Here is a 117,835-nt window from a genome sequence, read left to right on the forward strand (position 1 = left end):
GCGTCCTCTATGGCCCGGAAACTATAAAAGGGGTCGTTTGAAATGATCCCCGAAGGCGCGGGGGAAACAGAGAGCGAGAGAGCGCCGCGCCGCGCCGCGGGCTACGGAGGTGACATTTAGACGTGTGTTGTCGTTACGACCACCCCCCCGCCCCCCCCGCCCCAGCCCCCCGCATGGCCTTTTACCGGGCCCTTCTTTTTCACTGTGATCTACAGTGAACCCACCCCCCCCCCCCACCACCCCACCCACCCACCCCGCCCCCCCCTAACCCTCATCGGTAGCCGAATCACATGGCCGTCGGACTATCACTATGACAAGTAATCCTTGGTTATCTCTTAATACACTGAGCTCCGTCCCCGTTGCCGACAGCAACAATGCACACGGTAGAGGTGTGTGGAGGGCGATAATTGTCATTTAATATCCCCCCTTTTTTTTTTTATAAGAGCCATGCTACGACGTGGCAGCATGTCCCTTAGCATGTCAACCCCCCCCCCCCCCCTCCCCGGTGTGTGTACTTTCTCGCGGACACGCGGCAGTGTACATGGGGATTCAGAGACCCCCGTTTTTGGCCCCGTTCTCTGGGTGTGTGGGGCAAACGAGGAGCAGTTCCGCTCTCCGCCCCACTCAGAAAGCCTCACCATCACACAGAATGTGGCCACAGCACCCCATCAGGCCACCCAGGAATTACACCGCTCTGAGTGTGTGTGTGTGCGTGTGTGTGTGTGTGTGCCTGATAAAATAAAAGCAGGCAGCGAGAGAGAGAGAGAGAGAGAGAGAGAGAGAGAGAGAGAGAAGAGAGGAGAGAGAGAGAGAGAGAAGCATGAGAGAGAAGCAGAGAGAGAACGATGTAGTCCGGAGCAGTAACACTTGTGTCGTGCAGTATTTCCACCATACTTCTCTATTATTCTCCATGATAAGAGTGAACATCACGCTCCCATCAGCCGCCTCAGCATCACTACACATATTTCTTCCCTTGTATCCCTGTAGCGCGTCGCAGCAGGGCTTCTACTACCAGAAGGAGATGACCCCCCTCAGGTCCTCAAACCCCAGGTAAGCACGCGGGGGCCCCCTTCCCGCCTTGCTCTCCTCTCCGCTAGAGTACACAACGTGTTGGTACTTTTTACTCTCTGCCGAGTCTTTGTCCCCGCCTGCCCCCCCCCCCCCTCCCCCCTCTCCCCCTCCACCCCCCCCCCCCTCCCCCTCTCTGCAGCAACTACAGCAGTTGTTGACAGAGAGAAACATAACACAATACACTTTAATACGCTAATAACATCGGGCCAGTGCGGTGGTGAACACGCGCCGGACTACAGTGTCAGCGGTCGATGAGATTGTGTTCTCCCCGTGATTGAAAGACACACGTACCGCCACGGATCTTGGGTTCAGCCTTTTGCTGGATTGGATTTGAGACTCTGTAATCGTCGTCCTGGATAGTGGATCAGCACCAGCGATATTAAGACCTCAACTGTGCAATAACTTGAGGGCAAGAGCTTATCGGTTCTGGAACCTACTGCCAGAGAGACGAGAAATATTGCATTTTCAGTCTAGATAAGCGTACATTAATTAAAAAATGTTAATTTTTTTTTGTAACTCTTTTTATAGATATACATGTGTAGATGTGTTATTCAAAAATTTGGCCTCTTTATTATTGTCTATTTGGGTTTGACGTATAATGCATGGGTGGTTGATGAATATATTTGATATATTCCTCATTAACATTATACCATTCACAGTATGCACGTATATACGTATGCAGTATATATAATTGTATATATAATTGAGGGACGGTGAATATATACATTCTTGTACATACAGTACACATTCATATGCATAGAATACCATGGCTGGCTGACAGTAGATTATTTCCCTTATATGCACCATATATCTCCCCTCTTATACTACCACCATCACTTTGCGGTCCATAGCACAGTGATAATTAATGGGCTCCACTATACGGCCGCTAATATGCACAGGCAGAGGAAGAAGATGAGGATATTATGGGATGTCTTTGCAGTATATATAGACGCCGGGTGCAGACAGAGTCCAATTAGAAAGGGTTTTCAACCTCTTGATCCTCTCCACCTGTTCCTCCACCCGGGCTGCACCGTCTGCTTATCCCCGGTATTTAGCTATGTATTTATGATGTATTTGAGAGGGGAGGTGGATTGAGCGGCACAGCCAGACTGGATTTTTGGAGAGTGCGTCTATCCTTCCTCTGTGTGAACATGGGGGCAGTTAACATAGTGTGTGAGACGGCGTTGCATCACGATCTCTTCCCTTTTCAATAATGCAATCCGTCTGTCTCTCCCTGTGATCATCACACGCTGCGGTTACGGTATGAGATGTGCTGGGGACCCGCTGTGGACATGTGTAGCTCTCCTATGTTTTGCTAACTGTCATTAAGTGTTTGTTGAGAGTTGGTGAAGTTTTGCTGTGCTTTTTTTGTTGTTGTCACCAGAGAGTCACTCTTTAAATTCGTTGGCTTTGTTCTATTTCTAGCTATATAGATTTCGCTCCTTTTTTCTTTTTCTTTTTTTTTTTACAACTGCCCGCCCCTATTCAACCATCCAACAATTAAGTCTCATCTTCTGGGCCCGCAGAAACAAACGGCACTACAGACTTCATAGCCAGCCTCCCGTCCAACAGTCTCAGAATAAATCATCCCCAATTTAAATCAGCAAGCGCCATAGACTAAATGTTTGTTGGCTGTTTCCTTGGGTTTCACGTTTCAACACATTCTGAGGACACGTCGTCAATATAATGTGGTTCTGGCTCCAGGGATACACTTGCCCCCCGCCCCCCTCGCATGCCACACGTCCCCAGACAACTGGGTCGGTGCAAGTTGAGTCTTAGCTCTTTTGTGCGGTCTGGTCCTGTATTTAACGGCCACGCCTGATTACAGCTCCTTCACAGGCTGTCACGACCATGGAAAATAAGAGTTTAAGTAACAAGGTTGTTTGTTTCTTCATCGTCAACACTTCACTGCAAGTGTAGAAGGGCCTTAATGAAAGCTATTGTTCGGAACACATGTTTACACACATGTTAACACGCACACACACACACTCACACACGCACACAAACGACCACGTACGACACACACACACACACACACACACACACACACACACACACACACGACACTAATGTATTTCCGTCAATATGTGAAATACATACGGAGCGTCCTAGAGCTCAATACGCAGCGCTGCCATCACTGAATTTCACTTAACAACAGGCCGTTCCTGGGGGGTGATGTAGCAGAAACCATTGTCCTTGAAAATAGCTTCCATTAAATCTCTGACTACACCCTGCCCACCGAGGAGGCGCGGGGCGGGGGGTAAATGGCTGTGTTCAGACAGGAAAAATGGAGTGGAATAAATTATGTTTCCTGTATGGGGATGATGTATCTCTAAAGGACCCAGGGCGAGCGGAGTAGGACGTTTCAGGGAGGGGGCGGGGGGGAGGGGAAAGAATTTTTGATTTGGGAGATGAGGTTTAAATGGAGGGCTTTTGGTGAGATACCAGTTTGGTGTATCGAAAGAAAAGAGAGGAAATACAGCCAAGCAGTTGTGGTGGGGGTTGGGAAGGGGTGGGGGGGGGGGGGGTTCTTCTAGAAGGCTGAATAAGCCAGCTGCCTCCATTGTTTGGTGGTTCATCCACTCCTAAGTAAAGTGTGGCGTTCACCTGTGCGTTGTTATTCTGACCACGTTCACAGAGAACACCGTTTGCCTTCAGAGATGGGCCGATAGTGTGTGCATTACTATTATTGTTATTACTACTATTTGTATTTGTAGTTATTATTATTTCGATTGCACTTCGGGTCAGACACCCAGTGTGTTTTTCCAGTGGAGTAAGACGACCCACAGGGTTTTCATTCCCTGATAAAAGATTAGATTGTTCCATCCCACTTTAAGGATATATGTACACACCGGTTTACCTGTTGGAATACGTAACGCAAAAAGGTATTGGAATACTGTGTGTGTGTGCGTGCGTGCGTGTGTGCGTGTGTGTGTACGTGAATGTGTAGGTGAGTGTGTACGTGCGTGTATGTAGGTATGTGTGTGTGTGCCTGTGTGTATCTGAGTGTGTGTCCAAATCTGTGTGTGTGTGTGTGTGTGTGTTTGCATTAATGCTCGTGTGAGTGTGCGTGTGTGTGTCTCCATACTTGTGCGTGCGTGCGTAATCGCTCTGTACATCTCGTGACTCTTAACCACTGCAATTACAATGCAAAACTGCCACCAGCCATTCCAATTTTAGATGGCAGGTTACAACCTTCCGCGCGCGTTTCAGAGAGAGCTGTCTGGCAAGGCATCACCTCGCAGTGTTTTCATCCAGGAGGATGTGTTGCATTACATTCTCTTTTTTTCATGACATTTGTTCGCCCCCCCCCCTGTTTTATATTTCCTGTGCTTGCATTCTTTTTTTTCTTCTATTTCCTGTTTGCCGGTGTAGCGCCGGGTCCCCCTTGTGCCGGCTGGTTCCTTTCTGACAACACAGCAGGATCATTATTATTGTCATTAACGCCGCACAGAGGAGAGCTGTGACAACGTGGCAAATCAACAACGACAAGCTCTGCTCGTCTGACAGGCGCTCAGCCCCAAAAAAAACACGGCGCGGACACACAGAGGCACACACGCACACACACGCACACACACACACACACACACCGCACACAGTCTCCCGCGCACACACTCACACTCCAAGACGATCACACTGTCTCTCACACACACACACACACACACAAACACATGCCGTATCACAGCCACACACACACACACAGACACCGCTGGTTGGCACTCGCACACACAGACACACATACACATGCAGTCTCACACATGCACACGCACACACATACACGCACACACACACACACACACACACACGTACACAGGCACATACACACACAAACTTACACACACACACACACAAATGCACGCACGCACACACACACACAAACACACACGCTCATCCAAACAAGCTGACACGCATTTGCACATCATCTCTAGTCTGCAGTCTTTGCCATCCTGTTTGTCCTTCATGACGATTCGTCCCTCTGTGCTGGAGTGGACGTCTTCAAACCCGTCCTGACGCCTGGGGACGGGGGGGGGGGGGGCCGGGCCCGGGGACGTAGAGGAGGGGTGTGTTGGTGGAACCAAGCTCATTTATAGCACACGAGCAGGGATACGGTTTTACCGTGACCCCTGACCCCTGCTGCCGCCCCCAGCCCTCAAGCCCCCCCCCACCGCCCCACCCCCCCACCCCCATCTCGGCTGCTGCGCAGACACTTTAGGATCACAGCTGGGGTCATCTGCTAATAAACGCTCCCCGCTGCTGCAGGCCTGCTAGGAGGGTTTGTGTGTGTGTGTGTGTGTGTCGGTGTGTGTCAGTGTGTGTCGGTGTCTGTGTGTGTGTGTGGGAGTTATCATCACACATCGGGCAGATGTGGCTGAGATGGGCTTATTAATAATTTCACTCACTCGCACTCTCTGTCTCTCTCTCTCTCTCTTAAAAAACACATACAATATATAGATAGAGAGCGTTTATTGTGCCGGGTCAGTGTGCCATATAGAGATGATTCGATGTAGGCTTACTGCCTACAGTTATGCTGCCGAGTGTAATGCTGATGTGTTGTCACTTTCCCACACCCTTCCCCCCCCCCAGGGAATGGATGGATGTTATTAGTCCCCCCATCTTCCCGGGGAGACGGCACGAGAAGACAGGGAGTGTGCAGCACCATCACGGCAATTTAATCAGAGGTACCCACTAATTTACCCATCTCTCTCTCTCTCTCTCTCTCTCTCTCTCTCTCTCTCTCTCCTCTGTCTTTCTTACTCCTTTAGTCTCTCTCGCTCTCCCTCTCTCTCTGTCTCTCTCCCTATTTCTCTCTCGCTCTCCTTCCCTCTCTGTCTCTCTCATTCCCTCCCTCTCTCTCTCCCCCCCCTCCCCCCCTCTCTGTCTGTCTGTCTGTCTCTCTGTCTGTCTCTCTCTCTCTCTCTCTCTGTCTGCTCGCGGCTGCTCTTGCAGTCCCGGTGGAGCCGTGGTGAAAACAACAAACAGTCCAATACCGCGCCCGACGGGCGGTCTCACATTTTCTGCACATGCACCCCGTGGACCCCCGTGTTGCAGCGCACGTCCAAAATAGACTTTAGCGCTGGTTGCAGTTTGCACATTGTAGTGGGCAGGGAAAAACATTAAAGCTTCAAAGACTTTAAAAGCCGCTTGTGTCTTACTCAAGGTGAAAATCCCTGCACCCTGTCGTCCGCACTGCTCCATAGGTCAACAGAGACGGACTCATTACAGGGCTGCCCACACACACACACACGCGCGCCGTCAAGGTTAATTGGCGCAACCTTTTTTCAGTTTACAACATCAGCCGGCCACAATGTGTCTTATAATTAGTTTTCATTATCTTCTTTGGAAGTAATGATTAGATAGAATGTTCCTCCTGGAGCATTTCATAACCTTTTTAGCATTTAAGTGCCTGTCAGTTGAACTGCTACATTCACGTGCCCGGAAGCAGGGCGTTGATACCGGGGGGGGGGGGGGGGGGGGGGGCGGCCGTGAACGTTGGACAACTCTGTTGTGAACAAAAAAAAAAAAACGATAGAAAAAAAAAACATGTTGTATTGTGAAGGTCAGGCCGTTCTGAATGCATCTCCGGAGATCGCTAATTCCATGAGTTCAGACACTGCGGAACCACGCGCCCGGCTCCATCTGTGCCCCAGCCAAGAGACGCTTTAGCAAATGCCACCGACTCAAATTAATTTCACAGTGAAAAAAATAAATAAAATAAATCTATATATATATATATATATATAGACCTATATACACACGTATCAGTATTGTATCCGAATGCCGTGCTTAGTCACCGCGGATGTAGAAGTGACTGCTCTGTGTTTGGCAGGACGAGGCGCGGGGGAGGAGAAGGGACTGGAAGAGGAGGAGGAGGAGGACTATTTGAACTTGCTCTATGATCCGTGTCTTAACTGCTACTTTGATCCAGAGACAGGGAAGTACTATGAACTTGTCTGAGTGTGGAGTTCAAACGGGATCAAAAAATACAGAGTACTCAAAACCAACTGGTCAATTTCCTTTGTGGTTCTTTGTTCACGGATCACAAGCCAAGATGCATTTTTTGGTGGGGAAAAACATTCTCACTGTGATGTTTAAATGTGTTTTTATTTATTCATATATTTTTTAAATGAAGTGTGGGTTTGATTAGCCGTGTCTGTGTGTGTATCTACGGGGCTTCTCTGAATAACTTGGAGAGAAAACCTGAAACTAAACTACCCTGCTTAGTGAATTATACAAAATAACGATCTAGAGTTCAGGCGCGTTTCTTTTTATTTATGTAGAAAAACATTTTTTTAAGGGAGAGTGAGAGATGCAGTGTGTTTACCTGCAGTGAAGTTGATTTGTATTTATATTAAGAACGTTCTGCCAGACAGAAAAATTGAGTGTGGAACACTGTCTGGCAAGTTATTGTGCGTGTCTCTATATTTATGAATAGTCTACACAACCTCAATCAGCCCATGCAGTTTGGATGTATTGTCTCCTGGTTCTGATGTCTTGACAAGGAAGACTAAACAAAAGCACACTGCTTAACACTAGACACCTACACGTGTAAAGTCAATATGTACTTGTGCGCAATGAAGTGCCCGTGTGCTTCTGTATAGTGCTTCTGGCATCTTCCTTCACTTGTAATCGTTGTCTGTGCCGAGAGACACACACTAAACACAACGGGGATGGTGTGGTTGGAAGTGCTCCCAATTTAAAACCACTCTCCCCTTGATTAAAGAGTAATGAAGCCCTAGATTCTGCTTATTTTTTTCTTAAGAACTTCTTAGGATACGATTTTCCACGGTTTGGTCTTCTTGGAATTGGCTCTGCCGTTGTTGTGTTATGGTGCGGTGGGTGGAGATAGACAGAGTATTTACTTTAAATCCTCTAAGACACATTGACTGTGTGGATCTATAATACTGTAGATAATACTGTGCGTTTAATCACTGGTGAGACTATCCCTCGCTGAAAGTCAAGAGATTGTTGTTTACATAGCAGCATATTTCTCAATGGAGGCCAAAATGCCGCCATGCAGCATTCAGCAATCGTTTATTTTTGTTTAACTCTACAAGAAAACGATCAACCGTATATTCACCAGTGTGAAATAGACATCAAACTGTGTATTCACCAGAGGGAAATTGACATCCTTAACTGTGATTGGGTGTCTGTTTTTCCCCAGGGATATAAAGAGGGACTCTTGCCAACTGCCTTTTACTTTTTCTCGAATCTCACATGAAACGTGTGAGTTTTTAATAGCGGTGCAAAGCTCCCAACTCAACATATGTATCTATTAAGTTATCTATTACGACAGCAGAGTTTTTAAACTAAACTATTTATTTACTTGTGTTCAAGGACATCTTGGACACCAGATGTGACACTGGTTAAAATAAATTAAATTTGTATTTATTTTAATTTATTTGTTAATTTGATAGGGACAGAGCATCTGAATCTGTAAAAAATATACAGATAAGATCGAAACATGCCAGAGTTTAGCATCAATGTTCATTTACCTCTGTATTCCCTAAGCAGGTCACAAAAACAGTCACAATACAAGTGGCAATATACAAACTTACAAATACAAATATACAAATACATATGTTGAAAATTGCAAAATACACTGTCAAACATATCCGATTAGAGATGACCACAGTTCTGGTTTGCCTTTAGCCATGATTTGAGATGGGTCTTAAAAGGGGGATAGGTAGGGCTCTCCCTTATTACAAAGTTGTAGGCTATTCCAACATTCACTCCCCTCCCCCTTTACCGTTTTTTCCAATTTTCCTAATGCGCCAGTACAGCCCCTCACAGCGCCCTCTAGTGGTGGCCCTGATGCCACTGCCACTCAGCCCTCTGCTTAATGAGTCAAGTTCAAGGATGTGGAGCAAGCCCATGCAGAGCCTCATACATAAAACAAGCACTCACTTTTTAAACCATCCCAGCACCACGGTTCCCAGTGAGACGACGTCACAGAGTGTGGCCAGCACTCTGGACAGACGGACCGACAGACAGATATAAAATTAGCCATGGCGTATGGCGTACGGCGACGGCGGTGTGGCCTTCACAGACTCTGAGCCTGAGCTGCGTAGACGGCGTCTGAACCGCCCCGCTGTCCGCCCGCTGCTTCCTCGATAGCAGACAACAATGCGTGGAAGGACGGGGAAGGGACACACTTCACAGAGCGCTCGGCTAATTTTAGAAAGCCACAATGTTTTTATCTGCCTGGGGAGATGACACGCTGGTGAAGGGTTCAACATTTAGGCTCTGCATCTAAAAGCACCGCCCCCCCCCCCCCCCCCGCCCCCTACCCGCTGCACTCAGCAGGAGTGTGGCTGTACACTCTCTTCTGCCTTCACCTCGCCTCACCTTGCACTTCAATGAGTCACCCGCTCGTGCACGTTTTTCTAAAAGTGCACCTCTGCGATGATGAGGATGTGAACGTTTTTTTAAAAAGTTGCAGTGCTTATATTCATAAATCATATTCATACAATATATATAGTATGAATAGGATTATATGAATATATATAAGGGATGAATGGTTTATTGGAATATGATCTATGTGCGGCTGCGTAGGTGTGTGTATACACTGGACATATGGCGGTGGATGGGCCAGTCTAGCCACCGACTGTCAGGTGAGGTCAGGATTAACCTTTAAGGCCCTGACACACCAGCCAGATTATCGGCCGTCGGACAGTCTGGCGAGAAAAGGCAGTCGGACCGTTTTGGTCATGGCCGATTCAACACGCGAATCGGCTGAAAAGAACACCGACGGCTTGAAAAGATCATCGACGGCTTTGACGACGGCCGATCGCACAGCACACACACCGGTCACCGAGCTCGCCAGACTGTCCGACGACCGATAATCTGGTTGGTGCGTCAGGGCCTTTAAATGCGTCATTTAAATGCGTCATTTAAATGACGCATTGGGAGAATACAACAAGAAAGACATTGGGAGAATACAACAAGAAAGATGACAAACAAACCAACTAATAGGATGACCTTGGACTCACAATGACTAAGACTGAGCTCCTCTCAGTTAGTATGCAAGACACTCTATTATAAAAACTCCAAACAGTGTTCTGTCAACTCTATCTGGCTGTGCAACTGTGTGACGCAAGCCAGTGTAGCCCGGCTGGCAGGGGGCTGTGTGGGAGGGTTCTGGGAGTGTCGGGAATAAGATTCTCGTTAACAAAGAGAGAGATACTGGCTGGCCAGCACTTCATCTGATCAGTTATAGGATGTGATTTTATTGATCACGTTATTAAAATAACTATCGATTAGCACTGACTACAGATATGTCCAGGTCATTTTATGCCACCAGCTACTTGAAATGTTACACTTTAAATGGTATTATTACACGGTATATTATATATCATATATATATATATATATATATATATATATATATATATAATTAATTTTTTTTCCCTGCACACACATTTTCCTGCACACACGCTTGCTACTTAGGTCTACATGTTACTGCAGGGCAGTTGCTTTGTATCATGTACATTTATAGCTTTGCTTCCATTTATCGTGCAACCAGTGAGTTAACAACTTACTATCATGAATGTAACTAATGGTTATTTGAAACACATGTAAAGCAGGATGATGCACATTTAGTTAAAGTTTCCAGTGCTGTTATATTCTATCAGCATTCATGGTATGCCTCTTGTTTGAGTGGTTTAGTCCTCCATATGAACTATTTGTGTGTGTCTGTCTCTGTGTGTGGTCTTTGTTCTCGTTAACAAAGAGAGAGATACTGGCTGGCCAGCACTTCATCTGATCAGTTATAGGATGTGATTTTATTGATCACGTTATTAAAATAACTATCGATTAGCACTGACTACAGATATGTCCAGGTCATTTTATGCCACCAGCTACTTGAAATGTTACACTTTAAATGGTATTATTACACGGTATATTATATATCATACATATATATATATATATATATATATATATATATATATATAATTATTTTTTTTGTCACACAGTGTGTAACAGTACAATCTGCCTGCGCCATCAGTGTCTTAATTAACATGACCACTAATGAAGTCGCTTGCCCGTATATTCCTTTAATGAGAGCCCCCGTTATGGCGGACTCTTATGTTTTATGAGGTGTGTAACTGCCCCGGTCATTACGATAACTGGTCTTAGGAGGTGCATTTAGCAATGGCGGTGTTGGTGGTGGTCATCGGGGGGCCGAGGTGGTCCACAGGGTGGGATATTAGCAGAGCTGTCATTCTCCGAAGGCTCATCTTCCATTACATACGCTGTTTCTGGGTGAGCCGCGTTCTCTTTTTTGAAACCACTCAAGTTTAACATAGTCGTTTCAAAGGGGGGGGGGGGGGGGGGTATTTATAGTGCGACGTGTCCGACTGTCACCGTGGAGCTGCAGGATTTTCCGTGCCGCTCAGATGCTGGAGCTGTTTTGGATCTCGGTCCAACTTTGAGGAGAAGTGAGAAGAAAAAAACAAAAAACACAAGATCAGAGGAGTATGACAGACTGTTTTATCTCTGTGTCTACTCTACTGCCTGATGTGGAGCTGCAGGCACGTAGGCCTATAGACTATTAAAATGGTGCCGCTGACAAAATATTGTCATGCGTGCTACATTCACTCAGTATGTGTTCATAATGATCACCGCTGTTCTTGGTCACAGGGGGCTCGGCTGTTTAATTGATGAAGGAAATGCCTTACAACTCATATTTTTATGAGTTGTAAGTTGTTACTCATATTGTTACTATTCTTAGTGTTTGCTATTCCTTCTTTGAACTATGGTCGACATCAGAGTTTTCTTCCAACAATAATATTTCAAAAACAATGACTTATGAAAGGCAGTAAGTTGAAATGCTGCATGGTTAGCTTACTGTCAAGTATCTCAATGTTTGATAAAACATTGGCATGTGTTTGATATAACATTGAAACAACTTTGATTATAAACCTTGTTGAAAAAGATATAGGTCTATCATGCCATGTCCTGACGTCTTTAAAGGTTTACTACATTCCATCACATGATTGTACCTTTCTTTATTAGTCCACCAATAAAATTAATACATAATGCCCTATAGCTGGGCGTTGTTCAGATGATTGTATGTGACTCTTTTTTTAATACGTAGGATATATATTCATTACATATTATGATATATATTATAAAATATTTATGCTTTGTTGGGTGTATTGCAAATCCTGTGACCTTTTCACAAGGCCTATTTCCAATCTAATCAAAAGACGTTGCGGCCTTCCACAAGTATCAAGCTGTGTTTGTGTATCCTACATATGATATGTAACCTGCTCTATTCACAGTTAGAAATGACTCACTCGGAAAAGTGTCCATCAGGCCTGTCGTGTAAGCAAACATCTCGACACGTTCTCTTTACACTTAGGCCCTCTGTGGGTTCTTTGAGATATTGCATCATGTACCAACGGATCACTGGATAGTGATCTCATCTGACTAAAATGGGGCTTTTTAGCCATGTGGATTCATCAACACTGCACGCACACACACACACACACACACACACACACACACACACACACACACACACACACACACACACACACACACACACACACACACACTTTAGCCTTACATCACACATATTTTAGTTTTGATTTGTTGATTTGTTTGTTTCTTTAATTTCATATGATTTGAGTTGTATTAATATGTCAGGAAAATGTCCTTGGAGCCTTGCATATTTGTGATGAGATGTTGGAAATCAAACACAAGGATGTGTATTGCCACCTCTTCAATGAGACAGGTTGCATCATGGGTTGTTTTGTGTTGGTTTCCCCTGGAGAATTCCTCCTCATATTAATAGTAATAATAGTCATAATGATAATAATAATGAAGTGCATTTCATGGCACACAAATGTACTTTGCAAATGTTACTAACTCACAGGTTTGACACAACAATGAAGACCGAATTCATGGATATATCTGTATAACGGGTTAGAGAGCCGTGGGAGTGGATGTGGAGGATGGCTGGTTTAAGCAGCTGCACACCTGTTGCACATTGAGTAATCAGTGTGCACAAGTTTAACCAGCCATCTCGAAGAGAGAGCTCCTGCATGGCGGGGGAGTGCCATATTGTTGATATTCATATTCATGGTCATTTGACGAAACTTTTAAAATAAACATTATTTCTAACAACACCACATCACCTGGGTCGCGTGTGGCAATTGGCTTTGCCACAGAGACATACTGTTTCATATGGGCGTGAATGCAGGATGAGGCATGCATTTGCATCCTGGTTTGCATTTACCACAAGCATGACTGGGCTGGGAATATCTCCTTGCAATTATCACAAAGTAACAACTATCCCTTGCATTCCCTCAAGCGTCCCATAATGACTTCCAGTTAGTCTGAATGTTGCAGTCATGAGAAACAAAGGTGAGCTCATTTATTTGTTCATTTACGTTAACAATTAAGGGCATTTAGCAGACACTTTAAGCCAAAGCGATTTACAATAAGTACATTTGTCAGAAGAAGGAGAAAGAATATATCACTATCGGCATTTACAATTGCTAGGTTAAGCCATTCCCCTACACAACAAGATAGCTAGGATAGGATGCTACACAATATATCATTTGTTCTTGGCACAGAGCACATTGGAGCATTGGTCACATTGCAGTTTAATATTTGGGTGTACATGTTGTGCTTGTGTAGTTGTAATTGTGTACATCGCCACTGTTGCTGCTGCCACTGTGTTGCTGAAGGAATTCTACCACACCACAGAATATGGAAGAATCTAAAATATTCGGTTTGGTGAGAACATTTATACAGGTTTATAATACATTTAAATGCAGAAATTCTGATGGTTAAAACCGGTATGTTATGCTTTGGTTTAACAGCCGCAAACGTTTTTTTCCTTTAAACGATGGGAAGAAGGGGACTGAGTTTTGTATTGTATTGCATGCATGGAGACCCCTGCTCAAAATAAATATCCATCTCCAACCACAGATGAGGAGACCTAGTCCTATTCTCTCTTCTCAGCTTCACGTGAAGAAATGTGACCTTTCTGAGAACTGTCCTCTGAGCCACTATGCTCTCCGGATCAAAAGCGGAGCAGCGAACGCTGTGGGCCCAAGCATCTGCTTCGACGGAGACGTGTATGTATAGATTGTTTCTGTATCGATATATCATTTTCCACAAAGATTGTAACCAAATCTATGCTATGAATGAATTTGCTTCTGTCAACAGCTTTATGAGTCATGGTTTAAGGAACGTGGGGCCAGGACTCAACATAGTGCAAGTCCATGGCAAGTGGAAGGATTTTTGATCATTGTAAAGGTGTTGGGGCAGTGTATAACAAACTAAGGCCAAACTAAAGGTGTTCTACAATGTTGGCTATACTGTTGGCTAACTTCTCTGTTGGCCAAACCCAATTAATTGTCAACAATTACAAGAAACTTGTAGCCACTAAAGGGTGGGACATAGTGTCCCCACGTTGGGTTGGTTGGCGTTTGTTGAAGTATGCCAGCACCCATCTTTGTGTCCTGATTTTGCAGGTCCTCAGGTAACAACGGAACAATTAAGAGGTTTGACTGTCTTCACGCATATGGCAGTAAGAATATTTATCTCTATATATTCAACCAATATCACATGAGAGGGAGTGCTGTTGTACTGAATAGCAGTACAGCTGGGCTTCCTAAGCCAAACAGTTCTACAGGTGCTATTTATTGGTTTACAGTAAATAAGCAACAAGAAATAACAATTTGGTAGTTGATTAAATTTTGGATTTGGGAGAAGCAACACACAAACATTTTCCTGCTCCACACGCTTGCTACTTAGGTCTACATGTTACTGCAGGGCAGTTGCTTTGTATCATGTACATTTATAGCTTTGCTTCCATTTATCGTGCAACCAGTGAGTTAACAACTTACTATCATGAATGTAACTAATGGTTATTTGAAACACATGTAAAGCAGGGTGATGCACATTTAGTTAAAGTTTCCAGTGCTGTTATATTCTATCAGCATTCATGGTATGCCTCTTGTTTGAGTGGTTTAGTCCTCCATATGAACTATTTGTGTGTGTCTGTCTCTGTGTGTGGTCTTTGTTCTTTAATATCAAAATGTTCAGATTCTTTGGCACAAATACTGCCTGGGGGCACTTTAACCGACGTGATGGAACGTGTTCCTGGGACCATCGTTTTGGTGGCATCTTTTGACGACGTTTCTACAATGTAAGTGTCACATACTCACTGAAACTCACTGGAAGCTTATCGGGCTTTTGTAGGGAAAAAGGGCTTAAAAGGGCCCTTTTAAGCCCACCCTAACCAGCTTCCAATCAACAAGTGAACACACACACACACACACGTTCGTTATGCTTTTTCTCAGGATGGCAGAGGAAGCAAAGGACAATTTGGTTGGATTAGGAAGCACACTCGTCAAACGTATCAAATACAGAGACAGTTGGGTTTTCGCCGGTAGGTCTGGCATGAGAAGCCCATTTGAAGAGATGAGTGTTCCTGGCCATTGCGCCCAGTCTTGTCCACTGTGTGTGAGTGATGCATTCCCGTCCCTCGTTGTCTCTCCATTGACAACTCCATCAACCAACGTCGGTCCTCGTTTTTTTGTAATTCGACTTTGATAACCATTGGATTCGCAACGGGGGAAATCCATTTCATCGACATGGAGGGGTAGATGAGAATGGGTTCAGTCAAGGTGAAAGTTAGAAATTGTCAATTTTATGTACTAGTGCAATACAACCGGTAGCCTAGCCCTGGCTTATATTACACATTGTGGATGTCGAACAGCCGTGTAAACAAGCTTCACTGCCTGACGATACAGGAATAGGCCTACTTTTGGTTTCAGCTAACGCCCAACGATGAGAAGACCAACAAATACGGAGGATGGCCTGCGAGGGCAGAGGTGTCTGGCTGTTTTCCGAGGAAGCTCGGATCAGTGGGAGAACGTCACAGACATTATTAAGGGTAGGCATTCATAAACCAGGAATCAACTTTGGGTAATGCAGTAATAAGCAACAGTTGTAGCATTAGCCTAGGGGTAGTGTGTTATGGTTAGGGTTCTAAATAACATGTCCAAATACCTTAGTTAATATGAACAACATCATCTCAGTTAACATGGACACTATTAGCAAACATCATCACCATTAGTAGATGATTACACCTGTTAGTCATCTTATTACTGCATGAACCAGTGTTTATAGTTAATGTATGCTTATTGTTAAGTGTTACTGGGGCGTATTTTTTTTCATTAAAAGGGAAACGTTCCTATTGTGTGAAATTAATTTGTTAATATGTGAACACAAACTATGAAGAGGGTGTTTGAGGATAGACAACACAACCATAACATATGTATTATTTGTGGTAATACCAAGCATAGCTACTGCGAATACGAATTATGCTCTTAATAATACATGGCCTACTGGTAATAACAAAACATACTGCTAATACCAATGGTTATTGTTTTATTCATTTATTCAACATAATAAGGATATATTCTTAGATGATGTGAAGCCACTAATGGGATTTACTGTCTTATTGCCTTGCCAAATAAAAAAAAACAGCACCTATTTTCTAAAGGTATTTCATTCAGTGGTTTGTGGCCATACAACACAGACCATAGAACACACACAACGACTGAGTTGTGGTTTGTTTTAACACTCGCCTCATTATCTATTCCTAGCAGTTGGGAAAGAGTAACTCCTTACCTGCCATACATATGGAGCTTTAGATAAAAGAATATCTTACTTTTTCCAAGGGACAGCTTATGTATTACAGAATAGTTAAAGAAATGAAGACTTTGAACATGTAACAGTGAATATCAATAATAATTTCCACAGACTTTAATGACTTTCATATCAAATGATTTACATTCATTGTCTAACCTCTTAAATTCCCTTTTTTTTAATTTCAAAATAAAAGTCACTTAACTAAATGTGATAACGTACTTTCTGTCAATACAAACAATGTATCAATATGCAATGCATATCAATAGCGACACTACTGTAAATAGCTTAATCGTATATCATCCTATTGTCATGTTTATAATATATATTTTATTTAGCTGTTGTACTATTCAGTCACAACCGTCTGTTTCCTCTGTGGGAGAACATAGTTCCAGAAGCTCCCCGCACACAGTGGTTAATGCAACAGAAGCAATCATGTGGACAGCTCGCCCCTGGCTGTACATGCATTTAGAAGGGACCATATGAATTAAAAATAAAAGCTTAATTTTTCAACATAGCATCATGAATATGCGGGGGAGGAGACTTTTTCCACACACAGGGAACTGTTTACTTACAAAATACGACGGTTGAATTGACCTGGCATACTGTCGAAATGGGGATGTTTGACTTCATCACTGATTCATTGTAGATAGTTTATTCTTCCTTCTTCCTCCACTTCCATTTTGAATGTGAAAAGAGTCAAATACAACTCCTGTTGTACTCCATGAAGCGGCTGGGCCCACGATGTGCTACCACCGAGTTGTTTTCACGTTCCCTTTTTTGAGTGGTGCCGTGATATCCCAGCAGGAGTAACACACGGAAAGATGCTTAGCATCATATCTCTCTTATGCTTTCTCCTGCAGCAATCAGGGTCTTATGTTTTGTATTTACTGTCTTGCTTTTTATAGATATAGGAATTGTATTCTTATTGTAATAATTAATATTCTCAGGTTAATGTGTATTCATTAAGATTTTATGTAAGTCGTTGTTCCATAGTCTTCATTTAGTTTATCATAGGGTTAGGGTTGGATTCATTTATTAAGTAGAGCTTTGAATGAACTAGGTTTATGATTTGAGATTTGAACAAGTTTATGGCAAACTGTTGTAAGCTCTGACTGTAATAGACCCAGTTCTGCTTCCCCTATCACCTTACAAATGTGCACTACAAGCACTAGGTGTTGTTTCTCACTAGGAGATCATTGCTGTCGTTATTAGCTTGGATTACAGCTGACAAACAAAACCATGCTAATGCTGCATAGTTATTAGATTTTGTCGAAACTAAGATAGGAGCACAGCTTAATGCATGGGCTGTTGATATAGTTTAATTAAAATTAACAAAAAAGTGTCTGCAAATCTATTGAGCTTGTATGAGTGCAAGTGCTAATTGCATGCATAATGCATGCACAATATTTTATTTATTTATCTTTCACACCAGCATACGTTTTGCAACGATTTGCATCTGTTTCCTGTTTCTTGAAGTAATGTTTTTATATTTTCCGAGGGTGCCATATTATTTCTGCATGCTATTCAGTTTGAAACTCGCTTGGTTTTACTAATTTGTAATTAGGGATAACAACAGCAGGCCTACATGACAATATTAAGTGGACCAACAAAGAGAGTTGCACATCTGAGCACCCTTGAATGAGGATTGACCCAAGGACGGTTTACAAGTGGGATGAAAGTTAATGGATTTATTATGCCCACCAGTAACCTGAGATAGGGCTAAGTAGAGTTTCAAGCTAATTTATTAGGAAGTAGGAACCCAACTAATTTCTTATTAGTCATTCAGTGTCTTATCCAAAGCGACCTCCGTGAATTTAGATAGGCCAATGTTATATCAGCCTCGAAATAATCCTGGCCAGATGACTATGTGTGCATGGCTGGCTTTTATGAATGTAATTATATTCGTCATGTTATGTAAATACGTAACGTAAATCACAGATCGGCCTGTTTAGGACAATTGTAGTTACTTTATTTCACCGCTAGATGGCAGAGTAGCCCTTAGTCATATTGTTTCTAACTAGGTCAGGATGCACACGCTAACGTTTGACAAATAGCTCTACTTTTGTACACTATTTGCGTACGCTCTGAAATATATATAAAATACACACATTTTCAATAATAATTATTTATATAATTTTCAGTATCAGTATTGTTTCATATTAAATTAACAATTATTCATTACATTCTAATTTACTCAATTACTGTAAGAAACAAAAATAAGGACTTTCTTCGTTCATGTCTGATCAAAAACAAAAACAAAAAATAGTGTCCCTGCACTAATTTTGTTCAATACACTGGTTGGAGATTCAGTGCACCTCATTAATGAAATCATACTTTCATTTTTAGAAATGATTATTCCAATTAAGGCTAGCATAGGCAATATATTTTAGAAGCATATGTAATATTTGCTGAAATACTCACGACAGCAATAAATAAATCAAATAATCGGACCAAAATTAAAGAGGAAAATCTGACATCTGGTGGTTGTCGAAGGCCTGTAATAAACCTAAATCGATTCACTTCAGCCTGAATGAAATGAGTGCATGTCCTACCTGTCTGTCTGTCTACCTACCTGGCTACCTGCGCCCACTCTGCCCATGCTGTCATTATGAAGCATGATGGAAGTCTTTCACAAGGCTGGGCAGACATATTGCTAAAGCTAGCAAGCTGGTCCAGTGTCCAGTGTTTTGGGGGAGTGGTTCCTTAGAGGCTGGCCTTAAAGTGAGGGATGTGTTACTCTGGATGGTCTCTCCATAGTTGTCTACCCTAGCTTTAGGGATATAAGCCACAATAACGCTACAGAAAAGCGAAGCACGTGTAAAAAAAAAAAAGTAGAAAACGAGAAAGCAAATGCATAGACAAGAAGTTTTATTTCATTCCCTGCATTCATGTCTTCGTGGGTACAAATCTTCTTGCATGTTGATCAATGCCCCATGATGCATTGCATCCGTACGTTTGAGCTCAAAACAGCTTTTACAAAAAAGGATATACAATATATATGTATATTTATATATATATAATATACACGTGTTTCTTTATGCACTGGATGTGTTTGAATGGGTCAAATAAATGTCTTTAAAAAACACAGCCAAGGGAAAAATTCTAATTCCCCAGATTAGGTTCAAAGTAAAGTCATTACTAAACAAAGTCATTAACATCAACCATCTAACTATTGTACATGTAACACAAAGCCCTTCATGCACAATTTGCATATCTTTCAAGATTACAGTCATGGAAACCCAGAGTGATCGTCCTCCATTTCCTCCGTGTGATTATAGCTCTGATGACTTGACTCTGAGACAGGCCAATGGGAGCGGTACAAAATTGAACCAAACCAATGAATGAGTCGGCTCTCCTCGTAAGCTTATACGAGCGTCACCCCCGCATGTCTCGCTTGCAATTGGTCGGTAACAATCGTGGCCTTATTTGTTCTGAATGGTATGATCCACCACAAGACTGAGCCCGCGCTGACCCTACTGTCTAACTATAAACACTATACCTGTATAGGGCTTGTACACCGTGATGTCACATCGCATTGACCGCCTCCATTTTGGAAGTATAGGAGCAAATTAATGATATTGGTAGTGATGGTGTTGTGGTCGTTGTTTAGTAAATAGTCGTGAAATTATATGTCATTATGGGGATACATTGTCGTGTTTGAAACTGCCCCAGCGTTTCTCATGCGAGACGTGGCAAAAACAAAGTTTGGATTAGCTTAGGCTATGGTATGTTTGCATTGATTTAGTACCACTCTCTTGAGTCATCACAAAGTGGCGGAGTATCACAAACAAAAAAAATCCCATGATGCATTCTGATGTACAAGCCCTATAGGCCTTTATCACCGAGGTTCAGGGGAAAACAGGTGTATCTCACGACGGTGGTCTAAAAGAACTAGAGAACTAGAACTAAAGAGCCGCTAGTGGTGCAACATAAAAAAACGTAAGCACAGAATGAAGGAGATCAACAAAAGGTGTTAACTCACACAGTACAAGACGTCAGGTATTCGAGGTCATAATCAACGCAGAGGTGTTCAAAAGGTAGTCCAGCCGTGCTCCTTCTAATCCCTTTCGTTTTTTTTTATCGTTTCCCTTCATGTATCAACAACATTACTTCTGGTATAACTCACTTCACATTATATAGTTCAGAATTACGGTATTACATCATTTTCAATCAATACAACAGAGTAATAATTAGCATGTGTGCGTGGGAGTGTGTGTGTGTGTGTGTGTGTGTGTGTGTGTGTTCGTGTCTTAATAATAACTGATCGTCGTTCATGTAAACATATTAATTCCACCGGGTCATGCAAACAGTAGACCAAACAAAAGAAATGAATCAATAACGTGTTCCACTGGAGGTGCACTGTACAGGTCGCGTTGAGAGCTCACACTCAGATCCCTTGGAGTGGGGGGGGGGGGCGGGGTGGTGGGAGGTAGGTAATAAAGTTCAGTCATTGAAGTCATTTATAAGCCTTTAGTTAATGATAAACTAATTGTTACCAAAACATATATATATACATTTGTAGATGACCACTAAGTGCTCAGCCTACCAGCATATCCAATGGACTGTACCAATCGCTAGGCTGATTTATCCATCACGCATCTGGGTTGGAAAATCCCACTTGTGATGTCACTAGAGATCACGATTTCAAAATGACTTGTGATGGCTAATCCCAGCTGGTGGTAAAATAGGGGCCGTTTAACACAGCAGGCATTAATAATCTACAAATGTAGTATCATCATTAACTAAAGGCTTATAGATGACTCGTGGCTGATCGTTATAATGAGAGTTACCGGGGGGTCTTATCGACCCAGTCATCTAGCCACCATCTGACTCATCCTCGCAAGTCTTGAGGTCCATTCGGATCTTAGTTTGAGCCTCTGCCAAATGAAAATAAAAACGTTACATCCCTTTTGATATTTAGAAAAGTTGCTACCCCCACCACCCCCCCCCCCCCCCCCCCCTTACTGAAGCATGCAGTCACTTGGCGAAGGCGGAAGCTCTCGGTCCGAAGCGCTCGTCGTAATTTCAACAACACGTCTGCTGAGTTGCACAGTTCAAAACAACAAAGGGTTAAGCGGATTATGAAGACTTCAATATAACACAAGAGACAACGATAAGGGGGGGGGGGGGGGGGGGAGGCACGTGCCGTTAACTTAATCCAACATGGCCACAATACTTCAGTGGTTGGCTGGTTCTCCCCACGCAGGAAGACTGAGTCTGACTTGAGTGGGTTTGACTGAGGCCCCGGCCGTCTGTCTCCGTCTGAGCAGAGCCCCCCCCATCAGCTGAGAGCGGACGAACGAGAGAAACAAACCATTGTGTGGAATAACGAAAAATGGGGCAAAAAAGCTCACGTCAGCGGTGGCTAGACCGGACTTTGCGTTAGGCGGCTTTACGGCGAGGGTCAACCGCGCACGCGACAAAACTCAGCTTCATGTTCCGATCGCGATGCCATCGCTGCACTTTTAACGACTTGTTAATATTAATTCAGCATGGAACAGATGTTCATGTTGCCTGGATGTTTTTTTTGCGAGGAGGGTTGTTTGGACAAGCCTGCTCCTAAGCACACTTTAGCATTGAGTTGCTGGGCGGGGCCCGGGGGGGGGGGATTATCTAGCACTGGGCGCTGCCTGACACCTCAGTACCGTCATGGTGGGCAGCGAGGACGTCGGCGATGGGACGAGGGGCCAGGGAGAGGGGGGGGGGGGGGGGGGGGGGGGTGGTGTCTCAGACGCGGCTGGCCGGCCTGCAGCAGTAGGTACAGCTTCTCAGACTGTCCCGGTCCACGCTGCCATCCGCGCTACCACGGCGACCGTCCTCGTAGTGGGACACTGGAGGGAGGGAGGAGAGTGAGAGATACAGAGAGGGAAAAGGGGAGGGGGGGAGAGAGAGAGAGAGAGAGAGAGAGAGAGAGAGGATGAGGGAGTATCACCAAAGAAACACAAGTGTGTGTGTGTGTGTGTGTCTGTGTCTGTGAGTCACGTCGCATGCATAAGCGGTCAGGGGTATTTGACCTGACTCCCCGCCAAAAGGTCGTGGGTTCAAACCGCATTCTATGCCCTCTGCCTGTAGGCCCCCTGACCCAACATTGCCCAACATGCCGATTTGTCCCCTAAGGAAAAAATGACCCACAACTCTCTTGCTCTGCGTGGACCACGTCCTCCTCCTCATCCTCCTCCTCCTCGGGCAGCATGAGGGCGTGGCAGGGGCTGGTGGGCGTGGTCTGGCTGGGCCCGTCCACGGTGGTGGTCAGCTGCAGCCGCCGCATGTGCCTCACCACCGCCGTGGCATTGAAAGCTTGCTGCAGGGGGGGGGGAGGAGAGAGAGAGAGAGAGAGAGAGAGAGAGAGAGAGAGAGAGAGAGAGAGAGAGAGAGAGAGAGAGAGAGAGAGAGAGAGAGAGAGAGAGAGAGAGAGAGTGGAGAGTGGACGACTGGATCCTGTCACAAACGTTTAAGACCATCTGAGCCTGTACCACAGCATGACATACTTAAAGTAAATCAGCGTTCCGCTTTTGAATGAAACATTATGTCTGCACTGGCATCTTTTTCTAACTTCCTCTTATTCTACATTCATCTTTCTTTCATTGACCTGTCCTTTAATCATCTTTGAATCTGAAGCAGCCCCTAAATGGCCCTTGTGTCGGTGCTATATAAATTAACTTGCCCTTCCTAAGTGATGCTTTCCCTTAGTGTAAAGTGTATGTTTGTTTGTGTGTCTCATAGCTCAGAGTCTCTCTAAAAGGCACCCACCTTCCACTTGCTTTTAGCAAAGTTCTTCTTGATCTGAGCGCTGACGGACTCGTGGATGTTCTTGTCCAGCGCGGTGTCCCCACAGATCCTGCCGAACACACAACGTTACAACGTGGTATCAAAGGGGACAGCACCACAAATCACACTCATAGAAACATAAGCAATGGTGAGAAATGGTGTGTGAGAAATGGATTAAAATAATTATAGGATGATGGTGTGTGTGTGTGTGTGTGTGTGTGTTCTACCAAGGGTGTTGGAGGGCCAGCTCACACGTATATCTCTTCGAAGGCTCTTTCTCCATCAGATGACAAATAAAGTCTTTGGCTGCAAAAGCAATTGATGACATTTTTAAGACGTTGTTGGATAGATGTTACAACCCTAAGTCGATTGTTCAGGTGACAAAACAAAGCTAGCAAGAAAAAACGTAGGACAAATAACACAAGGCCTTTTGTTATAATAATCCACTCGCTATCTCAGTCACATTTCCTGTTTAATCTAGGCTAAAGGCTTGCATGTACCACTGTGTAGTCGATAAAGCCTTACCTGAATCTGAGATGTCATCCCAGTAAGGAGAGTCAAACTCGTACTCTGCTTTGAGGATCTGCTCAAACAGCTTTGCATCGTTCTCATCGTAGAACGGAGGATATCCACACAGTCTGTGTGGGAGTTATCGGAAGGAATGTTGAACATTACAAACATCAAATGGTTTACTTAACGTGTCAATAAAGTAGTTCAAAACCCTACTCACAGAATATAAGAGATCACTCCTATAGACCAGCAATCCACTGCTTTGCTGTAGGGCTTCTGAGCCAGAACCTCTGGTGCTGTAATGAAATTCACACAACACAACCTATTCACACAGAGAAAACCACCTTTCTATTATAATGTACTCTCTTCATGGCCCTCAGCGAGGTTACACTAAACAACCCGATAGAGTACTTATGAAGTACAGGCTTCACAGCAATAAGATCCAGGGTGAAAGAGAGTAGAGAGTGAAATATCCAAGACTTGACGGGCGAGAGTTTAACCTGTCGTTGACCTGTCTTACCTACATATCCAGGAGTACCGCATGCTGTGGACATCACACTGCCAGAACCCTCGATCTTGGACAGGCCAAAGTCACTGATCATGATTTTGGAGTCTTCCTCCATGCTGTAATACAGCAGGTTCTCCGGCTAACAAGAAACAGATGAAATATCGGTCAAAGAAAGTGAAAGTGAAAGTCAAAGAGATGATGAGTGATGATGAACCTTCAGATCTACCTTCAGATCTCGGTGGACTATCCCCATGTCATGCAGGTATTTGACTGCGTCCAGGATCTGGTGGATGAGTTGGCTGGCGTCTCTCTCCGTGTAGAAGCCCTTCTCCACGATCCTGTCGAAAAGCTCGCCTCCTGAAACACTGTCGGGTGCCACACACACTCATTCATTGGTGTAAGTCAGGTACCATTCGTATATAGCAGAGATGTGTAACGGTAGAGATATGTAACAGCAGAGATGTGCAACAGCTGCAGAGGTGAAACTTACAGCTGCATGACGAGATACAGGTGGGAGGTGCTTTCGTAGATGTCTTCCAGGGACACAATATTGGTGTGCTGGATTCTACAGAGAATAGACCACCCCAAAATAACATTTCTCAAATAACTCTTTCTCAAATTCCAAAGCACCAGGACATGCAACACGGTTCTCTAAAGCCTTCAGATTTCTGTCACCAGGTGGTCGAATTTTCAATCATGAGAGCCGTGCCCAGTCTTCCTCCAAACCCCCTCAGTACACTCAGATCCAACCCACGTTTGATTCTTAACGCCTGCGGAGCAGCATTCTAGCACTAGTGCCAGTTCTGAGGACGGATGGACGCAAGACACTCGTGTGAAACAGATGAGAGAGAGGCCAGAGTCTCAGTCAACCACTGCTTAAGGAAAAGCACTTTTCAGACCCCATGGAGGGCTCAAGTCAACAACCGTATGAATGGATACACAGCCCTTTATTCCTGCTGTACAACCCGAGCAAGGGAAGCCCTCTTCGCAGTAGGTCAGTGGTGAAAGACACTTGATAACACCCTTGTCTCTCACTTATTACACAATCACAGCAGATGATCTCTCTCTCTATGTGTGTGTGTGTCTGTGAATATGTATGAGTGTATCTATGTATGTATGTTTGTATGAATACATTTTTACACAGCAATTATACATGTCTGTCCTTCCGGCCTTCCATTCGTCCGTGTAAATGCGTTTGCCTGTCCCGTCTCTCTGTATGCCTGTCCTTCTGGATATAAATCACCACAGTAAGGGTCTCAGTATGTTCAACTTTGTCACCAACCCCCCCTTATCATCCGCTTCATGCGCAGCCCCCCTCCCCATCTCTCCCCCACCCACCCCCCCCCCCCCTCCCCCTCGTCTCTTCCTTCAGCGCGCCGCCGCTGCTGCAGGGAACTCCACACCACATTCCCGCCTCTGTGAGCTGTTGCCCTGGCAACAAGGACACTAAAAATAGGTCCATCTTCTTTACTCCTGACATTTACGCCACTGTTCCACTGTTTCCACTGACACTGTGCATTTAATCAACCATCCTCCCCCCTTCCCCCCCCCCCCCCCCCAGTGCATATCTGTACATTGCCCGTGTGTAGCGTCGCTATACGTTAGCCCTGGCCCCCCCGCCACGCGGTGCGGGGTGGGACGCGGTGACCTCACCGGTGCAGCACGGCGATTTCGTTCTCAATGTTGTTCTCCTTGCCCTCCAGGGCCTTCTTGGGGATGCACTTGATGGCCACCAGCCTCTGGGTCCCCTTCTCCTCGGCCAGGACCACCTCGGAGAACGCCCCCCTGGGGTGGTGGAAGGGGAAGGGGGGAGGTGGTGGAGGTGGAGGGGTAGGGGGAGGGGGGGGGAGGTGGAGGTGGTGGTGGTGATAGTGGTGGTGGGGGTGTTGTAGGTGGTGGGGGTGGTAGTGGATGTGGTGGAGGGGGTGGTGGTGGGGGTGGAGGTTGTAGGGGCGGGGGTGGTGATAGTGGTGGTGGGGGTGGTGATGGAGGGGGTGGAGGTTTTGGGGGTTGGAGTGTAGTGGCGATGGAGGGGGTCGAGGAGGTGGAGGTGGAGGTTGTGGAGGAGGGTGGGTGGATGAGCGGGCATGTGTACACGTTGGGATTGATAGAGACAGAGAGACAGACAGACAGACAGCCAGAGATGGAGAGAGAGAACAGTCCCTTAAACATACATTGATGGTCAGCTGAGTTCAGGTGAGGTGTAGATGCTAGGATCAGAATGCTTTAACTTTGGCTAAGTTGCGGCAGTGACATTGAACCTATAATATATTCTGGGCTGACCACAGTGCTGTGACTAATGTACATTGTGCACTGCATCTCAGAGTTATGCTGGGCTCTTGAAAACTATTTGCCAATAAATGGTGCCAATGTATTTGTGAAACTATGACAAAAGTCGACAATGGCACACACTTTTAACAGAGCGACATCTAAACCAGGCTTAAACTTAATCTAAGCCACTAACAACATTTTAATTGGCAAGTAATGATGGAAGCCATTTCCTATTTCTCATGGAGAGTGTGCATGTGTGTGTGTGTGTGTGTGTGTGCGTGTGTGTGTGTGTGTGTGTGTGCGTGTGTGTGTGTGTGTGTGTGTGTGTGTGTGTGTGTGTGTGTGTGTGTGTGTGTGTGTGTGTGTGTGTGTGTGTGTGTGTGTGTGTGTATGTATGTCATGACTCTAAAGGAGGTATTGCAATGAATAATTCAACATGATGATATTACCATAGTGCCGCCCAGACTTTTCAGGGCTAAAAAAAAAAGGCCTGAGGAGTAAGCCGTCACACGGCCGAAAATAGAGAGCGTCGGTATCAACCCCAGCCCACCCATAGCCTCCACCATTTGGTAGCCATTCAATAATAGATTGAGTAAATGTAGTGTGGTGGCTTTGAGGACGGCTGGACTGCATTATAGATTGTGGGCTGGCGATGATGGGACACAGAGTAGGTTGTGTGTGTGTGTGTGTGTGTGTGTGTGTGTGTGTGTGTGTGTGTGTGTGTGTGTGGTTTACAGGGACACGTAACCTAAATGCACATGTATGTAAGCTTTGAGTGTCCTCACATCTTGAACGTTGTTGCTGTTTAACAGCCTTTATATTTGTCACAAGATGCGTGTCTTGGGCCTACGTCTGTAGACTATAAACATACTTGCGCGTCCCAGGAATCACACAAACCCAACATGCATGCACTGTGCAACTTGCGTGACAGCTCTTAGGATAAACATGAAACATAAAACTAACTAACTTTGCTGCGTAAATGAAACACAGCCAAGTGGTTCATCTAAACACGTTTTAAGCTCAATGTCAACATCCTGCCCGCTAGGATGCAGTTCGGGGTGCACCCATCTATTGGGATAGAAGGTGCCACAATATTTGACCATCTGTGGGCTTCATCGATTATCTTGAACCATATACAATCGTCTGTCTATAATGTGCAATATCTTATCTTTAGTAACAAAGTATTGTATGAAATGTCATCTGTGTTCCAATTTAGTACTGCAGAGTATTGCTGTACTCTCCGGTTTGTGTGTGGATGTAAATATGGGAGCATCTGTGTGTCCTCATTTGACCCCTTTTGACCCACGAATGAAACTTCAAACGCTGGTGTTCTGATTGGCTGTCGAAACCCCTATGGTGCAAGGTCAGGGTGGAACTGGTTAGCAGATGGGCAGTGGGGATGTACTGAAATATTGAATTCAATCAACCTCCTGGATTTCTGGTTACCCAATCAAATTATCAATTCCTATAGCAGTGTCCAAAGAGTAGACCTACTCTTTCCAGGTATATATTTAAGCACTTTTCTCTCGGGTGGCCCTGCCCCTATGGATCTGTGAGCACAGCCCTGCTGTCTAGAGACACCGTTGGATATGGGAGCGAAATTCTCGCTTGATGCTTGTCTTGCTGTGAATCGCTATCAATACTTCATTATAACGCTCCTTATCAGCAAAGAATGTGGAGCCAAACACTCTCTCACACATACACACACACACACACACACACACACAAGACCTTTTCCCACCAGTGCGCAAAGCGTACAGTGGAAGTGGACTCAAGATCCACTCCTGGAAAACACTTCAGATGCACTCCCATGTTAACCGATGAGCAGAGAGCAGAGAGCAGAGAATACAACCGCGTCCGCTCACTGACATGGGAGTGGATCGTCAGCATTTATGGTCTGCTGCCGGCTTTGTGCGCTGTGGGGAAATGGGCTTTGGCGTCACAACATGGAAGGTGTGCGTTTGCGCCTTCTTTGTGTTGCCGCGTGTCTTCTGGAGTCGGGATAATAGCGCCGGAGATCAGTCTGTAACCTCTCTGTTCATTTTTGATTTCTAAGGGGCGTTATCAAAGGACGTAGTCCACAATGACCCTGGATTCAATTGGAAGACCTAAGACCAATCAGAACAGCAAACCACGAAACACATCGGCGGCAGCCATCTTGGTTGATTATGAAACTACTCCTCAGTACAGTCATTGTAACAAACTTTCCCTGTCTTAGATAAGCGGCTGAATGTGCGGGGGGCCAGATGCATGTGCCAGAACAAATGAAACATGAGTCCTCAGAATCGCCTGGTTCCCAGGCTAGTCAAATCCTATGTCATCGTTCCACTCTCCAGCTTGTGAACGTTCCACTCTGCTCCAGACACACGTTGCATCCGTCTGGTGACGTCGAAGTGTCTTCTCCGAGGCACTTTGACATCGCACCAAAGGTGTGCGAGGTGTGTGTGGAGGCGTGGAGGCTCCGTCTGGTCTCCGATGTTGGCCGAGTCCGAGAGAAGGCTAAGCTTCTCAGACACGTTCGCGTTTTTTTCTAAACGACTCCACCTTTTTGACTGCAGACCATTATGCAACCGCGCCACCCATGGATAAAGGCCCCAGCCCAGGGCAACCGGGTATTCAATGGCATCTAAGAGGCCTCACCGCCAATAGCTGTCTGCATCCTATTCACATTTGTGAAGAAAAGGTTTTGCCATTTCAACCGACGAATCCTGAAAATATTAAGCTTTTAAAATACATTCATACAAAAACCCACGCGAGCAACTGCACGCTTCGCATCCTGGTAGCAGTGCTCCGCGAGGGCCTGGGGCCCGTGCATCCGACGCTGTCCTCGCGCTCAGCCAAGCGGCGGCTGCACGTGACTGGGGGGCGTCGGCGAGATAAGGCTCTCATTCCGTTGGCCCAAGCCGCTCAGCTTTTAATCGGCTGCCTTTGAAGAGGGTCTTAGGAGAACCTAACGACACGGCTGCTCCACTTTGCGCCCAGCCGGACCGCGCTGATTGAAATGACCCGGAGGTCGGCGGCTCTCTGACCTTCTATTATCCATCATTAAGAATCCACGGAGCCCTAATGATCCGCGCACACATCCGTTACAAGGCCAACGAGACACACACACACACACACATACACATACACATAACCAATCTATGAGATCGATAATCTTTGACAGGATACTGTTATTGTTTTAGAGTATACGACGGGGACTTTGAGTGTGAGCCATGATGCACGCCGCATAAAAAGACACAGTGCCTGGGGTTCATACAGGCAGCCGGAGTAACAGGATGACTGACAGTGAGTAATATAAGCTCGAGGGAGAGGGGGGCACGTCTAGCGTGTTTGCGAGTGAGTGCATACAGCGGCAACGCACGCACAGCTCAGGCGAATGCACACACAAACACAAACACATCTATATCATCTTCATGCAAACACACACACACACACACACACACACACACGCATGAAGTGCAAGTCTCACACACGCATACCGCCAGTCTCTCCCTCGCACACACACACACCCACACAGACACACACACTGTTGCCGCGAGACACGTTGTAATTAAGCATCCAGCAGCGTGTTTCTCCTTGGAGACTGAGCAGTGGAGTGGAGAGAGACCCTCTGTGGGTCTGCCGGGGGTGAGGGGGGGGGGGGTGTGGGAGGTTCTGCGTGTGAAGCCGCTGCGATGCGACTCAGTCAGTGTTGGCGATGCGTGCATACGTTTAGTCCTCGTTTGAGACACGGAAACACAAAGGTTTGTCTCAGTCCAAAGTGTGTCTACTCCATGAGGTGAATGTGTTTTTAAACCTACGGTTGGTTTATAAACGACACACCGTTCGAATCTTGGGAAAAATTTGCTTGGGTATATTTCACCCTGTTATGTCGATAACGAAACCCACGCGAACAACATCACATGTTTCCTCCCTCACCGTGTCTGGTTGGTCTCCGGCTGGCGGGTTGGACGACATGTTTGCTGAAATTCTAATTGCTGTGTTTGATTTCCTTGGTGCGGCAGAATGCAGAGTGGGCGGGCCTTTCCACCCCGTGCGGGCGGAGAGGAGCATCCATCACTCTATTGATTTGGCTGCCTGCAGGTGCACCCTTCCAGCTCAAAGCACCCTTCTTATAGCCTAATTTGTTTTATGACTGTGTGCGTGTGTGTGTGCGCGTGTGTGCGTGCGTGTGGATGTGCAGCACTTACCGCAGACACCCTATCCCTACTTTTAGTGTAATTGATCCTGATATATCCGTTGTTAAATATATCAATGTTCAAAAGAACAATAACAAAGCTATTGTTATTGTGAATGTGGTGTGGGAAGTGTGGGCCAAAAACAGTGTTATTGTATTTCTGTGTTTAAACCGGTAGGTGCAAATATCCACATCAACATCACCTAACTCTGCTAGTGTTATTATCAGGCCACTTCTCAAAACAGAATAGAAATTCAAGTTTTCATTGCCGTTTGTGCAACTAAGATGCATCCATTAAGATGTGTGGGCCTGTTCTGGCCCCCAGTATTATGAATGTATAAAGTTAGGCATTAGGCATATTGGATCGGTTCAGGCCTCTCTATACCCTTGGAGCTATAGGGAGAAGTCCAGTTTACAGCCTGAAACAACTTGGACCAAGTCAAAAGTATTGAAAGTATTGAAAGTATTTTGCTGACATTAAGAAATGGTGCAGTGGTTTGGCTACTTATAGATGCTAAATGTAATACAGATACATTCAAATCTACGTTGAGATGAAGGATTCACTTTTCATAGCACCTGTGGTGACGAAATTCAGGTTCAAATTCAAAACCAAAGGGACTGAAAAGCTTAGGCATGCAAGAAACCGCGTTGAGTACAAGATTACTTTAATAAAATGCTCATATTTGCGTCTATCGATTGCTTTAGCCAACGTAACACATTGTGTTTACTCTTACAACCCATTAAACACTCTGCTGTGGCCCTTAAACTATCAGAGACAAGAGATGGATTGAGGCCAGCATCAAGCTCTTCCTCAGCTTGCCTCCCTAGATCCTGCAGAGATCCTCTCTGTAAACCGATAGGTTTAGATCATAACACCCATTTACCAAAAGCTCATGAGATACAATGATTTGCATATTGGCCTGAATTTAGTTATTTTCCATTGGCTGAAAGTAGTAGTTATACATTCATAATTCTAGTAGGGTAAGCCATGCAAAGGAAGTGGACGAAATTCAAAGATTGAAAAAAAGCGAGTCTTTGGTATTCTGTTCAACACCGTCTCTCCTTGAGTTTGTCTTGTTTTAGTTTTTAGTTAAAGTTAAAGTCTACTTGGTTACTTTTTGATACAGCTTAGTGTAGTTTAGTTCTGGCCCCTGTGCCTGGAATCATAATATTGCTATTAAACCCATGATCGGCCAGTGTAATTATTTATCGTTAACCTTGCCATATTTTAACTGCACTTTCTACTAGTATAATTGTGGATGTGACAAATGAATGTTGATGAAAACCCAGACTGAATGACCTTTACAGGCTTCAGTAAAAAGCAACATGGGCTTTAGTCAAACATATACCGGGACAGTATTAATATTAGGATTGATCTGCTACCTTGAGAACACTTTGTTACTGTGACTGTGGCTGAGGTGGAATAGCAAGGATTAGTGGGATCCCTGGATAATATTTCAACATAAATCAATTATAACACACTGGGTCGTAGGATAAAGCTATTGGGTAATCTCATAAGGAGCTTTCAGTCAACACATTCATTCGGCCTTCTGCTAGGTCTGGCTACTCACAAAGACAGGAGGGAATGGAAGGTTTGACATGGCAAAGAACTATCCTGTTCAGGACAGTCCCTTTTTAAACCCATTAGATGTCCCTATTCCTATGTCGTAATGTTGTACTTTACGCTGATGTTTGAATGCTCCTAATAAATGCAGGTAGGCTGACACCACCAGACACGTTCACAAACACATGTTAGTCTGGAAACTCTTGAGTTCATTTTTGATTTCTCGCGTAATTAAGGGATGCAAACCCAAATGCCTCCGGATGCAATTGGATAGAACTACAACCAATCAGAGGAAAGAAACGTGTGACACATCCTCAGCAGCCATCTTGGTTTTTTATGAAAAAAGCCTGAGCAGTGGTCCGGCGGGGCGCCCCTCTGCACACGCCCATCTGATCTGAGATAAGCAGTTGTGATTGGCTCGACCCGGGCCAGGTCTGCTGGAAAACTAACTGAATTGGAGCGGGGCCAGACGCATACGCCACGGCAAATAAAACATGAGCCTGCAGATTCATCTGCATTCAAGGACCGAGTGGTAAACCAGTAGTTCAATCAAATGTTATTAACGCTCCAAACGTGAATAGTTTATGAACAACAAACAAAATGTTGATTGAAATGATGATTCTCTTACCAGTCAGTGTTATGTGGTGTGTTTGACTACGTTATTTTTGAACTATTAGATGACGCAATCATTATTGAACTGCTCAATGCTCTGTCACCTTGGTGTAATGAATCAGAGTTGACGAGGTGATTTAGCTACCAGAACAAACACACTCTGCTGGGAACACGAGGAGGTGGCCCCCAGGTCATACTGGCAAGTCTCCAAGGGCCCCCCCCCCCCCCCCCCACGTGTGCGCTAGGTCACCTATATATTTTGTAGGTCACCTCTTGTCTCCATCCGGGCAAGAAAGGATGTTCAGAAATGTCGATGGCAGGGTGAAGCCGTTCACACAGAGCTGTTTTTGTAGTAACTTAGTTATGTCGTATTTATAGATTTATTCAATGATAGACCTTTTTTTTTTCTTTCGAGAACTGAGAACGGCTTCTTGTTAACTTTTTTTTCCTGTATCACAGATAAAACTGTCACAGATAAAACTCCAACATGGTGTGACACAGCAAGACGCAAACAAAAGACATCAGACGAGTTACTCACGTCCCCAGCACTTCTTTAAAATCATAATGTTCTTTGATGTCTGTCGCCTTCTTCTTCCACCCAGTGCCGTCCTCTACAAGAGGCATCCTATAAAGTGGAGGTTCTGCCGCCCCAGAACTGCAAAGAGTGAGCAAGGGTGAGACAAGGATTCGAGTCACTGAGCTTTTATGATCCTATCCATGAGTTGGCACATAAAAACCTGACCAAAGTGTCCCTGATAAAAACTGGTCATCCAACTATATTGGAGGGTGCGGGGGAAGCTAGAGATAACTAATAACAAATGCATTTGGGGAACATAGGGTAAGGATTAAAACACATGATGTGCAAGTGATGTTGACTTTTAGATGTTGACTTCCTGATGACATTACTACACATCCAGTGTTCCAGATGACAGCCCCTTGTGGGTTAGAGATATCTATTTCTGCATTCGAAAATGCTTGATCAATAGGCCTAGCTGAACAATATGACAGGTTGAAACATATACATATAACATAAACATCTGTTTTTACCCACAGGGAAGTTGAAAATAAGATGCTCATATTTGTAAGATGTATTTCAACAAATAGTACATGCATTCGATCAGTAAACCAGTTCATATTAAATTAGGCTATGGTCTCATGATTGATGTTGCCGCATTTTTATAGGTTACTATTACAATATCTGCCAACATTATGGGCCAGTGGAAAAAAAAAAAGCTCGACTTCAAAGAAATCGTTTTACAAGGGCAAGGCTGAGTTTAGATTTGACCCACACAACATTTCCTAATGTGCAAGTGTCTTGCATGCATAGGGCAGCTCTGGTTAGTGTGCCTTTGCGATTTGGAAACAGCCGATATAAATTCATTGCCTTACTCCGATTGTAATTCATAAGCACGTATATACGAGCCTTGCCAGTCAGTGCAATGTGCGATGCCCGAGAGGTTGCGTGTAGCGTGCAGGGATGCTGTCGCTATGATCTTCGGTCCAGGAGGACAAGCATGCAGAACGGGCGACGAGGGGATTCTTCCTAATGCAAAAGCAGCCCATGAATATATGTAGGCCTACAAAAAAAACCAAACATAACGTTCCCAAATACAAACCTACCTTTATGACGATCTGTCAAACGTTTTTGGTCTGCTTCCCCCTGTGCTCTGCGCTGTGGTGCTGTGTGGTGGTTGGTGTGGTTGGTGTGCTAGTGGTGCGCAGCACTGGATAGGTGCAGATCCTTTTTTTTTTTGACGTCAGGGAAATCGTACGTCCACAAGCTTAGCGCAATCTCCAAAAACAGCAGCCCTTAAATCCCTCTGCCCTCAGCACTAGCACCAGTCACCCAATCACCAGTCAAGTTTAGGTCCATAATTGGGCTAGTCTCTGGAGGTGTGTGTCTTTGGAAAAGTCAAAGACTTTTCCAAACATACGTGGCCGTCTATTATGTAACACAGATAATTACTCGTAATAATATAATCGCTAATGTTTGCGACTGGGAAAATGCAATTTGATTAGTCAAATATGCAATATTTGACTGTCAATCTGACTGACAATATCCATTTATCTATCTACCTATCTATCTATCTATCTATCTATCTATCTATCTATCTATCTATCTATCTATCTATCTATCTATCTACCTATCTATCTGTCTGTCTCTAAATATATATATATATATATATAAACTTAACGACTTCATCAATTTAAATATCTTATTCACCTATTCAATTAAAGACAGTCAGTGGCCTATTTAATTATCTCAAACGTGAACGTGTATTTGACTTGCTTGTTTCATTAATCTGGATACGTTTTAATTGTGAATGAGAACAAGAGGTTATTGTACACTTCTTCCCAAGTAAGTCAGCCTCCTCCAACACTGTCCAATAACCATGCATTTTATTATTTCTATAGCAAAAATGTTTAAAGTGCACTACCTACTCTGCCCTGAAGATGGCAGTGTGTGATCCCGTAGATGGCAGCTCGCTGCCCCAGCAAAAACAGAATCACAACTTCCGGACTGGAGTTTTTAAATCAAGCTAGCTAGCTAGTTTAGCATTCTGACTAAGGAAATATAGCGCATATTGCTGAATATCAGGTACGAATTTTTATATAATTCTAATATTGTGTTTAATTACCGCAACTATGTTTAAGATAAAGTTGCATTTATTAAAGAAAAGTGATACGGCAGAGAAGGAAATACCCTAAGGTTATGCGCTAGTCTATTCTTTGTTCCACTAGCCATAATAATGCTAATGTTAGCATTATGCCATTGATGCATCTAAGTTAAGACTTCCATTGAGTGATCATGATAATCAAAACACGATATGCATGTGTTTTTCTAGCGATAGTTTAATCTTCATACGTTCTAAGAGATCCAACTGAAGAGATCCCTTCATGCCACTCTTGTATGTAGTCTGCAGGTTAGCTGGGTTGTACACCAGCCAGCTGTTTCAATGAGCACCAAGAGGCGAAGAGCGACCTCCCCGTGCAGCAGTGTGAGCGGCGGGGGCGACTTGGATGATGCGTCCTCCACGCCTGGAAGTGGTAGAAAAAGAAGAAGGACTTCTAATATCCCGACTGTAGACCCGGTACACGAGCCTCATATCTCCTCTGTTCCACGTCATTCATGTTATGCATTTAGGCAATTGGTGGAATTCATAGTGTTTCCTGCCTTTTGAGTTGCTAACTTTATTTGTTTGATTATTACTTGCGCCCCCAGATATCTGTATGCAACGAGCTGTTTAACACCATCAGGGACTACAAGGATGACCAAGGAAGGCAGCTTTGTGAATTCTTCCTTAGGGTTCCGAAGAGAAGGTACATTTTTATTCTATACGTCGGAGACACACTCACACAGCACATTTGTAGAACTACATAACCGCTTATTAGATATATGCCATGCTTATATGAGCTCCTTTTACTGTCTTAAATAGATCCAATGGTGACTTCATATTCAGCACTATTTATTTAAAAAAATGGTGTTTAATTAAAGGGTGATGCATGGGGTTGATGATGGATGATGATCATGTGGTCCTGTTGTATTTTAGGAACCAACCAGACTATTATGAGACGGTTTCCCAGCCTATCGACATGGCGAAAATCCAACAGAAACTTAAACTCGAGGACTACCAAGAGGTGGAGCATCTCACGGCCGACTTCCAGCTCCTGTTTAACAACGCCAAGTCATACTACAAGGTAGGATGACGCTGCGCTTTTAAACCAATAGACAATAATACCGTTGAATGAACATTGAGTTATGTTCTGGAAGACTACCCACTCTCCCCGTGTGTTCTCGCCCGTGAAGGCGGACAGCGAGGAGTACCGCGCCGCCTGCAGGCTGTGGATGGTGTACGTCCAGACCAGGACCGAGTTTGTGCAGCCCGGAGACGGGGACGACGACGATGACGACGACTTGCTCGAAAACACAGGACTCTCGACCGAGGACGAGGTGGGAAGGCTCGTAGGCCACCGTGTGATAGGCCGATCGGTGTGATAGGCCGATATTGGCCTATCAATTCGATATATATCACAGATATATATATATATATATACTGTATATATATCGATATCCGCGTACATGTTTGCCGTTATGAAAATGTTAGAAACAGTGTTGATTTATAAATGTAATTACCTCTTTGTAAACCTTTTAAATGAACCTCTTAATACTTTAACTGAGCACATCAGTCACTCCTCCCCATACAGTTAATTGGTTTCTTTATCTTAGGATTTTAAAGGTGACGTATTATAACACCAGGTGTGAGTGTGATAAGCCATTACAATCCGTTTTGAAAATCTGCCTCTTCTGACATCACAAGTGGGCATGGTTTTTGTGTTTATGAACTAAAATCAAAATATATTGCCATCTTGATGGTATCTAGTAATGAAGCCTGGTGTAGTGATTCATATAATCTTGTGAGATTGTATTGTACAGTGTTTTACATTAATGTGTCATATCTTCTTCTCTGCATCCTAAATGTTCAATCTATGCCTAGTCGTGAACATGATCTCCATGTTTCTCTCCCAGACCCCGACGGCCTGTCGGAAAGAGTCTCTGGAGCAGCTTCTAGAGGCTGTGGTGTCTCATGCGGACCCCGCAGGCAGAGTCATCAGTGAACTCTTCCAGAAACTTCCTTCCAAAGTGGTGAGCTCTTCAGCATTTCCCTGTGGAAACATCAACTCTAGGTTTCTGAAGTTGGCCTTTTCTAAATCCCTTGTGGTCTTGTTTAGAGAATCGTTCTTTGCTCCACTAATGTTTCCTTCTTTTTCCCCAGCATTATCCAGACTACTATGCAGTTATAAAGGAGCCCATTGATCTGCGAGCGATTGCTCAGAGAATACAGGTAACGGAGTTGCTTCTAATTCCCAGTCACTTTTTTTACGTATTGCCATGGTTTCAGATTCACTTCAACTCTGTTAATGCATGGATAATCATTACAATTAATTATTGCTAATTCATTACACTTCCATAGATTGGATACTATAAAAGTATCAACGCTATGGCCAAGGACATTGACCTACTTGCCAAAAATGCCAAAACTTACAATGAACCCGGATCTCAGGTCTTTAAGGTAAATTAACTAGTTTTTTTTTCTTCTTGTCTCTTTTTTACATTTCATTATTAAATATTTATCATGGGAATAACCTGGAGCATTTAAAGCTTAAAGCAGGCATTTGCGTCTTCAAGCTCCCGTCATATTTAACACCTTTAAAACTCTCCACCTAGGATGCTAACGCCATCAAAAAAGTCTTCATCCAGCGGAAGACGGAACTTGAACACGCCGAGCCTACGAAGTCCAGCGTGCGCATCAGGTATCCTACGCACAGAGTACACAGTGAACGACCTTCAGTCTCCTCTGGGACGTGTCCTCATGTGTTGCGTGTGCTGCTTCTCTGCACTACTAAGAAACCGCAGGTCGGCCCAGAGCGACCGTCACTCCGGTGTCAGCGTGTCCCTGCAGTACGGCTCGGAGAGTGAGGACGACCCCGTGCTCACCGGTAAAACACCTTTTCTCAACGCATCAATCAATCAATCAATCAATCCAGACGGAGAGCCCCCACTGGCATGAATAAAAAAAAAAACCTAAAGAGCTCAACCTCTGGCTGTGACAGGCCCCGTGCGCTACGACGACCCCGACCTGGAGGGCGAGGGAGGCCTGGGCTCCGGCGGGGACGGGAGCCACCCGGTCTTCCAGCTCTACGACGCGGTGCGGCGCTGCCGCAACAACCAGGGCCAGCTGCTCTCGGAGCCCTTCATGCAGCTGCCCTCCCGCCGGGAGTACCCCGACTACTTCCAGCAGATCAAGAACCCCATCGCCCTGCAGCAGATCAGGCAAGTGCCGGGACACCCGTAGTGAGTATGAGTCACGCGGGGAGTTTAGCCGGGTGAATAATGTATCGACTGTTTCTCTCCGCAGGGAGAAGATGAAGCAGGGTGAGTACGAGAGCGTGGAGCAGATGGAGGCGGACCTGAACCTGATGCTGGAGAACGCCAAGCGCTACAACATGCCCACCTCGGGCATCTACAAGCGCGCCCTCCGGCTGCAGCAGATCCTCCAGGTGCGTACCTTCTCCAGCTTCCCTGTGTGATGCTAACTGTCTGTGTGTGTATTTTGTACCACGTCAACCTTTAACCTGTGGTTGTGCTTTCAGTTGAAGAAGAGGGACGTCCTGAGGAGGGATGATGAGGACGGGGACAGTATTCTGTCCTCTGACGCTGGGAGCACCAAGAGAAAAAGGTATGCAGCCTTTCAGAAATGAATATTAAATGGATAAGTGGTTCCCAACACACATAATAATGCTCTGGTTTTGGTGTATTGTTAAAAATAGCATTCACTGCAATTGTACAGGTAGGGAATATTGCTATTGTAAGATAACACTAGTAGATATAAATGAGGATTTAAATACCAAGCTGACAACCTGCAGGCTGCTGACATTTAAAACAACATTTAAAAACAGAAGAATAAGAAACTACCCAACAGCGTCCTGATAAAACCGGATCCCAGTTAACGTCCTCCCATCTCCCTCCGTCTTCCCAGCCATAAGAAGAACATCCGGAAGAACCGCATGAAGACGCTGTTCAGCGCCGTGATCGACGCCAAGGAGGCGGGCACCGGCCGGCGCCTGTGCGAGCTCTTCATGGTCAAGCCCTTCAAGAAGGACTACCCCGACTACTACAAGGTGATCCTGGAGCCCATGGACCTGAAGACCATCGAGCACAACATCCGCTCGGAGCGCTACGCCAACGAGGACGCCCTGCTGGTGGACATGAAGCTCATGTTCCGCAACGCCCGGCACTACAACGAGGAGGGCTCTCAGGTGGGCGCGGCCGGCCACGCTTTTGTCGGCTTTAGTCAGCGCGGGGGGGGGGGGGGGGCGGAAGGGGAAGGAGACATTTTGACATTTTGACTTATGTGTGTGTGATTCCATTCGTAGGTTTACAACGATTCAGACGTCCTGGAGAAGGTCTTGAAAGAAAAGCGCAAGGAGATGGGAGCTCCCCCCGAAGAGGAGGAAGTGGGCTCGCCGAAACTCAAGCTGAGTACGTCTGATCACTTTTTATTCAACATCGAGGGCAACATTCAGTAGTCTGCAGTGCAGAGAAATTCGTAGGTCAAGGCATGTCAGCGAAAACAAGCTTCTACTCTAAAGTAGCGGTGGTGGTCTAGGCATACATGTGCGGTGGGTCAAGGCAAGGCAACTTTATTTATATATCACTTTTCATACACGAGGCAGACTCAAAGTGCTTCACATCGTCATACAATAAAATGAAATAATAAAATAGAAAAGTAAAAAAAATGCATTGTAGAAAGTGCAATGTACGATTACGATTTAGCAGAAAGCTAAAGCAAACATACAACAAAATGAAGTTCAACTAAAACAGACACAAAGGAAAACAACGGCAAAGTTTAAAAAAGTCGAGGAAAGAGTGCAGGTAAACGGGCAGGCGCCCCCCCCCCCCCCCCGTTAACGCCCTCTCGCCGTCAGCTCCGCGCCGCCTCTCCCTCACCCCCGTCCTCTTCCAACCCGCGCAGGAAAGTCCGGCGTCTCCCCCAAGAAGTCCAAGTACCTCACCCCGCTGCAGCAGCGCCTCGCCGAGCTCTACGACGCCGTGCGCAACTTCACGGACCGCCGCGGCCGCCGCCTCAGCACCATCTTCCTGCGGCTGCCGTCGCGCGCCGAGCTGCCCGACTACTACGCCACCATCAAGCGGCCCATCGACATGGAGCGCCTGCGCAGCCACATGCTGTCGGGCCGCTACCAGGACGCGGAGGCCATGGTGGAGGAGTTTGCGCTCATGTTCAACAACGCCTGCACCTACAACGAGCCCGAGTCGCTCATCTACCGCGACGCGCTGGTGCTGCACCGCGTGCTGCTGGAGACCCGGCGCCAGCAGGAGGGCGGCGAGGACTCTGGCGCGCCGCCCCTGGTGCCCCTGGTGCGCGAGCTGATCCGCAACCTGTTTGTGTCGGTGCTGGGCCACCAGGACGAGGAGGGCCGCGTCTACAGCGACTCCCTGGCCGAGATCCCCGCCGTGGACCCGGCGGCGCCCGACAAGCCGGCGGTGAACTTCGAGGTGGTGCGGGCCAACGTGGATCGCGGGCGCTACCACCGGCTGGACGTCTTCCAGGAGCACATGTTCGAGGTGCTGGAGAAGGCCCGCCGGCTGCACAGGTAGGTCGAGCCGCGCGGCGGAGTATATATACGCACTCCCGCACTCGCATTTACATTTACATCCAGGTCTAAATGTATACAAACACTGTTAATCTGTGTTCAACATTTTTTTATTTAGTGAAGGCCTTGAATCGACTCTTGAAACATCGAAAGCGACTTACAATTTACGTGAGAACCGTGCAAAACATTCCTAGTGCCGTGGAGTTTCCATCGACCGGTTGGAGTGCATAGTAGCCTATAGGATACGAGAGCATGTATAGTATAAGAGGAGTCTTTAACTGGGTCAGTGACGACGGATCATTTAAACGTGTGCACAACCTGCAACCAAACAAGCTCCACCATGGCAACGCAGCATGGGAGCTGAAGCAGAGGGAGACCCGAATGAAGCGTGCGTTTCTTCTTGTATTTGCAGGACCGACGCGGAGGCCTTCGAGGATGCAGTGGAACTGCAGCAGTTCTTCGTCAAGATCCGGGACGAGCTGTGCAAGAACGGAGAGATCCTCATGTCCCCGGCGCTGAACTACACGTCCAAACACCTGCACGGGGACATCGACCAGGAGAAGAGGGAGAAGATTCCCCTGGAGTTTGAGGACGACAAACAGAAGCGGGAAGAGGAGAGCAAAGGTACGGCTGGGTTCATGGACGCGCTCACTTGTGGCCCTACGGTCTTATGGGATGCTTATCAGTTCTATTGGGTCCGGGTGAGGGGTGGGAATTTGGGAGTTTTTATCAATATCGATGCCATTGTCGATTCTGCCTATCGATCCAATTCCTTATCAATTCTGTTACCGATTCCTGAGTAGTTCATTGAGTGGCAAAAAAGGAGTTCTACACAGTTCACACCAAAAGCAACCATTGCATTTTTGTATTTTACATACTGAACAACACCATGACAGGATATAGAGTAGGAAAGAAAATATAGGGGTACTTGAGCCGATGTCGAGGGGCCAGCTGCCTGAGAGCTATCGGTGTCATCATCAGCATGAAACCGGAAGATATTTGTATGCAGCTCGCTCTGCCTTATTAATAAAAACGACTATACTACTACTATATAGGGCTGTCACTTTTGAAAAAAATTAAGTTCGAACGGATATCAAGCAATGTATTTGAGTATATTTGAATATCTATGAGGCCCTGCCCCCCCCCCCCCACACACACAAAAAACCACTGTAACAGAGATTCAATCACAAATGTATAACGTGACAAGAGGAGACATAAACAGACCATATCCTCTTTGTTTGAAACAGTATATCAACTTAATCAATATCAAGTGCCACTATGCATATCACAAAATTAGGCTATGCAATGAAAAACAAAAACAGAATCGGAACTGCACAGCGCAAACAATGACGTGACAACTCAAACAGGAGACAGCAGCAGGAGTACTAAGGCTTATATAGGCCTATCTGCAAGAAATTAATTTATTAATGTTTTTTGCTAGAAACGCCAATCTATCAACTTGATCTGGATCAAGTGCGGCTCTCTTTTTATTCACGGTGTTACGTGCGGCGGAGAACACACGTTGGGAGCGCCTGGCACACAGGGACTTGCGAGTCAATGTTGAGAGAAGGGTATTTGTTGCAGCCCGTGTCTCTCCACCAATGCAGCGTATTGCTGTCAGCGGGGATGACTTGGGGTCGCAGTTTACCGCTCAGGCTGGCTGCTTCGTGCGTTATCCATTTTCGAATCAGGATATATTATTTGCTTGATTAGCGCGCTTGACTCGTAGGCCTACGCAGGCTTTTGAACACATGGCACTCGACGAGAAAACCAGAAAACGTTGCGCAGGGATTGTTAAGAAGAATCGATAACGTTGGAGGCGTAGAATTCCGATGGAATTGGTTAGTTGGAACTTGGAACCGGTTCTCGATTCCCACCTCTAGTCCGGGTACAATGAGGCAGTACTGATGGAGAGAACTTTACCTGACCGGCACGTGTAGGGGCTACAATTGCCCCAATAAGTGGGAGAGACTGAATTTGTTTAGGAAACTGAAAAATTACAGTATTCCAATGATTTCTGCTGGAAGGAGCAATCTCCTTCTACAGGCCTACTTCTCTGTATTTTCACTTTTTGTATATTTATTTTGTATATTTATGTATTTTTGTCCCCTGGTGTTGCCAGATGTTTTGGATTTAATATTATTGTTGTTTTCAATTTAGTTTTTGTGTTTGTTGCTGGTTTAGGTGCTACATTTAGACACATGAAGATATATGAAGAAAACGAGATACCAATATCAAGTGGTCCTCTTACCCCTCTCCATCTCCTCCTCCCCCACAGACGCCGATAAATCCGGGGAGCTGCCGGCGGAGGCGTGGCAGTCGGGCCCGGAGCGCACCTACAGCCAGGACTGCAGCTTCGAGAACAGCACGTACCGCGTGGGGGACTTTGTGTACGTGACGCCCACCGAGGCCAACCACAAGCCCCACATCGTCAGCATCGAGCGTCTCTGGACCGACCAAGCAGGTGAGCCCCCTCCCCCCCCCCCCCGCCCGTCTCATCCCCCGCCTCCCCTCCGCCCGCCAACACGGCTGGAACGGCGTCCCCCCGGGGCTGTCCTCGAGGGCGGTTGTCTTACGCGGTTGTCTTTGTGTCTGGGTGCGACCAGGCGAGAAGTGGCTGTACGGCTGCTGGTTCTACAGGCCCAGCGAGACCTTCCACCTGGCCACGCGCAAGTTCCTGGAGAAGGAGGTGTTCAAGAGCGACTACTACAACAAGGTTCCCATCAGCAGAGTCCGGGGCAAGTGTATGGTCATGTTCGTCAAGGTAAGATTTTCCATTTGATTTTTTAATGCCGTTTCATTTGTACAGCCCTTAATCCCAGTTTACATTCTAAAAGGGCTTAACGGGCCATCCCTTAACGACACCCCCCTAGCCCCCAGCCCCACAGGGGGCGAGGAAAAGCTCCCTTAATTAGCAAGGAAGAAATCTTGAGAAGGAACGCCGAATGGGGGATCCCCTCCTTCCAGGGATGGTTAGGAGTGCAACTGGTGCCATAATTGAAATGCGTACAAGCAAACATTTTCAAGATGTTGTTGAAGAAGACATAGGTGTATATTCATGCTTTCTTGGGTTGGGGGGGGGGGGGTGGGAAAGGAGTGGCTGATATTGAACAGGGACGGGGCAGTGTCGTAGCTGACGTCCACGACATCTGTATGCATCCTTGGCCAAAGATGCCGTCACATCATTCATCATAATTTGTCGTGAGTCGCTTTGCAAAGAAGCGTCTCCTAAATGAATCGATAGTGACTCACAGCCCCCCCTCCTCCCCCCCCCCCCCCATCAGGACTACTTCAAGCTCCACCCGGAGGGCTACCGGGCGGAGGACGTGTACATCTGCGAGTCCCGCTACACGGCGCGCAACAAGACCTTCAAGAAGATCAAGGTGTGGGCCATGCCGGTGACCTCGGTGCGGCTGGCCCAGCGCGACACGCCCCTGCCCGTGGTGCGCGTGGCCTCCATGTTCGCCAAGCCCCCCCAGGAGAGGGCGCTGCCGGACGTCTCCGACGCCGACAAGGGAGGCTGCGTGGACAAGGTGAGGAGCAGGGGGGAGGAGGGGGGAGGGGACAGGGTGTCACGGGTCATGACTCACCCTCAGGATTAGATTAAGAAGACATCAAGTATAATAATATATAAGTATAATTCAGTTAGCTGTTGTACCAGCCCAGTTTATCCTAATGTGTGTCCGTGTGTGTGTGTGTGTGTGTGTGTGTGCGTGTGCGTGTGTGCGTGTGCGTGAGTAGGAGCGTGAGGACGTCCCGGTGGAAGTGACGGGGGCGGAGCCCGGCGGCCAGTACTACGACCAGCTGCGCTACAAGAGCATGTGGCTGAAGGTGGGCGACTGCGTCTACATCCAGTCCCACGGTCTGTCCAAGCCCCGCGTGGCCCGGTGAGTGCAGGACCCCAGCCCCCCCCCCCCCCCCCCCCCCCCCTTACCACCAGACGGTCAGACCCGGTACGTGTTGGGTTCAAGGCCCCATCGCTGGCTGCACGTGGCTCATCAGCTCGCCCGGCCCTTTTGCAGGATCGAGAAGCTGTGGGTGCAGAACGGAGCCACCTTCTTCTTCGGGCCCATCTTCATCCACCCCGAGGAGACGGCCCACGAGCCCACCAAGATGTTCTACAAGAAGGAGGTGTTCCTCAGCAACCTGGAGGAGACCCTGCCCATGACCTGCGTCCTGGGTACGACCCCCCCCCCCCCCCCACACACGCACACACGGACACACTTCCCACAGGCTCCTGTTCTGTTGGCCAGTTCATTCTCTTATGAAATCTGCAGCCAAATAAAATGTCATAGAATAATTAGCAATGATACATTTTCCAATGTAATTTTGTGTAATTGAATTCAGATGATTAAAGGGGTTGATATTATGCCACCAGGTGTGAGTAATGGCTTATCACACTCAGACCTGATGGCATAATATCACCCCTTTTTAATCAAGTGTGTTTTTACAAGTGCACTTCGTTCCATTGAACCGGCTGCGTGACCTGACCTTGTTTGCGCTCCATACCGTCTCCCCAGGCAAATGCATGGTGGCCTCCTTCAAGGACTACCTGTCCTGCCGGCCCACCGAGGTGCCCGAGGACGACGTGCTGCTGTGCGAGAGCCGCTACATCGAGACGGAGAAGCAGATCAAGAAGTTCAAGGGCCTGAAGCGCTTCTCTCTCTCTGCCAAGGTGGTGGAGGACGAGACCTACTACTTCAGGTCCGTCTGGGTCCATGCGCCGGCTACGGCTGCCCCCGTTCTCTGCTGCTCTATGCACTGTGTACACCCACCCACCCACTCACGCACCGACGCAATCACTCGTTCACCCTCTCACTCACCCACGAAACACTCGGTCACTCACCCACTGACACACTCACTGACTCACTCCCTCACTCACCCACACACCGACATACTCACTCACTCGCAGACACCCACTCAGTCACTCACTCACTTACCCACCCACCGACAGACACTCACACTCACTCACAGCCACACTCACTCAGTCACTCACTCACCATCTCACTGACACACTCAACACACTGACAGACTAGCTCACTCACCTACCCACGGACACACTCACTCATCCGTCCTCTGCTGGCGGTGCTCAGGAAGCTGGTGGTGACACACACACCCTCACTCACTCATTCACTCACTCACTCACTCATCCGTCCCCTGCTGGCGGTGCTCAGGAAGCTGGTGGTGACACACACACCCTCACTCACTCAGTCACTCAGTCACTCACTCAGTCACTCACTCATCCGTCCCCTGCTGGCGGTGCTCAGGAAGCTGGTGGTGCCCCAGAAGGAGGCGTCCCCGCTGCTCAACAGGAAGATCGAGGAGCTGGAGCTGAAGCTGGCCGACGTGGAGGACGGAGACGAGGACCTGGAGGACCTGGAGGACGACGACGAGGCCCCGGCCACGCCCTCCATGCCCCAGATGCAGACCCCCGTGACGGTGGACCTGGACGCCGTCCCCTACACGCCCTCCCAGGTCTAGTCCCGCAGCATAGAGCGTAGAGAGAGAGAGAGAGAGAGAGAGGGGGACGGAGGGGTGTCTTTGGACGGCCGTCCAATGTCCGTGGCACATTGAGGGCGCCGGTTGAATGGCCGCCGCCCGCTTCTCTTGGGCCAGAACACGTTCATATTCAATTCTTGATTACGTTTTGTGACTGTTTTCTGAAATTAATATTTTATGAAATATAACTGTCAGCCCTGACCTTGCAAAGTACGTGATATGAAAGTGAACTGGTCACTGTGAGCCTGTCTGAACACGAGGGGACAGAATGGATTGGCTTTATATTACGAGAATTAAAGACCGGGTAAACCAAAAATAATTATGGGTTTTGAGTTTATAATACCACAGGAAAATATATTATTAACCACCCTGCCAAATTTGAAGGACTAAAAAAATCGCGAAGTATATAAAATTATGCTTCAAAGTTGATGAAAAATGAGCAGTAATCCCTGGCTCAGGACGGTGGGGGCGTGTGCGCTGCAGGCCAGGAAACCACGCCCATCACCGGAGAGCCAACTGCAAACTGACAATTCAAACCAGACTCGTGAGCGGTAAAACCATAGACGGGTGAAACCACAGAATGCTAGTGCGCGGTTAATGTATTTATACCTAGAGGGCAGCAGGGGGCGGGTTTATGTGAGTATGACCGCTTTACGTAACGCGGTCTTCGATGTAGACCCGCCCATTTTAAACCTGCACACAGAACATTCTCTGAGGCCTAGCTCCTCAAGGAAATGATGAATGGGAAAAATATTTTTTACATGTTTTGAGGGACACATTTAAGGCCTAATTAATATGATAAGAAGAAAAATACTGAATTTGGTTTACCCGGTCTTTTAATTATATTTCATTGGGTGGTCGACTGGGGACATCCACGTGGGGTGTCACACAGATGGATCATGGGTAAATCGGTTGGTAAAATAGGGGCCCCCTGGCCTGACCCTTAGCTGACATACTACGCCTTCTACACCCTCTGCTGCGGGAAGGTCTTGACTCAACTGTGTGTTTTGGTTTGTTTCGCAAAGCAGTCCACTCCTAAGATAAAGGGCATGTCCAAGAAGGAAGGGGCCAAGAGGAAGATCAACATGAGCGGCTACATCCTGTTCAGCAGCGAGATGCGCGCCGTCATCAAGGCCCAGCACCCGGACTTCTCCTTCGGGGAGCTGAGCCGGCTGGTGGGCACCGAGTGGAGGAACCTGGAGGCCACCAAGAAAGCTGAATATGAAGGTGAGGACCACATTGCAACCACCCTCAATAATGTGTTTGAAAAGCGGTTGCCAGATTTGCTTTTGGGATGACCAAAAAAACCACAAAGTGATTGATGTTTTCAGTCGTTGATAATTAAATAGTCATCCAATGTAAATGATCCCCCCCCATATTTAAATTATTTAGTGTGGTGATGTTATATATTTATTATATTAGAATTTGTATTACAGTTGATGTTGCGGCGCTGCCACGGTCCTAATGGGGCTGGAGTTTTGCCAACAACGGCGCATTAGACTGTAAATCTGTTGGCTGTGGTCCAGATCTGGATTGTTGTGTTGTGTGGATTTAAAGACCTATTGAAGTCAACATATGAATTGTGTGTGTGTGTGTGTATTTCAGAGCGGGCCGCCAAGGTGGTGGAGCAGCAGGAGCGAGAGAGGGCTCGGCAGCAGGCTTCCCCTAGAGCAGGTACCCCAGTAGGGGCACTGATGGGGGTGGTGCCCTCGCCCAGCACTATGGGAATGATAAACCACACCATGCCGCCGGTGTCAGGTAAACCCGCTCACGAGAGTGCCGCGCCAGAGTGCTGCCGCTGGGTCACGAGCCTGGACCGTGTTAACAACCAAACAACCCACGACCGACACCAACCCCTCCCTAATAGTCCCGTAGTGTAACTCTCTGTCCACACCGCTTTGTGGAAGTCACGCCCCCGGCTTCTTATCGTTACGACACGGGCATCGCGCGCTTGACGCGTCGACGCTGCATGACATCAGTTGCATGACGCCCCCCCTGGAAAGCCGCCGCCGCGCGCGCGTGCGTGTGTGTGTGTGTCCGGTCACCTTGTACCGCCGCATGTCAGCATGTCATCCTACGTTCCACACGCATGTCACTTATGCATGGCTATGTTTGTTGTTGTCCTCATTCCTCATCCCTCATCCATCCCCCCTCCGAAGGCATGATGGGAGCTTACGGCCCGCCGTACATGCCCATGCAGGGCCCCCACGAGGGCCTGTTGAGCGTGGCTCCCATGCCGCCTCTTCACCTGGGGGGCCCCCCAATGGCCGCCCATCATCTCCAGCAAGGCATGCACTATCCCGGCATGCCCCACCCGGGTAAGGAGCCCCTCCCTCCCCCCCCCCCCCCCCCCCCCCCCCACTTGGTTTAGTCTCTCTCCTGGCTGGAGGGGTTTACCTGGTCCGCAGTGTTCTACCGTGGTCGCCCAGGCCTTTACGCCCAACACACTCACCCTCTCATCCTCGTCATTCCACATTAAAACCCGCCCCTCGGGCCTCATCCACAGAGCAGAGGACGTGGTAGTATGCACGTCAAGGAGTTTTCCACCACTAACCCTCCTCACACGTCTCTCTCTCTCTCTCTCTCTCTCTCTCGTTGTGCCGCGTGGTAACACTCATGTTGAAATGCCCTTTCATGATGGTCTTGGTCAGCGCGAGGCACGTGCTAACGGTGAGGAACTGGGTTGATGTTCCGTACAGGTATGATGGCTCCAGGGATGAACGGCATGGCAGGCAGCCCTACACCTGGAACCCACTACATGCAGCAGGTACACGTCCCCACAAAACACACACAGATTATTATTAGGAGTCAGTGACGACTATGGAAACATTTAGGTTGTGTTTGGTTGCCGGCATATCTATGTGTTGAATGGTCGATTTTAATTGTGTGTTGAATTAAACACTAATTACGAAGTGTTTGAGGTTACTTTCTATGTAAATTATATAATTTGGTTCTATTCTGTGGTTTGTCTACCCCTTTGGTTATTTATGTGTATAGTGGAAATTAGTCTATTGGATTTTCTTGTTTGGAAAGATGCATACTATTGGTGACCCAGATTATGGCCCGATGTAGTCTTCCACTGTGAAATGGGACAACCGTAAAAGACCCTGCTACTTCAGCAGTCAGCGATTGCGTTTACGTGGACACCCAACGAGTTTGAAGCCGGACATTTCGAATCTCTCAATGGGTGGGCTATAAACAAGTCCTACATAAAAAAGACCACTGCTTCATTTCCAGGAAATAATAACAAAATAGCGGTGCTCTCTCTGTAGGCTAGCAGACCGTGTTCCCACCCTGCAGGTCTGCACTGATATTAGAGGAGTGGGAAATAGTGGAGCAACTTAGCTGCTGGACTTGGGGCAGAATATGCCATCAAAGGGGGGAAATGCATTCAGCATATTAGCAATCTTTTGTTATGCTTGCTATATATAGAAAGGGAATGGTCTATAATACATGGAAACAACAATAAACTAGTTAGTGTGCAGGGGATAGTATGGGTGGATTGGAGTTGGGCCCATGTCTTTACCCTTGGTGCGGAGATGCATTTGGCCTGCTTGTGTAATGCTTACTTACTATTATTAAGTATGTAGAATATAAGGAAGAAGACTGCATCTTGCCAAAATAGCCACTTATTTTGGATTGGTTGTCCAATATATCCCTCAACCGCTATGTGTTGAAAGAAGTCTAGCTTTAACCGCATTAACTCAGTGACAAGTGTATTTAATACTGTTATTATGGATGCTAATAAACATACATGACCGTTGTTGTTGTTGTTGTTGTTGTTGTTTCCAGCCCGGAATGTACAGCCCTGGTCCTCAGGCTCCGCCCCCATACCCCGGACAGCCCGGCCAGCCCGCCAGCCCCCTGTTCGTAGCCCCCCCACCCAAGACCCAGAGGGTCCTTCACTCTGAAGCCTACCTCAAGTACATCGAGGGGCTGAACTCAGACAGCGGCACTGTGAGCAAGTGGGACCAGACACTCAAAGGTGTGCTATCCCGCCCCCCCCCCCCCACCCCCCCCTTCTCCGGCTCACTTCATTGGTACTTCCCGTGCTTGCGCTGAAAATAGTATTTGCATCTGAATTTGTGTGTTCGCTTCGCCCCAACAGCCCAAAGACGCGATGCCCACCTGACCAAAGAGCAGGAGAGCCATCTGCCCAGCCACTGGCTGAAGAGCAAAGGCGCCCACCGGACCATGGCGGACGCGCTGTGGCGTCTGCGGGAGCTCATGCTGAGGGACTCGCTGAACATCCGCCAGGCGTACAACCTGTAGAACTGATCACTGAGACCACTTGCAAAACCTGCTTCCTCACTGTTCTTATCATGACACAAACTCTAGCACCAGTAATAATAGACCATAGAGGCAATATTTTACGATGAATTGTTCAATCATGGATTTTTATATTTATTAGCAGGATAAGCTTGATGTACCGGTAGTTTGTGTGTATGTGTGTGTGTGTGCTTTTTTTTTCAATTATTTTTTAAACCTTGGGAGAATTTGTCTTCAAATTATGTTTTGGCTTATGGACACAGACAAAATAAAAGTGTTCGTGCTGTACATATTGAGTGAGTTTGTCGCTTTATTATTTGTAGTCTAAATGTCGGATGCACTTCCTTTTGTTCGATGTCACTTCCTGGGGAGGAAATCGGGATCGGGCCATTCTCTTTAGTGTTTGCCTTGTCTACCTTCTTTCCACAACATCACGGCCAGAATTTTGTACACAAAATTCCACAGGTCATTTCGTTTAAACAAGACCTAACAAAACAGCACAACATTACGCCGGCCACATCGCCTATGGATTAACCAAGAAGTCGACGAGCAAAGAGCCGAGGTCAGGTTTGTTTTCAGCAGGTGTAGTTACTTACTGGAGTGTAGCTAGCGGCGGTACACACCAGTCCCGTTGTAAGCGTGCTTTACTATATTACATGCTATTGAAGAACATGATCAACCAGCCTGTTGTAAAGCCGTCCGTCCAGTATGGTCATCGTTACCATCGGATTGAGTTGACAAGCACTGCTTCCTCCGTGGAGCCTGCAGACTGGCTCCATGTGTGCTGCTGCTGCTGCTGCCGGTTGATCCAGCGGCGGCCTTAGATCCGAGGCACTAATGCAGTTATATTAAGACTACCCGTTTCTTCTAGTTGGATCGATTGACATGCATTTAGGTATACAATCACACATGAACACACGAGTGAGTTAGTGCCATGGCCGTTTTTGTAAGACGAGCCCGATGGATGCTAGCTGGTGTGAACACCGGCTCGCCTTGTAAAAACAATCCACTGCAATAATCATTGGCTGCAAGACAAGTAGTGGGACTTTTTCTTCACCATTATACCGGTTACGTTTATAGTGCGGGTATGCATGCAATGGGCCTGCTAAAAGTCGGCAGTACGTTTACTATTGTATACCACATTCATTGTCGCCTTATGTGGTGGCTAGCTAGCGTTGATGCTAACGTTGGCTCTTCCATCCTCAGTTGGTGCACAGTTGAGTGGTGTCTGGGCTCTCTGCACAAATGAGTTGTGTTCTGTGCTCTGCACAGTTGAGTGGTGTTCTGGGCTCTCTGCACAAATGAGTTGTGTTCTGTGCTCTGCACAGTTGAGTTGTGTTCTGGGCGCTCTGCACAAATGAGCTGTGTTCTGTGCTCTCAGCAGTAGCCTAAAGTTGTGATTTTTCATCAAATCCGATTCACAATTTGTAGGTTCCCACTCTCATCCTTCGGATTCCTAATGGTATACAAAGTTGTACCAGAGCTGCACTTTAAATGTTTCTTGTATTTTAATGACTCTTTCTGTGTTTTGGGCAGAGCCTTGCAGTTAGAGCTGCACGATCAACAACACAACATTCTGCTCGTCACTTCCCTCCAGGAGCACTGTACTCCTAAATCAAGCCTTGTGTAATTCAATCAACCCAGCCCACAAGTGAGGATGTCCCAGATCCAGTACCAGTGTCTGGGTAACCCCATGCCCACCGCTGCTGCTGCTGCTGTCACCCCATTACACCTGGCCCCTCCCATGCCCGGGTACAGCATCCCCTGTGCTGCCGCCACCCTGCCCGCCGAGAACGCCAGCCAGCCCAGCCGAAGCTCGGCCCTCCCTTCAGGCTCCGTCACCCCCTTCGCCCCCACCACAGGTGAGTCTCTCTCAAATGTAGTGTTTCTGTTCGTTATTTAGAATGAAGTTGCCTTGTTTTTTTTTGCCTCCTCCCTGCTTTGTTTACCCAGTTTTGGTTCACCTGCTATTTGATTGGTTAACACTTTTGGCTTCAATGACTCCATCAGGTCATTTCAATGCAAATCACAGGGGGGGGGTGTAGTGCATATCATGACTACAATGCATTTCCTCAACTAAAGTTATTTTTGCTGTTGTTTTGTGCGTTGAAGAATCTAACATGGCAAACCCTAAAGAGAAAACCCCCATGTGTTTGGTGAATGAGCTGGCCCGTTTCAACAAAATCCAACCCGAATACAAGCTGCTTTGTGAGCAAGGCCCGGCTCACTCCAAGGTAACGCAGACCGGCTGTATCACCGCTGATGTCATCCGTCTGATGTCATCCATGTGTAGTCAGGATCCTCCCACTGGCTTATCATGCAATGGAAACAGTGAGTCCACTGCTCAATATTCTCTCTCTCTCTCCCTCGCTCTCTCTCTCTCTCTCTGTCTTGCTCTCTCAGATCTTTTCAGTGAGACTCACGCTGGGCGATCAGCACTGGGAGGCAGAGGGCACCAGCATCAAGAAAGCCCAGCACACGGCTGCTGCGACCGCCCTGGCCGAGACCACGCTGCCCAGGCCCACGCTGAGAACACCCCGCAACACAGGCAAGACCTCCACCCACCCCTAGCCTAGTCCAGACCATGCCACTCAAACCATCCCCTCTAGCCTCGTCCAGGCCCGGCCCCTCCAACCATCCCCTCTAGCCTCGTCCAGGCCTGGCCCCTCTTACTATCCTCTAGCCTGGTACCTGGCCTGGCCCCACCCTATCCACCCCGCCTTGAGTTGTCCTGGCTCGGCGGCTCCAACCAACCATCCCCCTAGCCCAGTCCAGGCCCTGCCACTTCAACCGGCCTCCTAGCCAAATCCATGCCCTGGTTTGGGTTCCATCCCCCTTGCAGCGCCTCGCCCCTCGCCCCTCGCCCCTCGCCCTGGTTCCATCCGGTGGTCCATCAATCCAGGATCCATGACAGGAAATGAGAGGATTTTTTTTGCAATGCATTTTGAAAATTTGGTTTGTTGTTGTTGTTGTTGTGACAGAAGAGTGCACCACGCACACCATGGAGCTGAACGCCTTGTGTATGAAGCTGGGGAAGAAGCCCATGTACAAGCCCATCGACGCATACCCGGGGATGCGACCGCCAAACTTCAACTGCAACGTCCGAGGCCCCGGGCCCTACCAGCGCTCTATGCAACAGTAAGTCTTCGGCACCACCAGCCCCTCAGGTCTGCGACTATGGGGACCGGTGTTGTGGTCTAAGTACAAGCAGAAAAGAGTAGAAGGGATTAGGAGTCAGAAAACAAACCAACCTATACAAACACCCCCTCACTCTCCGCTTCTGCTGCTCTACATTTGTCCGTCATTGAGAAAGTGCTGCATTGACGCACCTGTGATTGACAGGCCAGATGGAAACCCCCAAAACAATCAGGGGAGAAATGAGCCGGGAGCTGTCGTAAATCTAAATACTCACACAGAGTCAGGCGCAGGCAACCAGAACAGAACACACTAATGGATGACAGATGGCTGTGCCATTTTCTAACTAATTACTCAGACTCCACGACACAGCTCTCACATCTCACCTACACGACGGCTTCCTCAAAGGAGACGCCGACGTTCATGTGGTTCATGTGGTTCATGTGGTTCTCCCGCTCGTGCGCGTGCAGGTATTACTACCCGTTCCCCCCGGTGGGGCCCTTCCTCTACCACATGGAGCTGTCCATAGGGGGCCAGCAGTTCCACGGCAAGGGGCGCACGCGGCAGCTGGCCAAACACGACGCGGCGGCCCGGGCGCTCAAGGTGCTGGAGAACGAGCCCATGCTCCAACAGCTGCCCGTGGTGAGGCCCCCCCCCCCTCCCCCCCCCCGCGCACACACCTCACCGCGTCTGTTTGACTGTGAGCCTTCCTGGAGGCTGGGTTGACTGTCTGTTTCTGAAGAGCACCTGTCCCCCCCAGGGGGTAAAGGTAGAAAGCCGTTGGTTCCGGAAGGCACCCAGTGTTGCCCGATTGGGCCAGATTGGGCGGGAAATCTGGCAACAGTGCACCCACACACCTGGGGGGTGAAACAAGTGTGGTGTGCATACGGAGTGAAGTGCTCGCCTGTATCACAGTGGTTTTATTGCGTGATGTTTCTGTGCAGATGAACGGCGAAGGCGAGGAGGAGAACCTCAACAAGTCAGAAATCAGCCAAGTCTTTGAAATTGCACTTAAGCGGAATCTTCCCGTCAACTTTGAGGTTTGCGCCGTGTTCCGATGCTGTGAACCCGCTCTTAGGGGGTCTTCCATTCAGAGAGAATACTCAAAGAGAATTGTGTGTGATTCGTGATCTCGTCTCCAACGGCCTTGCAGGTGTTGCAGGAGGCCGGCCCGCCCCACATGAAGAGCTTCGCCGTGCGGGTGGCGGTGGGCGAGTTCGCCGGGGAAGGGGAGGGCAAGAGCAAGAAGATCGCCAAGAAGCTGGCGGCGGCCATGGTGCTGGAGGAGCTGCGGAAGCTGCCCCACGTGCCCGCCGTGGAGAAGATGCTGCCGCGCATCAAAAAGAAACCCAAGTCCATCGTCAAGGTAACCACGGCGGGCCCCCTGCCACGCCCCTCCCCGCTGTCGCGTCATCAAGCCCTAATGTTCGCCTCTTGTCGCGTCCTGTGTCGCTGCCCGTCTTTTGACCTTCGACCCCCCCCCCCCCCGTCACCCTCCGCCGGCAGCTGCAGACCAGCCCGGAGTACGGCCAGGGCATGAACCCCATCAGCCGGCTGGCACAGATCCAGCAGGCCAAGAAGGAGAAGGAGCCGGAGTACGGGCTGCTGACGGAGAGGGGCCTGCCACGGCGCAGGGAGTTTGTCATCCAGGTGAGCAGCAGTCACACAGGGGGGGGAGCAGTCACACAGGGGGGGGAGCAGTCACACAGGGGGGGGAGCAGTCACACAGGGGGGGGGGGGAGCAGTCACACAGGGGGGGAGCAGTCACACAGGGGGGGGAGCAGTCACACAGGTGAGCAGCAGTCATACAGGGGAGGAGCAGTCATACAGGGGAGGAGCAGTCATACAGGGGAGGAGCAGTCATACAGGGGAGGAGCAGTCACACAGGGGGGGGGAGCAGTCACACAGGGGAGGAGCAGTCACACAGGGGGGGGAGCAGTCACACAGGGGGGGAGCAGTCACACGGGGGGGGGGAGCAGTCACACAGGGGGGGGAGCAGTCACACAGGTGAGCAGCAGTCATACAGGGGAGCAGCAGTCACACAGGGGAGCAGCACTAAGGCGCTCCTAGCAGAAAGCACCTGGGTTCTAACTTCCACACCGTCTACCTTTACAAGCATCCTGTACTGTGGAGCAAGAGGTCTGACGTTACTCTCCCCTGCTCCTCACTCACTTAGCCCATGTAGCTACCTCCCACTCACTCTGCATTCTCTCTCTCTCTCTCTCTCTCTCTCTCTCTCTCTCTCTCTCTCTCTCTCTCTCTCTCTCTCTCTCTCTCTCTCTCTCTCTCTCTCTCTCTCTCTCTCAAACATTGACGCGTCGCCCCCTCCCCCGGGGCGACAGGTGAGCGTGTGCGGCCAGTGCGCGGAGGGCCTGGGTCCGAGCAAGAAGGTAGCCAAGAGGAACGCGGCGGAGACGATGCTGGAGCTCCTGGGCTACAAAGTGCCTCAGCCTCAGCCCCCCAAGCCGGCACTGAAGACCGACGAGAAGGCAGGTGGTCCCCTCCCCGCCACTGCTGGTGGTAACCGGGGTGACCACCGTGGGTCACCGTGGTAACCGGGGGTATGTTTTAATGGTCTGTGTTTGGGTTGGCTTCATGCTCTTGCAGGCCCCCGCTAAAGAAACCAGGAGAGCAGGAGAGACGCAAAGTGACCTTCTTTGAGCCGGGCTCTGTGGACGAGGTGACGTTGGGTGAGTGAGGGAGTATTCAGAGAGCCTTTACTTTACTTTTAGCCTCTACTTTTGCGGTGCACCCGTCGTCAAAGGGGTTTAAATTCATTTCGGGGGGGGGGAGAAAAAAAAAAGGAAAATGAAAAAAATACCGTACATAAACATATCAGATTTTGTACGCTTGGTACATTAAAGCAACTAACAAACCATTCCCACCCAGCCATTTCTGTATTATTATTATTATTATTGATCACACTGAATAAACCCAATCCCAATATCAGGCCAAACAGTCCCGTTATATCTCTCTGGTCATCACCGTGCAGCCCTCCATAAGATGAGCAATAGGTCACGCATGGCGAGTGGCCCATCTGTCTCTGGCCTATTGTCAGAGTGAATCCTCCATCTCCACCCACACACACACACACACACCATGACTCTAACCGCCCCCGCCCTGCCCCCCCCCACCCCCCCCCACCCCCTTTCCGACAGCCTGCAAGGACGAGGACTACCGCCTGCCTTATCTCAGCCACCAGCAGCTCCCCGCTGGCATCCTCCCCATGATGCCCGAGGTGGCCCAGGCCGTGGGGGCCTGCCAGGGGCCCCACGCCAGGGACTACGGCCGCAACGCCGCCGCCGCCGCCGCGCCCAACCCCGCCATGACCACCGTCACTGCCATGATCGCCAACGAGCTGCTGTACACGGGCGCCTCGCTCACCGCCATGACCGTCCTGGCCAACACCCCCAACAACAGCAACAACAACAACGGCCTGGGCCAGCCGGCCCCCGGGCCCCTGGCCAGGCCCTCGGAGCAGCTCAGCTACCTGGCTGCGGTGCAGGGGCTGCAGGTGACGCCGCCCGCCCGCCCGCCCGCCCGCCCGCCTCCTCATTCGCTCTGGCTGTACTGATGTTTGGCGGGTGTACGGCGGGTTTGTTGATGTGTGTGTGTGTGTGTGTGTGTCTGTGTGTGCGTGTGCTCTCACAGGTGGAATACAAGGACTTCCCCAAGAACAATAAGAACGAGTTTGTGTCGCTGATCAACTGCTCCTCCGTGCCGCCCCTCCTCAGCCACGGCATCGGGAAGGACGTGGGGTCCTGCCACGACATGGTGAGCGGCTCAGGTCCACCTCATTTCACCCCCTTTTGATTGACGTGTGTGTTCACACGCGCACAGGCGCTTCTTCTGCGCTCGTCCTCATTCGACACGTGCGGTGCTACGTTAAAGCTGACGTGTTAACCACACCGCCAGGTGTGAGTGGGGATTAGCCGTTACAAGCCTCTTCTGACATCACAGGAGGGCGTGTCCACCGAGACGCGTGACGGATAGATGAGCACCGTTTGCTACAGTCCACCGGGATGGCTGGTAGGCCGAGCTACCCCGGCACGCATCTAGGACGGTGGACACGCCCACTTGTGATGTCAGAAGCGGACGATTTTCTTGTAACGGCCGATCCCACTCACACCCGGCGGCATTAACACGTCACGTCAGTGTCTGTAGCCACTGCTGTCTAAACACTTCTCACCGCAACGGCGTCTTCCTCTCGGGCCGAACAGGCGGCGCGGAACATCCTCAAGCTCCTCTCGGAGTCCGACCAGCAGTCCAGCGAGCGCCCCGGAAACGGACCGATCCCTGGGTACGCCCGCCCGCCCGCCGCCCATCACGCACGCAACGCAACGCAACGCACGCAACGCAACGCACGCAACGCAACGCACGCAACGCAACGCAAAAACACACGCGGTAAGCCTTCGGTTTGGCCCGTGACGTCACACTGCTGTTCCGTCTGTTTTTTTGTTGCCGTACGCCTCAGGTCTGGCAAGCAGGAGATGGAGGCGGAGTCGCTGCTGCTGCTGCAGCAGCAGGCCAACCCCAGCCCGGGCCCCATGGCACAGACGGTGGACGGCAGCGCGTAGACGGCCTCCGCGGCGGTGCCGGCTCGCGGAGCGCCACGGCGGATTGACACTGTGTTTTCAGGCCCTTTTTTTGTAGAGGAGCTAAAACCCGCACACACGCGAGACAAACGTAGGCTGGGGGGGTGGGGGGGGGGGGGGGGGGGAACAAAACGAAACGTGCGGTTTAACAAGATTGATAGAAAACGGGATGTTTCTTCCTTCCTCCCCGATGATGTTTAATTGTGCACCTTATTTATTCTTTTGTTTTTGTTTTGTTCCTTTCGTTGCTTTGTAGAAGAGCATAACTGGCTGCCCCCCCCCCCCCCCCCAGTCAATAAAACGGGCATTTGCTTTTCTGAACTAGAATGAGAGAATTTACTGTGAAGACAAAAGGGTGGCTCTTTTCTCGTGGTTGCTTTTGACTAGAAGTCGTTTTGTTACCTAACCCACCGGGAACGTCTTTCTCCGGCCGTTTCTTTTAAGTGTGTCACGTTGTTACTGCTCCCCCCCCCCCGGGAGAGGCGCGTTCCCCGGACATCTAGGCGGGCAGCTAGGGGGAACCAACGCCTCACATTTCAGTTCCTCCTCCTCCTTCATTTTCGTTCCAGGGTGCTCTCTTGTCAACCCCCCCCCCCCCCCCCTGCCGCGAGCCGAGTGTTTATCCACGTGTCCATGTAGGGCTTCCCACACCCCCGGGCGGTCGTGACTCAATGTAGCGTGTGCGTGACGTAACGTGACTGCCTACCCCTCTACACCACTCCACCACTGTGTGTGGTGGCGCAGTATTCAGCCCTGTTTCCCTCCCTCATTTTGTTACCTCCCCCCCCCCCCCCTCCTTCCCTCCCTCCCTCCCCTACACTTCCACTGTAAGTAAACCTGTGCGCTCAGCACACCAAACACACATTGGCTTGTCTTGTCGTTACTTGGTGTGGAGTTCGAAGGTGGTGCCGTGTAACAGTGGAGAATAAAGGAAACAAAGGTTTGGGGAAAAACCCATTTTTGTTCATATATATTTTATGCAGACGTTAAGGGAGTGAAAGCTACTCCTGCAAACACAATGACGGGTAACAAAGAGATTTGATTATGGGCGGTTCAGTAGTGGTGCTGCTCTCGCAGCACACACTGCTGACCAGCTCATGTTTCAACTGGTCTTGACAACTTTCTTTTAGCTTTCTTTTTTTATACCTCCTTTTTTATATATTTAATAATACATAAACCTCCTTGATCCTTACATACTCATCCTTCACATACTTGGTACAACCAACCCAAATGGAACAAAGAAAACGGGGCCTCTTGTTGGTCCATTTACACACGTCCCCAGCCCTCCATCAGACACCTTGGGTTGCTATGGCAACGCAAGGTGCTGAGTCTGCTCCGCTGGGACTATTCCACCATGATGGGGAGGGGGGACTCTCTGTTGTTCATGGTGTCGATGAAGGGGTACATGCACTTGTCTGAGCCCATGAAGCGGTAGGTGACCACGTTGGATTCCCAAGGCAGCAGTCTGCAAAAGGAAGAATGGAAAATAATAAGGGCAAAGTCATTAGCCAAACGACCAGGAGCAGATGGGGAAATGAGCTAAAATGGTGGTAGTCTGAGGAAGACTCAAAGGGGATTCATATGATTGGAATCGGGATAGCAGCAAGGCCGCTGGATCGCCCGGTTCCGGGTTTGATCCCCAACGTCCACACCGCCTACATCTATGCATCTGTAGTGAGATGTCTTAACCACCACCTGCTCCTTAAGATGAAAGCACCTCCTCACTGACTAGTACCACCTAGTGGACAGAGTGAGGCTGCACCTACGCCTCACCTCGCTGACTAGTACCACCTAGTGGACAGAGTGAGGCTGCACCTACGCCTCACCTCGCTGACTAGTACCACCTAGTGGACAGAGTGAGGCTGCACCTACGCCTCACCTCACTAGCTGCATAGTGGACATATAGTAAGGTGGTACTTACACCTCACCTCACTAGCTGCGTAGTGGACATATAGTAAGGTGGTACTTACACCTCACCTCACTAGCTGCGTAGTGGACATATAGTAAGGTGGTACTTACACCTCACCTCACTAGCTGCGTAGTGGACATATAGTAAGGTGGTACTTACACCTCACCTCACTAGCTGCGTAGTGGACAGAGTGAGGCGGTACTCACGCCCGGGACAGGAAGGGCAGGTAGGTGAGCCGGGGGATGCAGACCAGGGGCTGGTCGATGAGGATGGCGTTCATGGCCTGCTCCACGCAGTACTGGGGGTCCAGTGGGGGCAGGATCATCTCCACCTCGTCCCTACACACACACGCCGACACTAGACGGCATCAGGCTCTGTGGAGGTGGACTCCGGTGGAGTTTCAACCCGCCATACCGATCTCATTACTTACTATCACATTGATTTGTTGGCAATTTATAGTAAATTCAAATACCCTTTTCTAATAGTGCTAATCTTTTTTTCTTTTCTTTTTTTTTTTACAGCAATTCATTCATTTCATTTCAAACCTTTATTTACACTCGTAGGGCATTGAGGTTTCCCTCATTACAATGACGACGAAAAGCGACTTACAATAAGTACATTCGTACAACCTTAAATGATGTATATATATATATATTTTTTTTTTCTGACCTTAAAACCGAATCCTGTTCCCTTTCACCACTGTTCACTCACTTTCTCACCTGATCTTACAGCCTTTGAACATGCCCGTGTCCACGATGTAGGGACACACCAGGGTGGTCTTCACCCCGTCCACCTCCTCGGCCAGCAGCTCGTGGGCCATGGACTCGTGGAAGCCCACTGCAGCGAACTTACTGGCACAGTAGTCCTTGGATCGCAGCACAACACACAAAGTACAACGTCTATTAGCACCACCGCATCACTTGGGGGGGGGGGGGGGGGGGGGGGGGGACGTTTTATCTAGACACCGACGTGATGAAGAGAAAAGGATGGTTGGAAAGGTTTGAGGGCTAATCGAGCCAACACAATCAAAGCCAAAGTGCCCGTGTTGTGGTTCAACATTACATTTCCATTTAAGGCATTTAGCAGACGCCTTTTTCTCCAAAGCGACTTACAATAAGCACATTGGTCAGAAGGAAGAGGAACAACAATATATCGCTGACGGCACAACGCCAGTGACGTACCGGACGTCTTATAACAGTGAAGAACCGTGTGAAGTCGAGTGTATGTATTTATGCATTTATTTTCATCCGCCCCACCCCGCCCCCCCCCCCCCCCCCCCCCCCCCCCACCCCCGCCTCACCTCGACGCAGGGCGTGCTGAACAGACCCAGGACGCTGGCCACGGTCACGATGTGGCCGTGGTTGTTGGCCTTCATCTGAGGGAGGAATGCCTTCACTGTCTGAGGACACACACACACACACACACACACACACACACAGACAGACTCGACATGTTACTAATAGCAGCCAAGTGAAAGGATGCTCACATGACTTGCATACATTTCAGGCGTATTTCCTGTATCACATGAACAAGCTAAGATCGACGCATTGGGGTTTTCTATTAAGAGGATTGCAGAAGGAATCTAGATGCATTTGAATCTCAAGGGACAAAGCTGTTAATGCTTCACAATGTACAAAAGGCATGACTCATACCGCCAGTAATCTGGGCTTTGTATTGTATTCTAGGTGCTGAGAAAGGGACTTTAGATTTTCCAATTGGACCTCCAGTGGTTTTGCTGAGACACACATTTTTGTGTTTTGGGTTTGAATGAATGTACAACCACGTCAACAGTGCTCAATTAAAGGCCAAAAGCTACAATCAGGTTAAGCAATTGCTCATGTGGCGTCTCAGGCAAAGTATGTATATATGTATATGTATTCATATCTGGTGAAAATATATTATCCAAATCATTTTCATTCTTCTATTCATTCTATTCATAGCCACCACATGAGCAGATACACACCCACCACACCCAAATTGTTTTCAATTGGCCTTCCAAAGATTCTCCTGACCCACGGTCCCCCACCCACCCTACCCTCCTTTCCTCGCTTAATTCAGCTAGAGACTAGGACGTGGTCCTCACCCAGAAGAGCGCATGGCAGTTGACCTTCATGGTCCTCTCGATCAGCTCGTCCGGGCAGTCCAGCATGCGCTTCCCCGCCACCACCCCCGCGTTGTTCACCAGGATGGTCACGTCCCGCCCCAGGTCCTCGCGCACCATCTCAGCGGTACGGTACACCTCTTGGCGGCTGGTCACGTCCACCGTGTACGTGTGCGCTTTCCCGCCCATTTCGCGCACCAGGGCGGCCGTGCGCTCGTTGGAGGCGGTGTTGGTGTCCCACAGGACGACCTCCGCGCCGTGTTTGCTGAACTCTTGGGCGAACAACTGGCCGAGGCCTCCGCCGGCGCCGGTGATCAACACCAGCTCTCCGTCGACCGGCTTGGTGCGAGGCCGGAGCACCGCCCGGAGAGAGTTGCGCAAAACGAAGTAGAGCACGTCCAGGAGCATCATCTGGAGGTCCATGAGGAAGATCATCTTGGACCTATCGTTAGTTTCCCCCACGTGATTTCTTGGCTTGAACGTTAAATAGCAATGTTAAAATGACAAACAGACGGTGTTTCCCTCCCTGTCCGAACCCCCTCACCACCGTTCTGGGTTTTTAAACACTTTTAAACAGCAGGATTAACGGAATTGGCCTGAGCCCCTCATGGATTCACGTGTCTCCTGAGCCGTGACGTAGGGTGGTGTGTGTTTTCAAAGTGAGGCCTTCTCGTGGCTCACTGTGACGAAGACCACAGCGAACCCAACAGCAGTGTCCAGTGTTGATGTGTCCGGAGTATACTGTAGATACGATGTCACCGCAACTAACAAGCACATGAACACGTTTAGAAGTCATGTCAGTCTTGATGATAGGATTTCAATACTGTATTATCTGTACCAAAATCAAATAAGTATCTAAAAGAGATTGCTTCAGTCACTAAAGTGCCTTAAGGTAGCATTGATTCCCTTTTCCATTATTTTCCTGTCCCAGTTCTTCAATAAGCTATTAATTGACAAATGCACTATAGGCCTATAAAGTTTATTTTGTGATGAAATTGAATTCCCTCCATGCAATTAGGCTCACAGACCTTTACTATGAAACATAAGAACATAAGGAGATTATCTGTATTGGAACAGTAAATCTCTTCCATACTTGCTTGTTTCGCAAGAATGCATATTTCTGATACTATGTGCCTGTTTGAGAACACTAAAGACATGTTCATTCTGGCAGCTAATTAGCCAAAGAGGCTATTTCTAGTGGACACGTGAGTGGATTTTCTGACCAAGGGGTGTAAATGAAGGGGGACAAATATCAAGTTATATGGTTTTATACATCAGGCTGTAGCTAAACGGGTATCGGGCCCTCGGCTGTTATCCTAAAATAGGGCATGGAGAGGATTGTTGACCTTGTGAATGGTTCTGTACATCCCTGAATAGGCCTGGGCAATAAAACAATAAATTATCGTATTGTGATACTTTTGATCAATATCAATATCAGTATAAAACATGTTCAATATATATCAATAAGAGACTGGACCACCGGATCTAGCAGCTGGGTTTGTTACACAAACACAACCTTCCATACTTATTTACAATATTTGAGTGTTTTCCATTGTTGTATCGACATTGGAATATTTATCAATGCAGAACAGTGGAAGGTCATATTAAGTGTTAAACAGAAGTGTTTAAATCCAGCATGGTAATTCCTAGTCTTTTTAGGTCATTAAAATGATCAATAGTTATTGATATCGATCAATATGATCAAGTAATATCGTGATATGTCTTTCAGCCATATCGCCCAGGCCTATCCCTGAATGTAAAACATGGGTCTTCTAACTCCTTTCTCAATTCGCGTTCTCGTGTGTTCTCGTGTACTTGCGTTCTCGATAAACGTCATCAGTGGTAGCCCAAGCACTGTTCCAATTCCAAGTACGCGAGAACGCGAGTACTGTCGTAAAACCCGTGTGTGTTCTCGATGCGTTCTCGATGAGGCCGTTCCACCGAGGACGCATCGGAGGTGACTCGTGTGGACTTGGGACCGTTAAATATCCCAGAATGCATCATCGAGTCCGCTGCTGTTCCAGTTGCAGAGTGCGTACTCGCGTTCTCGGAAGTCTGTACTTGAAAGTCCGGACTTGCCAAGTACGTACTTCCAAGTCCGCGAGAACGTAGTCCGCGTACTTGGTATTGAGAAACGGCCATTATCTTAGTGAGAAAGTAGCCGTTTCTCAATACCAAGTACGCGAACTACGTACTCGCGGACTTGGAAGTACGTACTTGGCAAGTCCGGACTTTCAAGTACAGACTTCCGAGAACGCGAGTACGCACCTGCAATTGGAACAGCAGCGGACTCGATGATGCATTCTGGGATATTTAACGGTCCCGAGTCCACACGAGTCACCTCCGATGCGTCCTCGGTGGAACGGCCTCATCGAGAACGCATCGAGAACACACACGGGTTTTACGACAGTACTCGCGTACTTGGAATTGGAACAGTGCTTGGGCTACCACTGATGACGTTTATCGAGAACGCAAGTACACGAGAACACACGAGAACGCGAATTGAGAAACGTTTTTGCAGAGCCATAGCCTACACATTTTGACACTTTGCTGATTTACTAATCAAGTATGACTGATTAGATTAGCCACAGCTGGGAGGTGGCTCACTTCTTAATTCAAATGGAAGCAGCGAGGCTGTACTTAATTTTCTACTAATCGCTTCTGGACATTGGCTTAATTTTGGTGACTAAATAATGATATGGGCAAATCTGTAAAAAAATAAATTCTAGCCATCGCATATCTAGTTGATGAACACGAGGGGAATTGTCTTTGTCACGTGCCGTCTGATATATAAAACCCTAATAATTGTGTGTTCTTTTGAGGCCACACGTTGTCCATTGATATTTCAAATGCATACTTCAACTGGCATGGATTATTCAGCAGTTATCTTACATAATTGGATGTATAATTTAGGTAAACTGTACTGAGGGGATACTGTTGCCAACTATTGAGCAAGGCTTGGAAAGAGAAGAAAAGCTCTGTTGGGATCAAAAGCTTTAAGCCTGAGTAATACGTAGACGTTAGCGCGCAGACAAGTCCAGTTGGCAGCAAGTGTTGATGTTTCCTAACCGGTTTCGACCTGCCTGTAGAACAAATCTATCAATCAGTGAAACAACACTAAAATAGCTCTGGTTATCCGTCTATCAACATGTTTATGTGTTGGTGGTCTTGTGTTATTTGATGTCACATTATTATGTCAAAGCCATAATATTCTCGATATATGTTTATATAATTTATATTATTGAACATTATTAGATGTTTAGTTTCTTGCTCTCACTGTGGAAATGTGCCAGACGGTTGGCTGTAAGAGAGTCCTCAAACACTTGGATACAGAAGAAAGAGTGTGTTTTATGACATAACGCCTCAGTGTTAGCATGCAGACAAACCTGTTTCCAACCAGTCAGTCGAAAACATTAATGCATACATATTTATAAGTAACTACACACGAAGGCAACATGTATATATTCAGTCATATTTGCTATCTTCCAGCAGCAGCAACATATTTATTCCAACCTCAAATTAGATGCCAATTTTACATAATTGACCAATTGTTCAAATACTTCTGAATTCACTCCATCGCTATAGGTTAAGGTAGTGTGAGCACAGTTCTGTTGTTTAGTGTTTACTTATTTAGTCTGTGTATGTCCTTGTTTAGATGTTAACGGGTCAAGCAGTTCCTTATAATTTAGGAATACTCTCAGCTCTCGTAACCTTCATGTGTCCAGAGCTCTGCTTCTATTTCTGGAAGGGAGTCTCAGTAGCCTGTGTATAGTGTTTCGTATTGATTTAATATTTCAGATTGTTTGTCATGTCTCCAGGCTGTTCACTGGGGCGTTGCCTGGATGGAGGGCAGCCCTGACACATGCAACATGTCTTCCTTTCTGCTCACTGACGCACGCAACGCCAGCCTGCTGTGTTGGCTGCACGCCTCATCTTTCACAGCGGCGTTGTCTGCCTGTCTGTTGTTTACCCCTGGCCGATTCAGCCATTCTGTCTCTGTGTGTGGGTTGGTTTGTCTGTCTGACAGTCTGTTTCTGTTTTTGCACACACACATGCACAAATGCACACACATACACTGATGCACACACACAGACTGCACCCTCGCAAAGCTACACGCATGCACACACACACACACACACACACACACACACACACACACGCCACATGCATACAGACACATATATACACATGCAGGCGCACAAACACACTCTCACACACACACACACACACACACACACACACACACACACACACACACACACACACACACACACACACACACACACACATGCCCACAAACACACGTGCACTCAACACAGCACATTTGGAATTGGGAACAATCATCTGGGTGGAGTCCTTGAGAAGTGTTTTGATTAGCCCCAATTATGATTATACTTGCATGAATAATGCAAGTAGCGGTTTAATAAATGTAAAACATTTTCAAGGGATTGTGAACACATGACCCAGGGTGGTCGTTGCTGGAGTAGAAGTCTGTATAGCAACACACTGTTCTGCACTGACACCTTATAATACATGCCTCTCATTCTGCAGGGAAAGACTTACATTACTGTATCCTTTCATTGCTATTTTCCCTGATCACATAAAAATAATGAATGTATTCATGGCGCCACCTTCAATCATTCAAAAGGCATAAAATCGTACAGATAATAGGTCTGCGTGCAGAGTGTGGTTGAAGTTTGTTTCACCATTTTCCCTTGTATAGGCCTACCATTGAAAAGGTCAAGAGCTGATGCAGTTTTCCAGCATTTTAACCACTCCATCACCCATGACAACTGCTGCAAGGGAAATTATATTTATGAGAAGTTAATAATTCTCTGTCTATTAATTGTATTCTACATTTTATCGCCACTTAGTTCTTTCTTTAGTGTTCCATTAAGCTGTATTCTATTTGACAAGGCAGATGTAACATCATATCTTTGCTGTTAATGAAGCAAAACGACACTGACTGCGAGTCGTAACATGCCTTAACGTTTGGTCTGCTACACAAAAGGCGAATTGTTTCCATTTGTGTATCTAGGCAGAAGGACTGCGATGGTCTTCCACTAGATGGCGGTATTATACAACGTTAACCCAGTTAAAACAAGTGACGCTAAAGCCATGATAAAACATGTTTCTGTACAGTAGCTTTCGGGATTCTTGTTGATTGTTGGCCTTAATATGGAAATATGCCTATATTATGAAACGGGATGTCTTCTCTGACCCAGCCAGTTCCATATCCTTATTTTCATTTTACAATTTCATAGACATATATGACTGCAAACTTTTTTTTTCAAGAGAGAATATATGCAAGTCAATAATGATTGTGTGCAGCGAATGTAAAGTCATTATATTTATTTTGAGTCATCCAATGGAAACGTTGCCTTCCTAAAATAAATAATAAAAACTTGAGACACTGAGACACATTTCTACGGGACAAACGACTGGTTTCGTGTGAATCACGAACCAGTCACAGCTCCAAGGTTACCACATGCATTTAACAACAGAACATTGATACAGAAACTACAGCATAGAAAGTCAACAAGTAGAAATAGTGCTTCCTTTTTTCTTTTTCTTTTTTACAAAACAAACAGCATTAGGACCTACAAACAACATTGTATAAGAGCTGGGGAAGGTAATTTTTAATTTATTATCCAATTCCCTGGAAAATGTCCAAGTACTTTGCTTGATGGCTTAGGCTGGGTGGGTCAAGTCCACTAAGAAGTTCAAACACAAAAAAAGTTAGCTCACTGCTTCAAATGTTAAGTTGAATGTATCCTTGAATTCTAAAACAGAATTGCATTTGCATTTAGCTTTTATTTGCAACATTTAAAACCCAATGTCGTTGAAACAAGGTGTACTGAATTGACCCAGCCCATTGGCAGATTAAAGGAGTCTGTTTGACACTGGCTGCCCCAGTGCACTTAGGACAGTCATGGGTTTCAGGTGGAATGACTAAAACATGTTAGCATGTAGCATGACCCAGCCCAGAGGCAGATAAAAGGAGTCTGTGTGAGACTATTGGCTATACCAGTGCACTTGGGACAGTCATGTGTTTCAAGTGGAATGACTAAAACATATTAGCATGTTAGCATGTAGCATGACCCAACCCAGTGGCAGATAACAGGAGTCTGTGTGAGACTATTGGCTACACCGGTGTGCTTTGTGAAGCCCAGTCTTGTGTTCCCGGTAGAATGACTAAAACTTGTTAGCATGTAGCGCAACAGCCGGACTCACTTTCTCACTCGAGTCATAAGCCATCCTACACATCAATTCCGGATACAACACATTGTGTGTTATATTATGCAGACTGGTACGAACCACTCAAGGTATGTGGAGCAATAGGCCTTTCATCCAGACTGTGAACAGGGCTTGGATGTTGCTGTATGGCCTGGGGAGGAGATGTCTGCTTGATAAAAGTACTGCAAGAGTTCCACATGACCATTGGCTCTAGGTGGATGACTTGTTGCTATCAGGTCACAGTATCACAGTCTAGAATTCAGTTGCGAGCGAAGTCACTATCAAATGGTCCTTTATGCTACCTCTACAAAAAGCTTAGAATAGTACAACGCTAGAGTCGGTCAATACTTTACTTACTGTCAATACTCAATATTTTTTTTACGTTTTGTGTGCACGCGTGGATGTGCATGCAGTTGTTAATACCATACACGTTGAAACGCCTGTTGTTTATGGTGCTGGCTGCCCCGCCTATGGAAAATTGATTGTCGTTATTCTACAGGAATATTTCATTCAGAGAAAAAGGCTCCCTGACTATCTTAATACTGAAGTTAATGGAGGATTACTGGAGAACATGGACATTAACATAAACAATAAAAGACACTAATCTTTTCCGTCTTTCACGTCTCAGCCCCGTTGATGAGCTATGCCGTGCAGTAAATCCTAATGTTTACTCATGTCTGCTTCATGCAAAAGCCATGACGGTCGTTTGTTTAACCAATGATCATTCCTAGATATCGATCTGGATAGGTATAGCTGTGTCTCTGTCTCAGTAGATTGCAGTGAGGGTGCAAGACGGACACATTAATAGCAAGATGCAGGATCCCGTAATAAATGCTAATAAATGTAATCTAAGCTAATTGTCATCAAAGGCCACTTGGGACATATTTTAATTGTAAAATGGAACGTTAGCTAATTTTGAATACTAATATAATATCCTCTCATCATGGTTTCATGTAGGCCTATGTTTCCAACATTTCCTCATTGATCATTTTATCAATTGTGCTAAATAACATTGGGGCACTGATTTGAGGGAAATTCCCAGATACAAAATGGAACAACACTTAGCGTCCAAGCACAAGAAAAGGACACCATGTAAGGCCTTGGTAAAACAAAAGCAATGTGGTAAAAGATAAAGTCCAGAGGATTTTCCCCATCTTCTGTGTATTGTAATATGATCAGCCTTCCCCTTCTTGCCCTCTCTGCTCTGAAGGATACGGGAAAACCAAATATTGTTGACACATCAAAAGCATCACAAATGAAACAGAAAATGAATGAGTGTGTGTGTGTGTGTGATACACTATCGTTCGCTGCGTAATGAAGGTGGAAATACACTGTAGGTACGGAGGGACATCAATGGGTTACAACAACACACAGGACACACTCACACACACACACACACACACACGCACACACACATCTCCAGTGGAAAAAAGCTGCTTCTTTGCTTCTCAATTGTGTATGATCCACATTGCTAAGATACCCCCCCTCCCATGCCCACCTCCACCACACTGGCATGTAGAAAAACAGAGATTCTCTTATACATGCACGCCCGTGCACCCTTCCGCTCCCTTCCTGCTCATTGCTATTCCTTTCACGCTCGCCTCACTGTGAAGCCCGATCAGCAGCCTCTCTACGCTGAAACGCTCCAACTTTAGCGTCAGCGGAGAGACGCAGGGATCAAATCATTCTATTAGCAGATCTAATTGATTGTGTCTGGGGGAACCACATCGTACTCAGTGTTCCTGAATACCGGAGTGCAATGCGTGGTTACAAAAAATCCCCATTGTTTAGTGATATTTAGTAATTATCAAATTATTCAAAAGCATACTTTCTTAAGAATCATTTAGATGAACGCAAAACCATCTGGTTTTGCGATATAATGGCGATTGTATTAGATGAATAATCAATGTGCTTGTTATTCATTACATATACAGGGAGGCTATAGATTCCTTGTTGTCGTCTTTCGACTTCTCGTATCTGTGCAGAGTTCAAGCATTCACTTTTTTACACACTGCCTGTGTGTGTGTGTTTTCCTTGTACATGTGATACATAGGATGCAATCAGACCATGAAACCCCAATTAACATTGTGGAATGCTGGCAGGCAGCATCGCCATGGAAACAGGCTGTAGCTAAGCATATCCCTTCAAGATCGTTACCGTTTCATACCTGTACATTTCCTGTGCCCTTTTGGTCTGTGCAGGATGTATGCATTGCTAACATTTGTGTGTGTCTGTGTCTGTGGGGGGGGGGGGGGGGGGGGGGTTGAAAAGGCTTGCAGTCACGTTTCAGTCCTGTTGTTATGGTATGAGAATGAATCCCTTCTCTGTCCACAATGACAAACAGTCACGCAGTGTTTTTTTGTTTTTTTTACAATGGATGTATCAGAAACATGTCAGTGATGATCTGGAAAGGTATACTCTTATGCAGTAGTAGTAAGGTATACTACTACTAGTATAAAGGTATACTCTTATGCAGTAGTAGTAATCCATGTCTGTGCTTTTTTTGGTATGCTACTTCAAACAACAAGCTAACCCTAATGTGCTTTCTTATGAATGTGGGACTAATCACGGAGTCGTGAGAGATTAATTTCTTTAGCGACCAATATGTTGTACCTGTATCACCGAGTCTTGCTCTACCACGTCACCCATCAAAAGATATAGAAAAGACTGAACATGGATCCCAGACAATATTCACAGGTAGAGACCAGAGAGGTGGTACTCTCCGCTCTCAGCTTGACAACAAAGATGCGAACAACATTACAGTCTGGAGCTTCCTAACACCAGCTTCTGCTTGACCAGCACACAGAACTTCAGAAAGGACCATGTACCACTTATAATAATAATAATAATAATAATAATAGTAATAATAATAATAATAACAATAATAATAACACATTAGACTAGAGCATATCACATATTCCTAAATTGCTAAATGTATCTTATCTATAGAAAAATAAATCAGGTCGGACAATCTGCAAACTTGTATACATACATTTCTTTTAGGACATACAAGCAAACATTCACATGTGTGTGTGTGTGTGTGTTGTGTGCATTGTATTTGTGTGTGTGTGTGTGTGTGTGTGTGCGTGCATGTGTGTACAAGGTAATGAGTAAGGCCAGATTTTGAGATGGAGGGTGCAAATAAGGAGGGTGCAAGCGTCTAGGTCCTTCGCCTCTCGTTTCAACACCACCACCAGAGGAGACGGGAACCGGATTCAGTAGGAGGTGAGGTTTCCCCTCCGGGGAATATGAAGAAGATGACCCATAGAATGCTCTTTGTGTCCCCTCTCTCTGTCCCATTAACCATGCCGAGGAGGGTCACCATAACATCTAATTTCCGGTTTTCCTGTTGGGAAACCCTGGAATACTGACAAATTTTGGATTGCTTTCCTTTTCTTGTGGCGGTCGAGTAGCAGAAGAAAGTGAAAAAAGGGGCAGTGACGTTCTCCATCTCGGGGGGGGTCATTTCCCCAAAGTGCTCACCACCGAACCTGAGGCTCTCGAACAATCTCTCGATTGTTCCATGTCCCAGCATAGTGTGACACACTTTGTCACCCACCCCACACCCTCCCTCCACACCCTCCCCCCCCATCCACCCCCGCGCTCTTCCTCCCCGGCCTATGTTCTGTTATCTGTTGTTCATCCAGAGTGTTTTTGTGTCCCTCCGGAATGGTCCACCATGACACTCTCCATGTTTGCGTGCTACACTTATTCTACCCCCCTTGTTGTGCTGGTCGTGTTCTCTCTCCTGCCTCTGCTCTCAGAGACTCTCGTTCAATTTGTTCGCCGTTCCCCTCCCTACTTTGGCTTTGCGCGTCGCCTCGGGCACCATGTGGTTCTCGTGGATCCCCTTTCGAATCCCCTCGAGGGGGAACAGACAGTTATGGCCCAGCATTTTCTGGGCCGTTTCTAGGTGGTTGGTGCCCCTCTGGTAGGTGCTGTTGATGCGGCACTTGGGGCTGGAGCCCGCCAGGAGGCGCTCGGAGGGGTTGGCGTCGGAGATGTCGCGCAGGTGCTCGTCGTCGTCCGTGTCGGCGTCGATGTACTTGCTGATGGACGAGTCGTGGAAGGTGAACACGGCCTGCGTCAGCGTGGCGCTCTCCGGGGACTTGGGCGGCGTCCGGCTGCTGGCCGTGGTGTAGACGGACGCCCCGGAGGTCAACAGTGAGTGGTCGGAGAGGATGGAGCTGTCGGACACGGGCGAGGGGCCGCTGTCGCCGTCACTACGGCAACCGCCCTTCGGGGTGCGGTGTTTGGAAAAGTTGCTGGAGAAGAAGAATTTGGGTGTCTTCTCGGGGAATAGAGGACCGGATATGGGCGTAAACACCGGCTCGCGCTCCGGGGGGGGCTGCAGGACAGTCTTGGCACTGGCGCGCCCACCGCCCAGGCCGCTGGCAGGACTGTGGGAGAACCGCCTGCTGTCTTGGAGGCCAAGGCCCACAGCTGGACTATGGGGGAACCGGGTATTCTCCTGGAAGTCTGTGGCGCAACTGATGTAGCTGTCTATGCTCGACAAGCTCTTCATGTCTCCCGCAGCTTCCCTTGTGCCCATCATGGGCTGGCCCGGGTCTGGGATAGCTCCCAGCTCTATCTCATCCCTGTGTTTGCCAACTCGGGAGCTTTTGTCTTTTGCATTGAGATTTGGCTGGGATTGCGTCATGGCCATCTGGTTGTACATCTCTTCCAGCTTCTGGGCATTAAGCCCCTGGGGGCTGGTGGTTCCATCTTTGCTCGGAGAGCCTAGCTCCTTGGCATTTAAAGAGTGATTGGAGCTGGTCTCCGAGCCAGCCCTCTTGGGAGTCCATTTCCAGCGGCTGGGGGACAGGTGGTTTTGCTGCGGTCGCTCGCTCTTCTCCACCACCACGTCCATCAGCTCTGCACTTCGTGCAAAGGCCTCTTTCATGTTCATGGAGACGATGCTGCCGTTTCTCTTGGCCCTCTCCAGAGCCTCCCTTCGTTTAACAGCCTTCTCCTGTCTTTTCTGTTCCTTATAAAACTCTGAGAAGTTATTTACAATGATAGGAATGGGCAGGGCTATCACCAGGACTCCTGCTATACAACACAGACCGCCCACTATCTTCCCCAGAAGAGTTTTGGGGTAGATGTCTCCGTAACCCACGGTGGTCATGGTGATGGTGGCCCACCAGAACGACGCCGGGATGCTTTTGAACTTGGTGTCGTCCTCGTCCTTCTCGGCGAAGAAGACGAGACTGGAGAAGATCATGATGCCCATGGCCAGGAAGAGGATGAGCAGCCCCAGCTCGTTGTAGCTCCTCCTCAGGGTGAAGCCCAGAGACTGCAGGCCGGTGGAGTGCCGGGCCAGCTTCAGGATGCGCAGGATCCGCATGATGCGGAAGATCTGGACCACGCGCCGGACGTTCTGGAACTGCAGCACGCTCTTGTTGGACTCCGTCAGGAAGATGGTGACGTAGTAGGGCAGGATGGCCAGCAGGTCGATGACGTTCAGCGGGCCCTTGAAGAACTTCCACTTGTTAGGGGAGGAGAGGAAGCGGAGCAGGTACTCCATGGTGAACCAGGCGATGCACACCGCCTCCACGTGGGCCAGCTGGGGGTTGTCTGTCGATTGGCCGAACTCATCGGTGTCCTGGAGCTCTGGGAGGGTGTTCAGAGACAAGGCAATGGTGGACAGAACGATGAAGAGGATGGAGATGATGGCCAGGATCTGAAACACACAAGGGCATAAACGCTGATCAGGATTGTATAAGCAAGATGTAGTATAAATATTCATAGTTCTTACAAACATTCCCTCCCTTTGACCAACACTACCGCAGCGCTGTTTTTGATTAGAGTGTCAACATGTTGCCTTGAATGCCATGTCTTCCCATTTCAAATGTTCAGGAGTCTGAGTTTGACTTTGAGCTAATGGATGGTGACTGACACAGTTATTAATTCATGACCCACTCATGAGACGAGAATTGCTCCTTTGCACATGAGTGAGTGTTAGAGGGAAAGATAATGGTTACTACGCCGTAATGCAAACCCTGGCTAAACAGTCAAGCAAACAGCGCAATGGAAGGACACTTGAATTAATACCTAGGAAAAACCCTTTTCACAGAAGCATAATTGTAGGATAATCACGTGTCTCACTCATGATACAAATTCTGTGTCTGCTATTTTAATGCACCAGGGCACGGGTAGTAGACCAAACTAGTGAAGAAGCAAGGTGAATAATGTGTCAGGCTATTTTACAAGATATAAAGTACAATCTCATTCATAATGAACAATTATTTTACAAATAAAGTTTATGCACGCAGTCTCATAATTACAGAATAACTTAATGTCTTCTTTTGAATCAATACCACTTTTGTATTTTATATATTAAACATACATAGATTATTTAAAAGCTGCATATAATATACGTTTAGATCATTTCTCAGGCCATTAGGCATGTGTTCTAACTGCTCAGTTGCTGTCTATGTCAATGTTATCAACGACCGCAAATGTAGCACTAATAACTATTTGCTTTTTGGCAGTTGCTCCTCCATATTCTGTTTGAGCTTAGCAGCATAACTTGTGAATTATCGTAATGTATCTCTCATCATTTTTAATAAGAAGGGCCCATCTCTTTCAGTGTGGGGATACCAATATATATTATGTACTAAACAATATAAATACTATGCTGAAAAGTAGGGTGTAGGGTACATATAAGTCCAATGTACTATTGTGGTTATGATGGTATGGCATGCTATAGCTTTCTAGGATTAATATAATACATATTTTTCAATATAGTAAAGGGAAAAATATCGCCTGCAAAAACAAATTAAGAGTATAAAATAGAAATGAAAAAACCCAAGGCAAATCATTTTGAATTATTAATGTCAACTCACTTTCTTATTCTGGGTTTGTTAAATTGGTTTATTTATTTTTTAAATATGGGGATTTGCTATTTTAATGAGGTGAAGCTTCAATCTTTCCCTCTCCCAGCCCGGGTCTGAAGGGCATGGAATCAGCGGCTCCTCATCTCAGAGCAGCAGGGTCCCTGTCTCTCTTTATTGATGATGATACACGCTGGTAGCGTTTTGCACGGGTAATTGTGTATCTATGACGTACGCAGCCATTCAGTGACTTAGAACTGGTCTGATCACGCACAACAGACGCCCTAATCCATACGTTGCATATCGGGGATCACTGGTGTAAAAACTCAGCTGTCTGCTCTCGACAGTTGCTGGTTCAACAGACTACATGTATTTCTGGACAAACGTGTGATTGACGCCCCCTCTTCATGGTTCTCTACAGACGAGCCGTGGGGAAGGTTGGTCAAGTGAGAACAATTGAACATGGAAACTTAGCTCTTAGCAAGACTACGAAGTGCAGGATTACACAAACACTTGAGTACTCAAGATCTCCCCCCACACACCAGACTGTGTAGCACACGGGGGTCAAGAGACAGGTCCTCGCAGGAACGCGGTGCCTGTTGACCTACAGTGCAGACAAACAAGTCTGCTGCTCACCGCTTCATATACAGTGGTACCGCGTGTTTAGTTCAGCAGATACCACACTGTAACTTGCGCTTAGACTTCTCCCCTTCACACGTTTCTTGACCTTTGCAAAAATATATATAGACGGCAGTGATTTCTTTTGCAGAGTGCACTAGCTGGGTCAACAGCGATGTTTGAGCCATAAAGCATGCATTGTTTGCACACAGACTCTTGCACAAACAGACGGCACAAAGGCCTTTTAAATCCTCCAGAGGAAATGACGGAGGGAGCGGCAGCCGAAATGGAGCAACAGCACTGGTTGTTAACACATGACAGACAGCCGGGCCCTTGACAACAGCCTAATCACTCGGCTCCGGCTCCCAGGAGGAAAAGTGATGGCCAAAGAGGCAACCTTATCTAGGACCAATCAGAGCAGCAGAACACTGTTGCCATAGCATCATGGGAGAGATCCTGTCCTGTTTATCCAGGTCTATCCTCTCTCCTCACTTCCTGGAGTGTGACTTCATGAAGCACAGGAGAGGCAGAGTCGCAACGGTGGAAGTTTGCTGATGATGTAATGGGAAAATATGATTTACAGATCTGTGTGTGTGCATGTGTGTGTGTGTGTGTGCGTGTGTGTGCGTGTGTGTGTGTGTGTGTGTGTGTGTCTCTGCGAGTTCTATTTCCAGCAGTATCATTAGTCATTAGCTGCTATGGTGTGTGCTATCCAAGCCCTTGCAACAATGCCAGCATTTCTCCACCTCTACAATGATAGGATTATTACACCCGAAACGGAAATTGCTGAAAACAAATCATGGTATTTACTAAAGCAGTGAATGGTAACAGGAGTAAGGCCAAACTAGACGATGGAGAGAGGTGGGGTGTTGGGCCAGACAAAGGGGTAAGAGTTTGGCATATGTGGGACAGGAAAAAGATGCAGGTAATAGAATCGGAGAAACTATAAAAAGACTAATGGAGTCACCTCTGGTACTTCTTGTGTGAAACATGATGGTTCTGAGGTGACATTCCAATAAGAAAAGCAATCCCAGTTCCCTGTGGTCTAAGGTCCCTGTTACACTTTCATTATGCCCTTCATTCTCGCTCTCTCTGCCTCAATGTATTTCAATCTCTCCGTTTCTCTTGTCTGTTTCTCTCTTTTGTCTTGCTCGTCTCTCTCTCACTCTCTCTCTCTCTCTCTGTCTCTCTCACTCTCTCTATCTCTCTCTCTCTTTCTCTCGCTCTCTCTTTCTCTCTCTCTTTCTCGCTCTCTCTCTCACCCCCACCCACCCCACTCCTATCCCCGACTCTCCTAGTGTCCTACTGGACTATCACTGAATACATTTTAAATGCAAATTCGAATACATCAATTATAAATTATTTTATAATGATCTGCTGAATGTCTCGTTGGGTACATTACAAACATAAGTTAATAAATGTTTGACCTTATCAAAGCTGCTTCTACGGTTCACCTGGTAGTTCAATGTCTCAGGATATTACATGTACACCCTTTCATCTTGTTCTGTGGGTGTTCTGGTTTCTTCCTCTTTGTTTTTTCCGGCGTTGTAATTGGGTTAACATGTCCTCCTCGTGTTTTTGCCATCTTTGTTTTTGATCTTGTGACCCAAGCCTGACACAGCTAGCTACGGTTGCATATAGAAACATAAGATCCAGACAACCCACGCAAAGCTGAAGGCTGTCGGTTTGTGTGGACCTCATCTTCACTTTCCGCATCGATCTAAAAGAGCACTTACAGAACCGTTGATGCATTCATTGCATTCATTCATTCCCTAGAATTGCTGCCTTGAGCTTCCTTTTTTCGCCTCTGTGCTAGTTCTCATTCAGTGCCCATGGCCTCATTTTATGTGGACTGTGTCCCAGCAGCAATGATTCATTTTCTTTGTGCTACACCGGCACTGTCGGGGTCAGACGACCCTCCCACCCGGACCCCCGCCCCCGTATTAGATTCATGCTCCAAACACCAACATAAGTTCCCAGAACCCGTGGCGCCAATTGAGGTCTTCACTTAGAGACGCCCTCTTTGTTGAACGGTGTTGTTTTTCCTTTGGTTTTCGCACTTGGGTCATGTGATGCGTGTGTATCCGGGTCTCGCAGACCCTAAACCCCTGGTGGCGTTCCCCGGGGGGGGTGGTGGGGGGGGGGCAGCAGAGGAACTCCCGTAATCCCCTGACGCCTCTGTCACTACTGCTTCAGCAGCGCCAGTCTGGCCCTCCTGCAGCATTCTGCAGGAAGTCCCACTTGCCTCAACTTGAACTCCCCCGGCACAGAGGGAGAAATCCCCGGAAGCGCACACACCTTGAAGCACCCGACGCAACGGGGGCAATCCGTGTGTGTTTGGATCTGTGTTTGCTTTCGTTGGCCGTTTACATAGTGACTAAAACACACAGAGCTGGAATCCTCTGGATGTCATGTGAGTGAACCACACCCCACCTTACGGCGAGTCGTTCTAATCTATGACCACATCTGAGGAGGCCGGCCTTGCGAAGCAACAGCTCCTATACAGCCTGGGCAGGCAGCCACAGTCACCATGACAACCCCCTCGAAGCGCGACAGGAGGTGCCTACACGGACCTGCTTGTAAAAGAAAAAAAACAAGTCTGACGTTTCCCTCCTCCTCCTCCAGCTCACGCCCCTCTCTCTCTCTCTCCCCACTCGCCCTTACACGCTTCCTCTCTCGCCCTTCTTCCTTATTCAACACTCACCCGGCGTTGAACCATCCGCAACGCCTGAATATATTTTCTCTGTCACCCTGTTTTGTTTAATTCATTTTTGGCTCGCTCGTTGGGGCATAAGTATAGCTAATTGCTGTGACATCTTCCCAAAAGGACTGAGGAGCATAATGCATGAAGCAGAAAGTCTGCCCTTTACTGGTGCACTCTATATTTGTTGTTATCCAGAACCTTGGCCCTGGTAATAAACAAGAGATGTGTAGAGAGTTGTATTCATGCTAACCAGCTTAGCATTGCCTGGCATTCATTTGTATGACTCAGGCTATTAAAACAGTTATTTGGGGAACTTGATAGTGTTTGATATTTTTTCTGTCTCAATTCCCTCCAAATCAGTGTCTCACAGAGCAGCGTGATCATGTGAGCCCTGGGTAATAGGGAATAATGCATTCTGCATTCGCTCAATGCAGAGGGGCCCTGCTGCTCGCCTCTCAAAGGATGGGGTTTCCATGGAGACGGGAGGAGACCGTGTCTTCCACATTTCCCCTAGCCTGATAGCATGAAAACGCATGCACACACACACTTCTTTGCATGCGCGCACACACACACACACACACACACACACACACACACACACACACACACACACACACACACACACACACACACACACACACACACACACACACACTTATACATACCCACATACACACATAAACACACACACAAATACACATACACACATACACACACTTAAACTCACACAAGCACACACATACACACACTATCACAGCACACACACACACACACACACACACACAAAATTGCATGCACTCATGAACAAATACAGAAACACAGAGCCTAAATTCTACACCCCCAGTGGAATATTATTTTACCAAGCCATCGTATCAATGCTAAAATCAATGATTAGCCCCTGCCCTCACTTGGGGAGATAAACTCAAGAAATTAACTTTTTCACACCAAAACATACGACCACACAACAAACAAATGATGAGAGGATTATGTTAGCTGTGACGAAGAGACTCAAGAGAGCAGTCCCTCTGCGTCTCTCTGTGAGCGACTCAATGGGAACACAGGATCCACCGGCTTATGTCATCCCCGTCCCGCCGGTTGTGTGAGACGCTGGAGGTGGAGGCGACGGGGAGGGCTGCTGAAATGCTGCCCAATCATTAATCAACTACACCTGTTCCTAATGACACTAATGAGCCCTAACGAACTGACTCTCGAGCCAGGCTGCCTCTAATCACGGGATCGCACGTGCCGTCGCGTTAGACAACCGGGAGCGTCTCGACTCGCTGTTTCGTAAGGAGAAACGTACGCGGTGTGTGCGTGGTTAAACTGTTCATTATTGCTGATAATAAGTAATGCTTGAGAAGATAGCAAGTGTGATACGTACACGGGACTGTAAAGATGCTACACACGTCTCCGTCTGACTTTTTTTTTTTGTGTACTATCTCTGTCACACACTCACTCACAAACACACACACACACACACACACACACACACACACACACACACACACACACACACACGGACGAAACCCCTGTACAGGTCCAGTACAATTCATCTCCTCAATGAAGCCCACCTCATATTCTCTCCCTCTCAATTATTCATGCATCTCAGATGAAGAAGAGAACCCAGACTCAGCATCTATATTTAAACCCGGGCCAGTCCACGGTGGCTTTATAAATAGCCACCCCAGTATCAGGCCTGGTCTGGTGCATCCACAACGCTGGGATCATCATACGCTTGAACCTCGTATTTATAGACAAGCAGCTCCTCTGCCAGGTTTCATTACCGAGTGATATCCTAGTTCCCACATGACTGGCCATCACGTTCCTCCACCTAGGAGACGCTACCGAGATTCATTTCTAAGGAACAAATTGGACGAGTGGATAAATTGCTTGAACTGATTTCCATAGTGAGGGACAGGGCCCTGTTTCCCACCTACCTCATTATAACTGGGAGACGTGGCATACAGATTACAAAGACGACAATATGGAGATAAATGATGCAGAATAGGCTGAATCATGTGAAATAAGGTAATTCTAGTTAAATGGGGTGGCTTATGCTGATTATGGTACAATAGATTGTGTAATGGAGAAAAGCTGTAATCTGTAATGCAAAAGACAAACATTGCATCACCAGTGCCTGGGAAAGCATTGCAAAGGAAGACACACACCACAAACACACCCACACACACATGCACATACACAAACCGACACCCACACACGCGCATGCACACACACACAAACACACACACACACACACACACACACATGCAAATAAACACAAAAACACACACACACACACACACACATACAAAACCCAAAATCAACAATGCTGCTTGAATAGAGTGAAGAGACAGCTGCAAGTTCAAATATCACAGAAGGGACAGTTGCCATGGTGACTGTCTTTCTCTATACATCTTAGACAAGAGAGTGACAGATAGATAGATAGATAGATAGATAGATAGATAGAGAGATAGACAGATACATCAAACGATAGATAGATACATACATACATACATACATACATACATACATAGGTAGATGGATATATATATATATATATATATATATATATATATATAGAGAGAGAGAGAGAGATTGATAGCAATATAAAGAATATTCAAATAACTAAAATATGGCTAGTCAGGAAGGCCAAGCCTAGTCTTTGCTTCAACCTCATCAGATTCAGACTAACATCTGAGAGATTTCAGCCATAGCCACAAACAAAACCAAAATAGCAGGCTGAGTAAAAAAATAGAAGTTTTCATCCAGCTTTGTGTGTGTGTGTGTGTGTGTGTGTGTGTGTGTGTGTGTGCATGTTCGTGTGTCTATGCCTGTGCCCACACTGGCCTGTGCCTACACATGCACGCCGTCCTGCGCCGGGCCAAAGTGCTCGTCAAGGACAAAGTCTTCGCACCAGTAGTCAAGTAGTGCACCCCCCCCCCCCCCCCCCCCCCCCCTCCTCCCACCAACCCTCTTTCGTACCAATAACCTCCTATCCTGATGAAGGTTTCTCTCCTCTTCCTTCATCTTCACTCTATTTCCGTCTCTCGGCCACCCTTCACCCTTCTCCAAGGTCATGTCTCTACCTGTGCAAGTCTCCGCACCAGTGGGTCTAAATCAGAGAGAGAGAGAGAGAGAGAGAGAGAGAGAGAGAGAGAGAGAGAGAGAGAGAGAGAGAGAGAGAGAGAGAGAGAGAGAGAGAGAGAGAGAGAGAGAGAGAGAGAGAGAGAGAGAGAGAGAGAGAGAGAGAGAGAGAGGATGGGGCGGACGAAATAACAAAAAAATTGTCAAATGGAAAAGCAAAGTTTTATCGTGTGTGGCGATGCATTGCATCGGCGGATGACGCTGTTCACGGAGCGCTCTGTCATCGTCGCCATAGTGACAGAGCCATTCATCCCGGCCCCAGGGTTACTGGGCTGATAGAGAGAAAGCGGGTTGAGTGACAGCGGACTTTAAGGTCCTTGCCGAAGTGGATCACTTGTCATGGGGGAGGTTCTGGTGAGCGTATTCACGCAGTGAGGCCGCTCTCCCTTCACGGCCACAGGTCCCACACAGACTCTTGCCCTGGTATGACCTGTGTTGCTGGTTTAACCATCCATTACGTCTTTTAACCTGCAGCTGGATTTCAATGCATCGGTAAGTTAGAAAGAATATGAAAGAATATCTTGAACGATATATATATACAGTACATAATGGCCTATATAATATGAATGAATAATGCGTGATTATAATCATTCAAGTCTCTTCGCCCTAAAATAATCTATAGTTATACATGTCTCTGTGACCTTACGGAATATATACATGTCTCTGTGACCTTACGGAATATATACATGTCTCTGTGATCTTATAGAATATAAACATGTCTCTTTTACCTTACAGAATATACATAAGTATACATGTCACTGTACCGTAACAGAATATACATAAGTATACCATGTCTCTGTGACCTTATTCAGGTACACATGTCCCTTTACTCTAATATATTATACATAAGTATACATGTCACTGTACCCTAACAGAATATACAAGTATACATGTCACTGTCGCCTAACAGAGTATTCAGGTACACCATGTCTCTGTGTAAACACACTTTCACTGCTAACCCTGCGCTGGTTTGACAGCAATTATTCAAACGTCAGTCGGACGTCAGTTGGACGTTGCTAAAAAATGCCACAAACGTGAGAAAGAATTAATTTGTTGGTTTGGTTTGTATGGGATTTTCTTTTCTTCACCTAAACTCAAAACAAACGCACATCCGACAGGTGAGAAATACCAACAGGGGATTGTAGTATTAAGAAAGGCTGCATGTTAAGATGTGTGCAGATATAAGGGGAGATATTTCCAATTATCTTTACAGGTGATTCATATTCAAAGCAAATCAATATTTTTCCATGCATCTTTTTAAATAACCATATTCTGAAGTTATGCACCTTGTATTATGTACTTATTTTTTAATGTTGTGTTAAAACGTAACCAACCAATCCCCATATCATATACAACATAATGATTTTTCTTTCTGTTTATGTTAGAATTATTCTTTCCCCAGGCTGACAAAAGAGGGGTCTTCATCTCCCTTTAAATTCCATTAAAATAAATCTGTCATCTATTGTAATATTCTACATGTTTTGACTTAACTTACATAATGTCTCTCTTGCTCAGTCTGACAGCAATGGTTTCCTCAAAAATACCCTTCCAAGATATGAAAAGATTAGATAAGACAACACTTTATTGATCGCCAGGCAGGGAAATGTGGTGTTTACTGCAGCAGAAACACAGGCGGAAATAGATGCCTCCTAGTTACAAAATGCAATACAAATAAAAATGCCAAACAAAAGCTGACAATAAACATTTAATGTGAAAATAAACATCTCCCTTCAGTTGATGGAGGGGTTGCCCTTCCTCCTCTCCAATCCTGCCTCCAGACGAGCCCAGTTGTAGTCCAATAAGCCAGCTGGCCTTGCTCACCAGCTGGGTCTGAGGGTCTTTCCAGCCCTGCTGCGGTCCCTCAGCAAACTACTCTTACTCTGACTTTGTTCACCGCCCAATGACAAAACGGTGCTTAAGTTATGGTCTAGTAATCCTTTACTAATGGTGTTCATGTTAACTTAGATATTAGTTGATGCATCATTTATTAGGGTTAGGATTAACCTCAGGGGCGTTCCCTAACCCTATTCAATAATGTATAAAGTAATACCTTATATAGCAAGCACACCATTGCCTTAGTTAACATGAACACAATTAGTAAATAATTACTAGACATGCGTAAACTGTTCATTTACTGTTGGTTAATTGTTAGTTAATGCTTATTACTGCATTAACAAATGTTTAATAATAGTTCCTTATTATACCCTTATGTAAAGGTTACCAAATCAACTTACAACTTTCTGACTAACTGATCTCTATTTAACAAATGGTAGGAGGAATTAATAATGTCAAACAACTCTTTTCAGCCAGCATCAAGTCTATAATCCATAAACATCTGCACATTTCCAGTGTTCTTCATACTTCCAAGTAGGCTTCTTGCACCTCATCACTAGGCCAAACTCAAGGTCAATGTACTTTCTATAATTCTGGTTAGCACACAGTTAGTCTCGCAAATCACACTCTGAGTCTGAAGGCAGACAATATCAAAATATGAGTGAATTTGGCATTTCACTTTCGTTAACTTCATATTTGTTTCTAACATCAATCATGTTGCTGGAGGCGATGATGTGTAAGCGCATAATTGCTGAACACAAACTCCGCCGGTAGTAGTAAAGTGTAAAAGAGTGTCTGTAAAAGTTTTCAAATCAACACTGTGTCGACCCTCTAGACACTGTTGACAAATCCTCTTTGGAAAGCTTCATCCACTTGCGTGAATGAGTTTCATTGGAATATCTCCGTAATGAAAGAGGCAACAAGGCGTAACTCCGCCCCTCGCAGTGTCTGCTATCAGCCCCGTCTTCCCCAGAAGTTCTGCTGTCACAGAGTGGGACGGCCGGATCCGGAATTAGCATATAGTAAGAAGGACAAAGCTGGATTACTGACTGAGCATAACGAGTTACTTTACCCAGGGGCCTGGAGGGCTCCTGGCCCCCAAGGGCCACATTGTGTCTCCCTATTATAACTGATGAAATGGTTATCTAATGCATCCACATACATTATGCACTGTGGCTGAAGAAAACTATTAAGATAAAATAAAATAATATTAAAATAATATATTAAACAATAATGACCCTGCATCTGATTTTGTACGCATGTTACATTAAAATCAAATCCCAAACTGTGACTTTATCTCAGCAATTTATTTATTTTAATATTTGTTTATGTACCATAGGTGCCACACATCATGAATTAAATCGATAATCTGTTAATCGCAATGAATAATCACAATTCCAATATCGGGCAAAATAATTAAATTGTCATTTGTATCATAATCGTGCAGCCCCAATAACGACTTAGGGTCAAAGGTCAGGATAAATTATCAACACTTGAGATCTGGTGAATCAATATGTGGCGATGAGCCCCTCAGCTCACTCCCACTTCAGGATAGGGCCTACTGGATTGATTGAGGAGGTCACAGGAATTCAGCCAGCACTGTGGTTTGCATGAAATTTTGGCAAATTTATTTATAGTTCTCACTCAAAAAAAAGTGGCCAAGCCAAACAAAAATACTTAGAGAAACAAAAACAAAATCAACTCGAGGGTTGTTCGCTAGTCCTAGGTCTGCAGGAAACATTGTGCTACATACACCGCCTCACAACAAGCGATCCTCCCCAGGTTCCCTGCAGGCATGAACACAGGGCTTAAATAAAGCCATTCAATTATCTCCCTTGGGAGATACCATTTGCATAGGGGTGCATAGGGGTCCATGTACAATGCTATGTTAATCTTAACAACATTGTCAAACATTTATACACACTTTTCTCTTCTACTACGCATATCTCACATTATGATTATGTACATTACTATGCAAAAAAATATAACACCCCATAATAATTACCTTATAGCCCTAACAATTCCCCCCCCTTACAACTGTCATCTTCCCGCATCCCAATCAGACAATTAAGTGATTCCAGGTGCCTGGGTTGCCTGGCATTGGAAATGCTTGAGGGGACCAGGAAGTGAGTGAGGACTGTCAGTGTTTGTTTATGTCGTGCAAAATGTATGGATTAATGGCAGAGAATGGGTTATGGAGCAGATCGGCTGGTACCTAACCGATTGCTAGGATGTGTAGATGAGTTACCAAAGTATAATGTAGAAGAATAATGTAGTAGAACGTGATCCTTAATGTTTTAATGACAAGACGCGGTTGCCGGCACTGCGTGTCATTACCATATGTGTGAATGCGTGTGTGCGTGTTGATCAGTTAAATGTTGTGGGTACGTGAAAAGGAGGGCTGCCTTTTCACACAATATCTCGTCTTATAGACGCTATTATTATCGTTATCATAATTATCATTACCATTATATTATGTGTTTATTTTTGGGAATCATCTATTTTGATATCATTGTGCTTGTTATGCATTTTCTTCCAACAAATGTGTTCCCAAAATATTGATCATAATCCAACTAAGTTTCAAACTGCAGTCTGGGGGGGGGCCTGAGCATTCCATGCAGCACAGGATGGGTTTCTGGGTAAATTATGAAAATGATGCCAGCAGCAGTGAGAGTCTCATCACATCAAAGGCTTCAGACTCTGTGCCAATTATGAGAACTTTGCTGCAGGTGGCTCCCCCGTGTTCACACCTGGGTTAAGCCTATCAGCAAGGAGGAGCACAAGCCCTGCTTATAAACGCTCCACTTCAGGATCATGGATGCTTATCCCACCTTCTACCGACGCTGCTACTTAGTGGGGTGCTGGTGGTGATGGTGTAGTGTGGCTGTGGCCTCATTGGCGGATAATCCGGACAAGATAAGGGCAACAACATATTTTTTCCGGGGATAAAGGGGACAACTCAAGATAAGGGAGGCAATTTGCTTTAGAGAATTTCAATTTCTTTCTTTAGATAGACATAAACATTTTCGCTTAAGATTTAAAGGGGAAGGATAATTCTTAGGGTAAGGGGGAAAACATATACATTACTTGAGACTTGCTTTTGCTCTGTGAATATACTGTTATACAAATATATAATATTGCAATTGTGAATTTTGAATCTGACCAAATACAACATGAGGCATACTTGCAATGGCAGTGAACAAGTGAGCATGTGAGTGATTGAGTTAGGTAGAATGTGAGTGAGGTTGTGAGTGAGTGAGTGAGTGCGTGAGTGAGTGAGTGAGTGAGTGAGATAGTGTGTAAGGAAGAGAGAGTGAGTGGGAGAGTGAGTGAGTGAGTGAGTGCGTGAGTGAGTAAGATAGTGAGAGAGTGAGGTTGTGAGTGAGTGAGGGAAGTAGTTATTGAGTAAATAAGTGAGATAGTGAGTGAGTGAGGGAGCAAGGTAGTGAGTGGGTGAGTGTGGTCCATTGACAGGAAACAATACAGTCACACAGAAATGGATCCCGTTTCCCTGTAATATCAGGTTACTACGGAAACTGAGAGCACAACAGGATCTCCTGCTGCACTTAACATCACCAAACCACAAGACCAAGGACCGATAAGGACTGCATGGTGAAGCATAAAAACAAGATAAAATCACCATTCCTCTCAATGAATAATTTTGTCTGCAGCGTTCCTGTGAATCTGTCTTTGTGAACAGGGTGTGTGTCTGAGTCATGGTGGGATTCAGAATCAGTGCTGGTGTTTCAGAGAGAAGTTATTTCTGAACAGGAAGACAGAGTATCATCACAGGGATCCATTCACTCTGGCCGTGGTCTTTCATAGGTTCTCAAGCTATGCACTTGTCTGTCCACATGTTTTAACGTGATTAGGATGTGTGTCTGTGAGTGTGTGTATGTGTGTGTGTGTGTGTGTGTGTGGGTTTGTGTCTGTGTGTGCGTGTGTGTGTGTGTGTGTGTGCGTGTGTGTTTGTTTGAGTGTTTGTGTTTGTATGTGTGTATGTGTGTGCGTGCGTGTGCATGTATATATATATGTGTGTGTGTGTGTGTGTGTGTGTGTGTGTGTGTATGTGTATGTGTATGTGTATGTGTGTGTGTGTGTGTGTGTGTGTGTGTGTGTGAATGTGCCATGTCTATGTGGGTCTTCTGACAAGAGGTCACAGGTCATAGCCCCTAATCAATAGGACTACTCTCTCCTGATGATTAATCTATAGCATTAGAGCAGCACAGCATGTGGTAACCAGCAAGAAATCCTTCAGGAATCCATGGACACACCTGCAAATACTAAGGAGGACAGCGAAACTTCTGAGGGATGAACTACACCAAACCTTGGATTAAGTGCACACTTCTCTACCGCGGATCACGATTGACCCCTACAGATTACAGGGCAACTTCTCAGGTAAACGTCACTGTACATTTGGAAGCGTGGCAGACCTGGACCAAAGCCATGGCTGCCCCCTTGCTTTGAGCCTGTCAGGGACCATGTCTTACACATCCACGTGCACTTTGACCTTATCAGGCAAATGAGATGGGATCTCAAGCGCCAGGCAATCATGAGGGGGTTAGTTGCATTTAATACAGAGCAAGGAGACAGTGATACAATATCCTGTTCTGCAGTTCATTTGTGGTCTCCTAATAAAATGATCTGTTTTTAGGCCAGCAGATGCCCTGACTCCAAATCATGTTGATACGATCAAATTGAATTTAGTGGGGAAAGGCTATCTCTGTCGTGTTTATTTATAGACAGGTCCCCCACGTATCCCCCGTTTCATAGGAATACTCCAGAAAACCCTATTTTGGGACTCTGAACACGTTGTCGTTGTAGAGCACAGCTTGTACGCTTGTTTGTTTCAAGGGCTTTCCCCCACCTTCATTACACAGGCTGTTTCGTAGAAATGACTTTAGATCAGAGTATGCTGACACTATTAGTGACATTAGTGACTCTTAGGCAACCTGGAAAAATCTTAGACAACCTGGAAAAATACTATGGTGGGCCTCTTTTTGTACATTAGCTTGAGGACATTGCAGAAAGAATAATCCCAAAACAATACAACCGTAGCACTGACTGTACATTATATAGTTTTGCTGTATATAGTTCCAAAACTCTGCACACCATGTTTCCTGTATATACCCCTTATCGTATCACCCCATTATTGTATACTTCATTCCCAAAGGATGTACAATGAACTGATCTCTACAAATGCAAAAGTCTGAAATACAATGGAAGCCCCCGAAATGAAAGCCCTTCAGTGGCCTACTTGCCTGCCAGAAGGACACATCTCATAGTGTGGAGCGGTCAGAACCAGATGATGTGATTGGCTGAAAGGAACCCCCACCAATATGGGGTACGAGGGATGAGGCCGGGGAGGATTCAACGTGGAGCATGAGGTCTCCTGGAGAATAATGAATGTGACATTTCCCTGACATTTAGCCGCCTGTCTGGTCGAGGAGGCCCAAGAATGGGAGAAATTAAGAACAGGGGCAGCGCACAAGGGGAGGGGAGAGCAAGGACCCCTCATGAATAACATTGATTTAATTGTTTTTTTTTTTAACCAGATTCATCTGGGGTTGTACATTTTAATGAGTTTCTGTACTCATCACACACACAAACACAGACACACGTGCACACACACACAGAATAATCTAGGCCTACGTTGCTTACAAGTTTCTAAACGTGAAACGCACATTCACAGAACACATTCTATTGCAGATCTATCGCTGGGAGTCTCCGTTGACGACCGCCGCAGCATATCACCTCACGTTGTGGTTAAATCTGGACCACTGAATGAGCCCACACTGTTTCAGGGTTTCATATATAGTTAGCACAATGCAGCCATGCTTTTAGTAGGTTTGCGCTGTGGTTTTATATTGCCCTCTTAAGCTAATTAGGGATCGAAAAACTCTGGCTTCTTGTTGCTCCCTTGTTCCCAGGGCATGGGTCTGCTCTCAACTTGTCAGAGGGCCAATCTCAGACCGGAGTGCAAGCACTTACTACAGGGGAGAGCTGTGCATTTCTGGGAAAGCCCACCTTTCAACGCTATGGCACAAAAACCTTCACAAAATGTACCGCCGTATGTGGGTCGACTCCACCACAGATCCCTGTTTCGTTAAACTCGTTCATTTCTCTCCTCCACGTTGACGTTTGAACAAGGGTGATGATGCACATACAGCGATAGAGCCTGCCTTCCTTCGATAGGCATTTGAACATTGTAAACTCTAATAGGATCAACATTGATTTTACATCTCCCCCTGGATCTGCATGAGGAAGTGATTTCCCCGACTTGACTCGGCAGCAGAGCTCATCTCGGGGTGTTTGCGTGGCCTGACAGCCCCTCCACGCGACCTCCCTGCAAGTCACCCCCCCCCCCCCCCCAGCACAGCCAGCCAGCCAGCAAGCCCACCGCCGGCATGGAGCTTCCTGTGAGGATCCCTCAGCCGCCATCACGACTTGCGTGATTAGAGTGCGTGGATGCTAATTGTTGTTCAAACACTGCCGGTGTGTGTGTGTGTGTGTGTGTGTGCCGTCGTGAGCTATTGTGAGCCAGCACCAAACCCCAGGCTCATAAACCATGTGGTGGCGTCCGTTGTTGTCTTTCTCCATTCAGGTAGCGTTTTGGCTGCCCTAATTGACGATCAAATATAGAATAAAGGGCTGACAAATTTGGAAATGATTATCCAAATTAAATATTCCACAGACGGATCCATTTTTGTTTTGTGAGCAGAGATGGTGAATCAATGAGGTAATTATAGAGCATAACATTGTCAGGCTATTATCAGTGGGCAAGCAATAAGCAGATGGAGGGAAACAGACTTTGAATCAGAGGTATAACAGCAGCAGCAACAACAACAACATCTCTAAATCAACTTGAAACAACCCTCTTATGCACCGGAGCAGATCAAGAAACAGCCTCCATAACAAATGCAGAGTAAACCCAATGTCTCTGTCGTGTCGTTCAGAGACATGTAGAATTTGTCATGAGAGCTGGACATCAGCAACAACACCACAGAGCCACGTAATCAAAAGGCTGTGTGGCATGGTGACAACCACAAGGTGAGTCCCCTCCAGCGGGTTCCTCCTCAAACACATTTGACGAAATATATTAGCGATAGCTAGAGCGATACCGGAGGAAGGCAGTCTGGTCCCCCCAGACCAGGATACATGAGAGGGATCTCAGAGGCAGCACAGACATACTGAGGGTCTACTGAGGGTCTACTGAAGGTCTACTGAGGGTCAACTGAAGGTCTACTAAAGACCTACTGAATGCCTACTGAGGACTGACAGAGGACTGATATTGAAATTCTATTGAATGACATAGTTAATGCTATGACTTGTAGTAGTGATAGTAGAGGAGGAGTATTAGCAATAGAAATAGTAGTAGGATTAGTAGATGTAGTAGTAGCAGTAGTCATAGTAGCAGTAGCAGTAGTAGTGGTGGTAGTGCTACACTTAGCTGTCTTATATAAACCGTAACACCTCAAATAAAACTAAAGAGAGAAAAACAAATCTGGGCTATGAACAGTGCTGACATAACATAAGTGAATAGTTTTACATAATTAGCTTGATAATGGTTTAGGATTAAATGTGATTTATATATATATACATATTATTACAAAGTCACAATATTGAACTTGTGATAATTGTACTGTGTTCCTCTTCCTTCTACTCCACCGTAGGTATAGAATAGCTAAGAGTTCTTGAGAGTCCATTGCTGATTCCACATGACCCTCTGTTCTGTTCTCTTTTAATAGTCAGGAAGGAAGGTCACTGAGGGATCAATAAGTAACCCTGACTTGCAAAACTTTTCATCCATGATCAGCAAAAACACCTTTTGATGACTAAAGACTGAAGCCTAATCACGCCTCTCTACGGACTATCTGGTAACCAGCACACAGGGATTATGGAAATGTATTCATGAAATGTGAAAATTACCACATTACTAGATGTTGAGAGTGCTCACATATTCAAAATGTACAGCCATAAGTGATATTTATTTATTTATATTTCTTATACAATTTGCAAGTCAAATACCATGTGCATTTGTGTTTGTATGTGTGTGTGCGTGTGTGCGATCTGTGTGTGTGTATCTATTTGTGTGTGTATCTATGTGTGTGCGTGTGTGTCTGTATGTGTTCGCGCATGCGTATTTCTGTGTGTGTATCTATACTTGTGTGTGTGTGTGTGTGTGTGTGTGTGTGAGTTTGTGCATGCACGACTATGTATCTGTGTGTGTATCTACGTGTGTGTGGGTGTGTGTCTCTGTCTGTGTGTGCGGATCTACACAGACCCAGTCATATCTGTGTGTGTGTATTTTGTATGTGTGTGTGTGTGTGTGTCTCTCTCTCTAAGTCTGCATGCATGCATGCATATCTGTGTGTGTATCTCCCTGTATGTGTGTGTGTGTGTGTGTCCACGTCTGCGTGCGTGCGTCTCTGCGTGCGTGCTGACCCACTCAGACCCCCCCCCCCCCCCCCCCCCCCCCGTTACCTTGGCAGCGATGGACGAGCTGGGCTTCTCCAGCAGATCCCAGAGCTTCTTCCTCTTCTCCGCGCAGCAGGTGTTGTCAAACTCCTCCCCCTCTCGCACCTTCAGGTTGTCCGCCTCTCGCTTCAGCTCCTCGTTCATCTGCTCCTTCTTCTGGTGGTAGCGCGCCTGGCAGCAGGACTCCAGGTAGATCTCGTCGATGCCCCAGTAGTCCAGCTCCTGGCTGAAGGACAGCGCGCACATCTCCTCCATCATGTGCAGCTTGCCCGTGCGGTAGAAGTTGAGGATGGAGGTGAAGGCGCCGGGGTGGCGGTCGAAGAAGTACTCGTTCTCGTCCAGGCTGTAGTCGTCGCACACCTCCATCAGGGCGTCGTGGCTGTCGCAGTCCCGCAGCTTGCCCAGCCGCGTGCGGGGCAGGCGGTCCAGGGTCCGCCACAGCACCTCGTGGGGGAGGCCCCCCACGTTGAGCCGCACCCGACGGAAGCCGCCCTTGGTCTGGGTGAGGTCCACCGTCGCCGCCCCCCCCGCCGCCGCCGCCGCCGCCGCCGCTGGGTCTGGGGGGAGGGAGGCGGTGGAGCGCGAGGCCGGGTGGTGGTGGTGGAGCTCCGTGGGGGGCTTGTCCATCATGAAGTCGGACGGGAGGGGGGGCGGAGGGAGCATCTCCCTGGCTATGGACAACATGATGCCTGCTCTTCCATTACTGTCTCTGAGAAGGAGAGGGAGAAGGAGAGGGAGAGGGAGAGGGAGAGAGAAGGAGAGACAGAGAGAGAGAGAGAGAGAGAGAGAGAGAAGGAGAGACAGAGAGAGAGAGAGAGAGGGAAAACGGTTGTTATGGGATGCAGCCTTGATCACACACTTTAAAAGATCTCTCAAATTTTCAACCAAAAGATTTTGTTTTCTGAAGAGCCACTGTAGTTGGGCTCAAACCCCGTGTGAACTACATTGTTATTTATGATATTGAAGGTGTGGACACACAGAGCTGGAACGAGCGGTTATATACGAGCGCTGTCCACTCCAATGGTGCTGAAACGTCAGACTGTGCTCGCAGTCAGTTCCGGAAAAACATGGCGAGAACCTCTTAACTGCCCATTCTGTGAGCTCCATCAAGAAACCATCAATGCTTCACATAAACACATATTGACCAGACCTATTCAGCTTGTTCAGTTTTCTTTAAAATAAATTACGAAACAACCTCTGGCAGGCTTACAGACATGACTTGATCAACGTCTTGCAAAGTTTCCCACGTATCGCTCCCAGAAGTAGGTGATGCCTGACGTTAGCTGTGAAATAATAAGCATGCATCGAAATAGTTAGGCCGGACTGGCGTGTTATTATGGGGGCCTATGGTTAATAAACAGAACAGAATCAATACGTATGCTGACGCGTTCTGCAAGCCTCCACCCCTTTCCTTCTTATTTAAACAGTCTCGATTAACAATTAAGCCTATAATGGTACACTGAAACCCTTATGCAAATTCTAAAAAAAACCGTTTTATTTGCCCCTGTAAAATAAGAGCACACGGAGGGGCTTGTGCAGCCACCGGTGATCGGGGGGCTGTGATTGCCTTGTAATTAGTCAAACTGTACCGTGGCGAATCCAAATTCGATGCATTTGGCAACTCAACATTGACTAATCTTCAAATACACTGCTCTCTGGTGTGGCGAACCGGGCTGATGCAGAGCCCTCGATACGCACTTGATCATCAATTGCCACTGATCATTACAGTTTATTGAATAATCAATGGATTTGGACACCCGGAATCCTTTTTTGCTATGTATATACATATAAAATGATCATTAGTACGTACCGTTCCTGGAAAAAATATATTCCTGAGGCAGCCAAGACGATGCCGAACTATTGCAAAGGAGGAGCGATTATTGGTTTATTATTCCCGGGATTGGACCCTTTCCCTTTCAAACGATGGATCGGTGGAACCCTCCTCTGCCTCCGACATGACAACAAGATCCGACAGACGACTGATGTGCGAGCCACCGTGTTCCCAGGGCGATGACAAAAATGTTAGTCCGATGTAAAAAGATCAACAAGTAGGCTACGTGGAGGACCCATTCGGACGGGCTACTTGAGTTCACATGCGGCGTCGTATCTCACGTCTGGAGGTAGTTCCACAGCATCCCCCCCCCCCACCCCACCCCTTCTCTCCCCCCCCCCCCCCCAACACACACACACCCCTCCGCCCGGCTCCACATCCCATTAACCCCTTACATGCGATGAGCAAACAGCTGTTCCTCCACACCACAGGAAGAGGGAGGAAGACGTGTTGGCGTACATCCCAGGTAAACCAACCCCCCTCCTTAGTAACACCAATCCCACTTTACGGATCCACCTGGAACCAGGGGGAACACCAGGGAAGAGAGGAGCGCGTTTGGAAAGTAAAACATGGTGTTGTTGAGGCGAATCGTTTTCACGACCATAGCCCTGCCCAACTGGTTGTTGCATAGGCTATGTGTGTTTTATGTGTTTGATAAAGGCACACATGGTGAACAACAGATCCACGTCCCATGACTGTACACACACACACACACACACACACACACACACACACACACACACTTCTGTAGAGGAAAGTGATGTGACGTCATTACACTGGAGACGGGGCGTCAGTAGCACAGGAGCGCGGGTTGATTTGTAAACGGAAGATCCCCGGCTCCTCCTAGTGTGTGCAGGTGTCTCTGAGCCGGACACCTAACCCTAACTGCTCCCGATGAGTGTCGGCTTGCATGGTCGACTCCGCCGTCGGTGGGTGAATGTGTGTACGCGTGTATGAAAAAGCGTCTGCTAAATTAGATAACTTTTGTTTCTCTGAATTTATACTGAATACCACTGATACTCCTCATTCTCGCTTTTGGCAGAAAAAAAGAACACATTCTCAGTGTGCAGTGCATTCATGTCATTCTTAAGATTATGAATTAGTTTAACACTATAGCAGTCTATTTAAAATGTGGGTCAATAAGACACAACAGGCATATGTTTTGTCCCTCAATATGTCTGCCGTTCTATATAATTGAATCTCTCGTCCGCTCTTTATAAGATGCAAGTTATTTCAGTATTTAGACTAGACTTAGACTTTTTTTTTTTTTGATTTTTTACTAAAATCTTTATTTGTATTAAAGAGACGGCAATTAAAAAAGCAACAACACTGCAACAACACAGTCCGCCTTACAAATAAAATAAATAAGTGGCATACAAAACAGAATATTTAAAATGACAAATTACAAAATAAGAAATTACAAAATGACAAAGTTATAAAATTATAAATTACAATTGCATTGTTATAATGAAATAATAAAATAATCGGAATCTGAATGCGAGAGAGGAAGAGTCAGAGTGCGAGAAAGAGAGAGAGAGAGAGAGAGACAGAGAGAGAGAGAGAGAGAGAGAGAGTGACATCGACATCTGGAACCATGTCAGTTCCTCTTGAATCTGTAGCGGACCTGCAGGTCTCCGATGGGCTGGAGCATTCCGAAACCGTAGCGCTGAGGGTTGACCGGGGGCAGAGGGTCGCTGGGCTCACACATCTCCAGCTCGAGATGGCTGAGCACTGTGAACACAAACCTGAGAGACGGGAGGGAGGAACATCACACATGACGCACAAACCTGACTGTGACAATCACCCCCCAATCACAACGAGCGGAACTCTCCATAACAAAGTAATCATTCTAAAGGATTAGGATGAAAGCATTCTTATCAAACACATCTTCATGTGTGCATCTGTGGATTTCAGCGCCTTCCTAATTACCACCAAGAACATTAATGAGCACTGTGTGTGTGTGTGTGTGTGTGTGTGTGTGTGTGTGTGTGTGTGTGTGTGTGTGTGTGTGTGTGTGTGTGTGTGTGTGTGTGTGTGTGTGTGTGTGTGTGTGTGTGTGTGTGTGTGTGTGTGCGTTGCGTGTGTGTGCGTTGCGTGCGTGTCTATTTTAAGGTTTGAAAGGCTAGCATCTGAGAACACATGAAAGCAGTTTGGTCTGGGAAGACAAGGGGGGTTGAAAACAAGAGGGATGATCACACTCACATTTTGACGGTGCTAATAGCAAACTGCTTCCCCACGCAGCCGTTCCGCCCCGCACCCCACGGCATGTTGTAGTGCGTTGTACGGCTCCCGGCCTTGTAGAAGGTCCGCTTCTCGCTCATGTCGTCGTTCAGGAAGCGTTTGTACCTAAAACTCTGTGACAGAAGGGGCAGGGGAACATTGAGGCAGCCGTTGAGTCGAGATGTTGTCCTGGAATTAGGGACAAACTAGGGACTGAAGTGTCGTAAATTAGCTTTGGCTAGAAACACTATGATGCAAACATTGTCTATGTTTCTGCATCCGTCCCTATTCAAGTACACCTTAAATAATCCATTAAGAGCCGGCTTCTGTTCCTTCATTGAACACGCGCCGTCCGGCGTCCCCTCCTCGAGACACGCTGAGCTGAACGTTATTACGGACCTTCAAGTGCACAGGGGGATAATGAAAGTGTCGTCGATGATGGCCGCTCTTGCGTCTTTCCCTTCTCTGATGTGCGCTCGTGTGTGTGAGTGTGTGTGTGTGTGTGTGATGTTTGAGTAGAAGGCTATTACGGGCTTATCCAAAAAAAGGATCTGCCAGCCGTTTAAATGACTCTCCTTAATCCAGTCGCTCCGTCTATTTTATGGCATTTTAAGATGTTGCAATAAAAAAGCGGAAAAAAAAGGAAAACATAACAGATGGCCAAACATATTGTTTATGCCAAATAGCTCCAGGGCTGAATGGAGTGGTTGGTCTTGAAGAAGGGTTTCTCCCTGACAGACCCAGCCAGATCGGAGGTGCGAGGTGCCAGAAAGGGCACCGGCACGTTGGCCGTGCAGAGCCGTTACATCAAGGGCTGCAGCCAGCGGTTCAACCACGGGTCAGTTCTTTCATTAATAGATGAATCGTTAAGCCTATTAAGTGGCATAAATAGTAGCAAACGCCATCACAAGTTACTTGAGTCCAAAGTGATGTCTAAAATGTGCTTGCCTGATCCTGAAGACAGACCAATAGCAGGCAGGTGTTTTTACAGCGGATTTGTGTTTTTCTGACTTCCCATGCGACTCTAATGCTTTTATCGCAAATTCCCTAATTTCTGTGTTTTCTCATACAAGGGCTTTTAGTGCACTGCCCTTCTCAGATGAGGTACTTTCAACAGCTTTTAACCAAACACCAAATTCGTGGTTCTCAGTCCACGTGTGTGTGTGTGTGTGTGTGTGTGTGTGTGTGTACCTCTGGCTCCTGGTGTATTTCCGGGTCCATCTGGGGACATAGGAATGGAAAGAGGCACACTCTGTCCCCTTTTCTCAGGCAGTACTCCGGGCCTCCGCTCACTCCCAGCTTCTTGCCGTCCGCCACCACCTCCCTGAAGATGAACGCTGCCGCAGTCAGCCGCAGAGTTTCCCTCAGAACGCTATCTGCGGAGAGACAGGTGGATCACAGGCGGGTGTCACCGTCACTTTGAGTCAGAAACGCCCTCCACTGTCTACAGCGGTAAGATTAGATTTACTCAAACCCCAAATTGAAAAAGGGAATTAGCCTTAATCTCATTGACGGAATTTAAACAAAGGAACTAAAAATTATAAAGACTGGCACAGAGTCACGTCACATTGGCCTCTGTACTCTGTCATTTTTTTAACAAGCTTCGAATTCAGTTTAAACTCAGACTTGAAGTCTGAAATGAATAATTTACAGGAGATCAGGGAATGGGTGGTGGGGGGGTGCAGCTCTTACCAAACACAGGTGTGTTGTGAGTGACTAGCCGCTCATGAGTGGGGTGATGTAGGGAGTGCTCATGCATCACTCCCCTCACCTCCGTCAGCACCGCCTGCATGGCCTCAGGGTGACGGAGTAGGAGAGCCAGGAGCCAGAAGGCAGCAGGACCGGCATTACACTGAAAGGAAAGGAAAACAACAACGGGCTGAGTTATGTGTACCTTTTACATGAGCAGCATGGAGCACATCATAGACTGACGTTCTCCTGCTGACGTTACAATTCCAGTCAAACCAAAAAAAAAGACTACTAATTACTAACTCCTCATGATATCTTGACTATATATATATATATATGAGCATTTATACTATCTTTTCTCATATGGGTCACTGGGTACTGATTATCTTCTTGTAGGAATACATTTATGATGGAGGAACAAGTAGAGGGAGACATATCTGCCAGACAAACGATAAAGATAAGACGGCTTTATTTCATAATAAACACATCCAAAATATTAGGATTTATAGACGGGGGAGTGGACTTGGAAGGTCCTCCGCCGTTGCTGGCAATGGTGTGAGAACAGTAAAATCGTGGGTGTCTCAGATGGGAATACTATTACTTATTTGAGATGAATGGGGTACGCGTTCATTCATTTCCACTTATTTAGTGGCATAACGCTGAGACATTTTTTTTTTATCAATACATACATAAATACAAACATAAATACAAATTCACCAAACAAGCCCTTTTTTTTTGTTGTTTTTATGCAACTTGCTGACAAGGTAACAGCAGACCAGATAAACAATATTGCTGAGTGCCTCCAGCCTTAAGAAGCTCCTAATCTCTAGAGAAGGGGAAGGTGGCGTTACTTTAAAAAACCCTCCAGGGCTTCTGGATCCACCCGCCAGACCTCCAGTCTGCACCGCCGCCTGAACATCTCAGTGACGTGACCTTTGACCTCACAGCGCTCTCATCTCCTCCAGCCTCTAAACCTCACACCACCTCTTCCCCACACAATGCCCGGCTTACAAAGCTGTTTCCCATTGCTGTCCACTGAAATGTCCCAAGAAGAGAGCAGTGGGGATCTGTGGTGTGTTCCGGATGCACAAGCTGTTTCACAGCTTTTCATAGTTATGCTTTGATATGTCATTTGTTTAGACTTTGAGTCGCAGGGAGTGCAACGGGAACTTGTTTGTGTCTCTCTGGCTTGCTGTGGGATGTCTCACCCACCCAAATGAACATAAGGTCCTGTTGTTGTTTTGATGAATGACGTCAGCAAATAACTATATATAACCCTCCAAATTAGAAACGCAACAAAGGAAAGTGGGTGGGTGGGACATTTTCACGATAAAAATACATTTTTCTACAGAGGCTGTCATGGAAAACGACAAGACCTTGGATGAACTGTTTAACCTAGGCTGTCTGGAGGAAGTGGACTTGTAAAAATATATCTTCAATTATTTTTAAACAAAGAATAAATCATTGTTTGAGTGAATGGAGCCTTTCCTTCTTGTGGTTGAGAGAGAGAGAGAGAGAGAGAGAGAGAGAGAGAGAGAGAGAGACAGAGAGAGAGAGAGAGAGAGAGACCAACAAGTCTACCAAAACCCAAGACGTTCCAGACTCACTAGGCATCGTGCCATACACTAATAGCTCCATCCATCTAGTTGCCCAGAACATGTCCTGCTCCTCAGAGGTCTGGACTGTGGGTCCCTCCCCCCTACAGACCCAGCATTCTGCCTGCTCTGCTGTACCTCAGGCTGCTGCTCTGGTGGCACCTCTCACCTCTCTCTGCTAGTGTGTGCGTGCGTGCCGCGCGTGCATGCGTGTGTGTGTGTGTGTGTGTGTGGCCGCGCATGTGCGTGTGTCTAATCAAGAGGTATATTTAATGAAGTCAACTGTGAACAACCATGACTATAAGACCTCTACATCCATGATGCTAGGTGAATGCTGGCCTTAATAACATGGCTGTCAGCCTCTTGCTCGCAGACGCCCGAGTCTGTCTGACAGTAATTGCTGTGAGTTAAGGGATCCATTTTATCCTCGACTCCATGTCATTGAGGTCAGTCCACTAACGCTAGACGGGCCAAATACCCTGGGACAGGCCGGGACGGAGAGAACAGTTCTCTTTCTGCCCAGTGACATGGGCAGAGAGAGACTGCGTGTGTGTGTGTGTGTGTGTGTGTGTGTGTGTGTGTGTGTGTGTGTGTGTGTGTGTGTGTGTGTGTGTGTGTGTGTGTGTGTGTGTGGAGCTGTCAGCCAAACTTAAATGACCTAGCCTCCTTTTGATTTGTCTTCGTCTATTTGTTGTTTTCTTTTTTTTATTGCTTGCATTTATGATTCACATTATTTAGTTACAGTTGCAGTTCACATTACATTTAGTTGCCATGTACAATTTTATGACGCTGGGGCAGAACGATGGATCCTTTGGTGACTGCTTTGGGAAAGAATGTAGCTTTCTTGGAATCTCAATCTTAAATATGAGCCGATAGCAGATTGTGTGTAACTAATGCTGACAATCACTCCAGCTACACTGCGTTCACAATGGCACATGCCTCTCCCCAGCTTAACACCTAATCCCTCTATTCTCTCAAGTGCCGCTCCACTTTATACTCCAGACAGAGTGTGTGCTGGCTTCCAACATCGCAGCTGACATGATGAAGCAGAAAACTCCACCGGCTCGGAGGACTAGCAGGGTTCGTTTCCCAGAATGGGTGACTTTGTCATTCTTTTAAGGACACCATTTTCTCCAGTTCTCTAGCGCGCAGACATATGAGGGAGAGGTATGTTGAACAGCAAGTGAGACAGCCATTCAACTGCGTTGGCCAAGTGGACGGCACCCGTGACACGGTGTTGTGTCTCCCTCTGCTGGCCGCACTGAGCCACAACTCTTGTGTGTGTTCTCCACTAAGGCATGCTAACAATAGACTACAATGCCCCTCAGGGCTGCGTGGCATTAGGTAGTCTTATTTCAAAGCTGGCAACTGTATTGTATCAAAACCCTTTGCTTACAGAACTATTTATAAGTACTAGACAGAAATTGTTTTGCATCAATACGCCGCTTATTTTAGCCCAACTCAGAAGTTCAAGGGATGTTTAACTAATTGTGACTGATCTTACTGTTTGTTGTAAAAATACATTGCACTATATAGAGAGTTTACCAGCTCACATTGTCAATCCACTCTTCCCAGTTTTACTAACAGATATGTGACCCTCGGGACGCACTTAATAATTCTCTCCTCTTGTTGGACCCTAGAGGGAAACACTTTTCTCTCTCCACCTGTGGTGATGACCATATATGGACCCACTTGACCTTGCTATGAACTCCTCTGTCAAGTCTTTCCTCAATAACTCGTGAGTATCATCTTGATAATGTTTACCTCTGGTTTACCTCTGGGTATCATATGATATGTTTTAATGTATCACTTGTACAGAGCTGCCAACTCTCACGGTTTCACCGTGAAAACACACGTCCGTCCACCCCCCCCCCCCCCCCCCCCCAATTTACCAATTTACCAATTGAAATAAAATATAATAAAAGACTATTTGAATAAGATAAACATACTATATACATGTAACTGTCCGTTTGTAGGTGAAACTGTCCGTTTGTAGGTGGAATGAGAGCCTGAGAATGACCCAGACAGAATGCCAGGCTGCCCTGTCCAAGCTTGTTATGGAGTAGGAATGTGGAAGTGAGGCAAAACGCTAAAACGCTCAAACAACTATCAAGCCATTAAAAACAATAGATTCCTGTTTTATGGCCTCAGCGTGAAGTAGGATTCCTGCTCATTACTCATCACTTCCGTTTCCTTCAGAGCGAGGACTGAGGGATGGCAGGAGTTCGGTCCATGCCTGTATAATTGCATACCTTAACGCTGTACGCATTGGCCTTCACACAATTTACATGGTGAGCTACAGCTGGGTGGGCCCTGCTGACACATGGTTTCAGATGACATGGACCAAGACAAGTACGATGCTACGAAATACTTGATGATCCTTCGTTCTAAAGCAATTATTTGCATTCCACAGTTCGTCACTGAGAGAGAGAGAGAGAGAGAGAGAGAGAGAGAGAGAGAGAGAGAGAGAGAGAGAGAGGGGTGATACTGTGAAAAGAAGGAGAAGAGCAGAGAACAAGAGGGCTCCAGTCTCACCTGGGTGGTCCACAGGTGCATCAGAAACGCCCTCCCCTGGGTCTGGGCGTCCACCCCTGCCTCGCCCAGATACCGCTGGTAGCTCTCCTGCCAGCAGCCTGTGTCACGTCCTCCTTCCAGCCATGCAGGAGCCAACAGTTGCCATAGAGACTCCTGGGAAGAGGTGGCGGACCTCTTATCCTCTGGGGGAAGGGGAAACAACAGAATGTGAGTGGTTTTGGGGAGGGCAGTGACACAGACTGCTCCGGAGACGGGATGTCCAGGGGTGTGGGGGGCGGTGGCGGCGGCGGCGGCGGCGGCGGCGGCGGCGGCGGCGGCGTCACCTACCTCCCTTCAGGGTGGAGCGCGCCAGCTGGGGGAGAAGTTTGTCAAAGTTGCGGAATTGTTTGTAGACGGCGTCGGCGTTGTCGTCCCTGGTGAACATGGTCAGATAGCCAGCCCTGCCCACGGGAGGGAAAAAAAGGGTTAAATATTAACATTTATATCAACAGAAATCCAGTTTGGATTGTGTCGTGACACAATCGTGCGTCGTGGCTTTTGTCACCTCAGTGAAGCAAGAGATTACTAACTGCTTCACTTATTGTTCTTATTGTTGTTGTGATACAAGTGGCATGCCGTCGCACGCCGAGTGACTCACGTGCGTGCTCATCAGTATTTGAATTACAACACGAGCAGGTCGTTTGCGGGTGGGGATTCACCTGAAGAGCAGACTGTAGCAGAGGTCAAACAGCCCCTCCTCTCTCCACTGGGCCGCAGCGCAGCCTCTCTGGTCGGCCAGGAGCAGATCACGCAGGCGGCGGTCCACGGACACCTGCAGCTTATCCAGACCCACACCTTGAAAATGGCTGCAGCGATGGTAGTAACAGACACACACACACACACACACACACACACACACACACACATGAGTCATCATGGGGCGGCGCTTTACATTCATTTGGAATTTGAGTGACATTGTCACATTCAACATTTATCATCTTCTACCATCTACCGACAAAGTTGGCCTGTTTATGAAACACGTCTCATGTTTCATAACTCTCGATTCAAACATTATTTCCCCAAATGAATGCAATGCGCTACTGTGCAGTCAACTTCTTCAACTTCTCCCTTTGTTCCCTTTCTGGGCTGTATTACATGTTAATCCTCCTCTCCATGTTAACACTCACTGTTCCATCCATGCCCTGTCTTCATCCGGGTTGTGGCTGGGGAGAACCAGAGAAAATACTCTTTTCATCAGGAGCCCTTTGCCACGTCTGGAGTCGAAAGAGACGGTGTCATAGAGCACTGCATCGTAGCTGTTTGGGTCCAGCAGCACCGTGACGTACTGACCAGCCACGCGTACCTGGGGGGCGAGGGGGGGATACCATTACAGACGTGTGTAGCAATGCAACATGAGAATGGTAAACGTAACTCATCCCTAAATGAGTAACTTTGAAACACCTCTAGCAAAACTGAAACTGTAAGAGTCTATTTAGTCTTTTATTATAAAAAGCGCTCATTATAGGTCATTATGAATACATTATATTATATTTTCTGCTAATGTATGAATCCTAGTAGAAGATATCATCTAATGTCATTAATAACACACTTTGTTTTACTTCATCAAACTCACTGTGAAGATATCGCCGTGTTTGTTTTTCATCCGTGTGAGAAACTTTGCAGCATCTTTTCCAAACTCCAGGGCATGCCCCAGCCAGGGGACAGGTCCCTTATCAAGCGGAGGTTCATTGTCCCTTCTGTGAAGGTAACAGTCAATATACAGAGACAAGTCCGTTTAACAAACGCTCGTTACGAATCATTCCACTCATTCCTTCCTTTCAGAACCGGTTTGAGAGTTGCCTTATGAGATAATAAAACGTCAAACGTCATTAGTCAATATTAGTTATATTTCCATATCATTGCTGGCATTCCTCATAAATGTATAACTAGCCAACAATATGACTATTTAGGCTACTTAATTCATTGGAAATGGAAAACCACACATGCAACAACTAATTCAATGTTTTAATTAAAAGTAGTGCAAAAAGTATTTTGCACTCTCAAGTCTACCGCCGCATGCTCTGAAGTAACGACATTCCCCTCCCCCTTGGTGAGTTGTGATAAAGTGATAAAGATAAGATAAAGTGATAGTTAAGGTTAATTGAGTAACAATAAAAAATATATATTTACCTTGAGCGACCGCAGTAGAGCAACAAAAGTGCTAAAATTGTAATCAACAGCAAGAATATCGCGACGAACATGATCTGTGTGAAACTCTTCTGCTCTTCCGTGCTCACTTCTGCTTTTCCCTCCTTTGTGCCGCAGCGCTTGTGTGCGGGGCACTAGCAGTCCTGTGAAGAGGTGTGGATGGGCGTGTCACTCCGGGGACAGCTGACTGCTGCTCTCTCTCTGACAGACGAGTACCTGGAAGTGATGAAGAAGCTGTAATGAGACCGGTCGAACACAAATTTGCATCCTCACGGCCATGAGTTGGATTGTACATTGAATTTGTTTACTGTTATGCAATGCATTATTACATTGCATGTACTCATATCAACTGGTGTGGTGCATCACTGCATACCACACCAATGACAGAGTCGTAAAGACAAAAACGCGTGACACATGTATCATGGTTTCGTGTGACATCTTTCCTAATCTATGGATGTTGTGCAACGTTCGGCATGAAGGCTTATTGGACATGAAGTGTTGCGAAAATACAACACTCAAATATGACCTCAGCAAACGTTTATTCTGGTTGCTGTTCGTGAGTTCGACCAACAGAGGGAGTACCTACACCTTCTTGCAACCCCTAATGCAAAATATTGCTTAGGCCTAAATCAAAGATATATTGTAATGATTCTGATTATATGTATCAATACATTTAAACATTTCAATATACATTTCAACTGAGGGAAATATATTTTTTCATAATATGTAATGGGATAGTAATGGTACAATGATTTGTATGTGCAATTAATGAGTTACTGTTGTAAAATTAAAGGGTCGACAACAACATCCTCAAAAAATACAAAAAATATTAAATAAAAATGGTCATGCTTTATAAATGCATGTTAAAATCCGATCAACAAGTACAAAATATATAGTCCAATATAGTCCTCTGGAGATGCATCGTCGAGAGTTTGTGTGGTTTCCTATAGGCGTATTTTTTGCATCCTTGTATCCTACAGTTTGATGGTAGTTTTACAGCACGCATTACAGGCTATAACTGGTAACATGTTTATACACTAGAGGCCAAATCTCAGTCTTCCACACCAAAAGTGACCGAGCATGGGGAGAGAGGAGGAGCCTACGTTGACTTTGCATCCATTGAGGCTTTTGCTGCAGCATTGAACTTGCAGCGAAAAGGGCTTGACTAGCCTGGTCTCGTGGAGAATTAGCTCTGGCACATTGTGCACATTGAGCACAAGCGTCTGTATTGTGCATTGCAATATTTTCAAGGCGGGTGCAACACATGGACGGCTTTACGATCTATTGAAGCCCGTTGAAGAAAAAGGAGTGGCTGAGGACGGGTTTTGTCATGTACTTTTAGCCCCGACGTTGGCTTGTGAAGTGCACTACCGTCGCAGAGGCTCTCAGTGCCTCCCCACACGCCAAGTTCCGTCACGCGTGCAGCGTTTCGCGGCGGTTCCGTCTCGCGGTGGTCCAAGGTTATCTTTATGCTAAGGTTGCGTGGTGGAAAAGTTTACAATATTTACACCACATTTCCCAACCCTTTCTTCCTGAAGCAAAATGTCAGCCCAGGCGAAAATCAAGAAGGAAAAGGAGATCATTGCGGAATACGAGACCCAAGTGAAAGGTGAGCAGGCTGTTTTAGTGCGGATTGGTGGATGTTGTGTGTGTATGTGTGTGTCCTTGTGCTCCGGGTGAAGAGCCCGCGCGCTGAGGCTCCAGGGGCCCCAGATGGCTGTCATCGGTTTGGCGGGGCTGCGGCTGGATGCGTCTCGTCGCGAGCCACACATGAACACATATTGTAGATGTTATTCTTCACAGATGCATTATCCCGTTATAACAAGGTGTGACTATAACTCAATTTGGAGAAAAAAAAAAAACCTTCCCCACGTAAACACGTTTCACGAAACAGCATAAGCAATGTAGGCTTTTATGTTGAGTCTTTTTTGGCAGAAAAAAATGCTTGAACTTATTTGAAGGTAGGACTTGACAGAAAGAAGGACATGCTCTTTGATGGAGGACTACAGCGAAGGGGCATGCCTGGGCCAGGCCTATGTGTTGCAAGGCAAACTGTCTGCTGTTACATTATTGTAATGTTAATTGTAAAACCACAAACAGGTTTTGGGATCATCCGCCTCAGGTGAAATAGACAGATGACACCGTGTTTGCGATCACTGACTGGGCCTACGGATCAGAGGAGAAGGAGTGTCATTGCAACAACATCAACTGCAGATGATGACCCTGAAATGCAATTGGATTCATCTGCTTACACTTTCCTTCCACAGCAGAAGTGCAGGCCTAATTGCTGGAGGAGTTTCGGGAAGGTCACTAGTAGAAACCGTTCAAAAAGCCATCATTAATGTATGCGGTCAGTATGAATTATGAACAATAAAAGGATTTATCAGCCTGCTCTAAAATATGCGACTGGATGAACGGGGAAAGTAGAGCCAAGCATCCTCTTTGACCGACAATATGGATCAATTATCTTCTATCTTCCTTCAATTAATCATATTCAATAACCTAACCTAAACTGGCATCCTCGCGTTCATGTCAGACATAAAATACATCAGACAAACCCCTATTATCTTTGCCCAGGTCGTGCACTTCTGTCTTTAATGGTAAATGTATTGATCGTTTTTTAGATTGAGTTTATAAAGGACAACATCAATATGTTAAAGCAGCTCAGCAGATAGTCTATTAAAACAAACAGACATTGTGGTAAAAAAAAAAGGGACAATCAATACAACATGTAATTGTTACGTAAAGTAGTATCCTCCCTTTTCGTTTTTCCTGCAACTGATTGTCTTCCTTATTACAGACAACTGAATTTTATCACACAATTTATCACACAGTGTTGCTTCTCAAGTGTGAAGCCAACGTGTTACCATCACATTGGCATTGCGACAGAATGGATGGGCTAGATGTTTTAGATATTTGTTCACGCTCTGCTATGTGAATGGAATGAGAATTATGAGGTGGGGCTATTTATCTCTCAACCTGTGTCTTGTTTGTATTTTCTCTGCCTCTGCCCCTATTGTCATCTCACCTGTCTCTCTGTCAGTCACTCTCCCCCCCCCCCCCCCCTCTCTCCCTATTTATCCGTCAACTTCTGTGTCTTGTTCTTACTGTCTCTTCATCTGCCTCTTCTCACCTTTCCATCTGTCTGTCTGTCTGTCTGTGTGTGTGTGTGTGTATGTGTGTGTCTCTCTCTCTCTCTCTCTCTCTCTCTCTCTCTCTCTCTCTCTCTCTCTCTCTCTCTCTCTCTCTCCGTGTTTTGGTTTGTCAGCAGCCCCTTTGCTGTGTTTGAGAGCACCACAGCACCTAAGAATCCCTTCTCAGTTTCAGGAAAAGCTTTTAAGCTGACATATTAAGCTCATTTGCAGGCCAGGTTAGATCAGTTAGGAGCTATAAAGGCTTTGTGGCATAACACCCTCAATAATGCTCTGTAAGCGGCGACACAACAGTTCAATCCGGCACGCTGAACGCAGCCTCAATAAAACCCAAAATATATAGGCCTATTTCCCAATAATTTTTACTAGGCCATGCACCATTACTTGATAGCCGGCTGTCGATAAAGTGGCCTACTCAGACCTGATGGGTAGCATTCACATCGTCTCCTTGGTTAGGCCTGTTATTTTGTGGTTGAGGTGTTTATTGGTCATCTCAGACTTGTGACCTTTGTCACATGATATTTGTAAGGGTTCTTAGTTACCTTCATAGGTTGCTATTTTTTAAGCTATAGCCTATTGCCATGCTAATTATAGATACATCTGTTCCCCTGGAGCAGTGAATCAGTGTTGCAGTGTAGATTTATGTACCATCTTTGTTGAATTGCGTCGTCCGTCCCAAATGAAATAAAAAAATTAAATCAGCACGTGACTAGCCTCAACACAGCCATTCCTAGTGACCAGAAGAGAAAAAAACATAACTGAGCTAGCATAGCTGTCCTGAAAGAGGGGTTGTATCTAAGTTGTAGGCCACTTAGTTTAGTAATAAGCAAAATATCAAATTATCAAGCTTGGCCTTTTGTAACAACAAGGCTAAAATGTGTTGTCAAATGCTAAAGGAGTATGCACCATAGTACAAGAACATTTGAAGGTCCCAGTAATGCTGAATGTGTGGAATGTCCTGGTAACCTATGGTATTGAAGATCCGATATGAGTCTGTGCAGGGGAAAGACCCAGTGTTGCGTTTGGGCGTCTTTTGTTGACAGTGCAGCAGTCAGTGCTTTCTGTGCTGCCTGCGGTAACAAGGCCTTCTACTACGATTGACCTTCTTTAATGCCATGAAGAAGGACAACGCCAACTCTCCCCTGGGTGTAGGAGGACACTGAATGTATTTCCCTTTTTTTCTTTTTTATCTCAGGCCATTCTGTTTACATCGGATTTGCATTCCACTACAATTTGACACACCCCTCTGTGTGTGGGACTGGATCACCATGATGAAATACTTTGATAGGATCGTGAAATGGCCGGCGTTCTGCACCACAACAACAATGGAAGACACTATTGTCTTTGTGTCAGGGGCATACTTCATTGAACATTGTAATCATGTGTTCATGCATGCATTCATGCATGCATGTATACTGCGTGCGGACATATATAGAGTGTGTGTGTTTCTGCGTTTGTCTGTCTGCATGTGTGTGTGTGTGTGTGTGTGTGTGTATGTTTGTATGCTTGCACGTTATTTAAATATTGAGATACAACGGCGTGTAGGGTTACTGATAATCATGACCTTTACATCTGCAGTGTTGCGGCACCGAGAGGATCGCCTGTTTTTGCTTCACACCGTCACTTTTAAACGGAGAGAAAGAGAGCGAGAGAGAGAGAGACGATTCGAGGGAAAGGGCAGGGCGAGCTCGCGAGAAGCGGGTTATCCAGGCAACCATCCTATGAAGACATTCCAGCGTCATTACTGCAGCCCAGAGACAAGTGCACGCAGCACCCGGCCTTGATTTGTGCCAAATGATGTCAACGTTGTCAGCTTGGCTTAGGGAACATGTGATTTGCCATGCATGGCTAACCCATAGACGAAAACCCAGAGCAGTGTGCCCCCAGCCACTGCTGTGGCCGGGCAGCAGTAGGCTGTGTGGACTCAATACTGTAGGCTGTGCTACACTGAAACCCGGTCCATGCAGTACTAGTGTCCTTATTTGACATGTACTGTTCTTTGCTGCGACTCTGCAGGGGATGCAACCGAACGAACCCTGCAACGCCAGAGTGACAGTAAGGTTGCTCTGATTCTGCGGCATCATCAACATGGCCTTCGCGTTGTGGAGTTTACGCGGTACGACCACAGTGAGCACAGCGGGTCTGACTACAGCTATAGCGAAGGAGCAAGATCAACTCCTTTCACTTTGGATCAATGTTGTTTAAAATTATACATTGGGTTGATTTGGTCCCCAGAATATACAGAGCGTTATTCTGAAACACTGTGTTAGTTTGTGGACCTATAATCTGTTAGGTAAACATAATCAAATTATTTAAGATGCCAGCAGAGGGTTTTTTCCACCTAGCTTACACAGCTTTACTGCTGCACTCATCAACCTGGAAGAAGTGTATCTATGCTCTTAGTGGCTGTTATATTCAACTGTGCACACATGGGTTTTAACTCTTCTGGGTGAGGAGGGAAAGAAAGAAATGAGTTATCGTTGAGGTGTATTGGGTACATTTCCAGATGTCCCACAGTGTGGAACGTTTGGTCGATTTGGATGAAAAACATAAGCTGAGAAAATAGCGGTTTTACAATCCTACATTTTGGTCTTAAACATCCATCTCCTTGCTAGCTGCATGCTAGCTTCCTTATTATGCATTAGGCCTAACTTGGCTGAAGCCTGAATCATTCATTGAATGTAGTGTGTGTGGTATTGCAGCATGCCTTGCAGTTACAATGTTACTTCCAAAAATAGCAATGCTTAGAGAGATCCAGACCTATTCTGCTCTGTCACCGGGAGATGTCCTATCAAAATTCTCTTACCACAATAATCTACCAAACCCGCAATTGTATAAAAATGGATTTATAGATTGTATTTTGCAGGGTTTTTTTTTAATAAAAGGAAGACTAGCCCCAATTCACATCTTACACGTGTTGGTGGATCATTCAGCACAGACACAGGCTGTGAACCCAGAGAAGCAGGGGAGTTGTCCTTGTCGCTAGCCATTATGCCAGCTAGAGGGAGAGGCTCGCAGGGAGCTGGCTGCCCCTCTGGAGATGCCTCTAGACGCATGTATCCAGGCAACTGGGCAACTATGGCTACCATGAGGGGTACTTTTCCAAGCCGCCAGTCGCAGCACATTATTATGTCTCTCACTCTCCCTCTCTTTCTCTCTTCTCCCTTTCTCTCTCTCTCATTCTTCATCTCTCTTTCTTTCCTTTTCACTCCGTCACTTTGCCTTTTTTTTTTGTTGGTTTCTTTCATTCGAGCGTTCATCCTTCTTTTTGCCGGTTTCACACTCGCACACTGGCGTGGATGATGAGGCGTTTCTGCAGCCCTCTGTTCAGCGGGACAGAAACACCATTCATAAGTGAATAAAAGGCTATTCTTTCGCTCTGCCATCTTTTCCATTGACACATTTCAGACATCCTTTTGACTTGTAGGAGACATATGCATGGGTAAAAACGCTACGTAAGTTTCGATACACTAAATAGTGTGTTTGTATGTGCGTGTGTGTGGAAGCGTGCGTGCGTGTGCTTGCGTGTGTGGATTTGAAAAATCATTCAAGAATTACATTGCTAACTGTAACTACGGTATACACTATTGACCATTTTTCATTTAAAAATGTTTGGATTCTTTCATTCACATGCGAGTCTGTGAAAAAATGACAAGGGCCCCAAACCTCATAAGCAGAGACCGCAGCCCCTTGGCTTCTGTTTGGTGAAGGCGGTTCCCACCCCTGACTCTCTGAGTAAGCACAATGGTTTTTGAGAAGCTGACCTATTTTATATTTTCCGTCTCGTCTGCTGCAATCAGCAGACAAGCATCTCACATGCACATGTGTGCTGCCAGAACCCTAGCATTCAAACACGCAACCCTGTTATCATTACCACATACGCCCACACATACACAACTCCTCTCTCACACACGTACACACACGCACACACACACACACACACACACACACACACACACACACACACACACACACACACACACACACACACACGTACAGTAGGCAAATGTACTTTGACATCAAATGAAATGAAATGATGAAGTGCTCAGAAAGATAGCCTTAAATAGGTCTTTGTAAATGAGTCCTCTTCTACTTCCAGTGTGTGAGTGCTGTGCTCTGACTTCACACACACGCTTTTGCCATGTGTCCGAAGTAAAGCTGACTTGCGAGCTCGTGCCATGTTTTCACCTGGTGCTTTCCACATGGGGGAAGTGCGCGTCCCAAGTTCCAGCGCGGCGCCCCTAGTGTCTCCCGGGTTGTCTCGCTGACGTGCGCGTGCCATTTCCTCTTGTGTGCAGAGATTCGCAACCAGCTGGTGGAGCAGTTCCGATGTCTGGAGCAGCAGTCCGAGTCCAGGCTGCAGCTGCTGCAGGACCTGCAGGACTTCTTCCGCCGCAAGGCTGAGCTGCAGCTGGAGTACTCCAGGGGCCTGGACAAGCTGGCCGAGCGCTACTCGGCCAAGATACGCACGTCACGGGAGCACCAGCAGTTCAAGTGAGTGAGGCCCACTCTCACGGGGGGGGGGGGGGGGGTCAACACCCGCCGGAAATATGTGTGTATTTATGTACGGCTAAACGGTGGACGACTCGTTTCACCTTGACGGCCGGTGAAGGTGAAATCAGGGGACGTAGAGGATGGACAAAAAAATGACCATCCAGCAGAACAAGGGATTGTGTGTGGGGGGGGGGGGGGGTGGGGGGGGGTTGGGGTTAAAGTGAAAGTGAAAGTGAAATGACCTGAACAGAAAGACGGAGCATGCCAAGAAAAAAGCCCTTGGCCTGGGGGCCGCTGTGTCTCTCCCAACTAGGTCAGACTCTTTATCCACTGCCTTCTTCTATATCCGGCTGTCATTTCTGTTCTGCCTCTCACACCGCCCCTCCCCGCCCCAGACAGCTACGCTAATGCTCGCATTCCCTCTCCATGGAGTTAATTGCTTTCAGAAACAACAGCAATGCTTTGCCCCCCCCGTATCCCGCTTTGCTTTTAACTGAAAAGTGGTGGAAAATGTGTGAGCGATGGACACACGACTGTGGCATGAATGCAATCGTCTGCATGAGGAGCTGCTGTTTTGTTTGATCACGGACCAACTCATGCTCTACGGTTTATCGCGGTTTTCCTTCCGTTTCTTCCAGTTGAAATGCTTTTCTGGTTGACACGGTTTGTAGACAAACCAGGATCTTCGGAACGGAAGGTTTCCAGAACAATTCCATGTGTGAGGAGGATCCAAGTGTATTAAAAGCACGGATAGACAAAGTGCATTTTGTTTATTTGTTTAGCTCAGAAGTAACTGCTGTTCTCTCTCTCTCTCTCTCTCTCTCTCTCTCTCTCTCTCTCTCTCTATATATATATATATATATATATATATATATATATATATATATATATATATATATGCAGAACTAAACCTGTCAGTCATGTTTAGAACTCACAAGTGCTCACAGGCACGTACCGCGCAGGCCTTTCTTCACTTTCTCTCGCTCTCTCGACTTGTTTTCTGAGAACTTCCATGTCACATCATTGTGTCTTGTCACACACTATCTATATATAGATTTGATCTCTCCAGTACTGTCAGTTATTCACACGATTCAACTGCTGCGATGGTTTGACATAACAAACCACAGATACCACACAGCGTGTACCGAAATGGTTGGCGTAAACCGCCCTGACTAGGCAGTATACTCTCGGGTTTTTTTCCCCCTGCGTTTGCACGTACGAGATCGCTCAACTCTCACAACATCTGACATTCAGATGAGTTCTGCATCATGTGTCTGATGTTCACACGTCTTGAATGTTTGATGTCGACTTCCTGTTGCGCGTCCGGTTAGCTGTCAAGAGTGCACGGCTGGGGTGTGTCTCCTTCATCTCCCTCTTCACACTTCTTCTTCTGATCCGGAGCCTAACCTGCTCCGCACGGTCGGGGCCGCAGCGGAGCGCCGGCACAGGTCAAGCCTTTGATCTTCCATGGGAACTTCCCACCGTTGACCGTCTGAACTCGCATCGCTCCTCAGCGCTGATCTTAAGGGCGGCGCACGTGAGGCTTCACAACAAAGGCTCCTTCCTGGCTCCGTCCAGGGCCGGCTCTGGGATCAAACCCGCGCTCTGCTTTCAAGTAGCGGCCGCAGGGACGGCGCTGGTCTGGGTTTGTTATTCAGAGAGGTGTGTGGGATGTGAAGGGAGATCACGGTAGAAGCAGATAGGTAACCGGCACAATCTCCTGAGCTTCAGATGTGGTCGGTTCTGTGCCTTCACACAATCATCGTTTCTTCGAAGTGAAACCTTAAAACCTTTTTAAATCTGCGTAGCAGGATGCGTGTTCTGACATCTGACACTTCCTTTGGGTGGCGTGAAGTGTGGTGGCTTTGATGAGCTCGGCGCAGGTCAGATAAGGGAGATAGAGGGATATGACGAGGTGGGTCAATCTGTAATAATAATAATTTATTTAATTTGTAATGCACTTTTCATCGGCACGATCTCAAAGTGCTACAATAAAAACAACAAAGCAGGGTTAAAATCACTATGTGGTTAACATTTAAAGGCCTTTCTAAATAAAAAGGTTTTCAGGCCTGTTTTAAAAGAGTCTAAGCTCTGAGCAGCCCTCAGCTGGGTTGGGAGGCTGTTCCAGAGGCGTGGTGCAGCCGAGCAAAAGGCTCGGTCTCCCATGGTGGAAAGCCTGGTCCTAGGGACTTGGAGGAGCAGAGTATTGGTGGATCTGAGGGTGCGGGTGGTGGACTGTAAGGTGATGAGTTCTTGGAGGTATGTGGGTGCAAGTCCATGAATGCATTTATGGGTAAGTAACAGGATTTTGTAATTGATACGGGATGAAACAGGGAGCCAGTGCAGCGATTTGAGGATGGGAGTGATATGTTCGTGTTTACGGGCCCTCATCAGGACCCTGGCAGCGCTGTTTTGGATGTATTGCAGCCTCTGGATGGTTTTGCCAGGTATCCCGATGAGGAGCCCGTTACAGTAGTCCAGCCTTGTGGAAATGAAGGCATGGACCAGTTGTTCTGCTGCTGGGAGGGATAGAGTGGGGCGGAGTTTGGAAAAGTTGCGGAGATGGTAGAATGAAGTTTTGCACAGATGTTTTATGTGATCGTTGAAGGTCAGGTGGGGGTCAAACCGGACTCCCAGGTTTGTTGCTGAGGAGGAGAAAGGAATGATCTGTCCGTCAAAGGTAAGTTGAGATATGGGTGAGGAGTGAACCTGATGTGGGGTACCAATGAGGAGTGCTTCCGTTTTATTGCTGTTTAGTTGAAGGGAGTTGTTATTCATCCATGTCTTGATTTCCTCAAGGCAGGAGGTGAGGGATGACAGGGCTGTGGAGGGGTTAGGGGCGGTTTTGATGTATAATTGTGTGTCATCAGCATAACAGTGGAAGGAGAGTCCGTGTTTGCTGATGACTTGACCGAGGGGGAGCATGTAGGTGGTGAAGAGGATGGGGGCAAGGACTGACCCCTGGGGGACACCACAGGTGACGCAGAGTTTCCTGGACTCACATCCTCCGAGCGAGACATGTTCAGTCCTATCTGAAAGATAGGACTTAAACCACTGTAGTGCGTTGTCTGTCAGTTGGACGATGTTATGGAGACGCTCAAGGAGGATAGTGTGGTCCACGGTGTCGAAGGCTGGCGTTTGCTATCAGGTCGAAAAAAGGTTTCAGCGGTTTCTTTTGGTTCATTTTGACTGTAGCAAACACATTGAAACACTTTAGTTTTGCTCTTTGGTCTTTTAAGTCCTTGCTTACTATTTAACCATAGTCCAGGGCATTGTTTGGTTTTATTTATTATAAATGAATTGCAATGAATCAAATCTCAAAAAGGGATCATTATCTTTCATCTATATTTTATCTTTCATTAATTATTCTCATTGTAATCCATTTTGTGTATTTTCCAAACATAACCTTATGCCATGCTTGAATATATAATAAAACAGCATGGATTTACTGCATACTGCTGTTAGTTGGGCCATTTGTCTTGTGTTTTTCACCATTGGTTGGTAGCTTAGTGGCCAGCGTGCTTATAAGGTTGGTTTGGGCAGGGGCTTCTGGAGATGTGTTTTCCTTGGATTTTGGCACAAGGGATTATAACATCTGATCCTGTGTATTAATGAAATACAGTATTTTTAAAAACACAAATTGAAACATACACTTTTCATTGGTTTTCCTTTGTCATCTTCCTTTTTTTAGTACTAAAGTCTAAACCTACCCCCCCCGCCCCCCCCTCCCTTTCCCATGGCCGTTCCAGGAAGGACCAGAACCTGCTGTCCACGGTGAACTGCTGGTACCTGGTGCTGAACCAGACGCGACGCGAGAGCCGCGACCACGCCACGCTCAGCGACATCTACAACAACAACATCATTGTCCGGCTGGCGCACGTGGGCGAGGATGTCATCAGACTCTTCAAGAAGGTCAGGAGAAGAATGCAGCGGATGTCAAAGCCCACGATAAAAAAAAACACAACACTCGACTGACGCGCACATCGTAGCATGGACCGCCATGTGCCTCGCGCCGGCTATGACAAACCGTGCCTTGGCGAGGCATGTGTGCATCACTCACAGAGAATGACATTGTGCGATGCCCCAACTTCTTGGAAATTACTCTGCTCCATTCATTATAACGCTTTGTCAGAAGGCGTCTGCGTAATGGCTCCATAAATCATGCCGTATGTAAACCCTATTGTGCTACGCTAGCCCGGGGGGGGGGGGGGGGGGGGATGGGGGGAACTTGGCCCCTTGTATCGCTTCCCATGAGCTCATGTAATAACGGCTATGCAGTCTGATGTTCGTAGCAAACCCAGAAGCATGGACAGGGAACCCCAGTTCTATATTTCATGTGTGAGAGACAGCAGACTTATGGTGTTTATCTAATGGACAGCGGGATCAGCGGCCTTGTGATTTACTGCGTGTCCTCCAGGGGTCTCTTAAGAGGCTGAGGCCTGGGTGAGCCAGTCGCCGGGCCAACGCCGTCTCCTGGCCAACACGGCCTCCCGGGCCAACACAGCGAGAGCGGGCCTGCCGAGGCATTAAACTAGGCTTCAGGAGACTCGGTTCATACCTACTTTTACTATTAAAGTCATTCAGCAGATGCTTTGAAACTGAGCCGTTTACAGTGGTAACGCGTGATTGACGAACAGATTGTGGTGAGGAGGTTTTGCTCAGGGATGCATGAGGACAGACATTAGGGTATGAGCCTGGAAGTCAAAACACCAAACCTTTCCTGAGAAACGCAACCATCTAAATGTGTTCCAAGGAGAACTTGTATTACGCAGTGTGCGGAAATGATGTCTGGAAACATGCAAGACGGTTATTTTAAAGTTAATCTTTCTGAGGAACCGAGAACCAGCTGAATATCATATCCCCTTAATGGTATTGCCAAATTCTGACCTCTCCCGCCACTTCTCCTAGAGCTGTGGGAGCATCAGGGGACGTTGATGTTATAGGACTAGAAACCAGTCTGTGATAGGTTCCCAGTCCCCATAACCCACTAGAAACCAGTCTGTGATAAGCTCCAAGTCCCCGTCAACCACTAGAAACCAGTCTGTTATAAGTTTCTAGACCCAGTAGCCACACTAGTCTGTGTTACTGACTAAAAACCATGACTCTCATTGACAATTGACAAAATAATGACTACTATCTGTCTGCTTTTACACTCAATAGTCCCTTTTACACATGAAAGCCAGAAAAATAGCTGATGACAAGACATGCCTTCCCGCCTTTAAAGCATTCACATAGCCCTGGCAATGCCTTCACAGTGCTCTGCTGTCATTTTTAGTGTATCTGTGTGGTGTGTATGCGCCAGGAGGTAATCAATACTGCCCCTGTCTTCTTCTGTCCTCTCCAGAGCAAGGACCTGGGAGTGCAGATGCACGAGGAGTTGGTGAAAGTCACGAATGAACTCTACACGGTGAGTTGGTTAACGTATATCCTCCTGTAT

At 46.7% G+C, this 117,835-nt stretch overlaps 7 protein-coding genes across 12 annotated transcripts in view; 3 read left to right on the forward strand and 4 right to left on the reverse strand.

The window, feature by feature from the left end:
* Positions 1-22,476: 22,476 nt before the first annotated feature.
* On the reverse strand, positions 22,477-33,786 carry camk1a (calcium/calmodulin-dependent protein kinase Ia; the record flags this gene model as incomplete). Its single annotated transcript, XM_084463946.1, has 11 exons — positions 22,477-22,580; positions 22,882-23,050; positions 23,500-23,587; positions 23,745-23,823; positions 24,043-24,155; positions 24,248-24,323; positions 24,548-24,674; positions 24,762-24,900; positions 25,026-25,100; positions 26,189-26,320; positions 33,701-33,786. The coding sequence occupies 11 exons, from the start codon at positions 33,784-33,786 to the stop codon at positions 22,477-22,479; spliced, it is 1,188 nt and encodes a 395-aa protein (XP_084320072.1).
* Positions 33,787-35,678: 1,892 nt separating this feature from the next.
* LOC311339052 (protein polybromo-1-like) lies at positions 35,679-51,395 on the forward strand. 5 transcript variants are annotated; one of them, XM_084464410.1, is made up of 30 exons: positions 35,679-35,761; positions 36,080-36,254; positions 36,386-36,483; positions 36,714-36,861; positions 36,971-37,114; positions 37,691-37,807; positions 37,938-38,006; positions 38,136-38,234; positions 38,390-38,475; positions 38,570-38,661; positions 38,776-38,999; positions 39,085-39,222; positions 39,316-39,401; positions 39,702-39,981; positions 40,099-40,204; positions 40,698-41,337; positions 41,750-41,961; positions 43,616-43,801; positions 43,944-44,101; positions 44,622-44,870; positions 45,079-45,224; positions 45,360-45,517; positions 45,858-46,041; positions 46,605-46,812; positions 47,862-48,063; positions 48,442-48,510; positions 48,996-49,154; positions 49,536-49,603; positions 50,629-50,821; positions 50,945-51,395. In XM_084464410.1, exons 2-30 carry the CDS (start codon positions 36,120-36,122, stop codon positions 51,106-51,108), a joined length of 4,818 nt encoding a protein of 1,605 aa, XP_084320536.1. In that variant the 5' UTR covers positions 35,679-35,761; positions 36,080-36,119; the 3' UTR covers positions 51,109-51,395. The 5 variants fall into 5 exon arrangements, with proteins under 5 accessions (XP_084320536.1, XP_084320540.1, XP_084320537.1 ...); XM_084464414.1 differs by having other exon boundaries at positions 47,865-48,063; positions 48,442-48,594; XM_084464411.1 differs by having other exon boundaries at positions 47,865-48,063.
* An 87-nt stretch (positions 51,396-51,482) lies between these two features.
* Positions 51,483-58,952, forward strand: stau1 (staufen double-stranded RNA binding protein 1). Of its 2 annotated transcripts, none has more exons than XM_084464072.1 (15): positions 51,483-51,667; positions 52,642-52,967; positions 53,218-53,339; positions 53,509-53,653; positions 54,087-54,243; positions 54,711-54,882; positions 55,185-55,280; positions 55,394-55,606; positions 55,747-55,890; positions 56,583-56,730; positions 56,850-56,930; positions 57,399-57,754; positions 57,892-58,014; positions 58,461-58,540; positions 58,715-58,952. In XM_084464072.1, exons 2-15 carry the CDS (start codon positions 52,763-52,765, stop codon positions 58,815-58,817), a joined length of 2,145 nt encoding a protein of 714 aa, XP_084320198.1. In that variant the 5' UTR covers positions 51,483-51,667; positions 52,642-52,762; the 3' UTR covers positions 58,818-58,952. The 2 variants fall into 2 exon arrangements, with proteins under 2 accessions (XP_084320198.1, XP_084320199.1); XM_084464073.1 differs by having other exon boundaries at positions 54,090-54,243.
* Positions 58,953-60,179: 1,227 nt separating this feature from the next.
* On the reverse strand, positions 60,180-63,280 carry rdh20 (retinol dehydrogenase 20; the record flags this gene model as incomplete). The annotated part of the gene is made up of 5 exons (XM_084464521.1): positions 60,180-60,300; positions 60,951-61,082; positions 61,464-61,609; positions 62,045-62,143; positions 62,828-63,280. The coding sequence occupies 5 exons, from the start codon at positions 63,278-63,280 to the stop codon at positions 60,180-60,182; spliced, it is 951 nt and encodes a 316-aa protein (XP_084320647.1).
* Positions 63,281-72,842: 9,562 nt separating this feature from the next.
* Positions 72,843-93,379, reverse strand: kcnb1 (potassium voltage-gated channel, Shab-related subfamily, member 1; the record flags this gene model as incomplete). The annotated part of the gene is made up of 2 exons (XM_084464522.1): positions 72,843-74,765; positions 92,702-93,379. 2 exons carry the CDS (start codon positions 93,377-93,379, stop codon positions 72,843-72,845), a joined length of 2,601 nt encoding a protein of 866 aa, XP_084320648.1.
* A 2,688-nt stretch (positions 93,380-96,067) lies between these two features.
* On the reverse strand, positions 96,068-105,019 carry LOC311339103 (prostacyclin synthase-like; the record flags this gene model as incomplete). The annotated part of the gene is given in 13 exon segments (XM_084464465.1): positions 96,068-96,271; positions 96,729-96,880; positions 97,938-98,122; positions 98,439-98,598; positions 102,566-102,747; positions 102,893-103,005; positions 103,264-103,410; positions 103,732-103,907; positions 104,178-104,301; positions 104,735-104,823; positions 104,825-104,851; positions 104,853-104,951; positions 104,954-105,019. Coding segments are annotated over 13 exon segments (1,668 nt in total). The 3' UTR covers positions 96,068-96,123.
* Positions 105,020-105,901: 882 nt separating this feature from the next.
* LOC311339151 (SLIT-ROBO Rho GTPase-activating protein 3-like) overlaps positions 105,902-117,835 on the forward strand; it is a 27,476-nt gene continuing 15,542 nt past the window's right edge. Inside the window, 4 exon segments of the mRNA XM_084464523.1 lie at positions 105,902-106,361; positions 112,203-112,398; positions 116,148-116,310; positions 117,743-117,805. Of these exon segments, the coding sequence (XP_084320649.1) occupies positions 106,295-106,361; positions 112,203-112,398; positions 116,148-116,310; positions 117,743-117,805 (489 nt within the window). The 5' untranslated portion in view covers positions 105,902-106,294.

Source organism: Micromesistius poutassou (genome assembly GCF_964030765.1).
Source record: "Micromesistius poutassou genome assembly, chromosome: 2".
In the NCBI taxonomy this organism is placed as follows: domain Eukaryota; kingdom Metazoa; phylum Chordata; class Actinopteri; order Gadiformes; family Gadidae; genus Micromesistius; species Micromesistius poutassou.

Excerpts from the sequence above, each read along its gene's own strand:
- LOC311339052 (XM_084464414.1), top strand. The coding sequence starts at position 36,120 with ATGAGCACCAAGAGGCGAAGAGCGACCTCCCCGTGCAGCAGTGTGAGC. Across the intron at positions 48,064-48,441 it reads CAAGAAAGCTGAATATGAAG|AGCGGGCCGCCAAGGTGGTG; the intron begins GTGAGGACCACA and ends TGTGTATTTCAG. Across the intron at positions 50,822-50,944 it reads GTGGGACCAGACACTCAAAG|CCCAAAGACGCGATGCCCAC; the intron begins GTGTGCTATCCC and ends TCGCCCCAACAG.
- stau1 (XM_084464072.1), top strand. The coding sequence starts at position 52,763 with ATGTCCCAGATCCAGTACCAGTGTCTGGGTAACCCCATGCCCACCGCT. Across the intron at positions 54,244-54,710 it reads TACCAGCGCTCTATGCAACA|GTATTACTACCCGTTCCCCC; the intron begins GTAAGTCTTCGG and ends GTGCGCGTGCAG. Across the intron at positions 58,541-58,714 it reads GGAAACGGACCGATCCCTGG|GTCTGGCAAGCAGGAGATGG; the intron begins GTACGCCCGCCC and ends CGTACGCCTCAG.